This window comes from Canis lupus, chromosome 27, assembly GCF_003254725.2.
Source record: "Canis lupus dingo isolate Sandy chromosome 27, ASM325472v2, whole genome shotgun sequence".
Lineage (NCBI taxonomy): Eukaryota > Metazoa > Chordata > Mammalia > Carnivora > Canidae > Canis > Canis lupus.
Genome location: NC_064269.1, coordinates 39,937,343 through 40,047,361, shown reverse-complemented (window position 1 = coordinate 40,047,361; position 110,019 = coordinate 39,937,343). Strand labels below are relative to the sequence as shown.

Sequence of the window (110,019 nt, the reverse complement as noted above, 5' to 3'; positions counted from 1 at the left end):
ACCCATCCCCACCCTGCCCCTCACCACAAGCCTAACATCAACCCAGAAAGAAGGGAGGCAGATGGAAGCAACATCCTGAAAATGATTGAGCTGTCAATCTAAAATGACATGTTAAGACTTCTAGGGGAGTGTGTCATCATTGCTGGATTTGACCAGTTTACCTGGAAAGAACTAGATTACATTTCTGCATCTGTCAGAATGGACCCTCAATATTAAAAAGCAAATCTAGTTCCTCCAGAGAAGTGTGTCAAATCTCACTCTATTTGGTCTGCATCATGAAAACAATAGTGTTATTTTTCACTTTCCAAATACTAAGTTACATTTTATTGAATATACTTTTCAGCCTTCATATCAACTTCCCATGTCATCAATGTTGACATTGACTAGACTATCTATGTTGAGAATCATTGACTTAAAGTCTACCTTGTTTTCTTCCTACATAACAGATTGATGATGATGAAGGTGATGATGATTATGATGATGGCCATGATGACAATAGTGATTCCCCCCAGTTGAGGGCATGCTGGATTCCACTTACTTTCTATGTATCATCCAACCAGATCACAACTCTGCAAGCTGGACATCATTGTCCCCATTTTACAGAGAAAAGTGAGGCTCAGAGAGGTCCAGTGACTTGTTCAATGTATCAGAGAGTAAGTGATGGAGTGGATTAAAATCCAGATTTGTCTAATTCCAAAGCCTGTGACTTTTCCACACAGCCCCACTGCTGGCCACCACAGTTCCCTAATTCGCAGGAAATTCTTGCATCCTTTGGTTGGCTCTAATTATAGTCTTTCTAAAGAGGAATGTGCTGGGCTCTCTTCCTGGCATTGACTGCACCTCACTGGGAATGTTGGGCATCTTTAAAATTTCATTTATTAATAAACACTTATATAATGCCTGCTGGGTGCCAGACACTGATCTGAGCAGTTCATAAATATTAACTCACTTAATCTTTACGGCAACCCCATGGTTAAGCACCATTATTATTATTATTACTCTTATTTTACAGATGAAGAAACTAAAGCAAAGAGAAGTTAAGTGACTAGCTCAAGGTCACACAGCCAGTAAGTTTTGTAGAGCCAGGTTTCACATCTATTATTATGCAGTGCAACCCACTCTTCCTTCTGAGATTTGGATTTCTCATCCTTTACTATTTCTCATCCTTTAACTATTTCCTGTAGGTGCTGAGAGAACGATGGGGTCAAGGGCTTAGAGTTCCCCAAAAGAAAGGTTCTGGATAAGCTCAAGTTTTAAAAAACATCCATCATAAGGTGAAAGCTGGCATGGTCCAGCTGAAGCTCCCAGCAATTATTATCTCTGTTTCAAAAAACAGGTCCTGCCTTATGTCCAGAGTTTGCTCAGTGCTGATGGCTTCTAAGAAGGCTCCTCCTTCTGAGATTGAAAACCCAATATCTAGACTTGGTGGTCTTAACCTTCCTTCCTATCCACAGCTCTCTTCACACTCAGTGCCTCCCTTATCAGCCAAGCTGCACAGGCCAGAGAGGTGCAGATGGAAGGGAGAGTCGACAGGGGGCGCTGTCTCCTTCGAGTAAGCACTGTGGCTGCCCTAACCTGGGAAGTCACACACCACCAGGTGGAAAACCTCTGCCTCTTAGAGTCACGTGGTTTTGACAAGCTGCCAAGCATCCCACCTTTTAGAATTTCTTATGCTCTAGCAAGCAATGACCTGGAAACTCTTCAGAGCTATCAGTCATTCACACCTGTCACTGGCTTTTCCCCAAAAGGACATAACAGAGACTTGACATGGCCAAAGGCAGGGTGGACAAAGGTATAGCAAGTTAGGAAGAGAGAGCCCACAAAAAGCTCCTTCTGTTATACCCTTGTTCAGACGAGATGCCCTAATAATGGCATAACAACTAGCAGTTACCAGGGCTCTGCATTTACATCTCAATAAATCTTAGATAACTTGCTTACCTGCATTTAACTCTCAGTTTCCATATTTGTAAACTAGGATTCATAATAGCATCTATCTCATAAGGTTGTGATTGAGGATAAAATGCCATATGTATGTAAGACGATCACTTGTGTAGTTAAAGATTAAGCATATAGTAAGAACTCAAGAAATGTAAATTATTATGATTATATAATAAATACCAGCTTCTGTGCAGTTTGCTATTTTACATGAACCCAATTATAACCTATGGAGTCAATGTTTATTTCCCATTTTACAGATCAAAAATGTTAACAAATATTTAGAGAAGTTAAATTACGTGCTCAAGCCACCTGCTAATAGAGGTACAGAGTGAGGCCCCAAAGTCTTGGTTGGCTACCTTCCAATGTCACACCTATTACATTGCCTATAGACAGTGTTAGCAGTCACCTTCTTCTTCCTCCTCAGCCAACACACACGCGCACACACACACACACACACACTCTCTCACACACTCATTCACTGCTACTTCCACTTGTTCCTGAGCTCCAGGAAAGCCACCCTTACAACGTGGTAATTGGCTTTCATACCACCCAGTGTACTACACTAACTCTGGAGAGTGGAGAGAAACCAGGCAGTTCAGAGAGTCAGCCATGGGGGCGTCTGCAAGCCATTTCTTTGTTGGCAGAGACAAAGGCTCTGAAGCTTAGTAAAAAAATCCAATGGGTGGTGGCTAAGTCCCAGCTGAAAGTGTGAAAGTCCTAATCATGATCCTCCCCATCATATTCCTACTGATGGCATCAGCCTACTAAAAATAAGGAAGATATTTCCCCAAGATTAATGAAAAGAAAGGAAGAGGCTGGGAGGTGGGGGTTTGGCGTCGGCTGGGGAAGGGGAAATAGAGAGCAACAGACATTAAAATAGCAGCAAATGAATACTGTGTAATTTCAAACAGTCGATAATGTCACACTGCAAGGTTGGTAATTCTGCGGAGATAATTGCCCTTCCCCAGATTACTGTCTTTACCAGAGAAAGAAGTGATGGCTGTGTGTGAGAAATCACATTGCCTCTCACTTCATGAGCAGTGGCAGTGATTAATGAGAGGTCAGGCTTCGAGTTCACAAATATTTTATCCATGCACAGGGACTTTTAGGAGTAGAGACACAGCTCTTCGAGCAAAAAACATGATCAATGCTTCTTCCACAAACAGGGAGACTGAGATACTCATGGAATGATGCAGCCTTTTGAGTCACGTTTTATCTTCCAGCAAGTCTGGGTCTGAAGAATTATGGCTTGACATGACTGGCCACTCATGGGTGTTTCCCTGCTGCAGAGAGATTGTCTGCTGGAGAAACCACTGAACTTGACTCCCCAGACCTGGGTTAGACAGCCTTGGGTTGCTCAGCCTCTGCTTCTTCTCTGGAGCAAACTTTCAGGTGTTTGTTATCAGTACAATGGAAGAATTTGACTAGCTAACAGTGTCGGTTCCACTCAGCACTCAAAGCTCCATCCTCAGAGTCTCTCTGGGAGGGGCAGGAACACTGTGGCAGGCTGTGTAATGGTCCTGCAAAGATGTCCAGGTCCTCATCCCTCATATAGCAAAGAGGATTTAGCAATGTGATTAAAGTAAGGATCACAAAATAGGAAGCCAGCATAATTGAAGGTCCTTAGAAGATGGAAGAAAAGCAAAGGAGACATGAAAAAAGAAGCAGTGTTGGAGGGATGCTATTCCACTAGCTTTGAGGATGAAGGAAGGGGCTATAAGCCAAGGGATACAGGTGGCTTCTAGCGAATTCTTCCTGGAGACTCCAGAAGGAACCAGACCTGCTGACACCTTAATTTTAACCCAGAAAGATGCATTTTTGTACTTCTAACCTCCTGAATTATAAGATAATAAATTTATACTGTTTTAAGCCATCACTTTGGGGTAGTATGTTAGAGCAGCAATAGGAAACTAATATTAACAGCAAGACCAGGGGCCAGACGATGACCAGTTTACCCCCAAACCCACCACTTAGGGCAACTGCAGTGCTGGGCAGTTTTACTTTCCACCAAACTGGGAACCCATAGCTCCATGACTGGGTTAACAGAGAGGAAAACCATTAATATAATGACACCACTAGTCACTACAAGCAACTAATGGAGATGATTTAGGGCCCATGCATTCATTTGGCACCTGTCAGATTACATGGACTAGCTAGCATTAACAATATTAATATCAATTGAGTGCTTATGATTTTCTATACATTTTAATGCCTAAAACAAGTACGAAAGGTAAGCAGTATTAGTGTCTTTATTTGACAGAAGAAGCTGAGGCAGAAGCTAGGGCAGCCTGCGTGGCTCAGTGGTTTAGTGCTGCCTCCAGCCCAGGGCCTGATCCTGGAGACCCGGGATCGAGTCCCACGTTGGGCTCCAGGTGCATGGAGCCTGCTTCTCCCTCTGCCTGTGTCTCTGCCTCTCTCTCTCTCTCTCTCTCTCTCTGTGTGTGTGTGTGTGTGTGTGTCTCATAAATAAATAATATCATATTAAAAAGAAAGAAGCTGAGGCCTAAAGAGGTTGAGTGTCATAATGAGTAAGAGATGTTGCTGGCACTCCACTGGGATCTACCTCAATCCAGATCCCAAGCTCTCTTGCAGGAAAATTTCCCAGCCCCTGGATTCCTTATGCAACACAGCATCTAATAAAAGGACCAGACTCCTGAGTGGGACAGGCCCTCTAGGACATGGGTTCTCAAACTTTAGTAGCATCAGAATCACCTGGAGAGCTTGTTAAAACACAGATTCCTGGGATCCATCTCCAGATATTCTAGATTCAGCAGGTCTGAGAAGAGGCTTGGCAAATAACATTTCTCATAAGCTCTAGGATGATCTTGATACTACTGGTCCATGAACTGCTCTTTGAGTAGCAAGCATCTCGAAGCCATCCCATCTCAGCTCCTACCTCCAGGTGCAGCCACACTGAAACTGTGGCTGAGCCCTAATCCTGTTTTATGACTAAACCATCTTTTTGTCAAATCAGAATAAAGAGGATTTATTTTTATAGGGACATTGAGAAAAATGGGTGCTGTCTGGCCTGCATGAATTGTATAGTGACCACATGTTTTTCCAGACTTAGGAAGGATGCTCCTTCCATAGTAATAAAACTGTCTTACCTTTGCTTAGCACTTCTAAAATAAAGTGCTTTTTGTGTATACCTTGATACATAGCCTCAATTCATAATATATCTTTATGCGATGTGGACAACAATTTAGCTAGGAAAGCCATTGAATGTAAAATTCTCAGCTAAGGGGTGCCTGGGTGGCTCAGTGGTTGAGCATCTGCCTTTGGCTCAGATAGTGATCCCCGGGTCCTGGGAGGTTCCCCGCAGGGACCCTACTCTGCCTCTCTCTCTCTCTCTCTCTCTCTCTCTCTGTGTGTGTGTCTCATGAATAAATAAATAAAATATTTTAAAAATTCTCAGCTAATGCCTTCCTTGATCTGGATGCCAAGGCAGAAAGCAAGGAAATGAGAGTTATAGGTAGTATTGAAAAAGTGAAAAACAATTTAAATACCTCTGGCCCTAACAACACATGAAGCTCCTGGTTCATAATTTCAAAGTCAGAAAGTTTTCATGTTATATGAGTGAATACCATAGTGAGGTGTATTGAGGGCAAAAAAGAAAGAGTGAGAAAAATAGGATGCATGGATAACCCATCCACCAGCTCCTCAGTGGAGGAGCAGAGGGGGAGAGAGGGAAACCATTATTCACCTGGGCAAGTCCTCCCTTGAACCTCCCAGCCCCTGTGCATCTAGGTCACTTCCCTTTCTATGTTTGGCCTCTGAAAATGCAGTGGACGTATTAATGAATTTATTCCTGGATTAAATCTGGGGAAGGAGGGAGGGAGGGAGAGAAAAAGCCAAGCTCCAGATGTGAGCCTTGATTTGTGAAGGGCCTCTCATCTTAATCCCTGAAACAGGAAATCCTAGCAGTGGGCTGAGGTCTCTCTCAGGATCTGGGTCAGTTTAGGTATAAGCTTTCCCTCTCTGCTGCTCGTCATCTTCTCCTGCTTCCATCTCTTAACACAGCAGATAAATCCTCTCCCCACACCCCACAAACACACACTCATTTGTTCCTTGTATGCTTTGTTGCCTCCACCTCTGCTGCTCCGATAAAACAGGAAAGGAAAGGTCATTTCCGAGGCTTCCTTCCCAAGGTGTTGGATTGAGGGGCAAGTGAGAAGGGAAGGGGAGGGAAAGAAGAACAGCTGCTCCCCTCATTAAGATGTTTTCCACCACAGATCTTGAAACAGAATACATCTGGGAGAGAGGATTAGGCAAGAGACAGCTTTACCCTTTCTCTGACTAATACTGTATCACCAATTATTGCTTGATAATATGCCCTTGTGATATGTTATTTGATAGTAATGAACCATAGAATCATATACTTTGTAACATTTAGCAGTAAGATCTAGCCTATCAGGGGTCCATTAATCACATTTTCCTCTTAATTTTTTTAAACAATGTATTTTGGTTTATTTTAACTATGCTGCCTCCTATCTGGTTCTCCTGGTCCAGCCTAAGAAGCCTTGAGTCCTCTCTCCTGATTCCTAGCACCTCCATGTTTCCTTAGAAAGATGCTGACCAAGGAGTAGTGGGGAGGTTGAGGGAAGATAAGCCTCCCCAGTCTGAGGGTGATGGCTTCCTTCATGGAGGAGATACCATGGTGATTTTGTCCAATTTTCCTTTATAATGAAGAGGAGATTCAGGTGTGATGACAGTAATTCAACATAACTGGCTCACCAGAGTGATAGGAGGGGGACTGGGGAAATGACTCAGCCTGCACCTCTCCTCCTTAAGAAATCTAAGATCTCACAGCCATGGACAGTACCTGTGGATGCTTTAGAGATGCCGTCCCCTAGGTCCCCTTGGCAGAAGCAGAGCATCTCTCCCTCCAAAAGAAAGAGCAGAAGTACCTGAGCCCTGAGGCCCTGACCAACTGGCTACTACTTTTACTGGTTTGTCAGCCTGGCCTGTTGCTAGGACCCTCTCATTGCATTTTTGATGAGATTCCTAGGTCTGTAACCCTGTCCAAGGTGGAGAAGCAAAATTGATGTTTGACAGGAAAGACTAGTGGCATAATTAGAACAGAATTTTATTTTTGTCTCTTCCTGTTCCTTTAAATTTTGTCCAATGGTGGAAGCTTTTCCCTTGATCTAGATGAAAATTCAGTGGACCTTTATGCTATATGGTTTAGTCTTATATAATATATAGAATTACAGTAACTTTGGTTCTCAAAGTCTCTCTCAGCTTGGGAACTATATTGCACAGTCCAATATATTAAACTGTTTTTAGCCACAAAGTTGTTTTCATACACAAAGTTGAGGTGGGTTCTATAATAATAAATAATGCATATATCCTGAACAAAGGGCCAAAGCAGATTTAATTCACTTCCCCTATCTGGCCACCCAAATGAGTCTTAGATTTTTCTGATTGGGTTCCATGTCCACAATCACTTTGAGTATTTTTCTAAAAGATTTTATTTCTTCATTCATGAGAGACACACAGAAAAAGGCAGAGACACAGAGGGAGAAGCAGGGTCCCCATGGGTAGCCTGATGTGGGACTCGATCCCAGGACCCAGGGATCACGACCTGAGCCAAAGGCAGATGCTCAACCACTGAGCCACTCAGGTGTCCCTCACTTTGAGTATTTAATCTCAGAACTCACATTCAGTTCCTATCCCTGTTTCTCCCCCCTTCCTGCTCCATAGCTGAACTCCTATCTCTTGGTTCAACTACATTTAACTCGAACTTACTGAAATTCATAAGATGAATGTTTGGTGGGGTAAAGAAAATTGGGGATGAGTAAAGTATGGTCTTTGATTTCAAGATCTATTTCTATTATCTGTCTATCCATTTACCTGTCTACCTACCTATGTATTATCTATCTATCCATGCACCCACCTACCTACCTGCCTACCTATCTATATATCCATCTACCTGCCTAGGAAGTGGGAGGGGGGAAAAGGTTAAAACAAGTAGTGGAGTGTAAACTAGAAGTACATTGCCACATTCACTTTAATAGAGACACAAACAACGTATCTGAACGTGGAAAAAATGAAGTATTATTGCGTCTTGCTTGGGTGATCATGAAACCTGACCCAGCAAGATCTTCATAATCTGGATCCTCCACCTCTCTAGCCAGATCTCACAGAACTCTTTCTGAGCCCCCCATCAACTATCCTAAGCTCCTCTAACCAGCCCTAGGGCCTTGAAACATACTCTTCCTCCTGCCTGGAATAGCTGTCTTCCCCATCACCACCTCAGGAAAGCTTCCCTGGGTCCAAGATGAGGTCAGGCTTCCCACTATTCTCACAACACCCTGTATTCTAGATGGTACCTCTTAAAATTGTAATTAAACAACCAGTGTAAAATTAGATGCTGGTGGCTTTTGCCTTCCCCAAGATATAACTCCACATAAATTAGGAAATATATCTGTCTTGGTCATCAGTATACTCCCAGAACCTGGAACAATGTTTTGCACATAGTAGATACTGAATGGATTATTTTCTAATGGATTAAAAAAGGTGGCATTTAGGATTCTTTCTCCTCCTCCCCTTCTTCTTTCTCTCCTTCCTCTTTGATCCCAGCTCTCCTTCCCATCAATGCCTTACTTCTCCCAATATTATTCTTTTCTTTTTTTCAAAGATTTTATTTATTTATTCATGAGAGGTACAGAGACAGAGGCAGAGACATAGGTAGAGGGGGAAGCAGACTCCCTACAGGGAGCCCCATGTGGGACTCGGTCCCAGGACTCCAGGATCATGCCCTGAGGCAAGGCAGGGGCTCAACTACTGAGGCACCCAGGCATCCCAAATAATATTCTTTTCTTTTTGGTTCTGTACACCTTAAAAGTCCTCCTGTGGTCTTTGAGGACCATCCTATGAATGAAGAAAAGATTTCCCATTTATCTCCTCTGAATAGCTCATGCTTGAACATAGTCTAGGTGCTCCAAATAATTCCTTCCAAGGCGAATCTTTCCGAGGTTTGTCTGAGAGGAGGTGCTCACAAGTGTGATCTTTGGACAAGAGTGTCAGCAGTGCTGTGGACCTGGCTTGAAATGTGGTCTAAGTTCACCCTACATCAGAGTCTGTGTTTGAACCAGATCCTCAGTGGTGGTGCATGTGAAGCTCTGCTATGGAGGGGCTCATCTCCTAGGATTAGTTGGGTAGAGAAGAGGGTAAGTTTCAGTTATATGATGTGTCAGTTGGTGCTGGAGTTCAAGGAGTTTACTGGAAAGGAACGGAAGAGAAAAGAGCCTGAAGAAGCCAGCAGGGAAAGCCTTCAGCCCTTGATGCTGACCTGATGACACCTGTGAAAGGAAAGGGAGGAGGAAGAGGGATGAATAGAGTCTCAGACTGCAAAGAATTTCTTACAAAGTTGTGGCCCATTCAACCGGGGAGATCCAAAGCAAAGAGAGCACAGCAGAAGAGTCCTGCTCAGGGCAGGACTGGCTAGGTCTCTGTAAGTCCGTCAGGCTCAGTCATTGGCAAAGGGCTGCCCAGGAAGGGCCCCAAGCTGCCAATGGCTGGAAGCTCTCAGCAAATTGTACTCCTTGAAGCTGAAAAGCAACTTCTTTCTTCAAAGGACATCTTTCCAGTATATCCTGATGGCTGCCACATGTGACATCTGAAGGTAATTCAGATGGATACCAGCTCCTATCAAGGCTGGTAAATGTATGGAAAGCAGATTTAAGAATTTACCACATCAAGGAGGCCTGCTTTGCATGCTTTTTCAGCACTGTTTATGTTGTGTTCTTATTCTTAAGGGAACAATCTCTCCAAGGGCTCCTGGAAGACAAGTTCCAGAAGACTCCCTCCCATAGGGACCTCAAGCAGAGCCCGTGTGAACCAAGATGTTATCCCTGTATTCACAGGATGCATGAGTCAGTAAACAAGACTCAGTGGCCATGGGTGTCTGAGCTCAGCCTCTATGAGTTCAGTAGGCCCGAGGCTCCCAGGGGCAGACCTGATCCTGACTGACAGCCTCAGAGCCAGAGAAGAATAAAAACCCCTGGGCAGATGGAGCAGGGACAGCAGAAGTCTGGGGAGGGGAGTACAATGCCCTGTGGTTACAGTGATGGCCTTACATACTGATTTTCCCTCTCCTGCCCCTTGCTCACCAAGGCACATCTGCAAGGACAGCCAACCACATGTACAGAGTCACACACAGCGAAAACAGTTACATATACCCAATTCACAACCGCCTTCATGCAACACACAAAAAGGCCCCACACGTATATACTTCCCCAACCCCGACCTAAGCTAGTATGTGCACACCTTGCTATTCCAACAAACACTTGTGCACCTCATAGCAAGTTTCCAAAATTTCCCTCAGGTACAGATATAATCACAGGCAAGAGGCTGTAACATCCACATATAAAAACAGTAAACAGCATACAAGAACAAAAATAGACAAACACATTCGAAAACTCTGAATGCACTTCGAACATTCAAAAACAGTGACTTTGGTGACTTAAAACCAACAAATACCTGGAGAGTCTGTCTGGAACTGGCAGATACGCCTTGCAAGATATTTCCTTTGGCCACAGATACCCGCTAAAATCACACAGGGGCTGGAGGCAGATGGCCCATTTCTGGACCCCAAAAGACAGCTGTGGCCTCAGCCATCCTCCTGCCTCCTGCAGGAGAAAACGGGAAGCTCTGGGGCCAGAGGCTGGGAGGAGGGCGCACTTGTACCTGGAGGAGGGGTTACACGTTTCTATAGAGGAGTGGAGTGGAGGGAGCAAGGGCTCAAAGTCCACTGGCTTGGGATTGAATCCCAGCCTCACCACTTTCCCCCTATATGCCCACGAGCAATGTAGTTCATCCTCTGCGTCTCATTTTCCTCACCTATAAAGTGGAGGTAGTAAGAGCACTGAGAGAATACATTGCTATAGGAATACACCAGTCAGTCATTGTAAAGAGCCGACAATGCACCTGGTACATCATAGGAACAAAGTAAGTATTGCTTCTTATTCTGCTCCGTGGAGGCCTCCAACCTTGGGATTCCACAGCCTCCAGGGCCCCACTCCTGCCCCCTACATACCCCCCCGCCCCCCCCCCCCCCCCACACACACACACAAAGCTGCAGTTGCCAGCTCCAAACTTCACCGGAGAACAGCTCTCTTCCTCTCTTTCTCTCTTACTGGATTTTGCAAACCGGATTTATGCAGAGTGAGGAGTTATATGTCCTCAGGAATAGGAGACCAGGCAGTGAATTTGTCCCACGGGCCATGACTCTCTGGACTGCGAATCAGGGCTGTCCCAGGGCTATGGCAGGGGGTCACTGCCAGCTGTCAGCCGGTTACCTTTGGGTGGGAAGAGAGAGGCTTCTACACCTTGGTCTGGAGGTATCTCCAGCCCTAGGTATCTCTAGATCTATAGATCCCCAGGGCCCATAGCTCTGCCCAGCCTCTTCTTGTCCATAATTCTTCCCCAAGAAGATGGAATGGTTAGTTACTCCTCCAAAGGAGGATTGTAAAAGGGCTGTTATTTCATGTCTCATCCGTCCAACCCAAGGCAGTTCATTTCCCCTGGAGTCCACTTGGCGTTCAGCGGGTTCCCAGGTGAACTGAAATCCACAGCTATTCTCATCTGGTTGCCCTGGGAGTTTTGGCGCTGTCGGTACAACCTGTTCCTTCAGCCTCTCACTCCCCCCCTCCCTCCCCCCACCTCCAGGCTGCTCCCTTCTCCGCCACACCCCCCCCCCCCCAGTCGCCCCAGGCCCCAGCCGTGCCCTCCCTCCGGGGAGACACCCGCTGCTGGAGACCCAGGAGGGGACGCGGGGGAAGGAGGAGGGGAGGGGACGGGGCGGGGTAGGGAAGAGGCGGGAGAGCCGCGCTGGGTGGAGGCCGAGGCCGAGCGCCGCCCCGCAGCCAGAGAGGGGCGGCTGAAGGTTGCATCTGCTGGAAGGAGGCTTTTGGCTGCCTGGTAACGGGCTGCCGGAACGGAGAGCGGAGAGCGAGGCAGCGAGCAGGGCAGCAGCTTCCTGACGTCAGGGCCGAGCCCGGGGATCGCGCCAGCAGCCCCAGCCTGCCCCGCAGGGAGGCCGGCCGACGGCTGGAGAAGAGCCTGAGCCACGCAAGGCGCCCAGCCGGGCGCGAGCGGGGGCTCGGACGCCGGTCAGTGGGGGCGCAGCATGCCCCCTGCCCCCCGGCCATGGAGCTCGCCCTGGTGCCCCTGGAGAACGGCGGGGCCATGACCGTCAGGGGAGGAGGTGAGGCCCGGGCAGGCTGTGGCCAGGCCGTAGGGGGGGAGCTCCAGTGCCCCCCGACGGCTGCGCGCGGCGCCGGCCCCAAGGAGCGGGAGCCCAGGGAGCGCGGCCCGCCGAGGGGAGCGGACCCCGGAGCGCGGCCTCTGCCAGCGCTGCCTCTGCCTCGACGGCTGCCCCCGGAGGACGAGGAGGGAGACGGCGACCCCGCCCTGGGCCTGGCGGAGGACCAGGTGCCGGGCCCGGGCTCGGGGTCCTTTCACCACCAGCGCGTCCTCATCAACATCTCCGGGCTGCGCTTCGAGACGCAGCTGGGCACCCTGGCGCAGTTCCCCGACACCCTCCTGGGGGACCCGGCCAAGCGCCTGCGCTACTTCGACCCCCTGCGGAACGAGTACTTCTTCGACCGCAACCGGCCCAGCTTCGACGGCATCCTCTACTACTACCAGTCCGGGGGCCGCCTGCGGAGGCCGGTCAACGTCTCGCTGGACGTGTTCGCCGATGAGATCCGCTTCTACCAGCTGGGGGACGAGGCCCTGGAGCGCTTCCGCGAGGACGAGGGCTTCATCAAGGAGGAGGAGAAGCCGCTGCCCCGCAACGAGTTCCAGCGACAGGTGTGGCTTATCTTCGAGTACCCGGAAAGCTCCGGGTCCGCCAGGGCCATCGCGATCGTCTCGGTCTTGGTCATTCTCATCTCCATCATCACCTTCTGCTTGGAGACCTTGCCCGAGTTCCGGGACGAGCGCGAGCTGCTGCGCCATCCCCCGGGGCCCCCCCACCCCCCTGGGCCCGCCCGGGGGACCAACGGCAGCGCGGCCCTGGCGCCCGCCTCGGGCCCCACGGTGGCGCCTCTCCTGCCGCGGACCCTGGCTGACCCCTTCTTCATCGTAGAGACCACGTGCGTCATCTGGTTCACCTTCGAGCTGCTCGTGCGCTTCTTCGCCTGCCCCAGCAAGGCGGAGTTCTCTCGGAACATCATGAACATCATTGACGTGGTGGCCATCTTCCCCTACTTCATCACCCTGGGCACCGAGCTGGCCGAGCAACAGCCAGGCGGGGGAGGGGGTGGCCAGAATGGGCAGCAGGCCATGTCCCTGGCCATCCTCAGAGTGATCCGCCTGGTCCGGGTGTTCCGCATCTTCAAGCTCTCCCGCCACTCCAAGGGGCTGCAGATCCTGGGCAAGACCTTGCAGGCCTCCATGAGGGAGCTGGGCCTGCTCATCTTCTTCCTCTTCATCGGGGTCATCCTCTTCTCCAGTGCCGTCTACTTCGCAGAGGCTGACAACCAGGAGACCCACTTTTCCAGCATCCCGGACGCCTTCTGGTGGGCAGTCGTCACAATGACCACGGTAGGCTATGGGGACATGAGGCCTGTCACTGTGGGGGGCAAGATCGTGGGCTCGCTGTGTGCCATCGCCGGGGTCCTCACCATCGCCCTGCCTGTGCCCGTCATTGTCTCCAACTTCAACTACTTCTACCACCGGGAGACGGACCACGAGGAGCAGGCCGCTCTGAAGGAAGAGCAGGGCAGCCAGAGCCAGGGGACAGGGCTGGACAGCGGAGGCCCTCGGAAGACCAGCTGGAGCAAGGGGTCCCTGTGCAAGGCTGGAGTGTCCCTGGAGAATGCAGACGGAGCCCGAAGGGGCAGCTGCCCCCTGGAGAAGTGTAACCTCAAGGCCAAAAGCAATGTGGACTTGCGGCGATCCCTCTATGCCCTCTGCCTGGACACGAGTCGGGAAACGGATTTGTAAGGGGGAGCCCCGGCAGAGTGGTGGTAGTGGGGTGGGGATAGCAGAGACCTCCTGAGCCGGGGTACTGACTTTATACCACGGAGTATTTCAAGCCCACCTTGAAGTCTGTCCCTCTTTAGACTTCTCTCCTTCCCTCCCTCCCTTGATCCCCCATTTTTCCTCTTCTTTCCATGACACCAAGGGTCGCCTATTTTTAAAAAGTACCACATTCCATGACGCAGGAGCTGTTGAAATGGTGAGCACTACGAAATGGATGTATTTGTAGCCAGTTCCCTATACCCAGCAGAGGGATAACCCAAACAAAAAATGACTTTAAATAGCCAAGATCCCAAGGGATTTTGTAACCCCCTCCATGTGTTCCAAATTTGCTTTACATATGATTTTATTTGTGTATAGGGGAAAATATTATTTTTATGGCTGGTGAGTGGATTTTTGTACTGTAGTTCAGATGGAGATATTTTGGATACATTTTCCAGAAATGCTGTATTTATGGAAGAGGGAGTTATTGTGATGTTTTTCTGTGATAATTCTATTAGAGCCAGAGACCCTGGTTATGGCTGTTCTGGTTCCTGTTGTCTGTAAGCCTCTCTGTTTTCTGGGATCTGGTATCGGTGTTTTGCGTCTAGGGCAAGGAATGTTCTGGAAGAAAGGCAAGACTGACCTTCTCTGTGCGCCTTAAACAATTCTTGTAATTTTCTTTGAAAAGCATTTTAATGATGTTGAAGAAAGACTTTTGATAATTCATTCTCTTTATTTCTATCCCAGGAAATAAAATGTATGTGGCTGAGGCGAGTGTTAGTTGTTTTTTGTTGCTGTTTTTTGAAGTTTTCAAAAGGAGTCTGTCACTTGCTGTTTCTGCTTTTGAAGTCAGAGCAAACACCACCTTGACTGGGGTGGATTACTTGGAAAAGTAATGATTTGATGGTAAACTTCTTTCTGTTGGGCCCCCTCTGTGCATCACAGAGGAGCAAATTCTGTTTGTCTCAGGCTGTTCCCGACATACTGCCTGATGCTGTGCTATCAGATGCAACTGCCAGCACGTGTGCGTGTGTGTGTGTGTGTGTGTGTATGCAGCTAAAAGGCAAGGGAAGATCAGACCCCCGCAGCCCCACAGCCATCTCTTGGGGCTGCAGTTCGGAGTTCTGCTTTGTCTGCAGGCTTTAAGCCCTGCTTCACAGGGCTCTCAACAGCTCTGTGAAACCAGCCTGATTCTCACAGACATAAAGCCTGTTCACAGAAGTGCAGTCCTGGTGTGAAAGTCACAGAAGAGTAAAGGAGGGAAGATTGCTCTATGTTAAATTCTCCCCCTCAACCATGGTGTGACAGAGAATGCAGAGCCTTTCTGGTGGACAGAGGCAGAAAGAAGGATTTGCCTGGCCACTTCAGAGGCTAGTTTCTACAGATTGTGGCCTTGTGCTGAGCAATCCCCAACTCAGAAAGAAACTCTTGGTTTTCTGTTCACTGGGTGGGTGGTTCATAGTAGGTATAACACTGGCTGCAATTTCTCTCTGGGATTAACTACGTTCCAGGGGGCTCCAGATTCCTTCTCTTGCTTTTGCTGCTAAATAATCTAAAGACCCGTTGTCTTACATCCACACCAGGGTGGGCCACAATCACACCTCCCCCACAACAACAGGGAGCTTGATGTTTGGCTCTGAGGGTGCATCCACATCCCCATGGGGTGAGAGAGGCTTTGCTAAATTGATGTCTGGGAACTGTGGATTTAAATAAGACGCCGACATGATAATAAAAGCCAGTGTCTGTGACTGCCTGGAGTCATTTCCAGTCAGGAACTGTTAACAGCAAATCTGAGGCGGAAACAGAAGAATTGTGCAGGCAGGGCTCTGTTGTTTTTCATTACATGCTGAAGCAAAAGAAGAACAGAGACTATTTATTTATAATTTACAATCTGCCTAAAAGCAGGGCATCTTGCCAAAGCTCAACTCCACAGACTCACCTCCAAGCCCTAATGTATGTCTTTAAAGCTAATGCATATAGTTCAGCACACACCTGGTGATTGGGACTGGATCCCCCTTCAGGCTCCACCCTCCTTTAAAGATAAAAGGGACATCATTATCTGAAAGTCAGTTCTTTTAGGCTCAGAGAGCAACACGCAGGTCTTAGATGTGTCTGGGTGCTCATAGGTTTTGGTCCAAATAGAACAACTGCTTCATTGAAATGTCCAGTAAGTGGCTTCCATCTAATACAAATCCTCAGCGAGAGAGGGAAGGAAAATAGACTGTTTATGTAGTTTACATGAAAGAAGGGGATACAGGGCAGGGTTATGAAGGGGGGCCCTCAGGGCAGTGCTGGAGGGGGTGTCGGGTACCCGAGTGGCCTGCTGCAGCCTCCCATCCCAGATTTCAGTGCCCCGATACCCGCCCTGGGGTACTGGCTGGGCACCCACCAGGCGGTTCAATGGTTTCAATATCTCTGTCTTCCTAGTCCACCTGTTGCCATGATTCCTGAAATAGGCTGTGCTGCTTCACTCCAGCTATCATCGTTTGCCTCTTCACATTGATGAATGAAAAGGAACCTTAATGTCAAAACTCTTACTCAGGCTATCTGAGATAAGGGTCCCTTCATGCTCTCCCCCTCTCCTCTTTTATGCTGTCATTGACTTTCCATAGCCTCCACCTTCCTGAGGAGATTAGATCAAGTGGCTTCAGCCAGGCTTTTTATCCAGATGTTGTGTCTTGGCTCCCACTGCAGGAAACCGGCACTGAGTTCCTAATCTACCAGCTCTGGCAACCAGAACTCAGAGAGCAGGGCTGCACTCTGCGTCATGCTCTTGTGGAAGGACAGCTTCTCTATTACAAAGCATCTGGCCCCTTCCTTTTCTCTACTTGCTGGTTTCTTCTCCTGTCCATATGCTTCCTGAACCCTAAGCAATGACAGATTCAAAAAACAAATAGTTTCACATGCTTTAAGAAACCCAGCTCCTTGATTTTCCCTGCCTGAAACACTCCCTGGAGGGGAAAATGAAACAGAATATCAGCCCTAGAGGAATCTTTTCACAGAGCTGGCCTTTGAGTGATTCTAGTGTTAATGATAGAAGCACTTCTGGGCTTGGAGTGGACGGCACAAAGTGTTTCTCTTGGAGCAGGGACACCTTGCTCCAAGTGCCCTCCAGAAATGGCAGACTTGTGCACAGTGGAGTGTGACCCTGGGTGGTGTTCAAGTATTCTCTGCACTTGGACTTCAGCAGCACATGGCTACTCACCAGCTGCTCCAGGCCCAGCACTCCTTATTGTGCTGGGGTTGGGGAATACCAGAACACACGTCAGGATGTGGTCCCTGCCTTCTCACGCTTCCAGTCCCTCTCGAGAAGCAATCCTTATAAAACAAGCAAATCATGCAAGACAGCATGTGGTCAAGTGTCTTGGGAGTTCCCAAATAAAGTGTTATGGGTCAGGTGTGGAAGGGTGAGAAAGAATAGGGTAGAAAAGAGAAGCTTCTGGAGACCTGGGAGGTGGCTAGGAAGAGAGGAAGCAGTGGGAATGAAGGAGATGGGAGCAGTGGGTCAGACAGTGACTGCCCTGTCCTATCACCATCATTCTCTGGTGGTGTCCAGAGTTAAAGGCTGCTCCCAGCACTACAGTCGGAGTTCCAATTTTGCCATTGACAGGGACACTCAGCGGTTGTTCAGGGCAGAGGCTGGCAAAAGTTCTGAAAAGGGCCAGAGAGTAAATACTGTAGTTTGGAGGCCTAGAAGGAAATGGAAACTCCTACCATAGGTACGCACATAACTATTTAAAATATAGTCATTTAAAAATGTCAAAACCAACCTTAGCGCAAGAGCTGCACATCTGTCTCTTATTGGTTTATCTGTCACACAGAGGGTGCCTCCTGGGCATCCAGTCATGCCTGTGATGCCTGACCTGGCTCCCTGATTTGATTTTACCCCATTGAATTTGGTGTTTCTTGCAAATGCTGCTCCCTGGCTTAGAGAAGGTCTCTCATGCTAGGATTTCCTAGAGCAGGGAAGGCCTTATTAAGAAGATGTTACTCACTTCTACATCCTCAGGAAAATTAGACTGTGCTAGTGGCTATGGGAAAGGCTGCCCTGCTTTGAGGGAGGAGGAAGAAAATGCCAAATTGGAACCTCTGCCTAAGACTCTGAGCAGTGGGTTTTCTGCAAGCTGTGGGTGGAAGTGGGCCCAGACTGCCAGAGGTTGGGCCTCCTTCTCCTTCTGGTCCTTAGTCTCTCCCTGGACGTGACATCATACAGGGAGGGAGTCCTTGGGATACACCCTCTCTCCCCTCTTCACCTGACTCTTCTCTGGCAATGGGCTCTGGGCTTGTGTGTCCCTTGCGTATGCATGGTATGCATATGGTATGCACATGTATAGGAGTGTGCATGATGGGGCTGCTGTGACACAGCCTGGAGTGAATCAACTTCAGAACACAGGCCTCAGACAAAGCCAGATGCTTGTTACCTGCCCTTTTAATTGCTATTTATTTTCTCATGTCAAACTTTGCTCCATGTCATGTTCAGCTGGCAGGAACCTTCCAAGTAATCTGGTCTGTCCTGCTTATTTTACAAATGAGCAAACTGAGACCCAGAGATAAGAGGTGATTTCCTCAAGGTCACACCCAGAGTAAAGTAAAGTAGGACTGGCATTGTCTTTCCTGACTCCTAGGTTGGATTTCTCCTTGTGTTCCATTCTACTGTTTTGGCATGAAAATTCTCAATCTGCCTCCTACCCTGCCTTCCTGAGCACATCCCTGCCACATTAGTTTATGTTTACCCAGTCTGCCTGTGAGGGCTGCCTCCTGGGTATCCAGTCATGCTTGCAAAGCCCTGATTTGTTTCCTGTGATTTGATTTTGCTCAATTCTACTTACACTTATTACAAATGTCAAGCCTCTATGGGCAATGGAGGTATAGCACTGTAATAAACAGGCTCCTATAGACAAGATCTCATTGTCTAGGGGCGGGGAACTGAAACATCTGTAATCCAGTGTCCCTGATACTATCATTCATTCATTTGTTCATTCACTTATTCGTTCATTTATTCAACAATATTATTCAACCAATATTTCGTTTGTGGCAGCACCATGCTATGCTCTGGGAATAACTGCCAAGGGACCTTCCCTGATTGGTTTTCCAGTCTAGTGGGGGAGAATCAACAATCAAGTAAGCAAATGAATATTTTGCTAAATCATTTGGAAATTGTGGGCCATTGGGGAAATGAGCAGTGTTGTGACTAGAGGAGAGAGAAGCATGGTTCAAGAAGAGCAACACATGAGGGAAGAAGGAGAAAGCACAAAATAGGGTGAAGAAAGGGGGACAGGGGTGTGGGGACCATGGGAATACCAGGAGGGAGTGAGTGTATGTTTTCCTAGAGAAGTGCAGGGGTGGAGACCTCAAGGCTGAGTGCCAGGGGAAAGTGAAGGCCCCCTGGACAGCTCCAGGCAGGATTGTCAATCCCAGCACCACCTACCACTGAGGAACAGGAATGTGGCCCTGCCATTTCAGGCAACACAGTCGAAAGAGATGCAGTGGGACCATCTCACCAAGAGAAGCACAATGCAAATTTCTTCTGGAAGGCCAGTGATGGGTTCAGACACGAGTTTTAAAAATTAGTGGGGGTGGGTAGGGAAAAACCCTCAGATACCCCCTTAATTGCTTGGTCAACTAACAGGAGACCCTAGCAGATTTTTGAGTCTGTGCTAAAAAGCAGGTATGACCACTCTGAGACTGTGCTCTGAGGTCAGCCCCACATGAGAGGTAGGGAACAGGGAGGAAAGAAGCCCTAGACACCTATAGTTTCTCATAACTATTCAAAGAGCAGGAACAGTAATGGTAAAACCTAGGAGGGGATGTAGTGGGATCAAGAAGAGAGCATGGTGGGAGAGCCAGACTTCTGTGTGCAAAGCCTGTGATTGCCTAGACATTCAAGATAGCCCCACTGGCACCTGGACAGTGAAGTCGGCTTGGATGCCCTTGAGCATGCTCCTCTGTGGTTCTTTCAAGACTGAAGGGCTCTGGAGGACAGTAGGGTTTCCCCTTGCAGCCTCCCCACACTCTTTCCTTCTTCTGGGAGGCACTGGGTCTCCTTTCTCAGTGTGAGAACCCTCCTTTGGGAGAAGTGGAGAGGTGTAGATGGTAAAGGAACTGAAGACAAGCACTGGCCATTGAGGTGGATTGCCCAGTATTTCCCTCTTCTCACCACATTCTCTATATCCTCTCTCATGCATGTCCTCTGTACCCAGGAGAAGTTACTTCTGTCTCCCACAGTGTCCTCTATCTGCTGGCACAAGCCAACAGTCCTGGGTACTGTGATGGAAACAGGAATGAAACCAATTCTGCTCTCAGGAAACTCAGAGACTCCTGTGGGCAGGCTATACCTGCCTGAACATAAGCAGATACCTGCAAAAAATCATAACTAAAAAAAAAAAAACTAAAAATAAAACCAAAGAATCAGCTAAAAATGCCCTTAAGAAATACAATTGCACTTAAAGGTTTGGGGGATCGATCTAAACCCAGCAGAGTTATTTGAACCAGGGTTTCTAGAAGTGATCCAGAGCAGAGTGAGGGAAAGGGCATTGATTTAGTGCCTCTTAGTATAAGTCATCACCATCCTCCTGCCCCATGAGCCCTCCTGCCAAGTCCTACAACCCTGTCTTGTCCCATGTAACTCTAGCCCTCGGGCCCAGTCAAAGATTCTCTGTCAGGTTGCGAGCTGGCTGCTCACAGCACATGACATCTTGGGTCTGGCCACCACTGTCAGCTCCTTGCACATGGCCTTTGCATACATCAAGCCATGCACTCCAGTATAGTGAGAGATCAGTAATAATCTGCTAAATGTTCACTTCTACATAGAAAAAATGAATTTGCCTTTTGATTTTCTTGTTTTCAGTTTTATAGTGATCTTTCTTCTAAAACATCTGAAGACTACTTTTAAGAGTCCTCGACTTCATTTTTTTTTTTTTTTTGGTGGTGCGTAAATTGTGTTCCAATGCAAGGCCTGCTCTTTTGGAACTTCTACGTGCCTATAATGTAACGCCATTGCAATGGAATATTTATTGTAATTTTACAGGTTGCTGCAATAACAAAACTGAAGATTTATACAGCAGCTTTACTCCAAGAAGTGCAAACATCTGTCCCTCTGGCATGTATTATAAACAACTGAGATCACTAAGACCTGAATGGGTACCTCTTAGTAATCCGTGCCAGTCAGAGGAAACATGGCTTGTTTTCTTCCCTAGCTGATTAAATTTTCTATTACTGCAATAATCTGCATTTTTAAAAAGGATGTCACATGAAAAATTGAAGAAAGCGATCCCAAGCACAGTCCCTTGTGCTTAGGTGGCCAAGGCATCCAATTGCCAGGAAGTACAATTGACCCCTAACAACATGGGCTTGAACAGCATGGATAGATTTATACATGGAAATTTTTTTATACATACAGTACAGTCCTATAAATGTATTTTCTCATCTTTATGGTTTTCTTAATATTTTATTTTCTCTGGCTTACTATTATAAGAATACAGCATATAGTGCATGTAACATACAAAATATGTGTTAATCAACTGTTCATGTTATTGGTAAGACTTCTGGTCAACAGTAGGCTATCAGTAGTTAAGTTTGGGGGGAGTTGAAAGTTATATGCAGATTTTCAATGGCATGGAAGGGTGGTGCCCCTAACCTCCATGTTGTTCAAGGGTCAACTGTATTTCTTACAGAATATCTAGGTTGGACAACTGACCATTGTTTATGCTTCTGTTCCTCTATTGTTCTCTCTATATAGTGTACACATTATTATTATATTGTTATTTTTTGTTGTTTTTCTTCTTTGGTTGTAGTAAAGTCACCTATAAATTCCATGTCCTTTGGACACCAGTTTTAAATTAGAGTCTGGGATGGCCATAGTATGCTTCCCATGGTCTTTCTTTTTGCCTTTCATGTCTGCCTCCATTCAACCTACTTGGAACTTTTAAATTAATCTCTCTGGAGGACAACACATATGATCAAGTCATTTAAGGACTACTAAACAGAATAATACCATCCCTTTGACCTGATGTGGAAGTTCTCCTTAATGTGATATTTAGATTTTCCTTTTTCAGCCTTTTCTTTCTCTACATAATGTACCCTCCAAAGACCCTCAGACCTTGTAGCCAAATGGATAAAGTTATGTTCCTGGGTGACACCCAGCAGAGTGCCTCAGTCATCCTCTTGGTTGGAATACCTGACTCTTACTTTTATCTGTTGAAATTCTACTCCTACTTCAATGAACAGCTCAAATGCCTTCTCCTTAAAGGAGCCAACTTCAGTTCCTCCAGCCCACAGCCATTTCCCTTCTTTAGTATTCCTATCATAAATACATCTGCCCCAACCTTGGTGGTTCTTTACCTACCTTCCTTCCTTCTGAGTAGGAACTGGCTGCCATCTTCCAATTCATCTTGATGCCTAGAATTAGCCTGGAATCCAGTGGGCACTCAATAATATGGCTTTCTGGACTGCATTGACTCCTCTTCTGACATTTTGCATGTACCCTAGGAGTAGGTTCCAGGCCTCCTAAGACACTGTGCGTATATATGAGCTTCATCATAATCTCCATATATAATGTGTTGATGAGGCACCTGCTATGGTTATGGAGCTGGGTTAAGTCCTTGGCACGCTGCTTTGCAATGCAATAAAATATAGTCACTTTGAGCCTCCCACAATGAATGTTGTAGAGTGGTCACTGATACATTTTTTTGCATCTAGGAAGCTGTGGGAGATTGGCCTGCATTTTCAATTGTCATTGTTCTGCCTTCACTCACCATGTGTGTAGTCCAGGTTGATGAAGACATCCAATGTGAGCTGGCTCTCCTAGAATTAGAAAGATGGAACATGCTCTGGATGAGGATCTGGGGGAGTGTTTCAGAGCTGAGGAAGAGCCATGGGTGGGAATGAAAGAGAGGATTTGGCTGAGGGACAAGGTGGAAGACCGGAGAAGTTGTCACTGTGGGTAAAAAACTGTTGGTGAAAGTGACTATACATCAGATCTGCCAAGGACAACCAATGTACACCTGTTGTTGAACGATGAAATCTTACTATTTCCAGCACTCCATCTCCCTTACTCCCAAAATGCCTGACGCTGGAAGATTATTAAAAGGTCGCCCAAGTGCAAGTGGGAGGTGAGGGGAGTGGTGACTGTCTCTTCTTCCATCAATATCCACTGTCATTTCCATGGGAAGCCTTGGATTGCTAGGTTGGTTGACTGTCATACCAGTAGCAATAGTGCCTACAGGGCCAAGTGTAATGAGACCATCATACATTTTCTGAGCTGTGCTGTGCTAGCTGCTGGAATTTAGGCATACATAAGACATTAGGGTGTTCTGTGTGGCATTTAATCCGTCCTCAACCCCAGTCTCATACAATATAGTTGTCTAATTCCTGGCCCAGGACTGGGTAAAATCTTTAGGCATCTTAAGCACTGAAAATAATATGATGCTCCCTCATATGTAATTCAAAATAAAAGCAATACTAACCAAAGCATAAATTTAAGAAAGTTCCCAAAAGTTCTAATATTTTCCTTGATGCTTTTACTGAAATATCAAATAATTAAAAAAATTTTTTTCAATGTCACCTCTTGAGCTAGTGCCCTCAGTTCAGGTTACCTCTTTTTGTTGGATAATCTGACACTGACCAATCCCCTCCCAGCCCTCAGGGGATCCCCATGCTTCCTTGGCCACATCACTAGGCCCAATTATGGGTATAGGCAGTTCTGTCTGGGTGGCTTTTCCAAGTGGGAAATGGATTCCAGATGTTGACAGCTGGAGGCCACCAAACCAGACCTGGATCTGAGTGGAGCATGGAATTTCCCAGAGCCACATTGAAGCCTTTGTTCTGCAGCTTTGAAAGGGTTGCTCTGATGCCATCCCCAGCAAGACAGGGTTTGTTAGGTCTTTTCTGGGAAAACTCCAAGAGGGCAATGCTGAGGATTAAGTCTCTGCTGTGAATTAGTGATCACCCCTTTCTGATGCTGTGTCTAGACCACCCTCACGCTGTGGGCAGCAGAGGGGCTATATAGTGTGGACACTGAATTTCAGAGACAAACCTGGAAAAAGGAACAATGATGGGATCATGATGAAAAAATGTTGAATTGTTTGATAAACAGTATGAATGAAGTCTAACCATGAATTCATTAGAGTTTTCTAAAGCAAATTTTATGTACAGACCTTCTGACACCCAAATAATAAATGTTCAACATTTGTGTGCTACTCAGACTCAGTTCTTTGAGTTGATGGATATCAAATGTCAAATTCCCACTGAACTTTAAGTGGCATGCAGTCACTCATACTTTGGTATGAACTAGTTAAATGCAACTTAGTTATAATCTCACAGCCTAGAAAATGGGAGTTTAAGCAGAAGGTTGTGTAGAGGGAGGCAGAGTCTGGCAGTGGAATGCTGGATGGTAGATGGATTAAAGAATTGTTGGGGGCAGCCCAGGGCCTCAGCGGTTTAGCGCCACCTTCAGCCCAGGGCATGATCCTGGAGACCCAGGATGGAGTTCCACGTCAGGCTCCTTGCATGGAGCCTGTGTCTCTGCCTGTGTCTCTGCCTCTTTTTCTCTCTGTGTCTCTCATGAATAAATAAATAAAACCTTTAAAAAAAAAGAATTGTGGGGAATGAAGAATTTAGGGCCTCCAGATAGCAGCTGGGGAATGTGCTGTACCCCAAGAGGCTGAAGGTAGGGCTGGGATATATGGGCCACAGGTGGAAGAGGGTCAGGAAGGCATAAAGAGAAGCCACAGGGCCAGTGTATGGGGGGGTAATGAGTCAATCAAGCATTTGGTTAAACGAGAGGTTTGGAGGCAGGTAGATCTGAGTTGGAATCCTAGTTTTGCCATTTATCAGCAATATGACCAAATGCAAGCAATTCCCTTCTAAATGTCTTGCAGTCTTTTCCAATGATAAACTAGGAATAATAATATGGCCTTCTTTCAGAGTTGTCATGGGCAAATATAATAAACAACATAGATGTTTGTTAGGCAGTAAACCCTCAGCAAGGGTCATTTTTTTGTTGTTATTGCCATGTGAAATTCCAGAAGGGAGCTTAGAACAAGCCCTGCCTCTTCCAAGTGGGAGCAATGTAAAATTCATTTCAGCAATGTTTATTAAGCACTAATATCTCCCCTGTTGGGCTAGGGCTATAACATGTAAAAAGATGAATTAGAAGGAATTATTTGTCCACAATCTGTGAAGCAGCCCAAACTAAGTGCACAAATGACAAAAATGGATACAGGAATCAGGTGTTTGGAATGGATTTGAAGGATGGTGGGATGTACACTGGTAGAAAAAGTGGCAGGAGATCCAGGAGGAAGCCTTCGTTTGAGCAGAGGTACATGGGTAGAATTCCTGGGGCCATGAGTGGACCCTCAGTGCAGCAGAGCAAAAATAAGACTGTCCGGGCCCACTGTACGAGAAGCCCTAAATGTGTGACTGGCTCTCATCTTATCTCAGCTTTGTTTCCAGCATAGATCTGAGAACTGGGCTCTTTCCTGACCATCACAGGGCACTACACAAAAATTTCTTGTGAACTGATGAGCTACACAGGAGGAAAGAAAATGTCATTTATTTTACTGTTTGATTTGTCCAACCTCAAAAACTAAACTCTCTCAGACTGCCTCTCATCTCAGACAAGTGGCTATTTGGTTGGATATTGGAAAATGTGTGAGTATTTGGGTGTAGCTATGTGCCAGGTGCATTTACTATATGGATTCCAACAATCCAAAGCCTGAAGCACATAGGCTTCATCTCTGTAGCCCTCCTAGAAATTAATGAGGTAAAATATCACGTTGACAATCGATCATTCATTCGCTCATGCCTACATGCATCACGGGATAGGAAACCAACAGGTCCTGAAATGGACCACCAGGGTTTGCACTGTCACTCTAGCTTATTTTCTATGAAACATCTTTGGGTCTATCATGAAGGGATTGCAGTACCTTACCCATATGGCAGTTGTGAGAATTGAACGAACAGTGCATGGCAGGTACTCAGTCCATTCCCTGTCATGTAGTAAATTGTGAATAATGTGACACATCACTATCATTCAGCATCTTCTATGTATCAGGTGCTAAGCTTAGTGCTATGAATAAAATGTAGCCCTCGACCAAGAGACCTAGAGTCCATTCTAGTATCCTTTGTGTTTCTCCAGCATTTATAGGCAGCTCCCTACTGGAAGGAATTTTTTTAAATTTATTTTTTATTGGTGTTCAATTTGCCAACATATAGAATAACACCCAGTGCTCATCCCATCAAGTGCCCCCCTCAGTGCCCATCACCTAGTCACCCCCACCCCCCGCCCACCTCCCTTTCTACTACCCCTTGTTCGTTTCCCAGTGTTAGGAGTCTCTCATGTTCTGTGTCCCTTTCTGAAATTTCCCACTCATTTTTTCTCTGGAAGGAGTTTCTAAGCATCTCTTCTCTTATATCTTAGCTCTTTTGACAAATTAGTCACACCACCTCTTCAGAAAGGCTTTCTCTGACCTCCTGCCCCTTCAGCTCCATCTACCTGTCTTTCATCTAATTTCGTTTATAGCACTCACCATTTCTGAACTTGCTTCTTTCTTCTACTGGAATGTAAGCTCTATGTGAACTAGGACCTTGTCCGACTCATCCACTCTCTGTACCCCAGGCGCACAGCAATGTGTAATAAATATTTCTAGGCTGGCTGACTGCTGACTGAAGGCTCGCAGAAGGTCTTGGGTAATGCAGATTTGACAGGATAACTATATTTTAAATTGTTCCTTGAGGACAGAGGCCATGTTTTTTTCTGTTATCTTCCTTGGCTCCCGATAGAGTTCTGAGCACATAGTAAAGCATGATAAATACTTGTTGGTTGACTGATTGAATCAACAGCAACAAGAGAGAAGGCATACCTAGATGGAGAAAAGAGAGTAATAAGATTATTGGTCTTAAAGACCAAAAAAAAAAAAAAAGGCATAGGAAGTTATTTCTAGCATAAGGGGAGGTTTTATTATTGTGCTGTGGTAGGGACAAGTGGATTTATAGTAATTTTTTACTATTTATAAATTCTAAAATACGGTACATGGGCTTATATAAGAAATCTGGAAGTTTCACAATTTTCCATTGCTTTGAAATAGAAGTGACTTCCATATACACTAGCATCCCCGGCCCCACCCCCTCTGGGGTCTACGTGACATTTACAAATCATTTATCTGCATTGAACTCCCAAGAGCTTGCCCTGCCATTCTCTTAAGATGTTAGCTGACATCGCTGACAAGGGAAGTTGGGATGTGTTTTGACAACCAAGTGGTTTCCTTAGCAAGCTGCTGGTGTTCTCAGGCAGCTCCACAGAGAAAGCTCTGGCTCTCAGATCAAGAGTGTAACTCTCAAGGGCTTCCCTTCTCAGAAGCACACATCGACTTCATCCTAAGAATGTTATATGGATTTGTCTCCAGGCTCTGTGAAGCTGGCTTGTCAATTGAGTACAAAGCTGGTCTCAGGCCTCATCACCTTTATTTTACTTAAGAAAAACCAATGAACTTATAGCAAAACACCCAGAGACCCCCTCAAAATATTTTCTGAGTCCATTCTAAGAACTCAGAAGTAAGCCACCATGGTGGGGGGAGTACAGTAAAGACACCGTGAGTCAAATTGAGTCAGATGAGATTTAGGAATTCAAGGTACTAGGCACTACTAATACTACTAGCTTCTACTTACTATGCACCTACTGTGTCATGCTTCATGGCAGACATTTTATATGCAGTATTCCCAATCATAGGAAAAACTTCCCAGCTTGTAGAGACAAGAAAATTTAGAGAAATCACACAGTTAATAACTGGCACAGCTAAATTTAAACCCATACTCTCTGCCTCCAGACTGTGCGTCTCTTTCCACCCAGGAAGCTGGGTGGCTGAGGGCTGACTGTGTAGGAGCAAAGATCCATGTTGGTAAGTGGTCAAGGTAAAGCAATGAAGACCTACCTTCAGGCTAGTACAGGATTTGAAAAGTTGGAAAAGAAGAGCCAGGTCAGGGAAGAGCAGAGCTCAGTAGCAGGAGGGGAAATTATGACCACAAAATTCTGGAGGTAAGTGTGTAAAATGCACTGAGAAGAGAGTAAGAGTTTGTTTTTGCTTGAGCCGAAGGTATGTGAGTATCTGAGAAGGTTCATGGGAATTGTAGGAGCCCAATTTGGGAAGATAAGTTGAGGCCAGCTGCGGTAGGCTTTGAACAGCTGATTCAGGAGCTTGGGACTCATTCTATACCATAGATGAGGGCCACTATGGAGGTTTTCAAGATGAGGGAATTAGGGTTCCTGGGTGGCTCAGTTAGTTAAGTGTTTGCCTTGGGCTTAGGTCATGATCCCAGGGTCCTGAGACTAGGCCCTGAGTGGGGCTTCCTGCTCAGCAGGGAATCTGCTTCTCCCTCTCCCTCTGTCCCTCCCCCTGCTTGTGTGCATGCTCTCTCTCTCTCTCTCTCTCTCTCAAATAAATAAAACCTTGAATAAAAATAAAAAGAAGAGATAATTACCTGATAAAACTGATATTTTAAGGAGACAGATAAGGAGGGCTTGTAGGAGATCTGGGGCAATGACGTTCAGCCAGGGCAGAGGCCTGAGAGTGTTCCCAGGTCCCTACTGGCTTTTCTGTCTGAGAACCATTTTCTTTCCTCTCTGCTTATCTCCATTTCAGCACAGCTGCTCATGTCCTCCCATAGTAGTCAACACAGCTCTGCCCTTCCTATGTGCTCTGCCCAGCTCCTGTTAGGCCTGTGGCCTGACTCCCTTAGGCTGGGGCACCACCACTATGTCTAAGGTTGCCTGGCCATGCTGGGCCTCAGCAGATCTCCTTGGCCCGAGGGAAGCCTGCCAATGCATTGCCACCAAAAAGGGTTACACATTTTTTGCTTTCTTGCTGAAAAATGCCATTGGGCATTAGAGAAATAACTTGGATGTTGTAGAACAAATTTATTTCCTTTATCCCACTTAGGAAAGATGGGAAGATGGTGCATCTTGTTTTAAATGGAAGACCAACATTACATATTCCATAATATCATACCTGACTTTTGCTGAAACGTTGTCCATGAGGAACAGATAAAATATCATGATTTTTTCCCCTGCAATGTGGTCAGGATTCCTGGAAAACATAGTTACTTTTGCTTGAAAAATATCAGTTCGCTGATTGTGGGCTGCTATAAGCACCCCAGGCTCAGGTGACACACTTATGGCAGATTTTAAGTGATGTATGGGTGTGGAGAAGGGAAAAAAGAATTCTGAGGTCTCTTCTCTCTTTGGGTCTTAGACACTTATGATCAGTTATCTACTGCCAAAGATCTTCATGATTTATATCCTGATTCCTTTAACAATGTCATTGCCTAGTATAATAATCAGGACCATGTTGTTTTAGAGACACTAACTTCTAGATATGGTAGTGTCTTTGTTGAAAAATTATAGTTAAAGAATTTTTTTTGCTTAACTGTCAAAACTACCTCCTTGGATAAGTATAAGGTATTACACATCTATTCCTGTGTCTTACAAAGAGCAAAATCAAAACTTCTCCTTCAGCTACCTCCATCTACAAGCAAGCTGTAGTTAGCTCGTAGTTACTGAGTATTTATATTGCCCAAAGTCTGTCTGAAGTGTGGTACATGTATTATCCCATCTAATCCTCAGAACAACCGTATGGTGCAGTAGTATAAGTCTTTTACCACCATTGAGAACTATAAAATGAGATAGCAATATTTGACTAGGGCCCGTAGGAAATAAGTTTCAGAGCCAGGATTTAAAACCAGGCAGTGGGCTCTGGAGTAGTGCTGAACTAATCTTTTTTTCTATAGTTTAAGCTTATTCTTTCTTGCTGTGTCAGCAGTGAAGATTAAATCATCCATTCAACAAATATTTATCTAGTGCTTAGTCTTTTCTAGGCTAGGGCAACCTGTATGGTCTCTGACTTTATGTAGCTGGGTCTAATGAGGGAGAAAGACACTGATCAAATAATCCTACAAATCTATTTGAAATTGCTTCTGTGAAAAAGCAAAAGGCACTGAAAGAGATGAAAATGCATAATAGGATGATTTTGCTGGTTGGGTAGGTATGAAATGGAGATCTGAAACTACAAGACCCCCCCCCCCCCCATGTGACAAGGCCCTGCAAGGTTTTTTGTTCCTACAATAGCTAAGGACTCTGTGACCTAACCTCAACTTTGGGAGCCTTGGGTCGGAAGGAGAGAAGAATAAGCAGGAGAGTGTTATGCCTCCTCCAGGCAGCTTCTCTTATTCCCTTTACTACCTGCCTTTTCCAGCCCTGAACTGAGCCTTTGAGAGCGTGAAGCAGGTGGGCCTCCTAGCAGTCAGCCGGAAAGCTTACTCCTTCCTAGTATAAGAATTCAGCATCAGAACTTCGTTGGTGGAAGAAAGTTCTTGAAAAGAGTCACCCACATCCACTCTGCTGAGAGAGGAATCAGTGTCAGGCATGCAGACCTCAGGGGAGAAGAGGATGGACCCTCCATGGGAACTGGGATCCCAGTGGCAGATCCTACAGAGGTAGATTTTCTATGTTTGCCTGGTATGCTTTCTATGGTGAAGTGAGGACAACATGGGTCCCCTGATATCACATCACCTCCAAAGATTGGTGTGAGTGTCACCACACACATCCACTGGAGAGCTCTGGAGGCTCAGGGACCACACAGGTGATATCTGAAGTGTTGTACCATCTGAGCATAGTGTGCTAATTGAAGAGAGGATGGAGAGGTATTCTCTGTCAGTAGCCTCTAAAGACCCTTGATGGTGGGGCTTTTCTGCCTAGATCCTTGAGTCCTTGTGTCCTAGCCCAACTGACATAATTGGCATCAGTGACACAGAAAATGGGCAATTAAGGAAAGGAAGCTGATCGACCCAAACCAAAACTTTACCAAAAAGGAAAACTTGGAAAGAAAGAAAAGGGAGATGGCAGTGTGAGAAGAGGAGACTAGCTCAGACTCTCTGAGGGAGTAGTTGAGCGGTGCTTGAGGGGCTTCTATGGCCTGCTATGGGCCTGCTATGCCCCCTGTCCCCACACTTCAGGGGCAAGCTACTTTGCAAGGTCCAGAGTGTGAGGTTATGAGTTGCACAGACTATCAGCCTCTCCAAGATCAGGGCCAAGACTAACAACCGAGGCAGGGCACAGGAGTTCAGGGTTGACCAGAGGGCCAGCCTCCAGTGTATCAGCCCTAGTGACTGGCATTTCCTCCAAGACCAACAGCCAATGTGACTCCATCACCCTGAGAGTACATGGTAGAGGGTTTCTGCCAGCCACACTCTCTTCTGAACAATCAGGATGCAAAAAACTAATAATAATGAAGAACTGATTGGTATAGTATTCCTCCACTTAAGGGAAACCCTATTAGAATAGATGGAAACAAAAAGAGATTTCCATTCAGTTAAGATGCTGAACGAAAGGTGGCATAGTTGAGTTAGTCCCACACATAGAGTTAGAAGATGAGAGTTCACATCCTAGTGTTGCCGCTTATTAACTAGCATCCTCATGCAGTCTCTTAAGCCATATTTCAAATCCCTTGGTTATAAAATGGACCTAATACTATCTGCCTTATAGGGTTGTAAATATTTCATAAATGACAGAATACATTTTGCAAGTAAAAGAGGTCACTTCCATTAACCTGAAAATCAATGAAGTAAAAACAGTAAGTGGGATGAGTTTATTTCCCCTATACTGTTACAAGTCTGGAACCGCTTGTCACATTGCATTCCATGTGAATGGCTTTACAGAAGCATGGTGAATGGGGTAGAGGCAATGCATTGGTGTCAAAGCAGGTGGAAGGAAGTCATATTTAAATGAAAAGGATTTTAGTACACAATTCTAGTGTATATTGCATGAAGCTATTAAAGCAGCAAAATATTAATATGAAGTATCAGTAAGAATAGGTTATATTATGCTGTAGTAACAAAATAGCCCCCAATCTCAAAGGCATAAAACACAAAGGTTTATTTTTTCCTCATGTTACTTATCCATCATTGGATAGCAGGGAGCTTTGTTTATTCCAGTAACACAAAGCCCAAGGGTAACAAATAAATAACCCATGCTGGAGTAGAGGTGAGCTCTGAGGAGACTTGCCTCCATAGTCAAATGTTCTTACCTGGAAGTGTGATGCAGTTCTCTCACTCCCCACTCTCACTGGCCAGAACTAGTCATGTGACTGCAGCAACCCACAGCTGGCCCAGAAATAACAATTCTTCCCTGAAGGAAAAGAGCCAAAAAATGGGAATCACTGCCCCAGTCAGTAACTGAAAGCCAACGTTATCTTTTACTGTGAAGTAAGGCAGGAATCTGCTGGTGATGAGCCATGTTTAGAAAATCCACCTTCCGAAGTGATGTCAAGGTATGATCTAGTCTCTAAGTTTACTAGATGCCCAAATCGTTCACAGTGCCAGTCTCATTGCTATGCAAACTAACCTCTTACTTATATTTCTTTTTTTATTTTTATTTCTTTATATTTATTTTTTTTAAATAATAAATTTATTTTTATTGGTGTTCAATTTGCCAACCTACAGAATAACACCCAGTGCTCATCCCGTCAAGTGCCCCCCTCAGTGCCCGTCACCCATTCACCCCCATCCCCCGCCCTCCTCCCCTTCCACCACCCCTAGTTTGTTTCCCAGAGTTAGGAGTCTTTATGTTCTGTCTCCCTTACTTATATTTCTAAGTTGTATTTATTGAACCGTAGAATGGCAGGAGTGGATGAGAACTTGGGAAACAGAACCAGATGTTTCCATTTTGTACCATCTCTGATGTTATTTTTTACTGACATGACTGTCTCATTTAACAGAATTCATATACATTACTCCTTTTATCAAATAAAGGAGTGTCTGCTCAGAGAGACCAAGATACCCAGGCTTTTAGTGTCACTTCTAATGGAGTGGCTTATTTCCTAAACTATTCATAAATTCATTTGCTAGGACTCTGGTTAGCTTGTGGAGCTTACATGAGAGAGCTGTGTGTTGTGGTTGTTAGGTAAAGAGCAGCCCTCTGTCTTCTGGTTACGTGTTTCAACACTGTGACTTGGTGAGCTATGATAGTATAAACAACTATTTATCTCATACTAAACAGTGAATTCAGTGAGAGCAGGGACCACTTTCACTCAGCCCATACTATATTTCCAGCTTCCAGGCCCTCAGTAAAATTTCTGACAGGAATGATTGTCTACTCGGGCCACGTACTGTGCTAGGTGCATAAATGGTTTATCGCAGCAACCTTGAAGAGTAAATATTATTAGTCCTACTTTATAGATGAACAAACTGAGGTTAAAGAGGAGAGACCTGGGCCCATCTGGCTCCAATGGAGACACTCCTTCCATTAGTGGTTTGTCTTCTTTCTCAATGTTTTGACCTCCAAAAATTCATGAGTTTCTTAGGCTCAGTTTCATGGGATGAATACCTTTACTTTCCTTCTGTTACCCTGAAAGGGTGCTGTGCACACAAGTGGATCATAAATCATTCCTGAAAATATTCTTAGATTTGGGCATAATCAAATTAAAATTAAGGTCTCGGAGAACATCACTCAAAGAGTCACCTAGGAGTTTGATATTCAGAGTCACACAGATCTAGCTTTGACACCTTTCCCTGCCACTTCTGAGGTGTGTTAGCCTGGGCAAGCTAATTTAACCTCTGTCAGCTTCCATTTCCTGATCTGTAAAATGGTGATAAAAATTCCTAACTGATGAGTTTGTTGTGAGAATCCATGAGATATAAGCAAGATGCTTAGTAATAGTAGAGTTCCTGCCATTCTGTAGATGGTAGCAGCAGTAATAGGAAGAGGAGGAATTATAATAGCTGTGGCATTGACAGAGGGGTTTTTTTTGTATATATTTTTATTGTAGTTCGATATGCCAACATATAGCATATCCCCCAGTGCTCATCCCATCAAGTGCCCCCCTCAGTGCCCGTCACCCAGTCACCCCAACCCCTTGCCCACCTCCCCTTCCACTACCCCTTGTTTATTTCCCAGAGTTAGGAGTCTCTGGGTGTTTTGTCACCCTCTCTGATATTTCCCACTTATTTTTTTCTCCTTTCCCCTTTATTCCCTTTCACTATTTTTTATATTCCTCAAATGAATGAGACCATATAATGTCTGTCCTTCTCCGATTGACTTATTTCACTCAGCATAATACCCTCCAGTTCCATCCACATTGAAGCAAATGGTGGGTATTTGTCATTTCTAATGGCTGAGTAATATTCCATTGTATACATAGACCACATCTTCTTTATCCATTCATCTTTCGATTGACACCGAGGCTCCTTCCACAGTTTGGCTATTGTGGACATTGCTACTATAAACATTGGGGTGCAGGTGTCCTGCTGTTTCACTGCTGGGAATTTACCCAAAGATACAGATGCAGTGACAGAGGTTTTTAATATAAAGGAAATCACTAGTGGATTATACAAAATTCACCTTTATATGCTTCTTCAAGCTGTTCCATGGTTTTCTGCTTGTGTTTTGACAAGTACCTGTTTGAGTAATGGCTGAGAGGGTGGAGTCTTTCAAATGTGTGGTTCATGATTTGCTTCCAATGGGGTTCAGGACACTACCCCAAAAGGTGGCACCTTGGCATATTGAATGTCTTAAATAGAAAGAGCCTGAGAAAAGGCAGAGGCAGGAGGTTCACTCTGGCCTCCCCCACCCCACCCTTCTTCCCCAAAACAGGTCATAAATCGCCTATGTGAAAGGTGCCCTCCCTGTGCCAGGAAGATGGAAGACATTCCTATCATGGAGATGGAATTTGGGGCCAAGAAATCCATATAAACAAACTTCATTAAACTAAACCTTGTCTTTTCTGTTACTTCTTCATGTTTACTACCCAAGCCCAAACCCTTCTGTCTTGCAATTATTCACAAATCTATTGTTTCTTTGTCTAAAAGCTTCCTACTCCAGTCATTTCTTCAGGTCTTCATTCTCTTGTGAGGGTACCCAGGTACATGTAAAAATTCAATGAAATTTATATGCTTTTCTTCTGTTAATCTGTCTTTGTCAGTTAATTTTCAGACCCAGCCAGGGACCTAACAGGGTCAAGGAAAACTTTCCTCCCCTACACTTCCCTGGAATTTTGGCCAACGAATCACCCTTTGAAGCTAGATTTTAGGTACTCAAACCCAAAGGTCATGGGTGAGAAAATGGGCACAGTACACTGAAAATCCTCTCATAAAACCCCAGTTAAAAAGAGATGCCATGGTGGTTAACAAAGCAAATGCCAACAAGATCTTTTTAATGCATTGTCTGTATATGTGTGTGAGTCTTAGATTGGTCAAATTCTATTTCTTGCCTTAGTTTCTTTGTTTATAAAATGTGGAGATATGGCCTTCTTCAATAACCAGGGATTGTAGGAAGATAAAAAAATATATATTTAAGAATTGAAATCTTTAGGATCTTTCAAAGGAAAGAATCATGGAAATTTGATGAAACCTCATTGCTGTTATGGAAATCCTATGACTTTAAATATAGAGGGGAAAAGTCTAGGCTCAGATCCCATCTCTGTCACTTGAATATACATTGCTCAATCTCTCTGAGCTACATATTGCTGATGTGCTGTACCTAACTTAGGGAAATGTGGTGTGGACAAAATCAAGGCATCTCCATGAAAGTCTCTATAAACTCTCAAGTATTTTTCTAATCTTTGTTATTGCCTTTGTAATTATAGCTTTGAATCTATGTGCCTCTGGGGGAGGAGCTCTAAAAAGAAAGAGATTCAGATGGAAAAGTGTGGAGTGACAGTTCCCAAGAAGGGGCTGTTTTGGTGGTTGGTCTTGGGCCCCTCCAGCTGATTGTGGCAAGGGTGAGGAGACAAGGCAGAGGCTGTATCTTCTGAGCACTGACCTGCAGTGTGATTTTTCTGGCCAGCCTTCTCCTGCCCTGCAGTCTTGTCTCAGAAGCATAGGTACTGCAGTGTCCAGGGTGAGTCCTATAGGAGGCAGAAAGACTGATGGCAAGAGGCCAGGGGCTGAAGTTGAAACCCAGATAACAGAGCCAATGGGATGAGAGATCTGATCCCCCTAATCCAGATCCTTAGAGCAGCTGGAACAAAGGATTTGTGTTTTTGTAGTGCATTTATACAATGCACAGTTATTCTTTTAATACAGTGTTAATAATAGATTGTAATGATAATGTTGCTGTTTGACAAATGACCTCTTTTTAATCTATCAGATAAACACGTTTAAAAATTGCAAGCCTTGGGGTGCCTGCATAGATCAGTTGGTTAAGGGACTGACTCTTGATTTCAGCTCAGGTCATAATCACAGATTGAGCCCTGTGTCACTGGGAGTCTGCTTGGGATTCTCCCTCTCGCTCTGCCCCACCCCCCATGTTCTCTCTCTCTCTCTCTCTCTCTGAAATATATAAATCTTAAAAACATTTCTTTTCTCTCTTTCTTTTCTTTTCTCTGTTTCATCCAACATTTATCGAGCTTCTGCTCTGCGTAGTGGACTGTAACAGGTGCTGGGAACACAAAGGAAGAACCCCACCTCTACCACCTAGGAATTGTAATGTGGATAAACTAAGTGGTGAGTGGACAAGAAAAGAGTGAACACTTCTTGAATATTCTATCTTTCTGTCATGTTCTTTCCATTTTCACATATATTTATGTTACTTAACTTCCATAAGGAAGCTAACAATCACAATACATATACATTATTTTATTTAATCCTCAAAATAACCCCATAAGATGAATACTATTATGTCCAGGCCTGACATCAGGAGGCTGAAGCTGAGAGAGTTCAGGACTGGCAGTTAGTGGTGAAGCAGACATTCAGACCTCGTTTCCCTAAATATGGAGCTCACCATGCAATCCTGCCTCTTGTGAGTTAGCTGAAGGACCTCTGGCTCTAAGTGATGGAGCTGCAATTCTACCAAAGAGGCACAAAGCTCTTTCACCCTGAGTAGAGGACACCCCTCAGATATGAGTACAAGAATGAAGCCAGAGGAAGTTGGAGACAAGAGCTGGGAGTGGATTGGGCAGGACCTTGTGAGCCAGGGGAAGGAGTCCGACTCTAGTAAAAAGAAGAACTGTGGACTAGAAGCAGGGAGAGTTTGGTTTCTGTTTTGGCACACACCATCTTTTTTCTGGAAAGGTCAAGATGCAGACTCTTTATGCCTCAATTATTCTGGCTGTGAACTGGGAAATTGGGGACAGGAAGGGCACATGGTACTTAGTGTTCCATCTTTTCCAACTTTGCCTAGCAGCAGGAAACCTGACTTGAAGTCAGACCACCAGGGCACTAGCTAGTGGCTCCCTCATTTACCAAATGACTGTCAACAAGTCAGCTTTCTGCAGCTCTCTTTTCTCAGCAAGGGTAATCCCACATTCCCCATGGGTTCTTGTGAATATGAAATGAAACAATACAGGATAAACAAAATGGCTGAAAATTAGATGGGTAAACATGAGTATAATTATGATGTTTATTTATGTGTGATAAACCAAACATGCCACCATGTCTACAGGGTACTGTGATGGTAAATTTTGTGTATCAACTTGACAAGGCTAAGAGTTGGCCATATAGCTCATAAAACATGATTTCTGGGTGTGCCTGTGAAGGTGTCTCTGGAAGAGATGAGCATTTCAGTCAGTAGACTGAGTAGAGATCACCCTTACCAGTGTGAGTGGCATCATCATTGAAGGCCCCAAGAGAACACAGAGGCGTTCTGCTTGAATGAAGACATCAATCTTCACCTGCCCTAGGACGTTCTTGCTCCATTCTTTTGGCTTTTGGACTCAGACTGGTACTTACACCATTAACCTTTACCTGTCATCCTCTGATTCTTAGGACTCAGACTGATTAATACCACTGGCTTTCCTGCTCCACCAGTTTACAGATGGCAGATCATAGGACTTTTCGGGCTCTGTTACTGCGTGAGCCAATTCCTTTAACAAATCTCATGTTTATATCTATAAGTATCCTATTGGTTCTGTTTCGCTGGAGAATCCTGTATAACACAGACACTATTCCCCTTTTATAGGGCTCTCCCTGGCAACCTGTCAGCTTGGTATCACCAGGGCTACAGAGTCAGAATGTCTTGCATTTAAAAATAATTCTCCCTCTTCTAACTAGGCTAACTACATTAAAGAACAGAATCTCAGTCCCTTTTATTTAAACAGGAGTGATAATACTGGCCTAATATGTTTGTTAGGAGACTTTAATTAAATGTATATAAAGCAGTTACTGCAATGCCTGACACATAGTAAGTTCTTGATCCACACTGTTTCATATTCCATGTAAGGAGTTTAGGGGGCAGATACTCTCCCTCTTGGAAAGTGAAGGTTATCAGGGGACAAATATCAGCCTGCCTGTGCTTGCCAAGTCCCTCCTAATACTATTGTGCTGGGCAAGGGCTTAGAAATCTTCAAATCCAAGCCTTTCATTTTAAGGTCAAGGAAATTAAACTGCAGAGAGATAAACTTCAGTAATAGCTGGGGTCTCTCTGGGGCCAGAACCAAGTTGCCTACTGGTCTCCTCTGGACTCAGCTCCCTGGAATCTTTGCTCATCCCATCATTCCTAACACAACAGGAGCTTTGCAAACAGGCCTGATCTGAGTTGCTCTGGGCTGCTCACTGGAGCAGAGAAAGAAAATTGCTGGAGAAGCTGTGTGGCATTGACCCAAGGAAGCATCAGAAGTAGGGCCTTGAGAGGTTCTGGCAGCAGTGACCTACTTACAAAAGGAAAAATAAGGAGCAGCCATCATGCATTTTACTATTGGAGGGCCTGGATCCACTGTGACCTGCTTCCCAGAATACCAGTTTGCTGAGGTTGAGCCTGAAGAAGAGAGACTAAGTTCTCAGTGTAGTTCATGGTATCTCTGGGCTCTCCATGCTTCACATTATCATCCAGAGTAGAGGCTGCGATGGGGATGGATGGGTGGGACTCAGCATCCACTTCTTCTTCCTTTCCATAGGAAAGGAGTCCCAACCCATCCATCCCCACTGCAGCCCCTACTCTGTATGGAATTTCACAGTTTACACATTGCTTGTGTGTTTTGCCATTTTATCCTCCACAACAGCACTAAGCTAGGTATTTTTTTGTTTTCAACAATTATTTATTGAGTATTTACTATGTGACTGGAAGTAAGTATTGGGATCAAGAAATCATTGCTAGTCAAGTGTATCTTGAATTATTCCATTTTATGGATGAGGAAACAAAGGTTCTGTGACTGATAATAAGTGTTAATAATAACTGTTCAATAAACAGGTTTAGGACTCAAAATTTTTCCATCATGCCACACAATTGGGTATCCCTTAGTGTCATCACACTTTGATATACCCCACTTTGCTCCACCCTCATCCGCTTGGAATGATCTATAGAAATGCATGCCTAAGACCTCTGCATCCATAGTGATCAGCTTATATGAATTCAGAGTCTGAATCTTCTGTTTTACAGTCTCATCTTAAAAATGGAATTGAAGGGATATCTGGTTTTCCCTCTGCTTCTAAGGATTGGGTGCAACTAGATTCCCAATTCAAGAAATGTGCTTATTATAACTGGAAGGATATAAGCTGGATATCAATAAACAGCCATGTATTGAGGATCTTCTAAATGCAGAGAAATGTGCCAGGTGAGTGGAGAGGGCATGAGAATACATAATGACTTATCAGATGTGTAAAGACTAGGGAGCTCAAACTAAAGGATACCAAGACTGGAGGCTGTGACACAGTAAGACAAGAGCTGGTCCCGAGGGATCTATGCCCACGGAAGAGAGAGCATCCAGGCAGAGACATAGCCTTGGGGAAGACACAGAGGTGGGATACATTACGGTATAAGGGAATAGCTGACGTGAGAAAGGCTTGAACACATGAATATCCTGATAGCAAAGCACAGAACCTGAGGCAATAGCCCTGGATTCTCATGCCCTAAGTAGGGGCAGATTTTAATGACAGCAAGTTTTGGTAGATCTAGATCTTGGAACTCTAGAGCCCAGCCCTTTGGCCATTTTGACTCTCCCCATTCCTTGGCATGAAGCCAGGAAAAGGAGACAAGCTACAAGATTTCCACCAGATGGCAGTATTTCCTAGTGTGACTGCCTTAGGGGAGCAGCATGGAGGGAATTTTGACTACAGAGTGCCTGATACTATGACTTACAGTCCTAGGCAGCTGTCCCCAGAGCCAGAATTCTGGTTCATACCATGCCACTATCTGCCCCCTCCCAAAAGAATATTTTCAACGATTTCATTCCAAGAATGGGAAATGTGAAGTTGTCAGAGGAACTCTCTTTAACTCATAGGGAAGAATAAGCACACCCTCCTCCTCCACCTCCTTCTTCTATGAGGTGGGATGAAGGCAGATAAGGATAGGGACAAATGGGGCTACAGATGATCCAAGGACAAGATGCTCATTATGCTACAAACTTGAACAAGGAGTAGAAGAAGGTGCAGAAGGCAGAAAATGGGCAGGGGGACTTGGGACTCCTTTTGTGCTTTCATTATACAATCTGCAAGTACTTGAGAGCTTTTGGATCAGCTTCATAACTTCAAAGCAGCCTAAATGCAAATGATACCATGTTCTATTTCCTGAAGTCAAGAGAATGGCTACCTTAGGAATAAAGATAAAATTACTTTCGGTTTAGAGAAATATTTTAAGACAACAATAGGTAGCATTCAGACTTAATTTAGCCAAAAACACCCAAAAGGACACATCACACTGAAAGTGCAAGCTTTGGTTAGGAACATGGGGCTTGCTAGGACTTTAGACAGCATTAACAGTTGGGACAAAAGATGATCAGAGTGCATGACAAGCAAAGGGGTCCAGAGATGCTGAGGGAAGGAAGTGACTTGGTTTAGATTTAGGTCAACCTCTAATGATTTGGTAGCCCAAGGCATTCCACACCAGGCAACTTAGATTCTTCTTGCTTCTGAGATCCTTCGTCCCAGTTATCTCTCCAAGCACACTTGGGTTGCTCATTGTCACATGATTTCTTTATAACCACTCTGCTGCTTGTGAAAAATGCAGCCAAATGTGGCATTATTCTCTAAGCTTGGTGGCATTCTCTTTCAAATGTGCCTTCTTCCTCACCCTCTTGAATGGTTGTTGGAAGTGCTCTTTTACAAGCTAAAGAGAAATGCACGTCAAATTCCTTAGCTGATTCTTCTGACATCATTGCTATCAGTGTTTGTATCTTGCATAATATATGTGAGACAGACAGTTGGCACAGTGGAAATCCCACGGATTCATAATCAAAAGATGAGAATTGTATCCCTAGCTTTCAGAGAGCTGATTCTTTAACATCTCTGTGAAGTTTCTATATTAAAAACAAAAAGTGGTAGTAACTGTATGGCTTAAATCCCAGAGTTTTTGTAAACCTAATGAGTTCATGTTGATGAAAGCGCAGGTAAACTATAATTATTACTGAGATTTCAAGGATCTCTCAAATCTCCTCTAGTTTTGTGGGGTTATCCTTTGGGAAAGCAGATGATACTTCCCCCAACACTGAAGCAAGTTTTACCCATGATCTTGCTACACGCTGAGCTCAGAGGGATCAGAGATATTGTTTACAGTATGTTGTGGGACCACTTCCCCTCATCTCGGTCATGTGGTCAACCATGTGGTCTGGGCTCTTCTTTAGCCTACAAATCTCAGACTGGGTCCTGCCTCTCTGTGTCCTGTCACTGCTGCCTTCCTCACATGGAGCACACTCAGCCTTTGTCCACATTATAAATGGTGAGTAGAGGGTCTTTACACCTGGCTTCTACATCTTGGCCTGGTTATTTTTTCATTTCTCTCCTCTGTTAATAACAGTAGCTGACATGGTTCCCAGAAAGTGCTAATGAAAATCCTGTGCTCTTAACTATGTTGTAAGCCATAGTCACACCCTCTGAGGGCCCCTCAGTAAATACTAAAGACCATTTTGCTTAGGGTTTCAATGAATAAATTTGTTGCAAGGAGTGAATGGATTTAAACTCTATGGGTTAAGTTGGGCTCTACCCAGGTTAAGCCCATTTTCTCCACGAAGCTCCTCAGATCTCTTAAATCATGTTCCTCCAGACTCCCTGTGTATCTATCTATCTACCCTTAGCTCTACATGACTCTCAGAATCTATTTTATACCAGGGAGGCATGTATACAAATTGCAGGGGCTTCTGGGTAGAGGCAGAGAGAAGCTTGATTTGTATTAACATTTATAGATCTGCCACCTTCACTCCACACATATGCCAAGCTTTGTGCTTTGTGTTCAACAAACATAAGAAAAAGCAAGCATTCAATAAGTATAAATTAAGACATTACAGCAAAGCAGTGAGGATCCGCCTTAGGACATTCAGAGATTTACAAGGATGGATGGGATATAGAAATAGGAAACCCAAACGTTAAGTCACCTAAACAAGAAAACTTTGGGTCCCATGCAAGCCCACTATGCTGTAAGCTTGCAGGTAAGTTACAAACTCAGATGTTTGCTTGTATTTGTATTTGTCCATTCTGAAAGGTTACTGGAATGAACAGGGCAGTCAGTCTCACTATGTCTGGTCCTTATTTTTCAGAAAAATGAAAAGACAGAATGAAAATTCCTAGTTACATGAAGTGAGAGCCATGTCCTGGCAGTGCCCTTGTTCTGCTGGTCTAGGTGATCCTTCCTTTCTCAAGTTTATAGAAAGCAAACAAGAGGACCCCTGAAAGTTCAGTCTTAAAATCTAATTTTTTGAGAATTAATTAATTAATTTATTTATTGCACTAGTCGGGGGGAGGGAGAGGGAGAAGGAGAATCCCAGGCATAGCCTGCAACAAGATGGAGCTTAAATTTCACATCCCTGAGATTATGACCTGAGCCCAAATCAAAAGTGAGATGTTTAACCAACTGAGCCACCTAGGCACTGTAGGCCTAGAATTTTCTAATTATCCTATAAGACATCCACACTGCTATGATGGCTGCAAGGTGGACACTCTTTTGACATGTTTCTTTGGGTGAACAGTATGGACTCCATGGCAACAGCAACAGTTGGGTATGGGCGAACTCCAGTGGAACTCTGGAACCCATGAGTCTGTAAGTACCTGATTCAAATTCCTGATCCAAGCCCTAGAAGAATTATTCTAGAGTAATAGGGAAAATCACCCAGACCTCAGCCACCAGTCCAGGTCCATGGGAGTGGCACACTGTCAAGAGCAGTTAAGGTAAATTAAATAGATCAATATGGATCAGTGTTGGTACATCTTGAAGTTGGTACATAACATTGAATGAAAAATACAACCTACAAAAGGATACATGCAGTAGGACATCATCCACGCAAACTTTTTAAATAAGCATGCCCGTTTGTAGAAAAATAGAATCTATGCATGGGAAGGATGCATATTGCATCAGAAGAATGATTTCTTAGAAGGGAAGGAAGAGAGTAAAGCCTCTTGCTTTACCTATAAGTTTATTTGTAATTTATTTCTGAACAAACGTATCCATAACAAATGTATCCAGGTACATAAAATCTGTTGCATGATAGCAGTAGGTACATGGATTACTTTTCAAATACTTGAAGATTCCATAATAAATCAAAACTTTTTTTAAAAAAAGGCTAGAGTAAGGGGATAAAGATTAGAAGAATTCTGGCCATAAAGAGGTAGTTCATGTCCATCACCACCACTCATGGTTCTCTGTTCTGACTGCATATCAGAGCCACAAATGATACTCAGGCCCTCATTCAGATTTATAAATAAAGTTAGAATCGTAGAAGGTGAAGCCCAGGTAAATCTTTTTCTGAAAGTTCCATGATGATTCTGACCCCACCTGGGTCAGATGAGATGTCATAGAACAGTTGTTATCAATCTACCCAGCTGTAAAGTCTATACTGAAGAGTGTCTCAACAAGGTCCTGATCTAATAAATGTCAGCCTTTTACCAAAAGGGACTTTACTCTCATTTCAGCAGCCACTTCTGGATTAAGCTTCTGCCAGTTAAAAATGGTCCCCCTGTTTTAGAGACCCTAGTAGTCTTCTGTTCTGGCCAAAGGGGGCCAAAATAGCTGAAGTTGCAGGGCTGTATAAAAAGTCATCTCACCACTTCTTTGCCTTTGTCATGATAACTTCCAACTACTCTGGGCAGGAGGTCATGAAAGCTACTCTGCAGTCAGCCGTATTAGGGATCTGTTTCTGTGGATCTGCAAGGGTCCCCAAGCCCTGCCTGGTGGGTTCTTGTTTTGCCTCATTTTGGCTTTCAAATTACTCTTCTGAACTTGTTTCCTTTTATTGGGTCTGAGAGAAGGTACAGGGAAGCCCCTGTGTCAATCTACACTAGTCGATATAAGACATGTCGTGCTCTGATAAGATAGTCTTGAATTATAGCCCTGGCCCTGGGGCTGACTGCTGTGTCCTGTGAACCAGAATGCCCCTCTTTGGGCTAGGAAAGCCACTTCGTTCGAGCCTCCCTATGTATGAACCAGCACCGTAGGAGACCTGAATACCAAGGCAGCATTTGCCTCTATCTTACTGTCAAATGATCAATATGGCTTTTACGTTTTCAGATCCATCATAGAGGGTATATAACACAATGCTATATGCATGTTGCACATGCCCAATAAATATTTTTTGATGAAAGGAACTGGTGAATGAATGAAGTGTTCAGAGAAGTGTATGTACAACCTGAGTGTAAGAGATGATTATAATTAGAAAACCATGGCTGGGGCTGGGAACCCAACTGAGGCTCTGGTTCCTGGTGCCCTCTCTATCAGACATGGCTGTCCAGGCTCCCAGACAGCCTGAACCTAAGCCAAGACTCAGAACACTGGCTTTAAGCGAAGCCCCAGGGGAAAAGTCATCCATCATAGAAGGTAATGATGCGAGGAAGGATTTGTCTCCCCTCCTCCTCCCTCAATCTTCCTTAGACTGGTGGCTGTTGGGAAAGAATCTGACTTTCCCAAGAGAAGAAAGGCCAATTTTAGAACAGCTTTCTTTCTTTCTTTTTTTCTAAGCAAGCTGGTGCCAGGACAGGACATTCTGCACTGGACTCATGCTAAGGTATTCCTGAGCCTTCTCGAACTGTGGCCACTTCCTTTCTCCTCAACCATTCCTGCTATACCCCTGGCCTCAGTTCCCCATCTCCCCTTCCACACCTTTCCCCAGAATCACCCATTCTGAAGGGCAGCAGTGTTATTGAGGCCACTCCACAGAAAACCTCAGCTTCTAGAACTGATGCAAGGCACTTAGTGCTGGAGTCACTAACTTGCTCACCATCATTACAAGTGACTGAGGGTGGGTTGGACAGCTTCTCTGAAAGGAAAAGCATCTTTAGGAAGAATTGTACTGACTCCTTCCTCTCTTCAATATCTGTCTGTGGTAGGTATAGGTGACAAGAAGTAGAATAATAGAAAAATAACTGTTTGCGCCTTGCCACTCAAAATGTGGTCCCTAGACCAGCAGCATCGGTGTTATCCAGAGACTTATTAAACTTGTAAAAACTTGTAAAATCCCACTCCAGACCCACTGAATTAGAATCTAACTTTTAACAAGATACTCATGTGACTTTTATGCCCATGAAAGTTTGAGAAGTACTGTGTTACCCCACTGGTTTTCAAAGTGTGGTTCATGGGCCAGCAGAATCAATTTCACTTTGGAAGTTTGTTAGAAATACTTTCTCAGGCCCTTCCCCAGACCTGGTGCATTAGAAACTCCAGGGGTTTCAATAAGTCTTCCAGAAGACCAAATGTGCACTAAAGTTTGAGAACCCCAAATTTAGAGAAAGCTTCTACCTTAAAGATCATGTAATAAGCAAGGAGAATGGCACTGCATGGATCCAGGCAAATGCAGCCTGAACAACACCAGGTGTTCCACTTTGGGTCCCAGCAAAACATTGCATCTCAGGGACCCTCTCTTGCCTTCTTTTAGCAGAGAATCAGCATTTGCAATTCAAGAGACACACATTTAGATATCCCAGGAGCTGAAAAGATGGGGAGGCAGAGTCAGGCAATTCAGTGAGGAGGTGATTAATGGAACTATGGCCTCTGCCTCTTTTAAGGCCCTCTTTAAGGCCCCAGTCCCAGAATCTTTCCAATGCACTGGGTTTTTTTGTGTTGAAGCCTTGTGGGTCTAAGGCTATGGAAGTGATCCTGCAATTCCCTGGTTATTTCTATGAATATGAAAATGGGTACTTTGGCTAGCTGCTGCCCCACCACCTCAACAGCCTCACACACAGCCAAGAGCTACTCCCTAGGATTCAGCATTCACATCTGTAAGACTAGGGATGGTGCTGGGTGAGAGGGTGCACCATGGTCCCTTCTAGCTTTCTGACTTTTTTCTCCTAAAGTGTCTGGGGGCAGCCTTACTCAGGAGAAATCACATATGGATGAGGTAGCTTTCATAGTGTTTGTTTGGATATCTATTTTGCATATCTCTTAAATTTTTATGTGAACTATTTAACAAGTTTCAGCAAAGCTGATTCTCACTTAAACTATTTCTCGAGGTGCTTTGAAGTATTTTGATTTCTTTATCAGAATTGTTTAAGTGGAAATCCTAGACCACTTGGCTGAAGGGTCCCTAGGCCACTAGGCTAAAGGTTTGATCAGCATAGACTTTGCTTCTACAGGAGGCCATAGGGTGGGAACCATGGCCCAGAACCAATTTCTATATTGATATTCTTCTCCATCATGTGTGTAGTGTATTTTTGGACACCAAACTCATGCTCAACACAGCCTTGAGATTTTTGGTTTCTCATGGGAGCCTTTTTCAGCTCACAGCTCTGAGTAGAGACGAGCTTCCTTGCCAGCACCCTGGGCTGGAAAGGACAGATTTTATAGTCACTTTTTACTGAGGTTATTGTCCTTCACAAACAAGGCAGAAATTTTATAGTTTCTTTTAACTTTGGGATCACAGCTTTGCATAAGCTTCTCAGATGCTACTCTTCAAGACCATATTTCCTGTTCTGTGTCTGCTAATGAAGCCTCTGACTGTCAGGGTCCATTTCAGAAGATTCAGACTCTGAGTCTTTTCTGTCTTTCCCAGGGCTGTTGCAGGAAGAGAATATTATTATTATGGCTTTCATTTCTGTCATTATTTCAAACATCTATGGATTTCCCTTTCTTTCTTGTGACCCCAACTGCATGTTTAAAATTTAAAACTTATTTTATTTAGCATTTCTGTATTGAGGTGGAAGCTTGCAAGAGCTTAGCTCACTATATCCCCTTACCTAAAAGTCCTAGACGGTGTACTATAATTTCCAGATTCCTTCTCCGACAAAGAAATTCTTAATTGCATGAGTAGAGTAAACATTTATCATTCCGGAATTTTCCATGGAGTTCTACTGATGTTGAACCAACAGATAGAGACTCGGAACACCCATTTTCTCTCTAAAGTAGAGGAGGCCCAGCCTCTCAGGCTTAATTTCTAAGCTCCATCATCAGCTATTGGAGCTGATGTCTCTCCCCATCCCCATTCCCCACCTGTTATCCCCAACCCCAGGGCTGGATACTGGTCTGATTTCTATTCACAGACTTCTGTTGGGCTTACCAGGGTACACCGACACTGGCAGGTTTACAAAGCACCACAAAGGGAAACTATAGTGGATGACCTCCTTGTGGAAAAGGAAATGGAGTTGTGTCTCCTTCCTTCTACATCCAAAGCTGTGTTTTCCCTCCTTACAGTTTCCTGAAATGTTAGAAGATGACTCAAAGGTTTCAGCTCTTCGCTGAGTAAGAGGTAGAGGTGTTAAAGAGAGGCATCACCTTATTTGGGGGTTTTCCTTTGTAAGATAGTTATTAACATGCTCTACTCCTTATGAGAATGAGAAATCAGATCTCAGAAGGTATGTTTTCGCATGAACATTGTTATCTTGACATTGAAAGAATAATAACACAATCAATTAGGATTTTGAAGGATGAGGAAAGGTGAAAGGAGGGATAAACACATCAAATTCCTCATCCTTCATAGAGAGAGGCCAACAGATTCCATCTGAACTTGAGTAAATACTAAAATTCTAATTGTAGAGGTATTAATAGTAAATGCTTATCTTAAAACAATAATTCTAAGTATATTTGAAACTATATCTTACATTTGAAATAACTTTAAGCATATTATTTGGGTCACAAAGATTACTAGGGAAAAATAAAAATAGTATAACTAATGAAAATTAGAAGACAGATGGGAAAGGGAAAGTATGCAGTTGTAAAGTTCAATAAATACCTCACTGTGACCGTTGGTAGACAATGCTTTCTGTCAAATTTTGATAAACCAGGGGATAGAGGCATAACATAAATATTTTATTTGATGCTACAACAATAAACATAAGGAAAAAAAAAACAGGCACTGGTGAGAGTGATTATCTCTGGAAGGTAGAGGAGGAGAAATTTCCTCATTTCCTGCCTGTCTGAAATGTGACTATTTTTTAAGATCCCCAGCATACAATTATTTCTATAATAATGAAAGCCATTTAACATGCTCAATGGGTCAGAGATAATTGTGTCCCGGTCAGCAAGACATGGCCAGAGAAATGTTTTGATTTTTAGTACTGCCAAATCTATCTTCTTAAGCAAGATAAAGACATGGAGTCCATGAAGGATAAGCTCACTCTGATGTAACAGCCCGGAGAGGGAGCCAGATAAGACTCACCCCACCCCCTCCGATGCAGGGAGCATGGGAGTGAAAGAAGGTCCAGTGCCTGTTGAAAGGTCAGGCTGCTTATTTCAGGGTCACTAAGATCACGCCCAGGAGGACCATTTGGGGACTAAGAATTTTCTGCCCAGGGAACAGGGAAAGGAGATAAGAGAAAAGAGTCACTGTGTTTTCCTTTGGGTCCACTGGTTCCCTGCATTTAATTGGCCTTTCTGCCTAATTTTGGACCCTGTGTCAGAGTTCTTCAGTTGTTTAAGTTAAGGAGTAGCCTAGAGAAAATGAAAGACAAAAGATACGTTAGCCCAGTTGGCATTCCATAAAAAGGAAGCATGCCCTAACACAAGTGAGATTCCTTGTGATCCGCAGGGATGGCAAACATGAGCTGAGAACCCCAACTCCTGACTCTTAGGATGGGGCTATTTGTCCCAAAGGATACTGATGGGAATAGATGTCTGTAATGCTACTAAAAATCATAGTTCCAGCCCCAGCTCCAATTCCCACTAGCTTCTGTTGAATGTTTCTTGTGTCTGACAATTCCATGTACTTGAAGAGTCTTTGTCCTTTGGGAACCTCAGTAGGTGACTTGGATATCCCCAGTAGGTTTTCCAGGTGGTATTCAAGTTTCTGAGTTTATCTTGCCAGTGAAGAAAGCTATCACATCCCTTTCCTGGACTTAAGTTCCAAGGACTTCCTTGAGTCCACCATGGGAGTGTGAAAAGCGCTCAGCATTGTGCAGCCATGACAAGTACAATACATGTGCCTCTGGGAGGTACCTCTCCCTTCTGGCCACTCAAACTCTGGCCCAAACTATCTCCGACCACTGTGTTGTACTATATATGGTTCTTTAGTATTAGGCTTCTCCTCACTCCATGCTCACTGCTTTTTCTGTACATTGTGCAAGTGCATGCTTCTATACCTTTGCACAAACTCATCTCTGTGCTGGGATGCTCTTCTCCACCTGTCAAATTTGCAAAACCTTTCTTGATGATCTCACAGACTAATTGGTCTTTATTCTGGGCTGCTAGAGCACTTGTATACACCTGTATGTTAGATTTGGCCTTTTGTATTTCACTCATGTCTATGTCTCTGAATATTCCCTAAGGCAGGGACTATGTCCCATCACTCTGGATGCCCAGCTCCCCCTCACACTGGAAGCACACTCTTGGGAGCCTCCATAGTGTAATAGGTATAAATCTGAATGTGGAAATCTAGAAGACCTGGGTAGAAGGTCTGGGCCTGCCATCTGCTCCCCGTGTTACTGTTCTGAGCCTTAGGTTCCCCATTTATATAAATCAGGATCTCTACCTCATTAAGTGGTTGTGATGATTAAGTCATATCCTGACCTGAAAAATGCTTTGCATATACTAAGTGCTCAATCAAATTCAACTGTAGTTATTAGATGAAAAGAATGTTGTGGGGATGCCTGGGTGGCTCAGTGGTTGAGCGTCTGCCTTTCACTCAGCTCATGATCCCGGGGTCTTGGGATTGAGTCCCACATTAGGCTCTGCCTGCTTCTCCCTTTGTCTGTGTCTCTGCCTCTTTCTCTTTCTCTATGTCTCTCATGAATAAATAAATAAAATACTTTAAAAGAAGAAAATAAGATTGTGCACAATTTCATGGGGTTCTTTTTTCCACATTTTTCTCATTTTTAAAAAAACTCCTAAGCTATGCAGGCAGAGTGACCCAAACTTTACAGCTTGAAGATGGAACTATAAAATTACAATAGGCCAATCTTCACCTTCTCAAAAATTTGCATTCCAGGCTGGAAGCATTGGCAGATTTCTGGACAGGTTGGTTTTCCGATACTCTGTCTCCAGATAGGCTTGCAGCTTCCAGAATGCTAAGAGGCCATCCTTTTAAAAGTCCTCTATAGATGGAGGTCATCACTTTGCCGGCAAGCCCATAGCAACACTGGAATGTTCTTCTTTTTGTCTCAGTTCCACCCATCATGATAGATGTAGTTTTAGGCCCTCTGCCCTTGTCCTGTCACCATAGACTTGTGTCCCATAGAGAACAAGTCGTAAATATTGCAGGATCTTCTCTGGTTCTTCTGGACAGGATTTTGAGCAAGAAATTTCCATTACAGGCTAGAGGTTAATCCCGAGTCTCAAACATGGGCCTTGGGTGCCACCTGGTGGGCACATGCCAGATTGCAACCACCTGCCCTTCCTCTGAACAGTCCACAGTTAAGTAGAAAAGTGTGCTACTATACAATACAGACATTTTAGATTTGTTCCCATCATTGAAGGTTATCAGCCAGCACAGGGATTAAACCCACCAGGATATCCAAGTCAGGAGAAGGGGACTTAGGAAGGTGGGAGGATTGTGCAGTGTGAATTGTCCACCTTACCCAGACCCCAGAAAGGGTGATTTGACTCATTTTTGATTATAGCTTCAAAGTGTCAACAGAATTGTCCTCACCAGGGGAGCTCTGCTAACCATGACAGTGACCTCACTCCACTTTCCTGTCTTTCCCGTTACTTTTTCAAAGTACTTGTGCTATTTGAGCCTGACGGTAAGCCAGCAAGGTGGACAAGGACATAATTCTCGCAACTATTTTGTAAGGAAGTTGAAACGTCCTGTCCCGAACCAGAGTGCTAAGGATGTCAATCTCCTGCCCTCTGATTTCCTGGTTTTGCTCTTTTCATGCTGCAGTGGTTTCTCTTTCCAGCGTCTTTCTCTCCAACGTCACTTTCCTGCCACGGTCAAGTCTCCCTTCTTTTGCTGCAGTGATGGTAGTGATGGTGTCATTATTCTCTTGCCCCTCATCTCTTCTCCTTTGCTTCCCCTTCCACAGTTAAGTCAGTCATGCTTTTAAAACAGAGACCCAATCATGCCACTACACTGATTTCAAAAATGAAAAAAGAACTTTCATGGTTTCCACTGCAACAAGGGTGAAGCTTATCCCCTCTTAGCAACCTGCACAAATCCCTGACCTGCTATTACCAGGGCCTTAGTGGCCCCTTTCTCACTGCCCACACCTCTCTTCAGCTGCCCATTCTCTGTATGTTTGCTGTTCTACCAGAAGTACCCTGGCTGATGTAACCACTTGCATGAGGCCTTTCCTGCACACTTCTTCCTTCGGGGTGACAGTGGTTATTCCCACACAGAATACTGCACACACGTGCTCTCCACTGACATTACCTTACAGGATTAGCTGTGTGCATGATTAGCAGCTCCACTCTTTAATCCACAGTCCCATATATAGTCTGGCACGCAGCATGAGGTCAAAGTACTTGTTGAATGAATCAGTTCAGGCACAACAGAGACATTTTGTTGTAAAGACTGTGGTGCTGATGATCTCAACATTTTGGGTTTGGATTTTATATGGATCCATTATTTTAATGTAGATCCCAGGGCACTGACTCTACCCTCGTTCTCATGAATCATTCCTCTGGTCCCACTTGGGGTGTGGATTGGCCCATGGGCAATACCACCCTTGTCCAGAAAACACAGGCTCTCAGTGGCACAGCTTTAGGGAGAAAGCCCAATTATACATAAGAGCTATTCCCTGCAAGTCCCCAATATCTTGCTCCCAAGGCTTGAGAGAGAGGGGCTGCCTGGACTGAGAGAATGTCAGGTCAGAGGGGTTTGTGCTTATGAATCAGGGTGATCATCTTGGTATTCCCCCTTAAATCAGGCACAGTACTATGGAACAGTAACCATACTGAGCTTCTAAGGTGGGGGGGCACTGGGGCTAAAGAAGGGCACTGTCTGGGTCTCCTGAATGCACCCCTATCTCCCCTGAGCTAAAGTTGAAATCTTCCTGGAGACCACCAGGAAGAAGAACCCCAGGGGTGGGTGCTGAGTGGGTTGTTGGGAATGCAGGGTGGGAATGACCTTTCATTTCACTGGAGATGCGCCAAACCTCAGAGACGCTATGTATTGTGCTGCTCAGCCCCCCACACCTCCATTTGGGATTCAGAGGTATGCACAGAAAAGTGATGGATGGCCCTGCCTCTCTGTGTGTAGGCCCCACCTCTTCATCATAGCCCCTTCACCAAGCATAAACTGTAGCACCTGCTGCCCCTCCTTCCTCAGACTGTCGTTCCTTGAATTCCTGCAGCCTGAATTTCTGCAGAGCACAGTAGCACTTGCTTGTGTGGGCTGGTGGCAGAAACCGTAGGCAAATCTGTGCTACGGATCTGCTTTACTTGTTGCCAAAGGGATTGCAGAAGGAAGAGGAAAAGGAAGCTTGGAAGGGAATCTGGGAGGGCGGCCTGAAATTCAGTATTCCTAATGAGTGAACTGGAGCTGCAGAGTTCTGTGTACCTAGGAGGTATTTAACTAAAATTTGATGAGCAAATGAAAAGGCAAAGCCACAAACAGTTACGAAGGCAGAGTTGACTTTATATATCACCCTGCTACCATCGCAATATTCACAGTACATACCCTGTAAGGCCCAAACCTGGGCCTTTGACCTTTGCCCTGTTTCTCTATCAATATTTGGACACTTCAATTAGCCTCTTACTTTTCCTCCAGTATCCTTGTCAAGCATCTTTCCTCCCCCATCCTTGTTTCTTCGCCCTGAGCATGAGGTGGGGCACTGGGCCATCTCCCCATGCTGTTATTTTGGGATTTCTAAGTCTGTTGTGAATAAAGTGATAATTGGCTTCATATTCTTATTCCAAAAAGAGGCTCCATTTTACTGACCATATTTTTAGTTCCCCTGTGGTCACTTGGAGAATTGAAAAGGCCACAGACATGCCTCGCATACAGAGCAGCATGTTTGTATACGGTGACCTTTATACATGGGGTTGGCCTCTAAGGTGGGTATTTCAATAGATTTGGCCACCACTGTTGCCTCCTCGATGCCCTGAGATAAATGCAGAAAGTGTAGGTTTTCCTATGGGCTACTGGGAAGATGTATCTCTGTCAAGACCCCACCATATATGTAGGGAGTGATAGGGTATATTCCATGCCTTCCACTAACTGTAGAGAGAGGGAGTCATAAGGCCCTAGAACAGCTGAATCAATGGCAAATTGCAACAGTCCTGTGCTTTACTCATGGCAGACTGGCTGAGCCACTGGCCTAATGTTAAACATGGCTGAGTTTAGCCATCTCCTGCAGGGATCCATCTGCTTTTAGGTGTCTACTGGGCACTCAGGAGTTGGCAGGAGAAGTGTCTAGAGTAGTGCAACGGTGCAAACTGGACATAATTTCCACACTCTTTCTTTCCCTCAGATGGCTGGGAGGTCTAGACGGCTCCTGTTTCAAGGAGTGGACATCAATCTGGAAGCATTGCTATATTCCTGCTGGTTGTGACACCACCCAATCAGACCCTGTGTGCAGGTACTGTGTGTACTGCTCCAAATGCCCTGTGGTGAGCACCGTGCTCTAGCACGGTACACTGCAGCTACCATGAGTCCTGGGGATGACTACTCCTGGGTCCCTTTGCTTCATGGGAAGAGAAGCTATAATATCAAGAGAAGGGAGGTGGGTATACTCACTGATTTGCACTAACTGTCCTCCAGGACTATATCTCAAGAATGATGTCAACCAGACCACCCCAAATATCCAGGTACACCCTTCACAAATGGAGGGAGACCTGTTCCATGTGCTGAACCTACCACCCATTGTGTGATATGGCAGGGAAGAGTTTGCAGTCATACCTGTGTCTCTTATCATTATAAAGCTCTGCTGGCAGCTCCTGGCCTCCTGTTCTACAGGACTCAGGCCTAGGTCAGCCCTGCAGGGAGACTCTTCCTTTCTGAAAAACCACTAAAATTCTTCCAATCATTGGAAAAGACTTGGCAGGAGGTTCTGGTGAGCCTTTTCTTGACTTCCCACTGCAGCCACAAATGATAACCTTGTTTCGCTTCTCAAACTCAAGGCCAAGAAACAAGGATGCAGGAGATATACATTTCCTAGGCTTTTTTTTTTAAAGATTTATTTATTTATTTGAGAGAGAGAGAGAGAGAGAGAGAGCTAGCTGGGAGAGGGGAGAGTGAGAGGGAGAAAACCTTGAGCAGACTCTCTGAAATCCCACAACCCTGAGATCATGACCTGAGCTAAAACCAAGAGTCAGATGCTCAACCAACTGAGCCACCTATGCATCCCAAGGCTTTTTAAAAAATAGTCCTCCCCTGTCTGTTTTGAGTGAACATGATCACACTCATGAGGGTCACTCAGCCATTGCTAAACAACTTTCAGGATGCCCTACAGTGGTATCTGTGCCTAGCCTTCAGAGGATCTTCAGAGCTCTTCAGAGCTGAAATGGTATGGACTGCTGATAGGGTGGCTGTGATATCTAGAAACCACCCTGCTGCATGGGGGGAGGGAGCTAAAGGTAATGGTTAACTTGCAAACTGGCCTTCTCGAAAAGAAGATACCCTCCTGCCAAGTAACTATGGCCCAATGCTAAGGAAATCAATGGCTGATGTTCCCTAAATCTGACCACTGATGTGGTGAATCTTACCACTAGCTTGCCATGTTACACAATTGGAACTTCAAAGCTTGAACCAGCTCCCTGATTCTTTTTTTTTTTTAATATTTTATTTATTTATTCTTGAGAGAGAGAGAGAGAGAGAGGCAGAGACACAGGCAGAAGGAGAAGCAGGCTCCATGCAGGAAGCCTGATGTGGGACTAGATTCTGGGTCTCCAGGATCACACCCTGGGCTGAAGGCAGCACTAAACCGCTGAGTCACCCGGGCTGCCCTAGCTCCCTGATTCTTAAAGGGGAGGGCCTCATGCTCTGCACAACCACAGATGCTAAGCTGCCCAGATAAGATGGGGGCCAACGTCCTGCATGTTGTCCTGCAGTTGTATCCTGACCTCTGATCACACCAAGTTGGTGCTTCGCTAAACCAACAACTCAAACCCCAGCATCCAAGAGTTGAGATGCCTGTCCTGGATCCTACAACCACCCCTATCAGATCTCTGGTACTGTCCTAGAAGGCAGTAGACAACGAAGTCCTGCTCACCTCCTTGTCCTCATCTCCATGAGTTTCCCCAGTGAACACTGCTTCCACAGGAGGGTATGTATACTCATACAGTGCTTAATCTTCTGTTATATTTCCTTCTGATTTTTTTTCAGTGTGTGTGTGCATACATGTGCAGACATGTGGGTGTGCTTAAACAAAATTAGAATCATGGAACACAGAGATTTTTACTTTTATTAATTAATGTTTTATTTTGGATAATCTTAGATGTTTGATAGAAGAATTGCAAAAATAGTACAGAGTTCCTGAACACCTTTTATAGTTTCCCTAATGTTAACATCTCAGATAGCCATGGTACATTTGTCAAAACTAAGAAATTAACATCGATTCATTACTACTAATTAAATGACAGACTATATTAAGATTTCACTAGTTTCTTTTTTATTATTATTAATGTCCTTTTTCTGTTCCAGGATACAATGCAAGATAATACATTGAATTTAATCATGTGTTCTCAATCTTCTGGTTTTTTAGCCATTGCCTGTTTTCCATGGCCTTGACAATTTTCAAGAGTACTGGTCAAGTATTTTGTAGAATACCCCTCAGTTCAGTTTGTCTTATATTTTCTCATGATTAGATGCAGGTTGTGGGTCCATGGGAAGAAGATGACAGAGATGAAGTACCCTTCTCCTCACATGATACCTGAGGATGCATAATACCAACAAGACCTACCTCTTAGTTTTGGGGGTTCCTCAAGGTTTCCCACTGGAAAGTTACTGGTTTTTCCTTTCCATATGTTACTCTTTGTGAGTGAGTCACTAAGTCCTGCCTATACTCAAGGGAAGGGGAATCAAGCTTCACCTCCTGGAGAGGGAGGGAGGATATCTGTGGATATTATCTGGAATTTTTCTGTAAGGAATATTTTTTCTTTCTCCCTCATTTATTTATTTACTTATTTAATCACTTACTTATATCACTATGGTGTCATGGATACATATTTTGTTTTGGGAAATTATAATCCAATACTGTCATTATTGATTTTGTCACACAAATTGTCCCAGTTTTGACTTTGGGGAATCTCTTTCAGGTTGGTTTCTATATCCTTTTGGAATGCCCCTAAACTCCCTACCTCCTTTTTTCTGGACACTCTTCCTTACTTCTGGCCTTATAAGGTACTCTGGGTTCAACTTGTATTTTCCCTGTGGAGCCCTATAACGACATCTCCTAGAAGTCCTGGTTTCTTTCACTGGAGAGTCATAGTTAAACCCCAAGATCTGGACTCTGGGGATGCTCATTGCTACTGGGGTGCTACTGCTGCTAAGCCCTCTCAGGAGACAGAGCTAGGAAATACATGGATTTATACTAACCTATGAACACAGGCATAACTATCATTACTTCTGTATCTATTTATCTATATAAATAAACATAAGTTCACAGGTTATCTTCAACTTGAACCCAGTACAGGGTTCACGCTAGCTTTCCACCCTTGCTCATTTGTAATTTCTTTCTCCAGCATTGAGAGATGTGGCTCCCCTTATCTGCAACTTGTTTACTTACTTGTTCAACCCTAATGTATAGAGAAAGTAGTTTCAGAATTGCTAACCTCTACCCCAGCAGACTGAGTTTAATATACCAATACTTTTCTTCTTTTAGGTAATGTAAAATTTTTGGAAGGATCAAGTACACATATAAAAGTATACAAGTCAAGAGTGTAAGGTTTGAATTTTCACAAAGTGAGCACATTCTGTTAATCTACACCCAGATCAAGAAAAAAAAATCACCAAAATTCCAAAAGCTCCTGTGGCCCTTGGCCAATCACTTCTCCCCACAAAAAGAAAGTGCAAAATGGCTTCTCATATGGTGGGTTTGGGCTGGATTTGGACTTCATAGACATGGAATCACACTGTATTGTGTCTGCTTCTTTTGTTTGACACTGTGCTAATAAGATCCTTCCCTGTTGTTGCAGGTAGTTGTGGTTCATTTATTCCATATGTCATGCTTTCTTAAGATTATATCATAAGCTGTTTTTCTTGGTCTTAAATATTTCTCTATAATATGATTTTAATGCCTATTTATAGTATGATTATACCATAAACAATTTAATCATCCCCATATTGTAATTTAATTGTCCTCTGGTTTCTACATTATAAATAATGTTGGCTAGCGGTACTTTAAGAAGATTGATAGGAGAATAATATAATAATTCTAATGGCTCAAAGTCAGTCAAGCCACATATGGAGTTTTGCATTCCATTTTGGCCTTAGTTGTCAGAGCACATCCAGAGAGGTTTATGAGGGTGCTGTTGATTCTGGAAATTGTGACTTATGAGGCTTAGCTGGTTGAGTGGAGACTGTTTGGCAAGGGAGCAGGCAAGGGAAACACTGTTTGAAAGGAGGGTAAACTTATTCTGTATTGTCAAGTTTTAGTCCTCACATTTAACTAAGAGAAGGCATTTTGTTCCCCTCATGTGAGGGAGGTGACTAATCAACTAAACTAGGACCCATCTGAGAGTGAAAGAAGCACCAGTCATAAATACACCCAAACAATAGACCTACAGTGGGGCTCTCCCAGGCACACCAGATGCTGATCATCACCCTGGGAATGGGAAAGTCTTCCTAATGAGCAGAGACTTACTGAGAAATGGAAAGGCTGATTCATAGTGCTGACCCTCCATTATTTAAGGCATAGTGTATTGTTAGGCATGAATGTGCAAAGATTCCCTGCTTTGGGTTGGAGGTTACTGGATGTTACTCCTTAGCAGATGGCTTCCAAGTTGCCAGATTGTTATCAGATGACATTCTAGCTCTAAACACCCTTAATCCAACTTAGAAAATTATCACCTGCATTGCTGAAATGAGTAAATGACATTCACATATCTTTCTTCCAGGTCCTTGTGGTGCTCAAACATTGTGTTTGGTCTAGAGGAGAAGACAGTGATTTGTAAGGTGCTACATTCAGTGTTACATTCAGTGTTCTGTGTTGGTTTTGGGAAGATTCCATTGGAGGTGCTGAGAATTCTGACTATGTAGAGTGCATTAGTTAGGCTTTTTTGGTTTTGAGAAACAAGTCACTTAGCTAACATAAATAAGCCTGAGGCTCATCTATATACATGCCCTTGAATTCCATGAATGATCCCTCTATATTTTTTTTTTTAAGGATCCTTCTATCTTGATAAGAAATTTCGCCCCACCCCTTTTTAAATTTTTAGGATAATTTTAGGCTTATAGAGTTGCAGAAATAATGAGAATTCTCACATATTCTTTTTTAAAAATATTTTTAAAGATTTTATTTATTTATTCATGAGAGATACAGAGAGAGAGGTAGAGACATAGGCAGAGGGAGAAACAGGCTCCTTGCAGAGAGCCTGATATGGGACTCTATTCCCTAACCTGGAATCACCCTGAGCCAAAGGCAGATGCTCAATCGCTGAGCCACCCAGGCATCCCGAGAATTCTCACATATTCTTTACCCAATCCTCCCTACATTAACATCTTATATAACCATACCACAATGAACAGAATGAGGAAATTAACACTGGTGCACTACTATCATCTGAACTTCAGATTTTATTCAGAGTTCACCATTTTTCCATGATCTCCAGAATCTCAAATTGCATTTAGTTGTCATGTTTTCTACAATCTCAGTTTGTTCTTCTTTCACATCTGGACAGTTTTGAAGACTACTGATCAGACACTGTGTAGAATGTCTCTCAATTGTGTTTCTCTGATATTTTTTCATGATAACCTGTTTGAGTTAAGGTTACCGACTATTGAGACTATCACCATCGAAGTGATGCTGTGCCCTTCTCATTGCATCGCATCAGGGGACATGTGATATTGCTATGTCTCTTTTCTGGTAAGGTTAAGCTTGATCCTTGAGGTGGTGTTTCTCAAGTTTCTTCACCGTATAGTTACAATTTCCCCTTTGTAATTAGCAAATTTTACTTAGACATAATCCAAATACCATTTTCCTTCTTAAAAACTTGCTCACTAATTTTAGCATTCTTCATAAATCAACTTTTTCTTTTAAGCCGAATCACACAAATTACTGAAGAAAAATGTGTAAGTGCAGACAGCAGGCTTCCTGGCTTCCTACAGTCATCTAATTGCCTTTCTTTATCTGTCAGTTGGGTCAGATTTTCTCTTTAAGTCTGCTTCATTCCTCTCTCTCTGCATGACTGTTTCTGCTTTCCAGTTTATGTGGTGCAGAGTGAGGCTACCATCAGCATCTCTCCTCAGTTTAAGATGCCAGTCCGAGGAGATGAACTCTTTTAGTGCCAAGCCCAAGACTCTGGGCGAAGGGACTCTGGTTGATCCAATCTGGGTCAGTAACCAAGGGTTGGTCCATTAATTTGGACCCAGAGATGAAAACCAAGTTGCTTATATACATTTGCTTAAAACCCACCTCAGTATTGGGATGGGGTGGAGAATATTCCCTAAAAATCTTTGTGAGATGAGAAGCCCCCCAAGGGGTGCCCAACTCACACAACGAGTCTGGGGTGTAGTCAGAACCAGAACACACTTCTCTTGACTTCACACAGCGTGAATTTCTCTTCTATACCTTGACCCATGTTAGACACTGAATCAAAGACATCTTGACTTCCTGTCTTGATCAAACTCAAGGGAGAGTGGCATCTTATCCCAAATCTTGGAAATAAATATGAAACTACAGTTGGGTAGGGAAGGAGATAGAAGGTTGAAGGTCCCTAATAATTCCTTGGATTTAAAGCTCTCTTTGATAGATCTGTGGAGCTGAATTATCTATCCAGCTGTGTTACCCTAATTCTCTAAAGACATGGAACTAAACCCAAAAGCTAATCCCTTAATGGGATTGACCTTAAAATGCAGCAGATTTTCAGAAATGATTGGAAAATCTTTTCTGAAAGGAGAGACGCCTGGATCAGATTCTTTAAGGAAGGAAAGCAAAGTATACCTTCCTGGTTCAACAGAGAGAAAAGGGAGGGGTGGGTGCCTATAGGGAAGAAACAATGCTTAGCAGCATTTCCTAGATTCCTGATTTATAATTTCCCTCTGATGTCGGTAATGGAGCATCCTTTTTTCTTCTGGCAGCTTGGTTATGGCACTAAGAAATTAAAGATAAATGGTATGCTCTGTGAACAGACCCTGGAACAGCTGGACATTGCTGGACACCACTGCAATGGTTGGTCAAATGGGGACATCTGGTTCTCTTCCCCAGAGGTTTGGCAAAAGCAGGAAGTCCAGTAAAGATAATCCAATTGGCCACTGCCTGGTTGAGCTCCCAGGCTGGGGAGGTTGGGTTTCTTTTTCATGGGAGCAGAGGAGGGAGAGTGGCAGGACAGCCAGCTATGCACCAGGGCCTTTCTTGCCTGCAATCCTAGGTCCATTTGACTATGGGGGATAACCTTCCAGGAAAGCTGGGGGATTGCCTAGAAGAGTTTGGGAGATTTTTTACATTTGTAATTTGGGAGCATACTAATGGCTCCCAATGAGAAAGTCTGGAATCTCATTATCAAGAGAATTTCTTCACCTGCAGAGTGACAAGTATTTGCTCTGTAATGATGAGGTTGAAGGACTCTTAGCTAGAGGTTAGGAGACATAGGATCAGGACTGTTTTATATCATGCAAGAGGTCAGCGGTCTTGGGCAAAAGACTTAAGTCTCTTCTGAAGCTCAATTTTCTCAGCTATAAAATGAGGGCAGTAATACCTGCTTCCAGGACTGTTATGAACATTATATGAAACCATGGACATGGAGAAGTTTGCTAGAAAAACATGAGCTGGGATGCCTTGGTGGCTCAGTGGTTGAGCGTCTGCCTTCAGCTCAGGGCGTGATCCTGGTGTCCCGGTATCGAGTCTCCTCTCAGGGATCCTGTTTTTCCTTCTCCATCTGCCTATGTCTCTGCCTCTCTCTCTCTCTCTCTCTCTCTCTCTCCCATGAATAAATAAATGAAATCTTAAAAAAAAAAAGAAAAACCTGAGCCATTTTGGTGGTGGATGAGATAATTTAAAATACAGTTGGAAATGCTTATGACCAATTATCAGTTCTCCATGGTGACAGGCAATGCAGAGAACTGAAATCCACAGAAGACTCAGATATCTCCATTTTAGCCTCTAGTCTCAAACTGTAAAAAAAAGTCATTTAGCTCTTTTTTAAATAAAGACAATATATGGGCAAAAAGACATGCTGGATATCCATGCCTTAATTTCCACTCAGAGGACCCATGAACAATAGGCTGACTAGAAGGTCACAGAGGAAGGGTGTGGATCTAATTAGATTTGAGTGATTGAGGTTCAGGAAAGGGACAAGATTTTGGCTATAAGATCATAATTTAGAGCAGGGCCTGACATCAAGCTCTCATGGGCAAGTGATTTTTGGTTCCAACACTCTGCAATTCCCCAAGCTGAAACTATTAAGAGTCTGGTAACTAAATCAGTAATTTACTAGTACTTTACCTTGGTTTTTCAATATGGCTCCAGTCACCTCAGGACACAGGAGTGCTTTAAAAGGAGTGATTCTTGAGAAAAATTGTCCAGGAGCATTGTCGAAGAAGTTATACTAAATCACTTTAAAAGTTAAACTAAATGTGTGTGGAGTAAGGGTGGGCAGCTGGAGAGGAGAGAGAGGATTATTTGGCTGTAGTGCCCTTGTCTGCAGAAATGCCCACAGTGTATGGACACTGGAGAGGGAAGGGGCAAAATGACAAAACAGGATGCAGCCACAAGGGCCTCTCTGAGAAGAGAGAATGTGACATGAGGAAGGACTCTTTTATGTAGCTTGCTCCATTTGGTCATATTTGTCAGCAGGATCATGAGTCAGAAAGAAAAGGGTCTTTTCTAACCTAAAAATAAAGCCATAGGGATACAGCAATCAGGGGAGGGTTTGTGGCTTGACCTTTTCTATTTCTGAATGTGGGTGAAGCATGTGTATGTTGTGGGGGAGGAGGAAATGGGGTGGACATGAAGAGAGCCATAACTTCTTGCGATCTCCAGCCCTGATTGCAAGAAGTTATGTTGGTGAAGCAAGCACTTGGTGACAGGGGAAGTTAGCATCATACCTAAACTAAAAACCAGAATTCCAATCCTTTCAGCCTCTGGTTTGCTAAGGATCCATCATCCTTTACCCCAAATCAACTCTACGGTCCACCCCTTAGCCCCAGTGCATGCACACAGGTGTTCTGCCAAATATTGATCAATGTCTAAGACTGACTTTGAGTTCATTGAAGATGCACACTACCCTGGTGATGACCACCTGAACTGAGACATATCACAGGATGGAGGGCATAGCATGAGGACAGACTGTCATCACAACATGCAAGAATTCTGCTCTTAGGTGTCAAAGAGCAAACCAGGGCTGGGAAGGCAACACAAGGTTAGTACAGTCATGGAGGATGCAACTTAATCCCTTCTAGTATACAGCCCTCAAATCTAGTGCATGAAGTTATGCCCCAAGGACAAAAATGGTTGGAAACCACAGTCAAACAACTTTGCAGACATGTGCAGAAAACCTTTGAGGTCATATCCTCTTTATCTTCCTCATCTCCTGTGGGCTCATCAGAAAGCAAGCATTTGTCTGTGATCCCCACAGAATGTAGTATCTGACAGAAGCTCAAGAAGTCCTGGAAATCAATGAGGACAGTGACAAGAAAGAGCAAAAGCAGAACACATCCCACTTTCTTTTCCACTCACCATGCTGTGACTACTCCTCTACCCACTTCATGCTCTTCTCCTCTGGTTCCTCTGGATAAATCCTACTCATCCTGGAAAAGCCAGTCCCATCCACCCTCCCCAAGGAAACCTTCCCCAAATGTTCTATCCCACACTTCTCCCTCCTTCCTCCCAATCCCCCAAATACACTCTGTATCACTCAGTGCTAGCACTTACTGATAGGCTGTTCTGTTGTCTGCCCCTGTTTTGCACGTAGGGGAACTTGTAACCATAATGAAGCTGGACAAGAATGAGGCATCAGACCTTGGTCTAAGTCCGAGGCAAACACTTGCACTCTCTACTACACAGCTTTCTTGTCAGTAAAATGAGGTTAATCATATCCCTCTCATGGAATTATTTCGAGAAGGAAATGAAGAAAAGTATGCAAAAGACTAAGAATAATAGCTGACACATAATAAATGTTTAAAAACACTGTCTAGGGGTGCCTGGGTGGCACAGTGAGTTAATTTTGGCTCAGGTCATAATCTCAGGGTTGTAGGATAGAGCCCCACCTTGGGATCTGTGTTCAGTGCAGAGTATGCTTGTCCTCCCTCTGCTCCTCCCTGACTCACTCTCTCACTTACTCTGCCCTTCAAATACATAAATAAATACAATCTTAAAAAAAATAAAAACACTATCTATTGGTATAAAGAGGGCACTATTTGTTTAGATCAAAAACTCTTCCGACATATTGTCCCTCATCATATTCATTGTATAATTACTGGTCCAAAAATAAAGGTGAAATAGAAGTATTACATGAGCTTCAATGGAAGGGTTGGTACTGTCACTGATGCAAAGCTGCTGAATGACCCCATTAATATGGCCTACTCCTTGGCCCTATTTACCCCGTCGCCCCATTTAGTCAGGGGTGAGCACTCTGACACTGGCCTGCATGGCTGAGTGTCTTGAGAAATGGCCCACAAGTCAGAACATGAGCTCCCAGGGGCCTGGAGACCATGTGTTCTATGACCTTCCTGGGGCCTCTTCCAGCCTCACACTCCATAAATCTGAATTTGATTAGGATAGGCAATGGTTGGAGATGCTCCCCAGCGAAGTGGTGCCAAGAGCCTTGCCCAGGAGGGGGACAGCGCCTGTGATGAAGTAATCGGAGGGGGACAGCTGCATCTGTCTTGGTAAACAGATGAACTCAGTCAACAGCCTCATCAGCAACCAAGGCAGAGAGAAGCCACCCACAAGACCTTCTCACTCTCCAGCCAGGACATTAACCAGCTCATCCATTCCCCACACACCACACATGGGAAAGCGAATGCCCAAGAGGTGAAGTGATTTGTCTGTACTTACACCTATAGTGTGTGAAAAACTCAGACCTAAGACAACAGTCTCCTGAATCCCATTCCACTGCTCCTGGATAAGAATAAATTTGACAGAATCAATACAACACCTTCAAGTCTGCCATAGTACTGCATGAGAGATCCTGGGGGCCAGGGGCATTCCCAAAGTCATACTGTCAATTTTTTGCCCCGTTGAAGAGGAGATTAGTCCCTGAATACAGGTGACATATTGGGTGCAAATAGTCTCAGATTTGGGCTGGTTGATTTGCACCGTGACTGAGGTAGCTGGCTGTTTTTGAGTTTTTGTTTCTCTGTTGAGTGAGGAGAATAATTTGTGGCCTACTGCATCTGAGATTTTTTAAAAAATCAGTGAATCCCTCAGGGTCTAGTAGGAGTACATCAGTTTCTAATAGGAACTCAAAAAAATGTTAAATGAATCCTGTCTGCTTGAAAATGTTCTTTTTTTTTTTTTTTGAAAATGTTTTGATTGAGTTCACATGCCCCCAAGAAAAGGAGAGTTACAGTTAGACGGATTCTGTGACTCCAGGGCTTGATCTTTTGGGGACAAGTGCCAGCATGGGAGAGTCCATATCACTGCTGCATTCAAAAGGAGAGGGAAGGAATATTTAGTCCTCTTCAGGAGTCTGGAGGTGCTTCATGGTTGATTGCGAAAGCCTGGGTTCCTAGAGGAGAGTTTTCTATTTCCTTCTGAGAAAGTCACTTAATCTCAATGAGCCTCGGTTTCTTCATCCATAAAACAGTGACAATAATCTCTCTCATATTGGGAGGCAGTGAGGATTAAAAGAGACAATGCACTTTGTAAATTTAAGTGCAGTAACATGAGCCATTATTGCTCTATTTAAAGATGACTGTCAATGCAAATAGAAACATTTAAGCTGGTACTTGTGATGGACCTATTTTTTTCCCAGGGTCATTCGGAAAGATTCAGTGCTTCCCAGCAAAGACCCTCAGGCTATGGCTGCACCTGCATGTCTAGGCAGCACCCAGCTGCCTATTGGACACTATACTGTTAGGGTCTGTTCTGCACCTGGTTGTGGTGATCCCCACAAGGGGGAGATAGTGGAGCACTGTTCCATGTGAAAGGAGCAAGTGAAGAGATGTGCAACATTTCCTGCTGGGCCCTCTCAACTCTAAATGCCTTTCCTCCTGGAGTCCCAACAAATCGCTTTGGATGATACCCTTGGGGACAGATAGCCAGAAGGTGGATGCTCTTTCCCTGCTTTTTCTTCCTCCTCCCCCTCCTGCTCTTTCTCCTTTCGCTACTAACTTGAACATTTTAATCAATATGGCACTTCTCCAGGGTCTCCATGCTGTCACTGCAATTTGCTGTGGTTCAGTGGGTGAATTTTCTTTTCCCTTCTAGTGGGAAACAGAATTATTTCCATGATAGGAGCTGACTGGTACAGAGAGCCCTCCACACAAAGAACACAATGAAGAAAGGAGACAGCTGGCTGAAAAGAGAGAAGGGATTTGGGGAATTGAAATTCCTTATGATATTGGACTTAAACGTGGAAAATTCACTGCTCTGCATTGCTCAAATGCCTCTGAATTAGAGCAGAAGGGGTATCAGTTAATTTGTTAGCTCTGGGAGGAATTCATGGCCCAGAGATATACAGGATTTTTTTTTCCGACTGGTTATGATGTCCATTGTGCTTGGTGTTGATCTACACTCATCTCTTCTTTTACAGTCTCAACCAACCCATCATCTCTGTGCCTTCAGGAAAGAGGACATTCAAACCACTTCAGACAAGGAGCTGCCTCCAGTTACTTTCACCATCTCTTCAGGTGTAAGGACTGTGGACATCCTTGTGTGTATATTCAGAAAAGCACAAGACCAAGACTGCAAGATTGGGTTCTGGTCCCATCTCTCTCACTCACCTGCTGGTGACCCAGGAGCAGTCACTTCCCTCTCTGACCCTCCTCTGTCTCAGCTGTGAAGTGAGAGACACAGTTTTGGCCTTTTCTCTATGGTCAGTGGAGAGCCATGCAGTTTCAAGTAAGGTTGTGATGGCTGGAGTTGTTGACACAGGGGGTTGTGGTGGATGCTGTGTAGATGGGAGAGTAAGTGAGCTGGCTTTATTCACAGCACATCTCAGGGGTGTTCCTCAAATCTGTCCCTGCAAAATGACTCCCCAACATTGGATGACAGTAAAGCTCTCTAGGCTTAAAGTTTGACTCTTATCAAGGTCCAACTATCTCTGGGAGGGAAAACACATGGCTCTTATCAGTGACCAACCCCAGGGGCCCTCAGCTGGGCAATGACATCTCCAAAGAGGTTCTTGGGAAATTTATGGGAACAGCTTTTTTTTTTTTTTTTTTTTTTAATTTTTATTTATTTATGATAGTCACAGAGAGAGAGAGAGAGAGGCAGAGACACAGGCAGAGGGAGAAGCAGGCTCCATGCACCGGGAGCCTGATGTGGGATTCGATCCTGGGTCTCCAGGATCGCGCCCTGGGCCAAAGGCAGGCGCCAAACCGCTGCGCCACCCAGGGATCCCTTTTTTTTTTTTTTAAAGTACAGTTGTACCTGAGCATTGACCTATCAAAATACATGTTTTTTTTATACATTTTGTTTCTCTTATATACAGTGGAGACTTTTGTTTGCATATTACGAGTATAAGTAGATATAGGCAGATAGGCATGTTATAAAAAGCAAATATTTGATCACTTCACACCCATTAGGATGGTAACTATTAAAAAAAAGCCCAGAAAATGACAAAAGTTGGATATGGAGAAATTGTAACCTTGTGCACTATTGTTGTGGGAATAATGCAAAATAGGGTGGCTGCTATGGAAAACAGCATGACAGTTTCTAAAAAAAAAAAAAAAAAAATTAAAAATAGATTTACCATCAGATCCAGCAATTCCATTTTAAAATATATAACCAAAATAATTGAAGGCAAATTCTTGAACAGATATTTGTACACCAATGTTCATAGCAGCCTTATTCACAATAGCCAAACAATGGACGCAATCCAAGTGTCCTTCAACTGATGAATGGGGAAGCAAAATGTGGTGTAAACATAGAGCGGAATATTATTCAGCCCTAAAAAGGAAGGAAATTTTGACGTGTGACACAACATTGATGAACCTTGAAGACATTGTACTAAGTGAAATAAACCAGTCACAAAAAGATGAATACTGAGTGGTTACTAGAATAGCCAAATTCACAGAAACAAAAAGTAGAATGGGGTTGCTGGCGGCTAGGGGAAGAGGGAATTCATCATCACTGTCACAAGGTGAAAAAAGTTCTGGAGATTGATTGTGCAACAATATAAACTGAATGTACATAACACTCCTGAACTGTAAAATTGTTAAGAGATAAAATAAAAAATGGTTAATATGTTAATTTAAAAAAAGAAAGAAAAAGAATAAAGCAGATGTTGAGTCTGATGGTGATAAGAACCAGACTAACTACTTAGTGCAAACCAGTTAAAGTTGACTTCCTGAGAGGACAAGGTAGAAATGGCAGGAGGGTCTGGGACACTGAGGACAGTCAGATGGGCCCTGCTGGTGGGATAGTAGACCGCCTCAGGTTTCACTGGTTTCACTATCTGAACTATGATGAGGGCCACGACAGGTACTTCCTTGGAGGTAGCTGAAGATGACTGTATCCCCACTTGAGTTGTGGCTATGCAGTCTTGGAGACAAGACTGTGAAGGAGATGAAGGTTGGAAATAAAAGCCCTGAGTTAGGGATCTCTTCCTCTTAAGATTATTTAGCATTCCCGAAGCATCATCTTATTTTCCTAGCTTGATCCAATAGATGACACATACTTATTGAGCTTGATGTCTATTTATATATTTTTAGCCCTTTGATTCTACTCAACTCAGCCATCTCAATAGGCAGCTTGGCACTCAGTTGAAATATATAATACTAGTTCTGAAGGGTTTTCTAGTTGAGAAGCACCATAGACAACATTTTAGCATAGATCACACCCAGAGCAGAGTCTGAATCTGAATGTAAATCAAATGAGCTAAATTATTTGGGAAGTATAAGTAAAGAGAAAAAGTTGTGAGATAGGGATGAAGGAAGAGCAAAAGTGAGAATGTACTCTCATGATGGCCACACTCGATGCCCAGAAAAATCCATCCCAGAGGAGGAAGGAGAAAATGTATCCACCAACTCGTATGTCCTATCCATGAAATTTTTGCTGAATGTACATCAACTCCCTTGGAATTTCAGGTAAAATATGTAGGGTTATCTAAGAAGTCTCTGGTGATTCATACTCCAGCTGGCAGTGGGAAACCCCAAGGTGAGAGCAGGGAGGACACAGTAGGGCCATAAGATGAGAGCTTTTGGGTTGTGCTTGATGGGATCATATGTATTTTCCACAGAACAATTGGTCAAGAGCTAGAGAAAGACAAGTGAGATTGGAAAAATCTGAGGTAGCTCAACAAATAAAAATGACTGATTCTGTAAACTAAAAGGAAAATTGGAAAGTCCCACTTTGATGTCTTCTTAAAAAAGATTATATTTATTTATTTGAGAGAGAGAGAGAGAGATAGAGAGAGAGAATGGTGGGGGAAGAGGCAGAGGGAGAAGCAGACTCTCTGCTGAGCCAGGAGCCTGACAACATAGTGCTCCATCATAGGACCATGAGATCGTGACCAGAGCCTAAAGCAAACCCTTAACAGGTTGAGCCACCCCGGTGCCCCTTAATGTCTTTTTTTTTATTGTAATTCTATTAGGTACAATATATAAACTGCATTCTGCAATTTGGCTGGCTTTATTTATTTATTTATTTATTTATTTATTTATTTATTTTACTCTTACATGTTTTTGTTTAGGCTGCATACGTTCCTGTGCAGGGGTGTATCCTCTGCTCCCACAACTTTTAAGTGAGCACATAGGACTATATTATCTCTAAGTTATTACCTTGCTTCTCTGATTTTGCTGTAAATCCCTGACATAGTTGCATGCAGTCCTGATTGGAAATGTTCTGGGTATTGGTTCTTAAACTGACTTCCCCACACTCTTGTTTCTGCTGCCTACTCCCACACTGAGCTTTCTGTCATCAGACTTTGCCTCCCCATACTCACCGCATCTTCCATGGATGTACCCCATATAAAACCACCCCTGCTATTGTCCTTTCTCCTTTTCTTCCAGCTTGACTTTGATCTACTTTCAGAGTTTCATTCTCTAATAAATTGGTTCTAGAAAATGTTGTTTTTCCATTTTTAAGATGTTTGGAGAGTGCTCTCTACTAACTCTTCCTGGCCACCCACCTTCCCCCCCAACGCCCCCCCCTTCCCGTGATTCAGCTATGTCAGTCCTACCTTCCTACACTTCTTACCAGCCTTCCAATTGTCATTCTTGATACTATTTCTCCCCTATCATTTTCCTTTTTTAAGCACCTGAAAATGGTGCCCCTGAATCACAGTATGAGCCACTGGAATCTGTATTCTGAGGATCTTTACTCAGTCAGTCATATGTGTTGAACATCTTCCAGAAGAGCTGATCTTCCAGGTAAATTATCATCCAGGTAAATCAAAATTGTTCACAATGTAGATGTGCCTAAATATGTTGTACATCTGTATATTTCTAGGAGTCTTGGTATGTGACTAGAAGCCAAAATGGCTTTATTTTTGGTTTTTGGGATATCAATTTAGCCTGAAAATGAAGAGACACTGTCTAACTGTAGGTACCATTTATTTATACTTACCATACTTACTATATACCTAGAATTGTTCTAGATGCTTGCCATAAATTCATAGTATCATTATTTTTACAGCATAACACAAAAAGGTAGGTAATTTCAGTCTCTATTTATAGATGAGAAATCAAGGATTAAGAAGTAAAATAACTTTCCCAAGTTCTCACAGCTAGTAAGTGACTGAATCAGGGTTCAACTCCACCTTGTGTGAGGACATCTTTGCTGTGTAGCCTCACCATCCATTTGGGGAGAGGACCAGATTAGGGCAGCCAATGTGATTTCTCCCAAGTCACCTGGAATTGGAATAGATGTTTTGTGCCTGAACTACTAAGAGTTTTGTCTTTGGGTCAAAGGTCTCAGGTAGAGTCTCGGGCTTCAGATCAGCAATGAATGACACCATCAGTCATTTGGTCTTAGTATGGATACATCCATTTCTTGGGAAGTTCAGCTTCTTAGCACTTTGCTTCTTCTCTTTAACTGGAGAAAGCTGACAAGCCAGGAAAGCTCTAGAGCTCCATTCTAGGATGTTTCCATCCTCAGAAAAGAGACTTCACTACCTCCAAAAGGATGTGCTTAGGAGCATAGGGACTTTGGTAAGAACTGTGTGCTGCCAGAGTGGAGAAAGTATTCAGCAGAAGCAAGCTATGTCAACACAGAAAAAATCTGGAATGTCACCTCTCCACCCCCACCAAGTTGCAATGAATTAAGCCATTTTTATCTACTAATCTCTACCCACCACTAGGTTCTGCATTATGGGTAAAATAAATGAAGACATAATAACAGGGTCCTGTTAGCAAATTTTTCTATTTTGTTTTCATCCTCCTTCCCTTTCTTTTCCCATACACTCTCCCTCCCACCCTTCCTCCCTCACTTCCTCCCTCCAAAAATGATGGGACCTTATATAGACAAAAAAATTCTTACAGGGATCCCTGAGTGGCTCAGGGATTTAGCACCTGCCTTTGGCCCAGGGTGTGATTCTGGAGTCCCGAGATCGAGTCCCACGTCAGGCTCCCTGCATGGAGCCTGCTTCTCCCTCTGCTTGTGTCTCTGCCTCTCTCTCTCTCTCTCTGTCTCTCTCTCTCTGTCTATCATGAATAAATAAATTTAAAAGAAATCTTACAGATTTTGCAAGCCCACTCAGTGGGCTTTGCTTAATAAACCTACTCTGGGACCTTAAGGTTTGTGAGTGATCACACCCGTAATTATTTTTAAGTTAGGAACTAATTGAGTATATACAAGAATTGAATAGATGGATATCAACATGTCATTTTTATGATGGATGAAGCTGAATTCAGTAAGTGGTTGAAACACATGGCCTCAAATGGACTTCCCATTACCCCTTCCCTCCCCAAATATCTTGGTAGAATTTGGTTTGCAGAGGAGACATGCTCAATGTCACCATCAGGAGAGTAAGGCCAAAGACAGAGAAAAGGAAAAAGACTACACTATGCTTAGTTTTTAATATACTAATTCCACTTGGGGAAAGGCCCAAGAAGGGCTTGGTTAAAGCTGGAAAGAAAGAACCAATCTACTAGTCAGTAAACATTATAGCATGAAAACATGAAATAAGGAGAATAAAAGTTTCCCTCTGGGGTAGGTAAAATTCTCCAACCAGTCTACCTCAGTTAACTTAAAATCGGGCAGCCCAGGTGGCTCAGCAGTTTAGGGCCGCCTTTGGCCCAGGGCATGATCCTGGAGACCGGGGATGGAGTCTGCATCAGGCTCCCTGCATGGAGCCTGCTTCTCTTTCTGCCTGTGTCTCTGCACCTCTCTCTGTGTGTCTCTCATAAATAAATAAATAAAATCCTTTTTAAAAAACTGAAAAAGCAGTCCTCCTAGTTAAAGAAAATGTAAAATCTCAGCAAAAACAAAAATCCTTTGATGTTTTACCAAGGCTTACACTCTGACCCTCTTAATCAATGTATCTTACAAGTAGCCAATACACTTCACTAGCTTACAACATTTATTTCTCTCCTGTCTGTGTGTCATGAGGATCTTCACCTTCACCTGACTGTCAAAGACTAATTCCCCCCACCCCCAAAAAAGACTAATTCCCACCTTTTGCAGCTAAGAAGGGTGTCTTAGGTTTTAACCCCCTATAAAAATAAGTCTGTAAGTAAAAACCATCCCCTACCACACATACACTTCATTTGGTTCCAAAATACAGATTTTTCAGCTTATGGCAAAGCTATCTCCAGCTTATGTTGTGGTCTCTTTCTCCACGACAGCAGCCTCTGACAGCAAAAGCATCCTGGATTTCATTTACCAATATCCTTATTCATAAAAGAAAAATATCAGCCTAGTAGTGCGCTGAACTCTATTAAACTATATTAGCAGAAGCGCTCCTGGATTGTATTTTTCTATTCTGAAGCCTGGCTCCACTTCCAATTCAACCATCTCCATCCTCACGCTCCGGAGCAGGAGAGTTCTAGTTCATAAGGATTGTGAGGCCTCTTGGAAATGGCTTTACAGGCCATTTTCTGAAGGGAGCAATTAACTCTGTAGGAAACCAGAGAGCAGCAGGGTATTACTGACTGGAAGGCTCTCGGTGATGGCAGGTTTCTTCACCTTCAGAAGGACTGCAAACAACACCCAAGGGATGTGCCTGCAATCCTTTAAATCTGGTACTTAGAAGGGATCCCCAAGGTTATCTGTCATTTCTCTCCTCAGAGGGACAAGTGTCTCTTGTTCTCTTTGACCTTCTGAGATGTTTAAAACCCTCTCTCTTAACTTATTTGGTCATTTCCATTAGGAAATTCTTTTCAGTGCCAAACTGCTTTTAGCAGTCATGTGGTTTTAAAACCTGGGCATTCATGCAACCTATAAAATACAGGATCAGGAAATCTTCAAAGAAAATACATTCCCCTGTAGCCCATTTGGCAAAGCTATCCTCGTCTAGGCTAGAAATTGCAAAGCAATGAACCCCCAAAGTAAATAGCTAGAGTCTTCATTCAATGGAGATATTTTTCCCTTTAAACTACTCTGTTAAAAAGTCTGCAGAACACTAATCAAGCTTTCATCAACTATCTGCTCAATATTTTCAGCTAGATTCCTTTGTTTTGTATTTCTCCCTCCCAATTATCCTGAGGTCTTTCCTATCTCTAGTTCAACACATGTCTTCCATGGGAAGGGCACATCAGCCCAGTAGGTTCCTTCCCCACCTCCACAGGATAAGAACCGGTGCTCAACATGGTGACCCACCACAATCAAGGAAGGATTCAGTGGGGTGCACTGTCCCTCAGGCAAAGAAGTGGATTAGCAATGCAAGAAGGAGCTTCAGAGACCACTCAGTCCAATCTTCTCCCTTGGTAGATTTGGAAACTGAAGTTCTGGGAGGGAAAACCAGTTGGCTCAGGTCACACAGATTGTTAGTGGAAGAACCAGTAGATCAGACCCTCTTCCCTCGACTCTTAGTTGAATGTTATTTCTGCTGCAAACAATATTAGCTCATAATCATAGAAAATTTTTCAACATGAATTAAAAGGAAAATAATTTTCTGGCTATTAAGAAAACCAACTCTCCAGAATGTTTCATTTTTTATTATTCAACTTATTCAAAATTATACTGTTTTAACATTTTAAAAATATCTTAGATGTTAGCAGTAAAGCCAAAAAAATAACCCCAGGAATGAATACCCATATTTAGATATACTCCATGACCAACCATGCTTCCCAAACATAATGCCCAGTCAAGTAAAAGCCTGCTCAAACCCCATGGGTCTGATTCTTTTCCCATTATAATAGGATTATAAAGTACTTAACTTCTGCAACCGCTTTTGGGACCAGATTTACTTCCTCACCACAGAATCCCTTTCAGGGATAGCCAAAGGCCCCGTGCATCTTAATCATTTATCACTTGTTTCAAGGGCTTTGACTTTGATCTGGGGATAATTCCTTATGTTTGAAAGAGGAATAAGCCTTTTATCTAATCTGGGGAACAAAGTACGGAATCCAGCAGCCAGAAGTTCTGGGTTTATTTTTCTTAGGCAAACCCATGAATTCATCATCACTTTAGGGAGAAACAAAGAAGGGGTTTCAGAACACAGTTCCCAGCTGTTGGCTACTCATTTACAAAAAAGGGGGGGAAAAAGCCTGCCAGGCTGAAATGTTGGTGATCCAGATCCCAATAAAAAGGGGAAACAGGCATTCCTCATTCCCACTGGCTGGGTTGTGAGGACCTTCTTCTGGATCACATCTCTAGGAACAAGGTCTGTTCTGGGCCTCCAACCATGAACTCTTGAAGCTCTACAAGGACTTAATTTAGCATGAGGGAGTGCAGGTTATCAGCCTGACAGCTGATTGCTCTTCTTAGTAGGGTTTGCAGAGCTTAAGTCTTGGATGAATGAGAAACACATGCACTTCAGCTCCATTTAGAAGTTGCATGGATTTACCGCAAGACAAGGAATTATGGACTTTTCTTGAACTTTAATGGACAGATGGACTCAGTATCTGAAGTTGAGTTCTGCCCAAGCTGATGTTTCATCATTTCTGTTATTACTGATTTTTAAAATATAATTCCCCTCATGAATTCATAGATAGCTTTATGCTTATGGTATGCCAAGGAACTATATTACCCATTGTTTCCAATGTTATTGATTTAAAATATCTTTTATGAATAGAGAGTTGGCTTCCAAGCCTTTGGTTCTATTCCGACCTTAAGTTTAAATTTGCTTTTGGAGAGTTCTACTTCTATTTCAATGGAATTTGCTCTCCTTTGTGACCTTGAAGGCTGAAAACCGCATATGACATAAATGAAGTAAGAGAATTGGGCCCAGTTTTCTCCTTCTTCTTCCATATTGCTCTTTTCTGTCTATTTTTACTTTCTTTGTTTGTTTCAAAACAAAGAGTTTTGAAATGTACTTCCTCTAAGAAGGGAATGTACATAGGACACTTGATGTTTTAGAAAATATAACCAAAATCCACATAGACAAAAGTACAAGTAAATATTGATGACCTATTATTAAGGCACTCTGGGATTTAATTGTTAATAATTGATGCATTTGTACTTTATGTAATCTTCGATAAGTATTTGCTAACATGGAGAGATTAAAATGTCATACACATGTACATCTAACTTACAGCAGAACTGAGAACAGAACCTGGGTATCACTACTCAAATTTCATTAATTTTACAATATACTTAAATTTGAATAGACCATTTTCCCCTGGTATTAAAGTGACTTTAACTGATAACGAAGATTCTAATTTCTCACCAATATCTCCCAATATTCTGCCAATATTTCCCAATATGCCCTCAGGTCCTATCTCCCCAGATCACTTTATCAATTTTCAGTGGCTCCCCATCACAGAGGAAGCAAGAGCATTTCAAGGATACCAGCTACTTGGCAGACCTTCCAGGATCTCCATAGATGTCTAAAAAAATACATTCTGGGGTCACTGGGTTAAGTGGTTAAGTTAACCCAGTGGTTAAGCTCAGTTGGTTAAGCAGCGGCCTTTGGCTCAGGTCATGATCCTAGGACCCTGGGAATGAAGCCCCATTTCAGGCCCCCTGCTCAGCTCCCTCTGCTAGTGCTCTCTCTCACTCAGGTAAATAAATAAAATATTTAAAAAAATTTTAAATATAAAAAAGCACATTCTTCCAGACACGCTTCAGTAAAATATAGTAGGATATTGTATTAGAAAGAACACTGGATGCAAAATCAAATAGATATAAGTTCAAATCTGGTAACTACATAAAAATCTCTATATACAAATTCTTAATAAAATGTTAGAAATTTTATCTAGGCATCTATAATGTATATATAATTTTTACAACCAAGTACAACTTATTCAGGAAGGCAAAATTTGTTTAACATTAAAATTCAATTAATGTAATTTACCACATTAATCTAAAAATATCTCCATAGGGATCCCTGGGTGGCGCAGCGGTTTGGCGCCTGCCTTTGGCCCAGGGCGCGATCCTGGAGACCTGGAATCGAATCCCACATCGGGCTCCCGGTGCATGGAGCCTGCTTCTCCCTCTGCCTGTGTCTCTGCCTCTCTCTCTCTCTCTCTGTGACTATCATGAATAAATAAATAAAATCTTTAAAAAAAAAATAAATAAAAAATAAATAAATAAAAATATCTCCATAGATGCAGAAGGAGCATTTCACAAAATTTAACACTTATTCACAAAAACAAAGGAAATACACCTTTTAATAACCTAGGGGTAGAAAGGAACTTCTGCAATCTCCTAAATTAAATCTATGAAAAACCTGTAGCTAGCAGCATATTTTATAATGAAATATTGAATGCTTTTCCCCTAAGATAAGGACAAAAACAAGGATATTTGCTTCCATTATTTTTATTCAACTTTGTACTAGAAGTCCCAGTCTGTGTGATAAACCAAGATAAAGGAATGAAAAGCATAAAGAATGGAAAGCAAAGAAGTCAAACTCTCTTAATTTACACATGGCATAATATTTATTTATTTATTTATTTATTTATATTTTAAATTTATTTTTTATTGGTGTTCAATTTGCTAACATATAGAATAACACCCAGTGCTCATCCCATCAAGTGCCCACCTCAGTGCCCGTCACCCAGTCACCCCCACCCCCCACCACCTCTCCTTCCACCACCCCTAGTTCGTTTCCCAGAGTTAGGAGTCTTTCATGTTCTGTCTCCCTTTCTGATATTTCCCACTTTTTTCTCCTTTCCCCTTCATTCCCTTTCACTATTTTTTAAATTTCCCAAATGAATGAGAGGGTATTATGCTGAGTGAAATAAGTCAATCGGAGAAGGACAAACATTACATGGCATGATTTTTAAAAATATATTTTATTTATTTATTCATGAGAGACACACAGAGAGAGGGGCAGAGACACAGGCAGAGGGAGAAGAAGGCTCTCTACAGGGAGCCCAATGAGGGACTTGATCCTGGGACTCCAGGATCACTCTCTGAGCCAAAGGCAGACACTCAACACTGAGCCACCCAGGCATCCCTACACATGGCATGATTATATTTGTAGACAAGTTTAAGAAATCAATAAAATACTAGTAATAATAAGTAACTCTAAAGATGGTGGAAACAAAGTTAATATGTAAAAATAATTTTATTTCTATATACCCCAAAAACCCTGGAAAGTGAAAAAATTAAAAACAATTTACAAAAGATAAAAAAATATAAAATACTTAGGAACAAATTTAGTGGCAATGTATAAAACCTCTGAATTGGTGCACCTGGGTGACACAGTTAGTTAAGCGTCTAACTCTTGGTTTCAGCTCAGGTCATGATCTCAGGGTCATGAGATCAAGCCCCACATTGGAATCTGCCTTCATTGTGGAGTCTGCTAATGTTTTCTCTCTCTCTCTCTCTCTCTTTCTCTCTCCCCCTCTACCCTTCCCCATTGCTCACTCTCTCTATATAAAATAAATACATCTTTAAAAAAAAAAAAACCTCTACATTGAAAACCAGAAAACATTGCCCAAAGAAATTGAAGAAGACCTAAATAAATGGAGAGATATCCCACATTCATGAATTAGAAGACTCATTATCAGTAAGATGGCAACACTTCTCAACTTGCCTAAAAGAATCAGTGAAATCTTAGCAAAAATCCTGGGGGCTTCTTTTGGTAGTAGCTGATAAACAGATTCTAAAATTTATATGTAAATATAATAAAACTAAAATTTCCAATATAATCTTGAAAAAAAAACAATAGAAGTTGGAGGAATTTTACCATCCAACTTTTAGATTTCTTATAAGCATACAGTAATGAAAAGACGGTGATATTGACATAAGAAATCACAAATAGATCAATGGAACACAATAAAGAGCCCCCAAATAAACCTACTCATATATAGTTGATTAAATTTTTGACAGTCACCAAGATGATTCGATGGAGAACAGAAAGTCTTCAAATAAATGGTGTTAGAACAACTAGATTCCATATGGAGGGGAAAATGAACTACACACATGAGCTTACACCATGTTCAGAAACTAGTTTAACATAGGTCACAGAATAAAATGTAAAAAGTGAAACTATAGAGCTTCTAGAAGACATAGGGGAGTATATTTACTACTATAGCTTAGGCAAAAATTTCTCAGAACAGGACATCCAAAATACTAAACTATAAAAGAAAAAAAAAGATGAGTTGGACTTTATAATATTAAAAATTCCTTCTCATCAAAAATAGTGCTAAGAAAATGGAAAGCAAGCTGTAGACTGGAAGGGGATATTCCCAATGCATTTATCTGACAAACATTTATATAGAATGTTGAAGAAGTCCCACGAATCAGTAGTAAGAAAGACAACTCAATTGTTTCTAAAAGGGCAAATAACTTTGACTATACACTTCACTAAGATATATAGAATAATAAGCACATGCAAAGGGGCTCAATATCACTAGTAATTAGGCAAATTCAATTAAAATCACAATGCGATACTATTTCACATATAAGAGCAATTAAATTTGAAGAGACTGAGAAATACCAAGTGTTGACAATGATGTGCGGGAACTGGAGATCTCTAATACTGTTGGTGCACTTGGAAAATGGTACAGCCACTTTGGAAACCTGTTATACAATTTTGAAAGTAATCCTGCACTTGCCTTGTGCTCCTGCAATTCTACTCCCAGATATTTACCCAAAAGAAATTAACACATATGCACAAAAAGACAAATAAGATAGGCTGATCCTCCTCTGTCCCCTGAAAGCAGGAAATAAATCTCCCAGGTGAAAGGTAGCCTCTCAGTACCAGGAGGGAAGGAGATGTCCTTCACTAGAAATAGGAAATTTAGAGCCCAGAAGGCTATATATATATATAACTCTTGTTATAATAATTTACTAATTTGCTAATTTACTACCTCAGCCCAAATTCTGTTTAGTGAAGCTCTCAAAGTTAAATTTTCTTTGTCTTGTCAATTTTTCACACATTTATTGTTCCTTTGTTTAAAAGTATAAAAATTCTTTGCCTCAAATTCCTTGCCATCTCTTTAGGTCTCAATTTCATAGCCAGGCCTCTGTGCACATCTAATAAAACTTTGTGGGTTTTTTTTCCTTTATGAATCTGTCACCTTAAATTTAATTCTTAGTTCAATTGGAAGACCTTGAGTGTAAGAAGAATTTCTCCTATACTTCAGGTGAAGGAGGCCAGATGCAAGAGTATAATCTATATGGTTAGATTTATATGAAATACAAGAATAGATGTTATGGGCTGAATTGTGTATCCCCAAATTCATATGTTGAAGTCCTTACCCCTAGTACTTCGGAACATGACTGTATTTGGAGATAGAGACTTTAAGGAAGTGATTAAGTTAAAATGAGGTTATTAGGGTGGGCCCTAATCCAATCTGATTGGTGTTCTTATATGAAAAGATTAGGAGGCTCACACACACAGGGAAGACCATGTGAAGACATAGAGAGAAGACAGTCATCTGTAAGCCAAGGACAGAGGCTGCAGAATAAATCAATCCTTCTAACACCTTGATTTTGGACTTCTAGCTTCCAGAATTATGAGAAAATAAATTTCTGTTGTTTAAGACATCCAGTCTATAGTACTATTTTATGGCAGCCCTAGCAAATTAGTACAATAGGCAAAAGTGACAAATAATAGAAATGTAAAGAATGGTTGACTTTTGGGGGAAGGATTTTTGACTTTGAAAGGGACATCAAGAAACTTTCTTGGGTGATGAACATGTTCTACATCTTGGTTAAAGACGTGGTTATTTGTGTGTATAATTGCCAAAACCCATTAAACTGCATTCATGATATAGGTACACATACTGTATGTAAATTATACATAAATTTAAACAGAAAACATCTAAATTCATTTCCATTCCAAGATTTCACCTGAATAGTGAAACGGTAACAGTGTAACTCTTATGGGGCTTTTGATAAAATAGCACCTATGAAACACCTGACCTGATGCTTAGCACATAGTAAGGTCTCAGTGTTAGTTCAATCAGAACTTGCCCCATACTCTAGCCTCTTGTTCCTTTGAAATATTTGCTTTCTGGAATTTTAGTGAAAAACATCAACATTACACCACATTACTTTGTTCTTTTTTCTGCTAACTCTGCTTTCTGTTGGAGGTCTCTTTCTCCTTACAGTATGTCCTAGAATAATCTCCAAGTACCATGTAGAAGTGCCAGCATCCCACCCATGCTGGGCTTGCTCTTCATTGGGCAAGTGGCTCTGATTCCATCCATGAAAGAATTTCACACATTCTCCTGATGGCCATTGATTCCTTTCCGGCTCCAATGTCACCCTGGAAACTACCCCAAGAAGGGTTTGTTTTCAAACATTCAGAGATGCGGCTGCTGACCTTGCCCACATTCACTTTTGTGCTGGGAATAAAGCTTGCCCCCTCCTCCTGGGTTTTTAAAGTTGTTTACTTGGGGCCTAAAGCAAAGAGCCGGTATTCAGCTGTTCACATTTGAAAGCCAATTGATGGGAGAGCCTGATACCCTTTGTCTCAGTCATTCTGATTTCACCTAAGATTCTAAGAAAAATAATGTTAATGCTCATCTTAAATTTTTCCTTGTGCACAAAAAGTAGAATACATGAAAGTCTCTGAATTCATCAATGAAATGATCATAAAGGAATCCATAACCTTGTTCATATGTGTCTTTTCTTCACCTGGGTCATTTACAAATCCCTGGCAAACTTAGCTGTGTTCATATGAGTGAAAGGATGGGAAACTATTACAACATGGCCTGAGCTAACAAATTGTCTAGGAACCTAAGTGTCAGCCTGGATGGCATCACAAAGTTTGTTCTAATATGATTATGCTCAAACACCTTCCTGCTTGTTGCCATAAAAGATCTGAACTGACCTGGTCTTCCTAGTGACACAGCACCTGGCCTTCCCACCTATACAGCTTTACTTCTTCTGTTATCCAGCATATACCTTCTGCTCTTGCAAGATTTATGTCTTTACTGTCTCTATGTGAGTTATACTCATTCCCATCCAAAGCCTGTGGATGATCTTAGGGTTGGTGATAGTTACGCAGAGGCAGATATCTGGGACAAGAGTCGGAATATACTGAGGAACAGATAGGCTCAGAAATAGCTAAAACTAGCTAAGTGCCTTTTGGACCCTGAAGAAGATGGGAAACTTGGGGGGTTCCAGATTGGACAGGTAGGGAAAGTCCTTGATAATCTTTTGGTTTCATCAAGAAAGCTTCATGGAGTATCACTGCATCATACAACTCCAGGGGCATGGCGCCCATAGAATAAAATGAGAGTTGTGCCACATGGATGCCTTTGCTTCACAGTGGAGTGGATTTCAAAAGCAACTTAAATGATGGAAAAAGAAAAGGGGAGAAAGAGGAGAGATTATCCAAAGTATAGCTGTGGAAGTGACTCACACATGAATGAGGGAATGTTATCTATTGGTGAAAAATACCTTCTTGCAACTCCTCTTGGTCAGAACATTTCCAGGGTCTTTCATTTCTATTTCAGCCTGAAAATAAGACTGAAAAGAAGGTAAAGAATCTGGAATTACTTTGCATGGAGTAATAGAGCCCAAAGGATGACTCAGGAAAGTAGTCGAGTCCAGGAAAGGTCATTCTACAGATTCTGATGACCAGCTGTCCTCTAAATCTCATGGCTGCAAAACAAGTTTTTAACCCATGGCAATTCATGACTCATTTTAGAAAGCTATTCTGCATGGTTGACTCCATGCCAATTTATTCATACCCTACTTAGCTCCATAAAAGGGTTTGAGGAACCAGTATTTGGACTCTTTAAACAACAAATATCACAAGAGATGCAATCCCTCACTAACTCATCATAGACTTGACATCATGGCAGGGGATTTAGATAGTATGTAAGTCTTTTTATTTATTTATTTATTTATTTATTTATTTATTTATTTATTTATATTTATTTTATAAGGGCAAAAACACCTCAAGATATAAAGTACTACACCTAAATCACATAAATAAGTGGCTTTATTTTATTTTATTTTCAGAAAAAAGCCCAATAATATGGATATTCTTTATTTAGTAACTATGAGCACCTAAGTGGTCTCTGAATCCCTTGAATTTGTATGCAAAATGTTATGTGTATCTGCAAGTCTGCTACTCAGTGGTTTATTTTAGTACATCTGTATTGGTTATTAAAACATCCACATGCCTCCATAGTGGTTCCAAATCCTCCTAGAGATCCACAATCCCAGGTTTTCTAGGCTTTCTCTAGGGACTCTCCAGATATCCCAGCAATCCAGCAAGTAAAGAGCCAGCATCTGGCAAGGGATTTCCAGGACTATGCTCTATGTCTGATATTTCAAAACACGTCTGTGTGTGTGTGTGTGTGTGTGCGCATATATGTACCTTTCTGGAGACAGGGCTTATATAATCTTTAGTTAGGTTGTCCAAAAGGTCTTTGAACCCAAAATGATAGGGATCCACGGTGCCAGGATTATAATTCCACTATGATATTTGGCTCTATCCTCAATGCCTAGTAGTAGAGTCAAGTCTTTGGAGTTACATGCAGAATGCCTTGCCAAAATTTTCAAAGGGTTGAGCAAGTCAAGAGTTCAAAAATAGTTGGTACCATAAGTTATTATTCTTGTGGTCTTCTCCTGCTGAAACTGTTGGGGGGCATAAAGAACCCAAATTACTAATAAAACATATTTGATCATACTTCCTACTAAACATTTATTTGCACATAAGTGAAGTCCCCTACAGCTACAGCAAAATTATGTGTCTGGATTAATAGGAAGTGGACATGGCATGGAATATCATTGCTGAGGCTCTATATCAAAAGTCTGTCTCTTATAGACTAACATCAGAGCAAGCAGGATTCCAATTCAATACAATTAGATTTATATTCCACACCTTTTGGGGTGTCAGAATAGAGAGGCCTGAGGAGCCAATAGTCAATAAACATTTATTGTATTCCAACTATGTGTCAAGTTTTTAGCTAGGGTCTACAAAAGCGTTCTGGAATCAGACTTGAAAAGAATCTGAGATGTATTTGGGCTACATTCTTTATGGATAGGGAGACTGAAACTCAAGATACTAGTGACTTGCCAGGTTTACTCAACAGGTAGGTGAACAACTGAACTTCAAGTCTTGGTCTTTGGATTTTAAGTTGTGTTGTTTGTCTATAATTTTTGGACATGAAAGAGATGTAGAGGCTATCTGGTTTGAACTCCTCTTTCTACAGATAAGAAAACAGATTCACCAAGGTCAGTGCAGCTATCGATTGAAAAAAAAAAAAAATCCAGGTATCCCTGGGTGGCGCAGCAGTTTAGCGCCTGCCTTTGGCCCAGGGCGCGATCCTGGAAACCCGGGATCGAATCCCACGTCGGGCTCCCGGTGCATGGGGCCTGCTTCTCCCTCTGCCTATGTCTCTGTCTCTCTCTCTCTCTCTGTGTGTGACTATCATAAAAAAAAAAAAAAAAAAAATCCAAACAGGATCCCAGCTTAGTTCTTCTGATTTTCTGACCAGTGCCCTTTGTCATAGCCTATGGGTCTTGTTCTGCTTTGTTAGAGTAATGGGGGTTAGAGATAAGAGACTCATGGGGACCCAAAGATGAGGAATAGAAAAGAACAAAGAACAAGTTTCATTCATCAGTCTTACAATTTTGCCTGAGGCAGGTCCTATTTGAGTTCTGACCATACCATTAACAGTCTTTGGCAAATAACAGATTCCCTGAATCTTAGTGCTCTTCACAATACTAGGGTAATACTTATGTACCTCTCAAGCTTGTCATAAATATTAAATATAATTCTTTGTAAGGCATCTCACATTATGCCTGATGTGCACCGTGGGCTCATCCAACTATAGTCCTCACAATTTCATATGTTCTTCCCTCCCAACTTGCCAAAATTAAATTTATTTCCTCATAAATTAGGAGCTGAGGAGGATCCTTTAGACAGGACACCTCTAGGGAGAGAACTGTCTGCTTAGAACTCTGAAGATTTGCAAAAAAAAAATATTGTGGTGGTGGTTAACCTTCCCCCAAATAAAATTCTAGGAAAGGAAATATTTTGAAGCCACTTTATCAGCCCTGAAGAATGTACTTCTCTTTGATTTACAGATATCATTTCTAGGAATTTATCCTGAGTAAATAAACAGCAACTTTATGAATGTTTATATTACATTGCAGTTTATGAAAGAAAACCAAGACTATCTAGCATTGGATTAGAACCAATCTCACCACAGGTTGATACAATCAGTCCATATAGACAGCAATACTATGTTGCTTCTTAAGGTTGAGTTATTGAGAAATGTTTATAGTTAAGTTGCAGAGTTTAAAAAAAAATGCTCTAGGGGTGCCTGGGTGGCTCAGAGGTTGAGCATCTGCCTTCGGCTCAGGGTGTAATCCTGGAGTTCCAGGATCGAGTCCCACATTGGGCTCCCGGCATGGAGCCTGCTTCTCCCTCTGCCTATGTCTCTTCCTCTCCCTTTGTCTCTTATGAATAAATAAATAAAATATTTTTAAAAATATGCTCTAAAACAGTATATTGTCATGTGATGCCATTTTACAAGTGTATTTATCTATTTATATATGCATGGGTAAAGGTCACAAAACATATGAGCCATTTGTTAACAGTAAACTGTCTCAGGCTCATTGGTGATCTGTTGTACTCTATTGCTATTAGGTGGTATGGCAGAGGGGGAGCTCTGAGTCAGCCCTACCAATGCCATTTTCCTTCTAGGCATTTAAAAAAACCATATTTCCCAGCCTCTTTGCATGTCAGTGTCCGATGGGATCAACTCTGGCCACTGGGATATAGGAAAAGTAAAGTACTTACAGTCCTCACTTTAGAAAATCCAGAGAAATCCTCTCTCTCTCTCTCTCTCTCTCTCTCTCTCTCAATTTCCTTGTTGACTTATCAAATGATACAGAGGGTCTAGCTGAAGACTCTGAGGCCCTGGCTCTGAGGCAGCAAGAATGAAGACTTCTGGATCCCTAAGTCACCACTTGGAGGGGAGTCACCAGAGAGAACCACTCACCAAGGTGCATTTTTGTTCAACTTTGTGTGAGAAATGCATTTTTATTCTGTTAATCTACTGTGATTTTGAGATTGTTTGTTATAGGAACTGATGTTAATTGCCTTGACTAACACATGGCGTTGAAGTTTTCTCCACTAAATATGCATTATTTCAAAATTAGAAAAACAAGTTCTTAAGAAAGAATAACTATCCATCCCTCTCTTTCTACCTGACATCCTCTACTCTAAGGCATTCAAGAAGATCTGTATCTCCAAATACCTGTGTGTGGAGGGATAATCACCTTCTAGCCCTCTCGTGTCTCATTCAAAGACACAGTACCTGGAAGTATTTTGGCAAACCTGCTATTCTTTTGTATCTGTGCAGTTACAGCTTTTTTGAAGACTTAAGCTGTTTTACCAGAAACCTGGGGAGCAGAGCAGCAAAGCCACTGGCAGCTGATTCAAGGAAATCAGAGGCAGCCACGAGTCCTGCTGTTTGGCCTGGTGCCCAGCATATGGTTTTGGACAAGAAGTATTTTCTATGGATGGTTCTCACTCTGCAATTCCACTTACGCCCAATGAGTTGCTTGATGTGAACATGAAAGTGGTAGCAGGGAAACAACTGGGGCCTAGTTAAAGGTGATGCCAGCATGCAGGTGGACTTCTACTTGTGCTGGACCAGTCCATCCACTACTTTTCCCTTTCCAGGAAGAGTAGACAGGCTCTTAACCATTGGTAATGCACATACCTGAGGTTGGGACACATGTCCGTTAGCATCAGAATGAGGGCAGAAGGTCAGGTACTATTACTTAGAAGCCCTGACCTGGGCACTAGGAACATAGCCAGAGCATGGAACAGAGATAAGTGGGGAAACTTACTGCCTACCAGACACAGTCCTGGGTACTTGTGATGCATACTGGCTTCATTCTCCTTGCCAGTCCTGAAAGGGAGGCATTATCATACTCATGTTACAGATGAGCATAGCAAGGCCTAAAAGTTTACATACCTTGCTACAATCAACACACAGTAGCACTAAAATTTGGCTCTGGAACTAAGAGTGGTTCTTCTTCTATCTTCCCCACCCCCTTAATAAGAATGATTAAAGTATTCAGCTTAAAGTCATAGGAGACATTTCAATTTTTGGTTTAAGATTTTTATGACCATTAAAATATCTTCCTCTCATCCCACTTGCTCCTTTTTTTTTTTTTAATTTTAGGAATTCATTTGAATGCCATCTTACTTTTGCCTTTTGCTTCATTTATTTTATTTTCTCCACATCCACATTGGACTAGGACTAATTGAGTTACCTTGGGGACTGAGTACAAGTACTCTGGCTGCCCCATTTGTGCTCTGTAGACTGTACACTCTAGACTCTGACTTCTGAGATGAAATTGTCACTTGAGCACTCCCATCTCCCTCACTGCCAGCACTTTGCCTTCACTCTTCTGCCTTCAAAGTGTACAGGTTTAGGTGCTCTTCAGGTGGTTTCTTCTCCCTCTCCTCTTCCTCCAAATCCCCCTCCCTTTTTCATATGTGCACACACACACACACACACGCGCGCGTTTAAGTTTCCATTTAAGACAATCATGATAAACTCCTCCTAGGAAGGCTTTATTTTAAGGTTAAGTGCTCACCTGGCAGTCTATTTCTCTGTAACTGTACCCATGGTAGCTCTTTTAGAAATTGTGCTGATGTTCATGATTGAGAGACTTAGAAGATGCTGGGGTGTTTTAGGACATGTCCTTTTATGAGGCCTCGATTAGGTAAGTTTTTATATGAAGTGAATTTTCACTGAATATTTAATATACCCCCCCCAAATATTAAATATCCTAGTCAAATGAAAAGAGGAAAACAAGTCTATAGTGCAGACACCATTTGAATCTTGACAGGGATAAAAAAGTGTCTGTGTGTCAGAGCACTGAGTTCCTTGGAAGGCCGCACTGGCTAACTCTTCTTGGGTACAGGATAGTCCATTGCCCTTGTCCTCCATCTCAGAAAGTTAATGAGGATGGTCTTCCTTCAGAGGCCTATAGCACTTGAATAGCTCTTTTCTTATTGGTACTAGTCACTCAAGGATTTCCTTAGGGAGTGAGAAAGCATGTTCCCTATTGGGAAGCTACCATCAGAATTGAGACTCTCTTCATCTCTTGAACCTGCTTCCCTTCCCCTTCACTGTCTTAGTTCTCAGCAGGCATCCAATGCAATGGCAAAGCTGGATCCATGCTTCTCCAGGATTTCTGGTCCTCTGATCCTGGTCCTCATGATCCCAGAGAAGAAAAAAGCTCCTTGCTCTTTCTCAAAGTCTGTATCTCAAAACATGGAGAAGGCTCTGGTTAGCCCTATTTGGGTTATATGCCTATTTCTGAGCAATTGCCTCAGGCATAAAGGCTAACATGCTGCAAGAGGCCAGGCCTGGGTCACAGAAGCACCCCTTTGACAGGACCTAGGAAGGATAGATTGGTGTCAGAGTAGCCATAGTCAAACCACTTGCAATGGATTCTCACAAGAAAGAAAGTTTCTGTAGCAGAAGAGGGATAAAAGAGGCCTGGGAAGGCAAAAAGAACACTCCTGGGTACATTACGTGCATGTTAAACATGGGGTAAACATTGTGGTTTCTCAAGGATGTTGATGTTCCAGCAAATCTTTGACATGTGGGAGTGCCATTTGAGTTACAAAACTGCAGTAAATACTTATTATTTTTATTAACCTACTCTTTCAGATGCTGTAGGTCTTAATCTCCTGTTCTTTTTTCCCTCCTCTAAGTAAAAATTCCACAGATGTTTGCATTCAGGCTTAAATTTCATTCATTCTGATGTTTTCTATAATGCCGCTTGGGAATTAGACTATCCCTCTTATGTGCTTTGCTGTGATTTGGCAAAATCGAGGAATGAATTTCTTGCTTTTGTCCTTCTTTCCATGGGAGAATTGAAAGCAGTAGCCTTCTTGCAATAAAATTACTTTTTATCCTTTCTCTTTTATTTTTATAAAGGATTTAAAAGAATGTCAATTTGGGCCAAGAATCCAGGGACAGCTCTACCCTCTGGTCTTACTGTTTTCTGTCCCTCTCTGATATTCCCACATCTAGTTGTCTTTTGGTACCATTTTCAACTCTCTCTTCCTGCTCCTTTTCTTCCTGGCTTCAGAGAACACTAAGGCCTAGGTCTAAGGCAAGCACAGTCTAGGCTCCATTCACCAGCTCATCCCCCCATTGCCATGTCCCTTATTACCCTCCCTGTAGTCAACCCAGACCCCCAAGAGAATAGTTCTCACATGGAATGGACCTGGGCAGATATACCCTAGAATATATTGTATGTATGGAGGCGTATACTTTTGTTGAAAACAGAGATTGAACTATAAAATGCTGGGAGACTCCATCTAGCCCAAGACACTAGTGATGCCATGGAGATGCCACAGACTACCAAAAAGTATATACCCGGGATGCCTGATCTCCCATTTGACTAGTCCTTGTGAACACTTAATTTTAGCTAAATTAACACCTAATTTTGCCTTCATTTATAACCAGGAATTCTAGACCAAGTCTTGCTTAATAACTATCAGTTTAGAATACTAAATGTCGTACAAATTACCTCACTTAATCCTCTTAAGCACCTAATGGGTTAGGTATCACTATCTTCATTTTATCAGAATGTAGACTGAGGCTGAAAAGAAGATAGATCACTTTATCATGTTCATATATCCAGCAAGTTGCAAAACCAAGTTTATGCCACCAAAATAAATTGTCTTATGGCTATAAGGCAAATCATATACATAGGAAATCTGTAGGGTGGGCCAGCACCTGGATGTCCCTTTACTTCATCTTCTTAAAGTCAAGTAGTTATAGGAGTGTCTAGGTGGCTCAGTCAGCTAAGTGTCTCCCTTACTCTCAGGTCATGATCCCAGAGTCCTGGGATCAAGTCCAGCATTGGGATCCCTGCTCAGCGGGGAGTCTGCTTCTCCGTCTCCCTCTGCCCCTCCCCACATTGTGCTCTCTCTTGTGCTCTCTCTCAAAGAAATAAATAAAAATCCATTTAAAAATTAAGAAAAATAAAGTCAAGCAATTGTAAATGTTAATGACATGTATAAAACATCTTCATGGCATCTTCTAGTGTTGACTAAACTGAGAGTCATAGCTTAGCCAAGTTGACAGACAAAATCATGTACTTCCTCTGATCACACTCTGCTTTGGAGGGGATGTGTCTCAGTTGGCACAACTGAAAAACGGAGGTAGATTATTTAGCCTGCACTAGATTTGGCGTGAAAAAATAAACTTTAAGTGTATTTAATCCCTGAAATGTTGAAGTTTGTTATTATGCCAAAGCTTATCCTGTATTGACCAACTTAAATGTTCTTGGTTGTAAGTAACAAAATACTCTATTTTCAAAAACAAACAAACAAAAAAACCTGACCATCATCAATAATGACTTCAAGGATCTAGATATTTTTCTATTTCTGGCAAATAGTAGGAATGTCAACTGTAGAAACTGATTATCAATTTAGTCTCACCAAACCCTGATTCTTTGTGGGCACAAGATAGCACCATATGTACCGGGAAATATTCCATGCAGATTGATTTAGACTAATCATTTTCAAACTTGAATACATGTGACAATTACCCACAGATACTTGAAAATATGACCACTGTCCAAGCCATAGCCCACAGCAATTAAATCAGAATCTCTAAGGTAGGGATTTCCATCCCCTTGGGGATGAGCCCCGAGAATTAACTCTAACTAGGTCCAAATCCCTTGCAAAAAAGTAAGTTGGAAACTTAAACCAACAAATGAGAATCTGAGAACCCGACCTTCTAGACCACTGATACCTCTGTTCACTTCCACCAGGAAAATTCATCAAGTCACAGTTAGAAGATACCCATTTCAGTAAGAAAACACTTGTCAGGAAGCAACCACAGAACATTTAAATTACCCATTTAATTGATAAATATTTCCCAGACACTGACAAGATACCGTTCGTGGAAAATATATACTTATCTCTGTAGGCACCTTAATAAATTGCCAGTTCAAATCAGTAACGTAGAAAAGGAAATTTTCTAAAAATAATAAATAACCTTGGTCTTAAAAAAAAAAAAAAAGGAATCTCTAAGGTATGGGAAACAGCAATCACCAAGCTTTCCAGGTGAGTCTGATGAGCACCAAGTAGGGAAAACCACCGACCTAGCCAGACCAATCAGAATCTCTAGAATCCTGGAAGGAAGGAGAAAGCAAAAGTAAGAAAGAACCCATTATTTAGGGGACAGAGTATCTCTACTGTAAGTTTGACAATTAAATTGCAAATACTCCTGGCTCAGAAAACTTAGTGACTTAAATATTTGTGATCATAGAAGAAACTTTGAAGAGATTAGGTTTTGACAGGGAGGAGGGAATCTCAATAAGGGAGGAGATTTGGAGTAAAAAGATGGGTAGGGATACCACAGAGATTTTACTATCTCATTGTTAATTCACGGTCCCAAATCTCATCTCTCATAGGTTGATTTTAGGCATGTGGGCTTTCGAGAGTATTTGACAATGCTCTCAATGTGCCTGATGGTCTCCAATTCTGTGTGAAGAATATTTTGATACAGATGTTAAGGAGGTAGATAAGGAAACCCTATTTTAATTTTCTTCTTTTCCTCTATCAAGTTAGGGCTTGGGTGTGACTCTTCAGCCCCTAATCCAACAAGCCATCCCACAGTCCCCACAGTCCCTTTCTTCATTGCTTGCTTAAGTCAGTGAGGATAATTTTCAAGTACATATGTGAGCAAGAAGTAGATATGATAATAAATGAGGAAAATGAAGTCTTACCTAAGAAGAACTTCAATTTTGAGTTAAAAGTCAAGTTCATTTATTTATTTATTTTTTAATAAAAACACACACAATGCACATAAGCCCCCTTTTTTCCTTGCTAATCAATTAATTGCCTCCTGGTCACTCTCTCTTTCCTACCCTGTTCATGAAAAACTGCTGCCTTTGAACTGCTCAAGGAGATGGTGCACTGTTTTGTATGCTCTTGTGACTTCCCAAACTATGTTCAAATGCTGCTAAACTGGCGGTATTAAACGCTTGGAAATTTTAGATTAATCTTTGGCCATAGTCTATATGCTCCTGCGTGTTTCTCTGGTTTGTCTCCTGATTTATTCTAGGCCTATGTCTCAGATAATATCTTTTCAAAGCCCAAAGTCAAGGTAGACTCCTCTTGCTCATGTACCATCATTGGTCTGTTTTTCTAAAGAGATTTTATCTTCTTGAAAGCAATGACAGTGTCATTCGTTATATATCTCCAACTCTGATTAAGTGTTTGGTAAATAATTCATACTGAAAACACTGTTTTCTTGAATGAATGAATGAATGAATGAACGAATGAGTATCACTGAGTTGATCAACCAGTCACCAACCTGTATAAAACTCAGTATGGGCAGAAAATCTGATGAGTGCTCCATAATATTGAAAAAGTAATCTTTCATCTTCAAAAATCAAGTATTTCCCAATCGAAGAATCAAGGCTCTCTTTTATTATAAGGACATCAATTTTTACACAAGGCATTATGGGAAGGAAATCTTATAATCAAATGTGCTAATGTAAAGCAAGTCCTTATTTTTGCTTCTGAACAATCCTGTAGTTTTGGAGGTTGCATTCCTAACCAAATATTGGGCTCTAGATCAGAGCTTATGATTGACCACATGTCTTATAAGACATCTGTAATAATAACAAATGAGTAAATTCGTTGGAAACAGCAAATGTATGTTTTCAATTGTACAAATATGCTACAGAGATTCACATTTGTATAAAGTGCATGGTCATTTTATTTACTTTATTAGAACTTAGAAAACTTGTTTGAAGATGATTGGAAATGGCCCAGCAAAAAACATTTAAAATGTTGTCACTGATGCCTTATAAAATTTGGCATAAAATTTCCCCATATAATTTTGCCTGAAATAGGCGGATACATTCAAAATTATTCCACTGATTGTATAGCTGCTTCAAGATTTGTAAAATGTTTTTAGCATGTGAATTTGCTACTGCTGAAGTTGCTGGTAGTGATGATGATGGCGGTGATGAAAAATACATTTTTTTTTTCTCACTGAAAGATAACTTTCAAAACTAAGGACTATCCAGTTCACTCCCTGTCACTCTCTCCTACTTTCCTTATTCACATGAAACCTATGCCTTTGAACTGCTAAAGGGGACCATGTGTGCTCTGGGTCTGCTGTTATAACTTTCCATGGCATTGAAATGCCTTAAAAACAATTACAGGGCCATTCACAGAGATCCTCTAAGAGGAGCTTCCAAAAACACCCAGTTTGGAAACCACCAGGATCCATGCTGGCTGCTGTCTGTTTCACCTTCCTTAGGTAAGGGCATGAAGAAACTCTGAATTGGTAAACCAGAACATTCTTAGTGTGGAGGGAAATGATTGAAAGTAAAGGAAAGAGAAGGTGGCCCTAACCAAAATTCAAGTGCCTGGATGTTCAAGACACATAAGTGATAATGCTCCCTCTTCCTCAACCCAATCTGTCCCTTGTACACAGAAAGTACTTAGCATTGATCTAATAACTACTAAGTTCTTGGATTAACCTACTTCTTAGTTCTATTAAAAACAAAATATGATTGAATAAATTTTTAAAATTTAGATCTTATTGACTTTATCTTATTGACTTTATTCGGTAATTCATGAATGGGACAGCATCCAATCTAGCACATCTCTGAGGAGCTCTACAAAACAAAAGACTTTCATAGGCACAAGGGAGAAGGAAAAAGGACTTTACACAGGTGGAGAAACAGGTTGGTTACAGCAAAGCTACCTCCTCTTAGGGGATGAGAAGGGTCTATCAGGCAGATTGCCTGTCCAGGGCTGACTAGGTGATTGATTCCTGATTGACTGACTGGTTTAAGATGCCATTTCTGGGAAAGCTGAAACTATCACTAAGTCTTGGTTTGATGACATGGGGCATAACACAAGAGGCTTCATTTTGGATCTCTTATCTTGTTTCTTATAGCAGTCAGGAAAAATTGTGAAAATCTTTTAAATTGACTTTTAAATATAGATCCATATTTCTGGGTGTCTTGACTAGCTCTCCATCCAGATTATCTTTGCCTCTCATTCTCTTTGAGCTATTTGACAATTCTTTAAATTGTATGAAACTGACATTAATCCAAAGGATTCTTTCCATAGTACAAATTTGTTGTGTTTGTTAGAGTGTAATTGACTGTTGCACCGTGGATAGGCCAGGTTTTGTATCTATTTGTAAACTAATCTCAGCCTTCCTTTACTTCATGTAAACATATGTTTCTTTTAATTCTTTTTTGACCTGATGTGATATCTTACTGGCTCCCTTACTGATTAATGAGTTAGATAAAAATTTTGATGATATTTCATTTTATGCTTGTATGAAAATCATGATTATACTCTCTTTTAAAAATTATCTTATAACAACTTGGTAATTGACTCATGTTCTAAAATAGCTTCTTTCCATCAAAAGGCATAAGTGAGGACTCTGATAGATCAACAAAATAATATTAGATTTATTTGGTCCTAACCTTATTCCCTAAAACTCCAGTGTATAATTTTAAGTGCATTTATAGTCACATTACCTAACAATAGCTAACTTCTACATAATGCTTTGCAGCTTGCAAAATGTTTTCAGCTATTTGATTTGTATACCAGTACCTTATATAATAAGTTGAACAAGAATTACTATGACTCTCATTTTGTAGATAGGAACTAAGGGGGTTCAGTATTTTGTCCGACATGAGTAGAAACTCAGATCTTCTAAGAGAAATTCCTTGTCCTTTCCTTTATACTAACAACCACATCACACACCACTATACCCAATTCTAAACTTCAAAGTGCCTCTTGAAAAATCAAAGTCAATTCAATTAAGTTTGAGACAATTTTAGAGTTAAAGATATTTTATTTGTATATGCCAATAATTTACAAATTGATATTTAGCTGTGGTTTGTAGGTTAACTCTCTTTTAATCACATTACTTAATTGATCTATAAAATTGTTGCCAGGGTAATTCATAATCATATTCATTTTCTGGAGGAAGAAAATAAGCTAACATTTATTAAATGCTTGCAATGTAGCAGGTCTTTTTAACCTACTTTTTTTTTTCATTTAATCTTCAAGATAATTTTATGAGGTAAATTCCATGTCTTCATTTTACTGTTGGTGATGAAATATAATATAAATCATTGGTACCATTTATTGACCATTCATATATTATCGATATATTCATCACAACAATTCTATCAGATCAGTTGCATAAATAAAAATTAAATCATAGGAGCATTAATAGATATTCCCAAAGTCATATAATTAGGATTTGAACTTAGGTTCAAAGCTCATGTTCTTAACAACTGCTTAGTGGTTCAGAGTAGCCTAGACCATTGTTATCTTGCATCATCGTCAGTGCAACAGTGTCCATTCTGCATGGAGCTTTGTACTCAGGATTGTGAAGAATAAAAGGGGCCTCTGGTCCTGGGTGTCTTACTGTCTGCTAGTGACACAGGATCAAGGAAACAGATGGGATTTGAGTTGAAAGAAAAAGGAACAAGGAAATTCTTGACAATGGCTAAAAGTGCAAGAGAAATTTCTTTTCCAGGGATCTGGAGGGCCAGAGATATGAAGTCCTTAAAGTGATCTTCCTGTTTACTCCAAGCCCTCAACTTTTCTCAGTCTTCAGTCCAGGGTAAATCCACCATTTTGAAGAAAAGAAAAGGGGTTTCTCCTCTTTTGTCTATGTAATTGGTTCCAAAATTAACTCTTGTCAAAAACAAAACAAAACAAACAAACAAACAAAAACCAAAATTAACTCTTGTCAAAGCTTTGAGAAAGTAAGGACAATAGTAAATGCAAAACAACCCAAAGGGCTTTTAAGGCACATTAGGTGCTGAGTCAAGTACAAGGTTCAGTGCTTCGGGTTACTGGTCAGACAGAGAGGCGACAGAGAGAACATGGAGCTCTCTTGCCTTCTCCAGTTCTGGTATTCTTGTCTAAGAGAATGACCCTCTAATTGGAATGAACTGGCCAGGGGGAAATTGAAGCTGCCCTAGATGAAGAGGTGTCAGAACTTCTAGATGCTCTTTATGTGGCTCACCTTACTGGTCTAAGGGGATTCTGGTGCAGGAGACCTGTGGGTGTGCTTGCTGAGCAGCTCTGGTAGTTGGTGGAGAACCAGAGACAACAGGAGATGTGGTGGACACCAACCTTCAGGTAAACATGACACGACTGTCAAAAGTGAAAGAATGTGGAGACTTGGGAGCCAGGGCAGATTCCAAAAGGGATTGTTAGAAGATGGTGTGTACATTTTGGAAGAGGAGTGATCTGATCACTTAGGAACCATCTGGAGATCACTAAGGACAAATCATAAAACATGTCCAGTGAGGAACGTTCTTAGCTGGCAAGTCAGACAAATGCAATATAGATGGAGGGTTTTGGATTTCCGTAAAGCATTTGTCAAAGTTAGAGCTCTTGGGATGTCTGGGTGGCTCAGCAGTTGAGCATCTGCCTTCGTTCAGGGCGTGATCCTGGGATCCTGGGATCGAGTCCTGCATTGGGCTTCCTACAAGGAGCCTGCTTCTCCCTCTGCCTGTGTCTCTGCCTCTCTCTCTCTCTCTGTGTGTGTCTCTCATGAATAAATAAATTAAATCTTTAAAAAACACAGAGCTCTTGCCCATGTAGATGTTGCAGGACATATTAGAGCTTCTTACAGAAGATTAAAGTTTGCTGTCTGATAAGGTCTGGAAGTCTGTGGTTCTCTGTGTGTACACTGAATGAAGATTCCCAGATTAGATGTTTCTAGAAAACACTGATATATAATGTACTGTACAACATACAGAAACCATACTGTATGATGGATGAATACAGAGAACATCACAACTGAAATACATTTTGAGTACTGACATCTTCTACCCATGTATCCACCTTTTCTTTTGCATGAATCAAATGTATAAACCTTTGTATGAATCCCTCTATCCTTCTTCTGCCCAATCATGAAAAGGCTTTCTTTTGCAGTGAGTTTTCCAATTGTTGAGGAAGGATGAAAAGCTTCCCTTTCCCATCATCATCCAGGCTTCTCTTTCCAGAAAGGTATGGGGTAAGGTCAGATGACTTTTATCCTTTTGACCCTTGTCCCTTGTTTGGCACTGGAATGTCTTCTGCTGTCCAGACTTTCTTCACTGGCTACACACAACATATTCTTACAGCAGGCTGAGAAGATTATTTTCCCCTCCATTGGCAGACTCTATTAGGTTTCTTATGTTTATAAATATGGGTCTTCAAGCTTTATGGGAGAAATAATTTTCATTTTTTGTTTTTCTGTGGAATTGAGCAAATCTCCACCTCCTGTCTAAAGGTTACATAAACAAGAAGGACTGGAGGATGTTTTTTCTTCCTCAAAAACAAGGAAAAAATGAAGCATTCTCCTCTTCCAAGAATGGCCAGTGTATATGCTAGAGTTCTAATAAAAAACCACAAAGGAATTGTTTCCTACTAGAGTATGTGCTTGTGATCGGGAGGGGACCCAGAACAGCGCATACTCGGTAAGTCGTTTGAAACTCTATAATATGGACAGAAACAGACACACACACACACACACACACACACACACCATGAGAGAAATAGTGAAATAAACATATGTCCAAGGCATACAGAGACCTCAACAAATGAATTAGAAGCATACACATTAGAGACGCACACATTGAGAGAGCTAGAGAGAAATGAAGGCACTGGGAGAAACAAGGGGAAGAGGTGTGTGGGACGTGGAGAACCCCATTCCTTGAATGACTTCCATTCTTCACGTGCTGCCTTGGGCTTCTTACAGAGGATCATAATGCAGTTTTGATAAATACGGGATCTGAATCTTGCCTCCAACACTTGCAAATTGTGCAACAATGGACCAGCTACTTAGCTTCTCCGAGGTTCAGTTTCTTTATCTCTAAAATACCTACAATTACAGGGCTGTTATAAGAACTAAATGAGATCAAGTGTTTGCTCATTGCCTGGTTCAGAGTTAGTACTCGAGAGCTCATGAGTAATGTTATTATTAACATTCATAACAAGGACATGGAGTAGGTATTATGATTCTTAATACTGATAAGGAAATTGAACCTCAGAGAAGTCATAGAGCTTGCCCCAGCTGTAGAATTATTGCATGGCTAGGCCAGATTTGGGCTCGAATCTACCTGGCTCAAAAGCCTGTAGTCCTTTCCCCACACCACAGCTAAAACTTACCTACCTCATTTATTTTTATTTTTTTAAAGGTTTTTTTTTTAATTTATTTATTTATAGAGACACAGCTAGAGAGAGACACAGAGACACAGCTAGAGAGAGAGGCAGAGACACAGGCAGAGGGAGAAGCAGGCACCATGCAGGGAGCCTGATGTGGGACTTGATCCCGGGTCTCCAGGATCACACCCTTGGCTGCAGGCAGCGCTAAACCACTGCGCCACCGGGGCTGCCCCCTACCTCATTTAAAATGTTGCATTTATGTGTGTGTACATGCATCTGTGCCTGTGTTTTTGCAGTGGGGACACGGTAATATGACCCTTTCTCTAAACTTTAAAAACTGCTCCAAGAGTCCAGATCTTGTTATGCAAATTACCTTGGATTCCATGTGGAATTCTTAGCTTGCTTGCTTGCTTTCTTTCTTTCTTTCTTTCTTTCTTTCTTTCTTTCTTTCTTTTCTTTCTTTCTTTCTTTCTTTTTTAACATTTCTTTTATTTATTCACAAGAGACATAGAAAGAGAGGCAGAGACATAGGTAGAGGGAGAAGCAGGCCCCCTGCGGGGAGTCTGATATGGGACTCGATCCCAGGACCCTGGGATCACGACCTGAGCCAAATGCAGATGCTCAACAACTGAGCCACCCAGGCATCCCCTTGCAGATGCTCAACAACTGAGCCACCCAGGCACCCCCTTGATTTCTTTCTTTTTTTTTTTAATTTTTATTTATTTATGATAGTCACAGAGAGAGAGAGAGAGGCAGAGACACAGGCAGAGGGAGAAGCAGGCTCCATGCACCGGGAGCCCGATGTGGGATTCGATCCCGGGTCTCTAGGATCGCGCCCTGGGCCAAAGGCAGGCGCCAAACCGCTGTGCCACCCAGGGATCCCGCCCTTGATTTATTTCTTAAACTCTTCTTCCTATGTATCAATGATGAAGATTTTTTATTTCACAGCTCTGTGAAGTGAGCTTCCAGAAACTTCTTAGAAATATATTTGACCTTTTAGATACTGCTGCCACAATCTTGTTTGTCTGTAATCAAGGGTATGAAGGTATGTCCTCTGAGCTTCTCTTAATTGGGGTGCAATTAAGAAAAGCATTCTCCAAACTCACGTTTTCAAGGCTGTTCTGCTCCCAGACGCCCTCAACAGGAAGGGTTAATTCCATTTATGAGATTACAGTCAGTCCTCTTGGTTAGAAGTCATTCCCTAGATATCTCCCAAATGCTGGGTCAGTCTTCAAGATATCAGTCTCTCTCTTTTTCTAATTGCTTCTAATGAAACCAAACCATTCTTCTCAGGAACTTCTATTAGGCTTCTCTGCCTATGACCGTGTCTATCTGCTAACCTTGAAGCTACCCAAGAGCAGAACTTCTGCCTTTGTATCACCAGGACCTGCTACAATGTTTGTGACAGGCAGTCACTAAATGTTTGTTCACTAAATACATGAATCCCATCTGGAGGCTCCCCATAGAAGCCAATCTGTTCTTCGACCACAATTTTCATCCTTTCCTATTGCATTTTGAGTATTTTATATTGTATTTGAGTAGCTGATATCTATGCCCTATCTCAAGAGTAGGTCCTATGCTTGCCCCCTTTTGTGCCAGAAATCCTGCCTTAAGGCCAGAAGAGTGCCATACATATTTTATGGTTCCCTTCTTTAGTAAGCTTTACTCCTACACTCTCTCCTTAACTCAGCCAGAATTGTGAGAACACCTGGCTCAGATCCAGCAGATTCAACCACTTCATGGCAGCTTTTCCTTTTATGGACTCATTCCGAGGACGCAATTGCCCGGGACCTTGCAGACGTGCCACCTGAACCTTAAATGCAGTGCATGGGCATTGGGATCTGACCTACCAGCAAGCAAAATCTTCAGAAGGTTTTTTCCAACTGCTAAGTCAAAAATGAGCTGCCCCTCCCCCCATACACACTTAAAATCTGCGTTCTCACAGCGTTTCTATATCTGGTGTGTGCCAGATGAATCTACCCTGGATTATACATTTCCACATGAGCATTGGTGAGCCTGTGTTGTTTGTGTGTGTCCTTTCCCCACAGTGCAAGGTTCTGGGCCCCTTCTTTTTCGTGGCGACCACAGAGAATCTGTGTTTGAAGGCCTGATATGTTATCATGTGTCAGTCTCTTTGCTTAATCACCCCAAAACATGGCTGTTTGGCATTTTTCTGACATTCTTCATTCGTGAAAGGAATGAGAGTGGTTTGACCTTGGGAACAGTGCCCTATGAATGAAGCTCTCTAAAAATGCCAGAGCTTTTCTCTCACTTGCTCAGGCCAGTAGAGAGAGGGTGTCCTTGTTGTAGATGGATGTTTCTAGCATCCACTGACCTGTACCAAAAGCAAAGAAGAAGAGAGAAGCAGAACGGCCCTCTGATAGTGAGCTCCTGAAAGGTGGGCTCTGGTCTCAATAGCCGAAAAGTCATATAAGCAGCCACTGCCATGGAGTGTAAACCTCAGGGTGACAGCCCCTTCTTTACAACAGATTCCATAAAGTTGTGAAAGGTGGAGATAGAAGAATTCAGAGGAAGAGAGAGAAGAGGCCAAGAGAAAGTGTTATAAACAGGTACATTTCCTGAAGTGTGGCTTCCTGGGATGGAGGTCTAGATCCGTTGGGAGTGTTGCTGGCTCTCATTCATAATTGCTTTCAGAGCTTTCAAATTGTTTTATGGTCTCTTTGAAATATCACCTTCCATTTGATCTAGGAGCAGCCAATATATCAGAACATGTTTGTGATGTACAGAGGCATAAATACATACTCGCTGCCAAAGTCCCTAAATTTTGCTGGAACATTAAGTGGCATATTCAGTGGGTGGTGCAGTCGAGTGTGACACATGCTGGTGGTTGTTACTATACCAGGTATGTACAAAGATACACAGAGTAAAGTGCTGTGGAAATAATGTTTATTTAATGTGGACCTCATATCTATGGATTTCTATAGGTGAGGCAGCTGGGGCACAGATTAGTGAGGCCACTTGACCACAGGCCCATCTCCCCATCCTCCCTCCCTTCCTCTTTCACCAAAAAGCTCTCTGAAACAATCCCAGGCCACCCTGTGAGTCTAGGTGTGTGCAAAAACATAAAGAGATGCACATACAAACTTTCTCTTTCTTATTCTTACAGATGGTCTTTCAGTGAAAATTATTTTAGAGCATAACATAATATTAACCCAAATGAAGGCCTGTCCCACTTGAGTGGCTTTTATAACAGCATAACATTTGGTATCAACGGATTTGTACATTTAAATAAACAAAAAGGATAATAATAGCAGTAAGGGTAGAATCTCTGTTCTAAACCAACTAGGCTACGGCACAATGATCTCACTTAACCCTGTGGCAACAGCTCTAGGAAGAGGTATTATTTTATTGTATCTTGTGAATGAAGAAACCTAAGCCCAGCATGGTCAAGTAACAGGCTTTTGGGTTACCCAACTGACAAGTGTGGACTCTAGATTCACACACTGATTTTCCTTGATTCCAGAAACCCGGCTCTTCACCTCTGTCCTAGATCCCTTGCCTGGGTTCCAGTTCCACAAAACCTAGTTCTGCTTAATTAAGTTTATGCATGCATTTCCTTCCCAGGTTCCCAAATAGAAGTGCCTGGATGCATTCCTAGGGTCTTAAGTCTCATGCCAGCACTCCTTCCAGGCATGTGTCAAAATACCACTTCCCTTGTACCCTCCCTTTGGCACACCCCTGCCAGCTTTTAGGCCCTTCCCGCTCCTGGCTGCCTCCCCTGCTCACTCTGTGCTGCCTGCTGTGGCAGCTTTCCCCTCCTGAGTCAGGCCTCTTTAGAGAACATTTTAGTCTTTTTGTTTGTTTGTTTGCTTGCTTGCTTACTTGGCTTGCTCATTTTTTTCTCATTTGAAAAAAGCAGACCACTGAAGACTGCATGCCTCTCACTTCCCCACTGGGCTCTTGAGTGGCTATATTTGCTCCTCAATCAACTGGTTTATATTTGTAGCTTATTTCTTTTTCCCCATCCTTCCTACCTTTTAAACAAATGTTATTAGGTCTCTAAAATTTTATATAACTTCTACTCTTGAAGTTTAGGTCAAGCTTCTTTCTTAATGTCGTAAGAACACTTCAAGTATATCTTGAACTTTACAAAAATAGAATTTTTTTTTCTGTTCAATTAAACATTTCAACATAAAATATTTCAAAGCTTAGAAAGGTTTAGACAATAGCATAAACACTCGGATTCTCACCACCCAGCTTTATAAAATCTTAACATTTAGCCTTTTTTTCCAGATTTTTTTTTTTAGAGAAAGAAAAGCAGCTCCCGATTCTGAAACTTGATAGTGAAAAGGAAACAAGGGAATGTAGTTCTTGTGTAACCTATACTTCAGGATAGCTAAGTACCCCTTGCAGATGAAGAAAGATCCGTTTCTTTACAGACTAATTCCAACTAATAGAGTGAAAAAATGATTGAATTAGGAAAGCACCATTTTGCGACATCAGATGAAATCATCCATCCAGGCAATGAGCACCAGTGGATAAACTACCCAGTGAAAATGGATGGGAAACTTTGCCACAGAATGATTGCATTGCCTCTGTCTGTGTCGTTTCCATCAGTTTTCCATCACTAAAACATGGGGTATTTCCAGATATGGTGCAGTGGAAAAATTCAGCATAATCTAGGAAGTTCCCTTACCAAAAAAAAGTTGATCCTGAATTTAGAAAATGTCCAGTTTTAGAGATGAGTACTGAATTAAGGCATTTGATTTAAAACAGTCAAAACCGGGGTGCCTGGGTAGTGCAGTTGGTTGAGTGTCCAATTCTTCGTTTCAGCTTAGGTCATGATCTCAGGATCCTGGGATCAACCCGCATCCAGTTGATGCACAGCAGAGAGTCTGCTTAAGATTCTCCCTCTTCTGGCACTGGGGTGGCTCAGTTGGTTAAGCGTCTGCCTTCAGCTCAGGTCATGATCCTGGGGTCCTGGGATGGGGTCCTGGGATGGAGCCCTGTGTCTGGCTCCCTGCTCAGCTGGGTGTCTGCTTCTCCCTCTCCCTTGGCCCCTCCCCAACTCTTGTGCTTGCTCTCTCTCTCTCTCTCTCTAATGGATAAATAAAAAAATCTTAAAAAAAAAGATTCTCCCTCTCCTGCTCCCTCTGCCCCTCCTCTCCACTCTCTCTTTCTAAACAAATGAACAACAAAAATTAAATTTAAAAAATTAAAAATAAAACAAAAACAGTAAAAACAACTAAACATCACATATAAACTTGAGGTCCTTGAGTGAACTCCTCCCTAATCTTGTTCTTCTCCTTACCTCATAAAAAGCATCTGAATTTGATGTTTACTATTTCCACCATATCTGTTTTTATTTCTTCATGTGTATGCACCCATAAGTGACAAATAGTATTAAGTTTTTATAACTTTGAACCTTCCACAAGTGGTATTCTATAGCATGCATCTTTCCATAACTTCTTTTTTTTTAATATATAACATTACCATTTGGAAGTGTATTCATCCCAAATATATAGACATCGCCATCTATTTCATTGCTTTATTGTCCATTATAAGAATATGGACTTCTTTTTTTTAAATTTTATTTATTTATGATAGGCACACAGTGAGAGAGAGAGAGAGGCAGAGACACAGGCAGATGGAGAAGCAGGCTCCATGCACCGGGAGCCTGATGTGGGATTCGATCCTGGGTCTCCAGGATCGCGCCCTGGGCCAAAGGCAGGCGCTAAACCGCTGTGCCACCCAGGGATCCCAGAATATGGACTTCTTTATGGACTCAAGAGTTTCTCAATTTCATCGTGCACATTTGCTAGAATCCTCCTGGAAGCAGATTTGAGGAGCTTAAAGGTATTTACATTTTTACGTTTGCCGAAATCAAGAGATTATCCTCCAACGGTGCTGAAATAATTTATATGCCCAACACCATTTATAAAAATGTATGAACTTCCACATGTTTGCCAACACTTGTGATTATCAGGTGTGAATAGAATTAACTGTGAATCATAGCTATTTGGAGATTTTCTCACACAGAGACTTGAACTTTTAAGTGCAAGTCTCTGAATGAAAGCATGTTGAAATTGGAGGAACAACACAAATTCACGAAACAAATACAAAAAAGCCTACCTGTATCCCAACTTTCAGCTGTATCACGGCTTCAACATATCGTAGTCCTGGCACCTCTCTAGTTGCTCAGTCTACACAGTAAAGCCCTGAAATCAGGCAGCAGCCAGAGTTTAAACAAACTAAGAGGAAAAAGCACTGGTCATCTATGATGGAAGGCTAGAGATGATGCAGAGAAGGATGGAGGAACTCGCACTGGGGGATGCAGGGAGCCCACCCCCCTGCTTAGGAATCCTCTGATGCGCTCTCATCCCAGTCACAGAGCATGGTTGAGAGAGAGGCTGGGGCCAGAACAACTGCAGATGTGATGATCTAATCACTGGCATTATTAACAATCAAACCTAAGCTGCTCCATGTTTGGTAAAGTGGGCAGAGCCTCATGTTGTGGGATAACAAGGAAGCAATAAAAAGCAAACAGCTTAGAGTAACTATTTTGAAAAAAAAGATTATGAAATGTTTTTGATGTACAAACAGGGTAAAGAATAATACAAATATCCACAATTGAAGTTAATAAACAAAACATCCACACAGTTGAAGCCACCCATGATGCTCTTACATTGAATTCAGAGTTTATAATTCCCATACAGGTTACTCTGCCTTTACTCATAGGAATATGCCCCTAAGGCATGTAGAACATGTTGTTTATTTTTTTTAATTTTATTTATTTATGATAGTCACACAGAGAGAGAGAGAGAGAGAGAGGCGGAGACATAGGCAGAGGGAGAAGCAGGCTCCATGCACCAGGAGCCCGACGTGGGACTCGATCCCGGGTCTCCAGGATCGTGCCCTGGGCCAAAGGCAGGCACCAAACCACTGCGCCACCCAGGGATCCCTTAATTTTTTTTTTTTAAATTGAACATGTTGTTTAAATGACCATCTACTCTGTGAATTATGCTACAATTTGTTTTTCTCTGAACATTAAGTTTTTAAGAATCTTTCATATCTGTGACTTTTGCTCATTCATTTTTGCCACTGTATAGAATTTTATTGCATGAATATGCCATAATTTATTTATGCATCATCTGGGAAAGGGCTTTTAGACTGTTTCATTTTTCACTGTTATGATACTTCATGTTTTCTTATGTGCATGTACCAGCATTGCCCGAGAGTTCATACCAAGAAATGGACTTTCTCCATGTAGAGCATGAGAATCTTTGGCTTTGCCAAGTTTATCCTTAATTTGGTAGTCTCAGTGTGCATCCAACAAAGTATCAGAGTTCTAATTGTTTTGTCTTAGCCAGTGCTTGGTGCTAGCCGATTCAAATTTTTATCCTTAATTTAACGGGTGGGAAGTGGGTTTATCAATGTGTTTCTAATTTATAATTTCTGATGATTAGCATAAATGCGTGCTGCTCCTTCTTTGGATCATTTGTTCAGATCTCTTGCTCATTGTCTTTTTTTTTTTTCTGTTGAATTGTCTTTTGTGAACATATAAGTGGAGCATGTGTGTTAGTGTATGTGTGTAATCTGTAGGAATTCCTGATCATTGTGGGGAAATTTGTGCAAAATCTACTCATTCCAGAAACTGTTTAAATTTCTCCCAAAGACAACACTGTCTAAAATATAACCCTATCTGCTGTTCCTCTCCTAGTCTATCATGAAGGAGACAAAGTAGCCTGTGAAACAGTGTGCATTCCTGAGAGTTTGAATGCTGCTCTCTATAGTAAGAAATAGGGAGAGAAATTGCTAGAACTTGGACATATGTACTCTTAACAGTTTTACTGAGACCTTATTGGCATACAGTAAATTTTACATTTAAGGAGAACAGGGCAGCCCGGGTGGCTCAGTGGTTTAGTGCCGCCTTTGGCCTGGGACTTTGATCCTAGGGACCCAGGATCGAGTCCCACATCAGACTCCCTGCATAGAACCTGCTTCTCCCTCTGCCTGTCTCTGCCTCTCTGTGTGTGTGTGTCTCATGAATAAATAAAGTCTAAAAAAATAAAGAACAATTTTATACATGTTGACATGTGTTGTACCTGTGAAACTATCATCAGAATCAAGATAATAAACCTATCACCCCCTAAATCTTCTCCATGCTTCATTATAATCCCTCCTGCCCCTATTCCCAATCACTAATCTGTTTTTTACCACTAAAGATTAGTTTGTATTTTACTGAATGTGTGATCATACCATATGCTCTTTTTGGTCTTGCATATTTCACTCAGCAAAATTATTTTGAAATTCATCTATGTTGTTCAGTATATCACTAGTTCATTTCTTTTTATTGCTGAATAGTATTCCACTGTATGGGTATACCACAGTTTAACTTATCAGTTTACCTGTTGATTGACATTAAGGCTGTTTCCAGATTCGGGGCAATTATAAATAAAGCTGATATTTGTGTACAAGTCTTTGGGCATATGCTTTCCTTTATCTTGAGTAAATAGGAGTGGAATGGCTGGATCATACAGTAATACATGTTTAACTTTTAGGAAACAGTTTTCAAAAAACTTGGTTTGAAAAATGCTGTACCATTTTACATTCCCACTCACCATGTATGATATGTAAGTTCTAGTTTTTCCACATTTTTGCTAATATTTGGTGTGGTCACTCTTTTTTTGTTTTGCCATTCTGATAGGTGTAAAATGGAACATCATGATTTCAATTTTATTTACATATTCCTGATGACAAACAATGCTGACCATCTTTTTATGTGCTTATATTCCATCTGTATATCTTCTTGGGTGAAGTAAGTATTCACATCTTCTTCCCATTTTATTATTCAGATAATTTGTTTTCTGATTTTGAGTTTGCAGAGTACTTTATCATATTTGGAACTTAAGTTCTTTATAAGACAATATGATTTAGGGATCCCTGGGTGGCGCAGCGGTTTGGCGCCTGCCTTTGGCCCAGGGCGTGATCCTGGAGACCCGGGATCGAATCCCACATCGGGCTCCCGGTGCATGGAGCCTGGTTCTCCCTCCGCCTGTGTCTCTGCCTCTCTCTCTCTCTCTCTGTGACTATCATAAGTAAATAAAAAAAATTAAAAAAAGAAAAAAAAAAGACAATATGATTTACAATTGTTTTCTCCTACTCTGTGGCTTGTCTCCTCATTTTCTTAATGCAGTTTTTTGAAAAGAATGGTTCTTAATATTGATGATGTTCAATTTATCAGTTTGTTCCTTTATAAATCATGCTTTTGGTGTTACATATAAGAAATATTTGTGCGATTCATAAGGTTTTCTCTGAAGTTTTTTTCCTAGAAGTCTTATAGTTTTCAGTTTTATATCTAGATCTCTGATACAATGAGATATAATTTTTGTAAATGATGTAAAGTTTGGATTGAAACTTTCCTTTTTTTTATTTTTCTTTTTTTTTTCTTATGGCTATCCAATTGTCCTAGCACCATTTCTTAAAAAGACTATCCTTTCTTCAGTGAATTTACAACTTTGTTAAAAATCAGTTGTCTGCATATCAACCTAGAATCTTTATTCTGACCAGTTTCTCTCTTGGTTAATATTGAATTACGAGTTCCACATTCTTGCTTTCTCTGAAAGCTGTCCACCACCTTTTCTTTCATGTCAGCTTCCTAGTTGCAACGGTTTTCCAGACTGACTCCCTGAGATTACCCTAAATCATCCTGATGGCCTTGGATTTTCACAAATCTCTATTCCTGTATTTCTAGATTATCCTTTGGCCTTTAGTCTAAGGATAATAGCCATTCATTTTACTAGCTCTTAAGATTTTATTTATTTATTCATAGAGACACACAGAGAGAGAGGCAGAGACACAGGCAGAGGGAGAAGCAGGCTCCATGCAGGGAGCCCGATGTGGGACTCGATCTCGGGTCTCCAGGATCACACCTCGGGCTGCAGGCGGCACTAAACTGCTGCACCACCAGGGCTGCACTTTACTAACTCTTCTTACTTTTATTCTTAAAACTCCATGGATCCAACATGTCATTCCCGAATCTTAACACGATATGATGCTAGAATTCTGACCAGTTCTTGAGGACCAATAACCTTTGCTCCAGCTATTCTACAAAGTGATAAGATTTTAATGGTCCTTACTAATGTTGGTCTTGGTAGACCACACTAACATCTCGTATCATCACTTAAGAGCATAGCTTCTAAAGTTGGAGCACATTCATTCATGCATCAGTCACTTTTGAGCACCTGCTGTGTGCCAGGCACTTACCTAGTCTTATGGAGATAAAGAGATGGGTAACACAGAATCTTGATTCCCAAGATATTTCAATTCTAATATATTCTGTACTTTAGGTCCCAAGGCCACTGAGAGTCTAAGGATCAAAATCATGCAGGTTTCAGAACCCAGATCTGCATTTTTTTTCCCTCATAGAAAAGGCCGTAGCCATCACTGGGAGGAAATAAAGTGCTTTCTGAGTCAAATCAGACATCCTAATTCAAGAATGGTGGGATTTGGTTGACATAGACAAGCTCTAAGAAGGGATAAAGAATGCAGACAGGACCAGATGCCAGAACACAGAAGCCAAACCCCTGAAGAAGGAGTCACTTTGGGTCACTGAACATTTGTCAAAAAAGAGTAAGAAAGAAGGAAAGGGGAGTAAAGCAGTAAAGAATTATCTTCACCTTCACCTCTTGACTGGGAAGTGGATGTGTAGGAGAATGGGTAAAAGTGAATTTGAGCCTCAAGGATAAAAGATGCAGGATAAAAGTTCAGTTGGTATTACCTTTCCTACTGTGGGGTCATTGAGGCAGGAAGAGTCCAGACATGTCCCAGAGAAAGGAAATGAATCAATGTGAGATTACTTGTCTTCTGTGATAAATATGGGTTTTGCACACATCATTAACAAGCACTTCACAAAGGGCAGATAGATGAGGTGTCTGCCAAATGAAGCAGTTCTTTTAAAAGCTATTGCCTGGCCAACGTGCATTACAATAATAAGCATGGAGAGCAAAAAGGGCAGCCTCTGGTCTCAGCCAGGGAACATAAAGGTATTGCGTGCTCTTCTCCAGGACCACTGACGTACTTCCTGGGAGGAAGTGCAGAGGAGTTAGGGAAAGACATCCGGCTCCTATCAATATGTAGCTCTGGAAAGTCAGCAGCAGCTGGGAAAAGGAGTCCAAGGCAAAGACCGAGAGAACTGGAGCATATTGCAGTGAGAATTCAGAAATTGAATTCCCTTACCAAAAGGAAGTGAGTAGCCAAAAGAGAAGGGTGAGGCAGGTGGGGCATCACTGGCCTCACATGTGAGCTGAGGAGCCTATAGTAAACGCTGTGTGATTCCAATATCCCAAAGGAGACTTTCTGCCTGAAATCACAGTTCCACCCCTCAACTAGAGCTTAATATTCCCTTAAACTGAAGCATAAACTTTTCTTCATAATTAAAGGTAAAAACTTATAATTTCATATCCCTGGGAGCATTAAATTCACATTAGGCAAATTCTAGATGTTTTTAAGAGTAGTATTGGAGGAGAGAACAATGATAAGAATCTGATGGAAGGAGACAATGCATAGAAAAAGAAGATAGGGATCTGGAAGACAGACTCCCTAGTTCTTGGTGGCCAGCCTGATGCTGTGGCCTATTGGGGCTGCCAGATTTGGCAAGACACACAGAAAGAAACAACATACTCAGTTACATGTATCAAATTCAAATTTAACTTAATAGCCTATATTTCATGTGGCAACCCCAGATCAATGGGAAGTTCTGCCTCATTGTCCCACTTAAACATTGCCACTGTACTTGTAGGTTCCCAGAGCCTTCACTGGTGTACATGAGCACCGTAGGGCTGGGGGTGTGGCAGGGAGAAAACAGAACCACAATACATGATGAGGAAGATACATTACTGAGACCTGAGAATGTGAACTCCTTGAGGACCCAGACTGCACCCTCAGTGCTTTGCATAAGTCCTGGGTATGTCAACATTCTAAAAAATGTTAATAATAATAATATTGGCAAGCATACATACGGTGCTTACTACACTCAGCCTGTCCTCTGAGCACTTCTTTTTTTTTTTAAGATTTTATTTATTTATTCATGAGAGACACAGAGAGAGGGAGGCAGAGACATAGAGGGAGAAGTGGGCTCCATGCAGAAAGCCTGACGGGACCCGATCCTGGGACTCCAGGATCACACCCTGAGCCAAAGGCAGATGCTCAACTGCTGAGCCACCCAGGTGTCCCTCTGAGCACTTCTCTGAAAAGCCAAGATGATGCATAAGACGTGGTGCAGGTGACTTAAAAGGGACTTGTCAGACATTGCTTTTTAATTAAGTGGATTCTTTTATTGTCAGTGTGCAGTCCTTCTTGGTTGATGAGTTGTCCAGACCTCAACCCAGGCTTCCACTCAACTCTTCAGCTCTCCTGCTCCTACAAGACAAGAGCACAATCAAAGCTGGTTATGATAATACTTCTTCCCTATCTCCCTTCTATAACTGTTCCCATCTCCAGACTGCAGCGACACTTCACACCAGTTCACCCAGGGGCCCCATACCCCCTCCAGGGTGCACATACACACCCAGGAGTGCAAAGAAGCTCTTTGTTAAGTGAGTAAACAACTTTTGAAATAATTTATTAATGCATTTTGCAAATATAGATGATGTGGAGTTACATGGAAACTTGGGTTATCTAAGCTCCTTGTGTCCATTCACAGAAAGTCCCAAGCCTTGTTTTGTGCTTGTGTGGAAACCTGCAAGCAGAGGGGCAAGGGTTAGATGATTAAGCCAAGAGCATCTCTAGTCCGGGATGGAATTGGCCTCAGATTTGCCAAACAGAGCACTCAGGAAGTTTGGCTTCATTACATCTATCAGATTAAGACCAGGCAAGGCTCAGGGCAACTTTGGGATTGGGAAAGCAAGTTTGGAGCAATTGCTTCTACTTTTGTACATATCTTTATTTTTTTAGGCAGAACCTCAAATGCTTTCCATCAGTGCCCTTTCTCACCCTCACCATCTCCATTCAAC

The 110,019-nt window shown here is 42.4% G+C and overlaps 1 protein-coding gene and 2 long non-coding RNA genes across 13 annotated transcripts; 1 reads left to right on the top strand and 2 right to left on the bottom strand.

The window, feature by feature from the left end:
- Positions 1–8,555: 8,555 nt before the first annotated feature.
- On the bottom strand, positions 8,556–10,957 carry LOC125753790 (uncharacterized). The gene is made up of 2 exons (XR_007406330.1): positions 10,423–10,957; positions 8,556–9,242 (listed from the first exon to the last, which is right to left on the bottom strand). It is a non-coding gene; the product is annotated as an uncharacterized LOC125753790 (long non-coding RNA).
- Positions 10,958–11,795: 838 nt separating this feature from the next.
- On the top strand, positions 11,796–66,290 carry KCNA5 (potassium voltage-gated channel subfamily A member 5). Of its 10 annotated transcripts, XM_035707309.2 has the most exons (5): positions 11,796–13,889; positions 39,269–39,443; positions 41,448–41,542; positions 53,584–53,691; positions 55,163–55,177. In XM_035707309.2, the coding sequence occupies exons 1-2, from the start codon at positions 12,091–12,093 to the stop codon at positions 39,336–39,338; spliced, it is 1,869 nt and encodes a 622-aa protein (XP_035563202.1). In that variant the 5' UTR covers positions 11,796–12,090; the 3' UTR covers positions 39,339–39,443; positions 41,448–41,542; positions 53,584–53,691; positions 55,163–55,177. The 10 variants fall into 10 exon arrangements, with proteins under 10 accessions (XP_035563202.1, XP_025317693.1, XP_035563203.1 ...); XM_025461908.3 differs by lacking the exons at positions 39,269–39,443; positions 41,448–41,542 and adding an exon at positions 65,966–66,290 and having other exon boundaries at positions 55,163–55,377; XM_035707310.2 differs by lacking the exon at positions 41,448–41,542 and having other exon boundaries at positions 55,163–55,180.
- LOC112669068 (uncharacterized) lies at positions 20,550–103,395 on the bottom strand. Of its 2 annotated transcripts, XR_004809833.2 has the most exons (4): positions 103,139–103,395; positions 31,986–32,086; positions 26,439–26,771; positions 20,550–22,713 (listed from the first exon to the last, which is right to left on the bottom strand). It is a non-coding gene; the product is annotated as an uncharacterized LOC112669068 (long non-coding RNA). The 2 variants fall into 2 exon arrangements; XR_007406329.1 differs by lacking the exon at positions 20,550–22,713 and having other exon boundaries at positions 26,210–26,771.
- Positions 103,396–110,019: the final 6,624 nt, after the last annotated feature.

Excerpts from the sequence above, each read along its gene's own strand:
- KCNA5 (XM_025461908.3), top strand. The coding sequence starts at position 12,091 with ATGGAGCTCGCCCTGGTGCCCCTGGAGAACGGCGGGGCCATGACCGTC. Across the intron at positions 13,890-53,583 it reads ACGAGTCGGGAAACGGATTT|ATGGCTGGGAGGTCTAGACG; the intron begins GTAAGGGGGAGC and ends TCTTTCCCTCAG. Across the intron at positions 53,692-55,162 it reads CAATCAGACCCTGTGTGCAG|TTGTATCCTGACCTCTGATC; the intron begins GTACTGTGTGTA and ends GTTGTCCTGCAG.